Source organism: Onychomys torridus, chromosome 18 (assembly GCF_903995425.1).
Source record: "Onychomys torridus chromosome 18, mOncTor1.1, whole genome shotgun sequence".
NCBI classification, from domain to species: Eukaryota; Metazoa; Chordata; class Mammalia; order Rodentia; family Cricetidae; genus Onychomys; species Onychomys torridus.
Window position 1 is genome coordinate 31,886,539 of NC_050460.1, and position 144,179 is coordinate 32,030,717.

Genomic DNA, 144,179 nt, shown 5'->3' on the forward strand with positions numbered 1-144,179 from the left:
CTTAGGTTCTGAAAGCTGGTGAGCCCACAGAAGAGGTCTGGGGATCCCTCAGTCAGGAAGAAGACCTGTGGTATTAGGGTCTGGAGCAGGCTCCATTTCTGTTTCCCTTCTATTCTTGTTTTATCCTAAATTAAAAAAAAAAAAACCAAAACTAATTGAAATAATGAATACAGATTGATAAATTCAGATCAGAGTAAAAGTTGTCACTGGGCATCTGCCATCATCTGTCATTAAAATGGAATAATTTTGACATTGATGCAGCTGGCTCTGGCACAGGACCAGTCATCAAAGCTGACAGTTAACTTGTCTCTGATGGCCGGAGGTGCCAGGCGCTTTAGGTTGGTAAATTCAAGAAACCCGGGGGTGGCATGATCACTTGGGCTGCAAGCGGTACTCAGAGACGTGAGATCTTGCTTCAAGCCAGAGCATCACACAGGGACAAACGTCTGATGTACATGCTGCCCAAAGTCCCGACAGCTTAGAGCCCGCTCCTTGTTCCAGGAGAACAGGAAGGGGCCACATGGCACAGCTTTCATTTCTAGGCTCATGTCATTAGGCAGCCATCACTAATCAATCCCGAGTAGCTCTTCCCTTGGAGCCTGTATTGGGCTTTGGCCCTCTCGGTACACCTGAGAGATCTTAGTTACCAGCCCAGCTCATTGATGAGAAGTAAAATGACAGGCAGGCTTTGCTGTGATCATCACCAGATCTCACTGGCCGGATAAAAAGGGAAAGATAGTGTAATGAACAAATGAAAAGGGATGTGCCATAGCACAGGCCGTCCCAAAAGGCAGCGGTACTTGGCTGGGTCTGTGTTGTTTGTGTCTGGTACTTTGGACAACATGGGACTAGAAAGCTGATCTGGGGCCAGTAAGATGGCTCAGCAGATAAAAGTGCTTGCTGCCAAGTCTGGGGGCCTGAGTTTAACCCCTAGGACCCACACGGTGGAAGGAGAGAACCAGTTATTGAAAGTTGTCCTCAGACCTTGATGCACACATTTGTGCTCATGTGCATGCCTAATAAATAAACAAAACTGCAATAAACTATTTTTCAAAAGAATAAAAGCTATATAAAATGGTTTGACTATTTTTGAAAATTTCTTTTTTGTGTGTGTTGGTGGAGGGGCAAAATGCATGAAGCTAAGGCTATGCATTTTAAAAATATATTTTATTTACTTGAGCGTACATCAGGTTGCTATGTTTAAAAGAGGAAAAAAAGAAGCAGTCCTCTTCTTGGCAGACACATGTGGTCTTTAATTAGCCTCTGAGTCTAGTGGCCCATCGTTCAGGCCTGGCATCCCGCCTCTCTGTTTCCAGTCTCCAATTTAATTTAGAAGCGCCGGCTGGTGCCTGCTTGTAGCCGTTTCTGTCGGCAGCAGGAGCTTCTCTCGGAATTGCCTCCCCTCTCCCTAGAATTGAGCTTACTTCAGTGGACGAGGCCGGAATGGCCGCCCTTCCAAAGCTGCGGTTTATCAGGTGGAGAGATGAAATGACCTCCAGACTCAGGCTCCTCCTGACCATTCGTTCAGTCCCTTGAATTTCCTATCCTTGCTTAAGACAGGCCTCAGCCAGGCGGTGGTGGCGCACGCCTGTAATCCCAGCACTCGGGAGGCAGAGGCAGGCGGATCTCTGTGAGTTTGAGGCCAGCCTGGTCTCTCTGTCAGTGAGGGTTTATCAAGCATCCTCTATGGGATTTTAAGTCTCACTAGGGTGAAGACAAAGAAATTCAAAGAAGTAGATGACGAGGCTCTGAACCAAGAGACCCCAGACTCTCAGAGCTCCATTTTTTTTTCCTTTTGTGCTATGACTCAAGTAGCTTCTTAGCCTTGCTCCCAGAGCCCAGCCGATGTAGGAACCACCCACCTCATCGCCCTCTCCTCTGCCCTTAGTTCACACCTTTGAAGATCGGATGGCTCTGTAGGTTTTGCTCCCTCACTAAGAGTGAGCCCCTATGGCTAGGGACCCCTGTACTCCCGTCTCCATCTTGGGCTCCTGGCCTGGGCTCCTTGTCTACTTAGGGTTTCCAATCGCAGTGCGGCCTGTCCACTCAACACTGGACAGTGGTGAGATCCGTGCTAGTCTTAGCTCAGCCATTGCAGTCAACCCCAGAACTAACCAAGTGGGTGCAACACAGGAGGTGGAGAGAAATTCATCAAAGGTCTTTTAAAATTTAAACGGAGTTGCTAGGAAAAAGGGAGCTAGTGTGAATCCTGATTACATTTGAATAAACTGGCTTTGATTTCAGGCTGAGAGAGCTCTCTAGATGTGTTTTGTAAAAGTCAAAGTCAAGAGCTTTGCTGGGCTCGGGTGTGCAGTGATGAGCAAGAGAGGACTCTCTAAAAGGCAGTTTTAGAATAGTGTATTTGGAGGTATTAGCCAAGAGTCATAGACATATTAGTTATTTTAAAAAAGATAAGCATATTCCATCCATAAGGATATCACAGTCAGATATCTTAGGCAGTTTTCTATCACTGTAGTGAAATACCCAAGGCTGGGAATTTACAAAATGAACAAAAGACAGTAACAGCAGCAACAAAACCAGGAGATGGCTTAGCTCCCCCTTAGAAGGCCGAAAGTCCAGACAGGCTGCCTCTGACTCTAGTGAGGGCCCCTTGACTGCGTCTCATCATGGCATCAAGGCAGAAGTCCGTTTGTTCATCGTGTCTCTGGTCTCTTTGCCCAGGTCTCCACCATCTGTTCACCTGGACCATCCGAGAGCCTGGGCAGGTGCTTCTTAGTGAGAGATGTGTCTCCTGAGAACGGGAATGGTTACTTTCAGGCTCACTAAGTGGATATTGGACAGTTAGATGAACCTATGCATTTTTACAGTGTTCTGAGGGACGGGGAACCAGCAGAGAGTCACACATTGTACCTTCACTTAGAGCTCCAATTGCCCATCCTTTGTATTTGGAATTGCTGCTGAGACATCACAATGGCCCATTATGAAACATACATACTCTCTGGCTCAAGAAAGCATGGATTCTTTCCCAAATGGTGGAGTGACTCTACATTTGTTTTAAATTAATGAATGGGTCATTTCCATAGAGAGGGACTGAGTGCCACACCACACGGTGCTTCAGGCACTAGGGTCGTGAGTCCAGATCCAGCCAGCAGGTTTTAATCACTGATCAACAGCACAACATTTTAACATAGGTCACACCACCAAGAATGTTTTCCTTACCACAAAACGACTGATTTTACCACTTTCTACCCTACATGGATGTAATGTGGCCCCCTTTGTCATACCCACACAGTAATTTCAGGTCTCTGGGAAGTTTTCTTTTTTGTAAAATATTTTATTGATTCTTTGAGATTTTCCTACAGTGCATTTTGATCATGTTGATCCCAGCCCCTCTCAGATCCAGCTCCACCTTATCAACACTCCAACTTTGTATCCTCTTAAAATGAAAAGAAACTTACTAAGTCCAGTTTGTACTGCCTGTATACTTGTGTGTGGAGGCATTCACAGGAGCACGCTCAACCTACCAGCAGCCACACTCTGGAACTGAAAACCACGTCTCCTTCCACTAGAGACCATCACCTGTCCATAGCTCTTCAGTAAGGGGTAAGGGCTTATGAGTCCCCTCCCCACCATGCTACAGCACTGACTGGCTGGAGCTTGTACAGGTCTTGTATAGGCAACCACAATAGCTGAACATTCCATTGGCGTCTACTCTCTGCCCCCTGACCAGTAGTGAGTTTCTGCATTAGCTACCACCCACTGCACAAAGAAATGTCTCTGATGAGGTCTGAGGGCTGCATTAATCTACATGCAGAGAGATAGGGATTGAGAAGGATTTGATGCTGTGGCCATTTGATAAAATAATAGTAGGGCCTGTGAGTGAGCTCTTTAGTTACAGGTTCTTGGCCAGAGTTACAGTTCTAGGCCTGTGTTTTATGCTGTGGAATAGGCTTAAATCCAATTAGAAAGTGATTGGTTACTCCCATAACATTCATGTTATTGCACCCACAGGCCACATCAGTCACTATTGTAGTTTATAGGGTTCACAGCTGGGTAAAAACTGTTGACGACTGTTTTTCTTTTCGCAGCCCACGCAGTGTCTCTAGTACTATGAGAGCAAGCCAGCAGGGAGGACTGTGCCTGGTCGCTCCCGATTAGATTTCTCTCCGTCCTGTGACCAGTGTGTGTGCTAGCTTCAGCAACAGAGTCTCACCATCCAGTTCAGATGGGCAACTAAGAGCCACGGCGAGATCCTGTATTATTTTGGGGGTCTCTGGCCAACAACTAGAGGGGAGGTGTCCCATACCTGGCATTGGGATTTTTATTTTGATAGCCCATGGCTTTGGGTAGGAGCAAAATCTACTTTGCAGGGTAACAGGGTAATTCCAATTCACTTCTTCTTCTTCTTCTTCTTCTTCTTCTTCTTCTTCTCCTTCTTCTTCTCCTTCTCCTTCTCCTTCTTCTTCTTCTTCTTCACCCCTCCTCCTCCTCCTCCTCCTCCTCCTCCTTCTTCTTTCAGAGTTGAGGACCGAACCCAGGGCCTTGTGCTTGCTAGGCAAGTGCTCTACCACTGAGCTAAATCCCCAACCCCTCAGTTCTTCCCTGTGGAGTGTGTGTGTGTGTGTGTGTGTGTGTGTGTGTATGAAGCTTATAACATAGTTTCCAACATGGTTCTTCTTAGCATCCTTAGTGTTAATTATCCTTCCTCCAACCTACCCCTCTGCCCTAACTCCCATCCCTCTCTCCATCTGAACCTCCCTTCTCATTAGTTCCCTTTGGTCTCTTGGAAGTTTTAACACAGTTCATAATTTTATCACAGTTTGTAATTTTAAAAATATATTACTTTCTGAAAATAAAGCTAGTTGCTACTTTTTCCTGATGCACATAACCTTTTCATGGTTATATTAAGGTCTGTTTTAGATCTTCATGGCCAAATAGGAGTAATAGACCCCAGCAAAGTTGCTGCTCAGCTGGATCAGTCCTTCATTCGGGAGTCCTGGGGGATGGGGAAAGGCCACCCAGGTACTGGGCTGGGGCTTGAGAGTCACCATGAGTGCTTTTGTCCACCACTGTCTTCCAGGGCTGCATTGAATGTCCCTCAGACTGTGCCATATCCACTTTCTTTCTATTTTGTTTGTTTGTTTGTTTTTGTTTTTTTGAGACAGGGTTTCCCTGTGTAGCTTTGCGCCTTTCCTGGAACTCACTTGGTAGACCAGGCTGGCCTCGAACTCACAAAGATCCTCCTGCCTCTGCCTCCCAAGTGCTGGGATTAAAGGCGTGCGCCACCACGGCCCAGCCTTTCTATCTTATCCACTTTCTATCTGTTTGTTTTTCCCTTCCTGACCTTTGAGTCAAAGCATTTCAGGTACTCAAGACAATCCTTACACCGTAGTGTAAGACCTGGAATAAGACCCAAAGTGACTTATTGAGGTACTGCCACAGTTAATGTCTGGATTCCCCAGAGCATAGCTATTTGTCATGTACCACTCGGGAGAGTTTCTTGCAGTAGTGGTAGCCATGCATTCAGATGCCGGCAAGTCCAGGAGAGAGAAAGTAGCAGGTGGTAAATAAATGTGTCCTTGTAACGAGCCAAAGAAAAGCCAGGACGGAGTAAATTTAATAACAATTCTTGGTCCTGGACTGAGTGATATGGAGAGTCCAAAGCAAGGAGATACGTTGTTTCTGTACTCTAGACATTCACAAACCCTCTGCCGGAAGCCGCCTGAGCAGCCAGAGCAGCAGCTGCGACTGCGCAGTGAAGACAGGAGCAGGGCTCAAGGCCAGGCTGCCGGGATGAGCTTCATTGTGAGCAGCTGTCTCCTAAATATAAGCTTCTTGTTTGTGAAGGATTGCCTTAAATTAGACTGGACTGGAGACGATGTGTACACACTAAAGGCACCAGCACTGGCTCATGCTTCTTCGCGTTCCTTGGAACCAAGGCTGGAGTGACAGCCAGGAATATGCTCCGACAGTTGATGGCAGTGCAACAGGTGCAGATCTGAGTCCAGGGAACAGAAACTGGAGTTTCCGGGTTCTTGTACTTCTTTACAATACACTGCACGAAGATGCATGGGTAGCCAGAGGGGAGGAGACAGCTTACTAAAGGGGCGATACAGAGGAGCCTGGAGGTGTGCCATGCCTCCCCTGTCAAGAAGAGAGAGGAGGGGTGGGGTAAGGTCTGCAGGGATCTTTCATGAGTCATTATCATAGTCCCGATTCTCCAAAGCTGGCGTAGCCTGGGCTTTCTCAAACATGCCTCCTGCTTGAACAAAGCTTAGATAGACTAAAGTCAGTCAGGCTTTCCACTGTTGCTAGGTTTCATTCTGGGATTTCTTTCTCTACCTTTTTTTTTTCTTTTAATTCTCCTGCATCAGCAAAGCAGTGAGCCTGTCCTGGCAGCAAACAGACAAAGAAGTATTAGTTACTTTCCTTTCTGCTGTGACCAAGTGGCTGACAGATGTGACTTAAAGGAAAAGGGGTTTATTTTGGCTCACAGTTTGAGGGTACAGTCCATTGTGGTGGGGGTAAGGCCTGAGTGCAAGGCTGAGGGTCACATGGTATCCACATTGCTGTGTGATAGATGCTGAGTTCTCCTTTTTATGCAATCTGGGACCCCATCCCACAGGATGGTGCTGCTCACATTTAGGGTGGGTCCTCTCAACTATGAACTCCCTTACATATGTGCCCAGAGCCTTGTGTCCTAGATGATTCTAGATCCTGTTGAGTTGACAGTCCCTGGTAACTATCGCAACAGTGGTTGTGACTAGTGTATTTCATGGGCAGGAAGGTAGGTATCTTGCAGGAAGCTCAGTTTTCTGGATAATTGGTCAACAATTGATGGTGGTGCGGTGAGAAGTGAGCCTTGGAAGAAGGGTGGGCTAACCAAGTGTGGTCATGGGAAGGCTGAGTACCCTGAGAGGGATCCCAGGGTCCTAGGGGGCTGGCAGGACAGTGCCATGAACAGGGTCATAAAGGCAGAGTATTGAAGGGACAATAATGGAGAACCTTGAGTTCTGGACTCAGGGATGCTCTCCTGTTCATCACTACATTCTTAGCACCCACGTAGCACAATCAACACATAGTAGGTTGTCACGTCTTTGCTAAAGGCAAACACCAACTTGACTATGACAACTGGGCTCATCCTGCAGGTGAGATGTAGAAGATTTGGCAGAGAGGTGATGCTGCCTGCCCCACTAGAACTTGCCAAACTAGCCAGTTGGAGAAGTTAGTACCGTACCGTGTGTGCTCATTAATCACAGTGCCTTCATGTGGTACCACTCCTAGGTGAGGCTAGTGTTTTAACATGACTCTCCAGATTGCCACCCAGAGGTCAGAGGTCGGTACAAGCATGGGCTATTTGGTTGGAGGCTTCTTGGTTATCTCTATGCTCATCTTGCTTCTGTCTAGACCGGTCTTGGCTGGCTTAGTCCTCAGAGGTCAGGATGCATAAGGTTTCATGCAGAGATTTATCTCCCCTGGCTTAGCTTGAAGAATTCCCAATTCCCAGAACCCCCTGAGGCTGCCTATGCGTCCTCCTCTGGCCTTTTGTGTTTCTAGTGGGCTTCTCTCTCTCTCCTGGCTGCAGCTCTCAGATGTCTAGCTAAACCCCATGGAAGGAAAGAGTCCCTGACCAGAATGCCAACCCTCCACACTGCCTGTGTAGTATCCTGTAATTAAATGTATACATCCCGAATCATGCCTTTATACACTCTAGGTTTTTCACTGGCTAGTTTTTGTTCTCCTTTTCCTTTTCTGCAAAGCTATTTGTAGTTTAATCACCTGTGTATGAAGTATGTAGAAGTCGATAGCATCCTGAGTACAGTCCCCGATCAGTGTAGTGAAAATAGGAGTCTCTCCAGATAGTGACCACCTGGTTACAGCCACCCCTGATTTCCTGCCCCTGGATGACAGGAGGCTACCATATCTCCTTGGAGGCTTTGCCTTTGATGTGGCTTCGGGTATACTGTACTGAGATGTAAGCAAGAGGAAAGCCTTGTCTCATTTGGAACTTTTGAAGAGTGAGTCCTGTGACTTAACACCTTCCTGCTGAGGCAGGCAGCTGGGCCATCTTGGTTTCACTGAGGTCAGGAGTCCTGTGGATTTCAGGTTTGCATTTGGCAACAGTATGGGATTCTTCTAGAGTCCCAACGTGGAGCTTGGTGTACTTTGTCTCCCTCCTAGAGTGAGGAATTGCTGCAAAGCTGTGCTGACCTGTCAGGGCTTGTCACTGGTATCGGGATGAGAGCCATAATGCCATCTTACTAGATCTAGTTACCTATGAGAAAGCCAGGGTTCTAGTGTGCCTTTGCATCTGCTCTGCCCTTCTTGGCTGCATTTCACAAGTGTCTTGATGGCTTAATGCCAGTCCTTTGGTCTGAGTGGGGAAAGTCACATAGGGTGCTCATAGACCAGTCTCCATCCCTGGTTACAGAATCTCAGGTTTTGGTCAACTATGATGTAGACAGGAGTGGTCAGTGGACATTGGGGAGGGGCTCCAGGGTCCGTTTCTAGGGAAATCTAACAAGCTACCCAAGTAGGTGTATTCTATACTGCGTCATTCATTGGTTGATCCTTGACAGCGCCCCCTCTGCCTCCATTTACCCAGCTGTAAATAGTGCATAAAATTTGCCTGCAGGACTTGGTAAGATAAAGTAGAAAAATACTTAGGAAGTCCCAAATACAAAGTTATATAAAAGGGCAGTTTCATGTGATATTGCTCCCAGGTGATAATAATAATGTTTTAACATGAGTTCCAAATTGTTACTCTGAGGTCAGAGGTCAATACTGTAGCTGGAGTTTTCTCCAGTCCTGCCTGGCCCACTGTCAGGACAAATCTCTCTCACCTGCCAGTCCCACAGCTGCTCAGACTCAACCGAATAAGCACACAGAGACTTATATTGCTTACAAACTGTATGGCTGTGGCAGGCTTTTTGTTATCTAGTTCTTCTATCTTAAATTAACCCATTTATATAAATCTATACTTTGCCACATGGCTCGTGGCTTACCAGTATCTTACATGTTGGTACTCATGGCAGCAGTTGGTGGCATCTCCTGACTCAGCCTTCCTGTTCCCAGAATTCTCTTCTCTGCTTGTCCCACCTGTACTTCCTGACTGGCTACTGGCCAGTCAGCATTTTATTTATACAGAGCGACATCCACAGCACAGTACAGTATTTGGTCTGAAGGTTCCTTGAACCCTCTGGGGTATTTCTGTTTCTGTGTGAAGCTGGCCTCAGCTGGGAAGTCCTCTGAGGTCAGGACACAGGACATCATGTGGATTCCTCTTTTCTGACTTAGACTGGTGGATTTCCAGTTCACAGAACCCACCAAGGTTTTCTGTCTCCTTGCATTTCCAGTGGGCCTTTCTCTCTCAGATGTCTAGCTAAGTCCCTTTAGAAGAGTTCCTGATCAAAAAGACCCATGGAAGGTACCCTGCAAAGGCTTTTATCACCCGACAGTTTGACCCCTCTGTTGGCTTTTGTGACAAAGTGGCCCCCGAACCAACTCAGTACATTCTTCAGAATCGAAGGTGGTTGGGGGGGGGGGTCTGTTTGTGGGCTCAGAGTGGGTCTCTTGTGCCTAGCAGGCTATGACTAAGAGGCGCAGGAGCTTGCCTCAGTGGGGACCAGAATAGCAATGGGTAAGGCCATCTGTCACCACCAGTCATAAGGTCTCCAGCAATTGTCCTTTCTTTTACTCTCTTTTTTAAACAAACAAACAAACAAACAAACAAACAAATGTGTGTGTGTGTGCACGTGCATGCATGCATGCATGCATGCTTGTAATGTGTGTACATGTTCATCTGGGTGAACATGCATATGCATGCAGGTCAGAGAACCACCTCATGTGTTAGACCTTACCTTCCACCTACTTTTGCAGGATCTCCTTGCTGTTGGCTACTCTGTGTGCCAGGCTATCTGGTCTCCTAGCTTCTGGGGCTCCTCCTGCCTCTGCCCTTCATTTTTCCTTAGCAGCACCCAGACTACAGATGTACACTACCATACCTGGCTTTAGATGCATAGTAGGGATTCAAACTCTGGTCTCCATGCTTGCAGAGCAAGCCCTTTGGCCACTGAGGCATCTCCTTAGCAAACCCCCTCCCCGTGAGTCCTTGAAGGAATCATTACTGAGGTTTCTGAGAAGAGGATAGTAAGACACCACCGCACCCTCTTTCGAGGTAAAGTAGAACAGTCATGCTGTGCACAGGAAGTGTACTTTGGAAACCATGACTTGACTGCAGATCCAGTGAACTTTCAGAAGCAGAGAATGGGGACCCGGGTGGGGGGGTGGGAATGCCACCTCCACACGTCAGAGTCCATGCTGCTCTGTGCCTCGGGCACAGCACAGGTCTCAGTTGATGTGGCAGGGACGGCCCGTTGCCACCCAGACCTACTCCTTCTTAGGACAGAACTCCACCTTTGCTTAGGGCCACTGTGCACTCAGTTGTGATGAGGCTTTGGCCACAGATGGGTAGGGAGGCTGTTGTGTAGAACTTCAGGGAAGGGTGCCCGAGAGAGATTGACTCTAGAAGGGATATTTGTCCTGCAACCTATTGCTCTAGAAGCCACCTTGAATCTAGGGTGACTTTCAGGACAGGGGATATGCTGGGGTGGTTCAGCAGCATGATGAAGTGTGGGTCTTGACTTTTTAATTTTTTAAATATTTTTGAGATAATTGTAGATTTATGTAATTAGAAGAAGAAATGCAGATGTGTGAGGTATCCTTTAGAGGGTTTTATCTCACAAAGTTATAGGATTTGCCACAGCTGGGGTTTTCACATTGATACATTTAAGATCTCTTCTGATGTTGGCCTGAGAAGATGGCTCAGTGGTTAAGAGAACTGACTATTCTTCCTAGAGGACCTGGGTTCAATTCCCAGCACCCACATGGTGTTTAAACAACCACCTGTAACTCCAGTTCCAAGGGATCTAGCACCCTTTTTCTGGCCTCCGAGGACACTGTTTGCAGGAGGTGCACCAACACTGACCAGACCTGGACCACTTACGCATGGAGACACAAATGTCTATATGAATTAAATCATATCGTTTAAAAAATGTCATGCAGCCAAACTTCACCCTGCCCTAAGACAGCAGCAGCCCAGAAAAGAAGGCTAAAAGATCATTGCCTCAGAAAAGAAGGGTAAAAGATCCTTAGAGCAAAGGAAAGGCCAGTGGAGGTGACTTCAAGGAGGCTGGATCCCCCAGCGAAACCAAGAAGGATCAGGGGCTGTTGCTGCATAGACCCCTCAATTCCACTTGCTCCTGATAGTGACTGGCTTTCATGAGATGCTTCTGCTTTCTTTACCTTACCAAAGGATCATGTATAATTTATACTAAACTATTCTGTCTGCCACAGATGTTTACAGGCACTGGGTGATTCATGACTATGGAAACATTTCTCTGGGGGAACTTTTTTTTTTGCTTGGTCTTGTTGGTTTTTAAAAATAGATAATATTTTTATTAATTCTTTTAGGATTTCATATGTACATATAATATATTTTGATCGGACTCACCCTCATTCACCTCCCCAACTCCTCCCAAATTCATCCTACCATCCCACTCTCCTACCTCCTTCCATCTTTGTATCCTTATTTTCTTTCTTGTATAAACCACAGAGTCTACTTCATGCTGCCCCTGCACTCATATGTATGTGGACATCCACTAGAGTGTGGCTAACCTACTAAAAGCTATATACCCTTAAAGAAAACTGGTCTTCCCTTCCCCAGAAGCCACCAAATGCTAATAACTCCTCAGTTAGGGGTGGGGGCTCCCCCCCCCTCTGTGCTAGAAGGTTGGCTGGTTTGAACTTGTGGAGGTCTTGTGGAGGTGGCTACAGTTCCTGGGAGTTTGTGAGTCAGTGACCCTAATGTGTCCAGAGACGCTATTTTGTCAGGTCCTCCTTGACTTCTGGCTCTTACTGTCTGTCCACCCTCTCTTCTTCAGTGGTCTCTGAGACTTGGAGGGAGGGGTGTAATATAGACATTCTGTTTGTGGCCAAGCACTCCATAAACACTTGTCTCTGCATCCCAACCAATGGTGAGTTTCCTTGTTAATTGCCAAGCACGGAACAAGGAATCCCCTCAGATGTGGTCTGAGAGCTGCATTAATCTATGCGTATAAAGATGTGAATTCAGAGGGAGTCTGATACTGGTCCATTTAACAGTATAATAGTGGTAGGCTCACCCCTGGGCCTGTGAGCGCCTCAGCCATGAATTCTTGGCCAGATTTACAGCACCAAACATGTGTTTCCTTCTGTAGAATGGACCTTAAATCCAAATAGAAAGAGATTAGTTACTCCCATAATATGTGTACCACTATTGCCCCATGGGCATTTCTTGCCATGCTGGCTTTTCTTGTAGCTTACAGGATTCACAGTTGGGTAAGAATATTGATGACCGGAACCCAAGCTGCCTTTGAACTTGGGGCAGTCCTCCCACCTTGGCCTCCTGAGCACTGGGATTTCATGTGTATGCCACCATGTCTAGGCTTCCTTGAGGGGGTTCTAGTTCTGACTTTCATCAAGAGATTAGTTGGGGGGAAATATAACTGGATGTTCAGAGATGTCCTCAGCAAGTTGATGTGCCATGCCTGCTAGGACCCTGCAGAGTTTGGGGGTGGGGCTATCTCAGCTGCTCACTTATGTTGTGCTTCCCTTTATAGGAGCTGGTGTCAGAGAGGATGTGTTTCTCATCTGGAGAGAAATGGAAGAAGCCTGCAGCACACTGTCTCAGGTCCGGAGCCTGGTGGACAAGTCTCCTCAGTCGGATGTGTCCCCAGCATACTACAGTAGGTGCTGTTTATATATAAGTGTGTAGTGCAAAGGAGTCAGTGATATTGGTGGCTGGGGATGCAGGTGGGAGGGTTGGAGTCCCACGCTTCTAAACAGGAGAACTCTTTAGCTCAGCTCAGAGGTGTCTCTAGGGAGAGTCTCTCGAGCTGTGGGATGTGCATATGTGTGTACATGCATGTGTATGTGCAGATATGTCTATACACGTGCTTGTGCTCATTCCTTAAGTAGTTAAAGCTCTAAAGGCAGGCACTGCCTATAGTAAGAGGAGGAAGCAAGGCTTGGTATAGAGCTGGGCTCAGTTCTGAACACAGTACAGACATCCACAGTGTCGGGTAGAGGGGCAGCCGTAAATGGAAAATTACTAAGGGGAGATATCACAGATAGGAGGCTTCTGTCTGGACTGGCACAACAGGGTTCTTGCTGAAGGCTGGATCAGATATGGTGGGCATGAGGAATTCCATTGAAATATTGAATCTGATCATTTACCAGTTTGGGGGTGGGCATTCTGGTTGTAGCTTTTTCTTAAGAGTTGTGCTAGCTATGAAGAACTGAACACAGAAGGCCAAAGATTGAGGACATTTGAAAAGAAGATGCAGAGAGGCTCAACTCAAGCTCAGTCAGGGGGTAATCTTCCAAGAGGCATGTGGGGTTTTGTTTGTTTGTTTGTTTGTTTGTTTGTTTTCTAAACAGGGTCTCTTCATGTAGCCCTGGCTGTCCTGGAACTCACTCTGTAGACCAGTGTAGCTGAAGTTTTCCTGGTCCTGCCCAGCTCCTGTGACCCCGCAGCCCCACAGAGGCTCAGACCCAAATAAATACACAGAGACTTATATTAATTATGAAATGGATGGCCTGATAGCTCAGGCTTCTTGTTAGCTAGATCTTACATCTTAAATTAACTCATTTCTATAAATCTATACTTTGTCATGTGGCTCATGGCTTACTGGTATCTTTACATCTTGCTTCACATAGTGGCAGCTGGCAGTGTCTCCTCTGTTTTTCCTTTCTCCTTCCCCCTCTCTAGTTGGAATGTCCTGCCTAACCCTATTCTGCCTCACCATTGGCCAAACACCTTTATTTGTCAACCAATCAGAGCAATATATTTTCACAGCCTACAAAATGACATTCCCCCATCAGACCAGGCTGGCCTAAACTCACAGAGATCCACCTGCCTCTGCCTCTTAAGTGGTAAGATTAAAGGCATGCACCACTTCAACAGGTGGGGCATCTGGCATGTGAGGATGCAGAGATGGGTCAGCTAGATTTGGCCTTGCCTGCAGACTGAATCCCATCCACACTGACTATGGCAGGCCACCATCCATTCACCCTCACACAACCACAAAGGAATCTGCATTTATTGCATTCTAATTTAAGGCCACTGCTCTTCTTTGGGCAGCAGAACTTCTCTTGTTGAATGCAGACACAGGCCACGCAAGGAACTCGTAAGATTTGTCTGGGAGGGATAGGGTCTGTGAGGGTTTGTAGTGCCAGTATTAAAAAGTTACTGAAATGTACTTGCATTTCTCAGTAGCAAGGACAGCTGTTGTGTGACACTATTCCTGGGACGACATGAGCAAATGTCTATTTGCCCAAGATAGGGAGCCCATGACAGACCAAAGTAACAGTACCACCAAAACCCAACTTGGTGAATCCATAAGTTTATTGGAATTACTTACAGGAATAGGGATGACTCCAAGGTAGTGCCTTGCTGATGGCCCACACCAGCAATGGGTGACAACTCACAAAAGCTGCAACCGGCCTCAACTTATGGGTAGCTCTACAGATCTGAGAGCCTCCTCTAGGCCCTTTGGCTGGTCTGAGGCACTCCTCAGCAGACCTTACTGCTTATGTGCTTTTATAACCTTGGAGAGGAAGAGGTTTTGTGTTTTTGTTAAGTTTTAGGGCCTTCCTGAGACTTATGAATTGTTTATTTTCCAGTCTTAAAGGACCCTCTTTTAGAACTCCCCAAGTCTTAAGGATCTTCCCCCTCACCAGGATTTTGCAATCTGAAGGAAACTGCTACACATCACCAATAGTGACAAAAAAAAAAAAAAAAAAACCCAAAAAACCAAAAACCAAAAACCAAAACAAACAAACAAACAAACAAACAAAAAACACCATCTAGTGAGCACTCACTGTGTGTCAGGTGCTGCCCCAAGGGACTAAGCATGTATTTAGCTTATTTCATCCAAAAATAAAACATAACTGCCATGTATCAGGGACTGTGGGGGTCCAGCCCCTCGATAGTCCCCTCCCAGGGCCCAGGAAGAATCTACAAACAGCTGATAATTAATCTTTGATGAAAAGAAATGAATCTATGTACACAAAACTCCTTAGTCCACACACTTTATTATTCTCTGTGTGTTCTTTCTCTACAAGCTTTTATTCTGATCTCATGCCTAGCTCCTTTCTTGCCTGATTTCTCTCTACATTTATCTACTGCTCCCTCTAAGTTCTATCTTAAATCTCTCATTTTAATTCTGCCTCATCTAGGTCCTTTTTGTCTCATTCTTACCCATCTGGTACTTCCCCATCTAACTCTTCCTCATCTTCCATCTTGTCCACATACTCTCTGGTTAAGATCCTCCGTATCCCTCTCTGTTCTTCATCTCTAAGTTCTCTGTGTTCCTCCTAAGTCTCCCAGGAATCCAGTTATAAACCCAAGTAATAGCAGTCCCTTGGTTGAGCAATGTCACCAGGCTTGAATTCTACAGGGTCATAAAGGCAGGTAAGAGTTTCCTCAGGCAGTGATTGTCAGGTTACCAGGGTCAAATGGAAGGGTGATAAGAATCACATAGAGGGGCAGTAATTGTTAATTAACTTTTGCAAAGCAAAAGAGAAGTGACTAATGAATTAACTAAAGGCTAAATTTGGGTAATATCTAAGAAGAGGGATCTTATGTGCTCCACTATAGTCTTAAATCTGAATGGTAGAAAATGTTAAAAATCTATAAGTTGCTAGGTCAATGGGAGAAAATAAAACTGCCTTCTTTTTTCCTGTGGCTCCTATCTGTTCAAGCTATCTGTCATTTTTATGCAGGGTGGGGGAAGGCATGTTCAGTCGCTAGGCAACCTGTGTACAGCTAGATGCCTCTGGTGATAGTTAAAGGGAGATCTGGAACTAGAGGTAAGATTTGGGAAAGGAGGAAGTTAAGCTTAATTGGCACATCCACCAGGCCTTCTCAAATAGATAGGTCTGCATGATAAGTCTGGATGCTAGGTCTGTTCTTAGAGAGTACAGAGGTGTCTCTGATAAGGTACTTTCCTCCATCTGGGGATGGACCTGGCCAGATGCTGCCAATTACAGGAAGGCTTGAACTGGAGTTCTGGCTGTGCATAGCTGTCAGCGCAGAAGATTATCTAAATATCCCTTTAGTAGAGGGGAAATGGTGCCCAATAAATGATGGAAAAGCTATAATAGCACACAAGAAATTCATAGCAAGAAACGGCTGACAATCAAAAGCCACATATCACTAAGGCTCCTTGAGCCTCAGCTTGACCTCTGGAAGGCCCTGGGCTTCTTCCAGGTATTAGCTTTGTCATAATCAGTTGAAATCCTACTTTGTATATTTCTACGTCTTGGAGCACATCCCTGTTGTCTTCATTTGTAGGTAATGAAACTAAGGCAAGAAGGATTCTCTAAATGGCCAGCAGAGGAGTTTCTTCCTAGCTGTCCCCCTTTTTAAGTTAGCAGTGATGGTGTGTCCATCTGAGCATCCCTGTCTCAGTTACTGCTGCACCGATACTACTCTGAACTGATGAGCTCCTGCCTTGGTGTCTAAAAGCTCTTCCCCACCACAGAGAAGCAAGCTCAGGGTATCTTTGCCGGTGAAGAACAAGGAGATGACAAGAAATATTTTTTTCTCTGTCTTCTGTTACCCAAGTATTGTTCATAATAAAGGGCTGGAATTTTGTAGCAAGAATTTTGTAGCGAGGTTAGACCGAGTCATTTTCCCTCAGTCTTAGTTTGTAAAATGAATAGAACATCAGTCTGGGAGGTGACTGGAGACATTAAGTAAAGAATGCAGGATCAGCACCAAGCAGGTCCCCACTTTCTCCTTTCAACTTAAGGGAACTGGTGCATGGATCCTCTGTGAGTTCTCAAGTTAGCCTAGGATCTGGTTTCTTCTAGGATGAAGTAATAACAATAGCTAGTGTTACCTGACCATCACTGTTCTGGGCTCTTCACAGGAAGTTCCTTCTCCAGCTGTGCCCACAATCTTCTGAAAAGTTCTGCAATTCTGCTTTGGGTTAAGTGGGCAGCTTGCCCAAGGTGACATTGCTAGGGTGTGGCAAATCCTTGATCAGAATGCTGTTCCATCTTGAAACTCTGATATCTGCCTCCTCCTGCTAGACGTTCTCATTTAGTCCACATGCAACTTGGACTTTTTTTTTTTTTTTTTTTTTTTTTTTTTTTTTTTTGAGAGTGTTCCAGCAGAGAGTGTCCTGAGGAGCAGGTTTTGGAATCCTGAAAGCTACAGTGTCTCTCTGTATTGCTCCTGTCACAGAGGCATCACGAACATCTACAAAAACATACATACATACACACTCCCTCACCCTACACACACACCACAAAATTAAAATGGAAAGAAAATGGATGAGCTATAACTCTGAAATTCTACAATGATCTCTAATACCCTTCATTTTAACCTAACATATACATATCCCCCAAAGAAAATAACTCCAAGCAGCCATTTAAAACATACTCAGGATGTACTGTACCATTTATATTCTAAAGGGGAAGTTTGATCACGACCATCCCCCCATTGGGTAGTCATCCAAGCTTTTGTCTGAATTTTACCCCAGCATCTTCCTGGAGAATGTCTGACTACCCCTTTCCTAATCCCTGAAAGCCCATGGTCAGTGTGGCAAAGACCCTTTGTCTGCTTTGTGGGAAGGTGGCAACCATTCCTTCAGCTTGACTGCTCAAGGCATAGAGGATGAAGGAGATGGGGTGGAGGGTGGGAAAAAGGGGAGGGCTTGGATTGTCATTTGGGTAGACTGCAGATGAATTAGACAAAGAGTCTCTGGAGCTAGCTCTTCTCATGTCCTGCCATTGATTCACTCCCGTACTCACCTCCCCTGGGGAGCCCTAGGGTCAGGGACCAGTCTGTGCATGTAACCATATCAGGGTGTGGGGGGGGGGCAATATTTGGCTGAGGTGACTCATTATCCTGATGCCCACATTGGGAATTGACTTGTTTTAATCTCAAGAGCAGGACATAAAAGTTCCTTAAGAAAAAAAATAACTGACCCCCACCCCAAATAAATACCAAGCAATGTGAAGACAGCGGACGCCAAGCAACAAGGGGTGTGGGGTGGGGAGTGACCAACAAGGCCCAGGGCAGAAAGGAGGCTCGAGGTCGCTCTTCCCAGTTGATTGCCTCAAGAGGCCCTGGGGCATGGAGGAGGGAGCCAGGAGGAGCTTGTCAAAACTTGCTAAGTGTGCAGAGACAGAGCTGAGAGTCTGGAAAGAACAAGGCAGCTGCAGCTCACAGCAGAGCATGCCAGAATGGGAAGAAACACATGCCCAAGGCGGCAAGCAGAGGCTCCTCCTTGAGAATTCATCTGACTACTGAGCAGTTCACACAAGGAAGAAAGTTGTTTGGAAGGGGGGGAGGGGGCTCCTGGAAGGGATTAGAAGAAAAACAGATAATGTTCACATAGCCTCAGGAACAGAGTCAGAGGACTTTGTAACTACGGAGTTGTTAGGACTGCTTGGGAAGGTCTTAACTTCAGTGGTAGGAAAGACGAGCCTCAGATGGAACACTGCTCTGGGCACTCCTCAGGAAGCCATCAAAATGAGACATGAAAAAAAAAAAACTGTTTCCAGACAATATAGGTATATCTCTCAACAGAGCTCAGAGAGATTTACGTGGCATGGATCTGTTCAGCACGCACCAAAATAAAATTCACAATGCTTGGCATTCAGCATACAGGAAAAGAAGCAAGAAAAGGTGACCTTTAAAGAGTTTAAAAAAAAAAATCCATCAGTCAAAATGGACAGGGAGATGCAGAAAGATGTGGCAGCAGAGAGGGATGTTCCAATAATGGTCCCTGTGCTGGTTAATTTTTTTTGTCAACTTGATACAATGTAGAGTCACCTGGGGAGATGTAGTATGAATCTTAAAGGTTCTTATTAATAAAAAAAATCAAGCTCTTAAAGGTTCTTATTAATAAAAATCAAACCTGAGGCCAGTTAATGGGGTGAACGCTGGAAGATCAGAGACAGAGAACAAGCCACAGTTTCCTCACCTTGCCAGTTCCTCAGCTGATTCTGTTTCCTCAGACTGGAAGCTTCTGTGTCCTCATCCCAGTGGCTCTCAGCTGAACTGCTGCTCCAAAGCCTATAAGCTTAACCAACCAAATGCTTCTAGTTTCTGGTCTTCACGCCTTATATATCTTTCTACTTTCTGCCTTCACTCCCTGGGATTAAAGGCTGGATTTCTAGGATTAAAGGCCTGAGTCACCATGCTTGGCTGTATCCTTGAACTCAGAGATCCAGCTAGCTCTGCCTCCCAAGTGCTGGGATTAAAGGCGTGCACCACCACCGCCCAACTTCTGCTATGGCTTGCTCTGACCCATTTTCTAGCCACCATTTTTGGCTTTGTTCTAGTGGCTGTAGGTTCTCTGACCCCAGATAAATTTATTAGGGTGCACAATATTATGAGGAACACAATACCACTACAGAGAGAGGTAACTTTGATTAAAAAATTCCCTCCATCAGATTGGCCTATGGGCATGTCTGTGGGCATTTTCTTTTTTCTTTCTTTTCTTTTTTAATTAAGAAATTTTTTATTCATTTTACATACAAGCCATAGATCCCCCTCTCTCCCCTCCTCCCGCCTCTCCCCACCCCTCCCCGCCCCTCCGCTCCACGGTAGGCATTTCCTCAATTGTTAATTGATAAAGGAGGGTCCAGGCCACTGTGGGCGTTACTTCCCCTAGGCAGATGGACCTGGGCTCTGAGCAAGCGAGCCAGTAAGCGGTGTTCCTCTGCCATCTCTGCTTCAGCTCCTGCCTCCAGGCTTCAGCCTCTGAGTTCTTGTCCTGTCCTCCCATCGATAATGGACTACAAAATATAAGCCAAATAAGCGCTTTCCTCCCCCAAATTGCTTTGGTCAATGTTTTATCACAGCGACAGCAAAGAAAACTAGGGCAATTGGGCCTCGTCACGGCTTCTCCGATTCTAAGTTTCCCAGCACAAGGTGCCTCCCTGAATGGTGAAGGGAGAAAGAGTAAGTCTGGGCCTTCGACTTGAAACCCAGTGCAGACCTGCCATAGCGAAAGAGTGTTGGGCAAAGCTATGTGATACCTGCCACCAGGCCACTCCATGCAGACTGGGCAGCTGCCACCGTGTTGGGCCGCCACAGAGCAGGGAGTAAGACGGAGCTCACCACGGGGAAGGGCCGGAAAGGTCGCCTGAAGATTTGTGGTAGTGCTCAGTTCCAGGCTCTCTGCAGAAAGACCCAGCCACTAGTAGAAACTGGAGGTGCGCCAGAGCTCACAGATGGAGCCGCTAGATCAGCTCTAGCCTCAGGAAGAGACCTGTGTGCTAAAGATAGACTCTACTTCCAGCCACATCATATCTGGTTTGTGAGTGGGTTTGAGCACACCCGTTCCTGAGCCGGTGCAGACCTCTATCACTATGAAATTCAGGGGCAGCCCATCTTAGCATCATTGTTGATGGCCAAGGGACTGTCTCTACATTCCCATCCCCCAGCTTGGGTAACACAACTATTACCAAGCCCAATGCTTAGAGACAGGAGGCATTAAACTGTTTCTACCACCTGGTAGAGACTTGTGCCCCGAGGGGACATGCTTGAGTTTTGGGTTACATCTCTGCCAGCTGTGTGATGGGCCACAAGACTGTGTGGGTACTTTCAGCTGTGAGACTCCAAGGTAGCTTAACTCAGCATATGCTAAGATGGTTAAGGGGCTGCATTCACCAAGATTACCCCAACCTCGAACACCATAGCATCATGACCCAAGATCCCATTTAATGTGAGCAAGACAATCAGAATCACAAGATTTTGTTCTGGAATTGAGCACTGAGCTAGTTAAATCTAACGCTAGGCATATGCTAATGGCCTCCATCCTGGGTCTGCCAGTGGATAGGACCTCTGAAATACTTGTGGTGCTAGAAGAAACAACATCCTGGGACTCTGGACCGCTGTCCCATCACCTATGGTGATGGCAATGGTTGTGGATCAGAGATTCAATCCATAGCCATGTGGGCCTGGGTTGTAGCCTAGTTGTTGGGCTGGTCTTGGCAGGTTGTCGGTGTAACACAGGTTGGTGACATTGGTAGCCATAGCCTGAGACTGATCACTCACGGTGACTATGTTCAGAGCCAGACAGAATCCTCCAGTGTCTGACCTCAGGCCGCTGACTGTGAATGAGACATAAGGACATTTGGAAGTCACAGGGAGTGGCTGGTGAGGACAGCCTACTCCCTGGATGATCTGTCTTGATTCTTTCTGAGTAACTCACCATCAGCATATTCAAGAAATCTGGGCTTGGGTTGCCCTTTCTTCCTGAAACAGTGACCACATGCTGACGGCAGACTCATGGCTTATTTTCTATCTGGGTGTCACCCAGGGCTGGAATAATGAAAGTGACCACATGATTTCATGTGTCAACATGCATCTAGCAGGTGTGTCCAACCTTTTGGCATTAAGACATGCTGATGCCACTACAAGATGCATGCTCAAGGTGTTTTAAGTGTGTGTGTGTGTGTGTGTGTGTGTGTTGTATGGATGGATGTTTTGCCTACAAGTATATCTCTTACCCCATGCATGTCTGGTGCTCATGGAGGCTAGAAAGAGGAGAGCACTAAGTTTCCTGGGGCTGGAGTTACAGATGTCTATTAACTACCATATAGGTGCTGGGCATTGAACCCAGGTCCTCTAGAAAAGCAGGCAGTGCTCTTAATCACTGAGCCATGTCTCCAGCCCCTCACAGTGTTTTAAACAAGTTTCCAATCTTGTGTTGGGTTGCATCATAGCTTTTTTGGATGGTGGCACCCAAAGCTTTCAGGAAATCATGACATGATACCTGGGAAGTATACAGCTTACTTTTGAGTAAACAATGGATCAAGGATAAAATCAAGAAGAAAATGATTCCCCCCCACCCCCCCCCCCCACACACACACAAGAAAAGGGAGAGACAACGTATCAAGCCTACAGCAGAAGTGATGTCAAGGTAAGAGTGTAGCATCCTGGGCCCCCATGGGAAAAGTGCAAAGATCTAAGACTACCTACGATTGCCTCTCCAGGAGCTAGAGATGGGAGAACAAGCCATGCATGCCCCACATGAATATAAGGAAAGAAATAAAGATCTGAGCAGAGAGGAAGTGGAAAGGATAAAACCAGGCAAAGATCAGCAAATCAGAGCTGACTCTTCAGACAAACCTGACTTGGACTAAGTAAGAAAAGGACAGGTGACACCAATAAACAGGCCAGAGGGTGAAAGGAGAACCTGACAACTGACACCCCACAAAAGGAAGAGGTCACCGAGGTCACCGTGAACAACTGTGCACCAACAAGTTTGATAACCTGATAGAAATGGACAAATTCCTCGACAACAACTTACCAAGACCAAATCATGACCAGACAGAAAATCTGTCTGATGATGTGAGGACAAGAACATATTAAGGGCCATTTGTTGTACCAACAGCTGACAATACACTGAGAAGAGGATTCTATATACCTTCTCTTAAGATCTAGAACAAATCAAGCATGCCTACTTCGTCACCTTTATTCAGCATAGCTCCTGAAGTGTGAGCAAGAACAATCAGTTAAGAGAAGGAAACAAAAGGCATTCAGTTTGGAATCCAGTGAGCTCCAGGTTCAGTGAGAGATCCTGTCTCCAAAAAAAAAAAAAAAAAAAGTGGAAAGTGATAGAAGATTTTCCAATATTGGCTTCTGGCCTCTGCACACATGTGTGCACACACACATACATACACACAGGCAGAATACATGTTTAGACATAGGAAATTTGAGTTATCATTAGCACATGCTATTGATGAAGTGATCCATCACCTGCAGTTAGACCATGTGACTGGTTGAAGCTGTGCACTGTTGGCTGCAAACAATCACTAAGATTACAAACAATACAACAAAGGAGATGGAATGAGATATCAAACCAAGTAAAAGAAAACTCTTAGGAAAAGGATGGGGGACAGAAAATGGGTCTATACGGCTGGTAGGGAACAGCAGGAAGGCAAGTGTTTACCTAGCCGCACACTGTTCAAAGAGTACTGGTTTCCAGTGTGTGATTGGTTATTGTGGTTAATTAGACCTCCACACAGGGCCATTGAAAAAGCACAGGAGGGGGTGCTGGCTGCCCAGAGGCACTGCCTCATTCACCTGGACACTCCCTCTGTGTAGGATCCAGGCAAAATCTGCCCTTTGTTATAGAGTATCAAAGAATGTCAACCAACTTTTTTATTTATTTATTTATTTATTTATTTATTTATTTATTTATTTATTTTATTTTGCTACAGCTGAAACATTTCAAGGTCTCATTCTTTAATTGTGAACGAGAGCCCCGGGATTTGCTATCTGAGCCCAAGCTCTCACTCTGAATATTGACTTGTTCCAAAATGTCAAATTTGGTGTCACAAGGCTAAAGGCTCTTCCAAGTCCTTCAGGCAAGTTTTGAGAGAGGGTTTATTGAACTACCAGAGAGGGAACATGATCATCTTGTTGGTGCTGTATTAAATAACCAGCAAGATTCTGTTGTAGTCCCGAGGAGGGGTGAGCTGCAGAGAATTGCAGTTAGAAATGTATTAAAGCTGGCTTTGCCATTACTGCCCTGTGCCTATTGGTAAGACACTATCTGTGCCACAGTTTCTAAACAAGCAAAATGCAAGCAGTCAAGAAAGCTAAATTTAAAAATGCATAGAGAGCTAGAGAGAGGGCTCAGTGGTTAAGAGTGAGCATGCCCTTGCAGAGGGTCTGAGGTCAGTTCCCTGCATCCATGTTGGGCGGCTCATAACTGCCTGCAACTCTAGTTTCAGAGAACCTGACATTCTCTTCCTGATCTCAGGTACCCACACTTAAGTGTATGAGTTTGTGTGTGTGTGTGTGCATATGTGCACGTGCACAATTTTTAAAATATTAATCTTTCAAACAATAATTGATAACACTTCTAGAAACTTTTCAAAAAGATACGAAAGGAAGACATGGTACTTTCTAGTTCAGTCTATGAGACCAGTATCACCTTCTCACCAAAGCCAAGGACCCTATGAGAAAAGTAAATTTCAATATTTACTACGAAGAAAGATAGAAAAATTCTGCAAAGTAATGGCAAACTACATCCACCAGAAAAAAAGAATTATACAACTTGATCAAATGAGAGACATCAAAGAAATGTAAGTTTGGTTGTACATCTAAAAGTCAACAAATATCATATACAATACTAACAGAACATTAGGGGGAACCACAGTCATCTCCACACAGATGGGATGATCATTTGACAAAATCATCCAATATCCCATTGTGAAAACAAAAACAAAACAAAAGCAAAAAACCTCATGAAAACAGAAGTCTAAGATCACTCTTAAAAAATATTTATTTCCAGCTTGGTGGTGGTGATGCACACCTTTAATCCCAGTACTTGGGAGACACAGGCAGATGATCTATGAGTTTGAGGCCAGCCTAGTCTACAGAGAGAGTTAGTTCCAGGACATTTAGGGCTATATAGAGAAACTCTGTCTTGAAAAACCAAAAGAATGTTTTCTTGTGTTTTTTTTTTAAATATTTCTTTTTATTTTAAGTATATGACTGTTTTGCTTGTATGTATGTATGTATAGGTATCATGTGTATGCCTGGTCCACATGGAAGTTTGGAGAGGGTTGGAACCTCTGGTGCTGTAGTTATAGATAATTATGAGCTGCCATGTGGGTGCTTGAAACTGACCCCAGATCCTCTGCAAGAGCAATAGGTGCTCTTAACCACAGAGCCACCTCTCCAGCCTCTGTTTTATTTTAAATTGTGTGTGTGTGTGTGTGTGTGTGTGTGTGTGTGTGTGTGTGTGTGTCCTTGTGTGTGTATGTCACATGTGTGGGGATATTTATCAAGCCAGATGCATTGGATCCTCTGGAGCTAGATTTATAGCTGGTTGTGAGCCAATTAATGTGAATGCTGGGAATCAAACTCAGGTTCTCCACAAAAGTAGCCAGTTCTCTTAACTGTCCAGTCTTCTCTCTGGCCCCTAAAGCCTCATTCTTAACCTGAGAAAGAGCATCTGTGAAATATGCATAGCCAGACTAACCAATGGAAGCCTGATAATATTCTTCCTGATGTTAGGGAAAAGACAGGATGTCCACTCTTGATACTTCTGCTAAACAGAAACTGGAGAGTCTAGCCAGTACAGCTAGCCAAGAAAAAGAATAAGTTCCCATCTTGGCACCCAAGAAGTAAAACAGTATTTACAGATAACAGTCACTTGTATAAAAACTCCACAGAATCCACAAAGGAACTATCAGAGCAATAAAGACTTCATCGTGGTTGCTGGAGAAAGCATCAAAGCAGTATTTCTGCTTTGATGATTTGCTTCTTGATGATCTATAGATTAGCAAGGGACAGGCCATGAGCTAAGTTAAGGAAGCAATGCCATTTATAAATCTACCAAAATTTAAAATGAAGGGTTTAGGGAGATAACTCAGTCAGTAAGAGCTTGCCTCCCAAACAGAAGGACTTGAGTTTGATCCCTAGAACCCATGTAAAATGCCAGGCATGGTGGCACATGCTTATTATTGCAGGGGTGGGGAGGTGGAGAGAGGGGCATCTCTGGCTCACTGGCCAAGCACTCTAGCCTAATTGATGAGCACCAGGGCAATGCATGACCTTGTCTCAAGTGAAGGGATGGTGTTCCTGGGGAAGGCACTTGTGGTTGTCCTCTGGCCTCCACATGCACCTGTGTTCACAAAACCACACAAACACACCCCCACACACACCCCTACTCACACACATATACATACACACACACACGCCCGTACATGAACACACACATACACTTGCAAAAACATTTAGATACTAGGAAAATTTAATGAAAGCAGCATAAGATTTGTATATTGAAACAAAGATACAGACATTGACATTAATAAAATTGTGTGATAAGCTTGTTGAGATGTGTGATAAGCTTCTTTTAAACTGACTTAGAAGTTTAACACAATCTCTGCAAGAAATCTCCATTGACTTTTTTGGCAGAAATTGACAAGCTGTTCCTAAACTCATATGGAAATGCAAAGGACACAGAATAGCCAGAAACAGTCTTGAAAAAGAACAAAGTTGGAAGATATGTGTGTCTTATCTTTAAAATCTATAACAGAACTGTAATAACAAAGGCTGTGTAATACTAGCCAAAAATGGATTGGTAAACGCCAGGTGTGGTGGTACTGGCCTGTCATTTCAGCGTTCTGTGAGGCTGAGGCAAGAAAACAGCCACCTCAAAGGCATCTGGGACTCCAAAATGAGTTTCCATTGAGCCAAGACTATACAGAAAAACCCTCTGAAAACACAGATGCGTAGGTTCTCAAGATGCCCCCACAGTAAATTTATGTATTTATTGTAGATTTAATTTTGACAAGGGTAACAAGAAATTTAAATGTGGGGAAAATAACCTTCTAACAAATGGTATAGGAGCAACTGGATGTACATATACACAATGCTCTTGGCCTCTCATCTCACCCATAAACAAAACAAAACAAAACAAAAAAACAAAAAAAAATCACCTCAAAATGCATTAAATACCTCAATGTAAAAGCTAAATTATAATACTTAGGAACAAACCTACACACAAATACGTATTGTCTTGGGTTTAGCAGTGGTTTGGCTGTTAACAATAGCAAGAGTAGCAGAGATAAGATAAATGGGACTGGGGTGGTCTGAATGAGAGTGGCCCTCAATAATCCCCAGGTGGTGGAACTGTTTGGGAAGGATTAGGAGGTGTGGCCTTGCTGGGGTGGGAGGGGCCTTGTTGGAGGAGATGTGCCAGGAGGCCCAGTCTCTCTCACCCTCTCTGCCTGCAACTTGTGGATCAGATGTGAACTCTCAGTTACTTCTCCAGCACCACGCCTGCCTGCCTGCCTGCCTGCCTGCCACCATGCTCCCCACCATGATGAGAATGGACAAACCCTTTGAAACTATAAGCCGGCCCCCAATTAAACGCTTTCTTCTGTAAGTCGCCATGGTCATGGTGTCTCCTCACAGCAATAGAACAATGAGCTAAGACAGAGGCCTCAGAAATGTGCATTGCTTCATGCTTCAGTGGACACTATGGAGAAATGGAATAGGAGCCCAAGAATGGAAGTATTTAGAAATAAGCTGTTCACAAAGACTCTAGGTGAAGGGAAGCTGAAGGATGGTTGCAATCTGGAAATAAAAGGCCAATAACCCAGCCTTCATTACATACTTAACGTGAACTTCAGATGTCACAATTTCCCAAACTCCCAAAGTCTGTTTAGACTTTTCTCTTCTTAGCCTCATCTGTCCACTTTATATCCAAATCCTGAGTTGGTCTATAGATCTTGCCACAACCTGACTATTTTTTTTTTTAAGTTTTTAAGGAAGATCTATTACTATTATTTTAAATTTTAGGTGTATAGGTTATTTTGTGTCTGTGCACCACATGTGTGCAGTACTTCTAGAGGCCAGTAGAGGGTATCAAATAGTAGTTTGCCACCATGTGGGTGCTGGGAGCTGAACCCTGGTCTTCTCGATTGCTGGGCCATTTCCCTAGCTCCCAACCCAATTGTTTTTAAAGTTGCTGTTTGAGGTACAGGTTGGTGCCGGCCTCAGTGGTCCTCAGCTGTTCCCAGTTGAAATGGCCATTGAGGGCAGGCTCATCAGAGCATGCTGTCTGTGATTCTTCTCCTGCGGCCCAGGCTCCTGGTGATGTCTTCTTCTTAACCCCGTGCGGGTTTGTCACTGGACTGAACTCCCGCGCCCCCAACTAGTCTGTGGCAGGTATTCGGGTTTAGCGTCCTCCTGAAGCCCAGATGCTGCCTACCTTGAAAGCTGTTTCTGGCGCATCTCTCAGAGGGATGGAGCCGAAGAGAAAGAGAGGGAAGTGTGGACCAAAGGGTACTTGTTACCCCTCCTGTTCTCTTCCTTAGTGCTTGGCTTCCTTTTCAAACCCGCTTCTTTTCTGTCTCAGTTCCTTTCTCCCCCTTTCTTCTCCACCTTCAGAGGATGCTAGGAGCTAGTGACCCGAGGACTGGAATAAACAAATTGGGTGAGCAACAGAGCCCCTTCATCACAATGGAAACCATAGTTTGATTTTTACAGAATTAACAAGAAGGAGGTATAAATTAATAAATGAATGAATGAATGAATAAATAGATAGATAGATAGATAGATAGATAAATAAATACATAAATACATACATACATACATAAAATCGCTTTACAGTATTCCAGGGGAGAACAGGCCTAGAACTCCCTGGGACTCTACTTCATTCTCCCTTGAAGTTAAGATTTTCAGATTCTGAGAGGCTTCTGCAAGTGACCTGATACAAAGTCCAGAGCTTCCTGCTTAGATTCAGGCACAAGTTTGACATCCAACACCAGGCCCCTCAGGGAACCCCCATCGGGCCTCAGCCCTCACAGGCAGTGCCCAGGACGCCAGGGATGGCATCCACTTGCTCTAGCAAATGTGTGTTAACAGAAGGTATCAGACAAGCACAGAAACGTGTGTAACTGCTCAGAGGTGGACCTCCGGCTCCTTCCATACTGTCCCCAGCTGTCCCCTGGCTTCCACCCAAAGCAGGCTTCATCACCTTCAACCAAAGGACTGCAGCTCCTCTGCTTCTGAGGGAGTCACCCAGCAGGACAGGGACTGGAATTTCTTAGAGTCCTGTCCATCTCCCTCAGTTCCCAGCTGTGCTGTTCTCTTCCCACCCTCCCTTCCAGTGTGTATCAGGCTCTGGTCTATAGACCACAAGTCCCTCCCCACCAATAATTCCCTGGACAGAAAGACTCTGGAACCAAATAGCTTCAGATTCCCATATAGCAGGATTGGGAATCCTGTTTGTGGGGAGCCCCCTTGCCCACACTCTGGAGAAAAGGCGGAAAATGAAGTCATCAATAATCCCCAAGTTTTCTTAGGTTCCCCAGCTTTTTGCCTAAGGAGCCTTCTTTCTGAGTAGCAGCAATCGGCACTCAGTGGGGAGTGGCGGGGGGTGGGGTGGGGTTGCAGAGCATGTGGTGTTCACTGGGAGAATCATCAGATTAATGTTTTCTCTAGAATTTGAGTGCATTCATTCCGACAGCACAAGGAGGAATGATGTGGGAGTTGAGTAGCTTTCAGTGGAAGAGGGTAGAGGGTGCAGTTTGTAGGGCAAGTAGTAAATCCTTGATGGTACCCCTTAAGGATCTGTCTTTGAGGGTAGGCGTATGAGTGTCTGAAGGGTCGAGTACTGATAAGCCATACCCAATATCATTTTGATTGTGCTCCTGGTTAGACCATGATGGGTTTTTTTTTTTTTTAAAGCATTATTCAGATGGCTTCAAGCCTTTATATATATATATAAAGACTGATCAGTAGGATGGAGAGGACCAGGCAAGTAAATTCTGCAGCATGGATGTGCTCCAGTCTGCTTCCCTTGCACAGAACACCAAGAACATCCTTAGCAAACTGTCATGTGGATGCTGAGGGCCCTGTGATCAGCATCCCTGTGAGCTCACACCTCTGCAGTAAGCGAAGGCTCTGAAGGTGTGAATTCATGCGGCACTCTTAATTAAAATAACTGCAGGAGAATTGGAAAAGGATCCCTTAGTGAGCGATGCTAATGAACAGATGATGGCCTTCTCCTTCCCCTTCTCAGGCTAACAAGGCTCAGCCACTAATTGGTGTAATTAGCAATGAATGAATATGAAAAACACTTCACTTTCCCCTCATCTCTCCAGCTCAGCACGCCTGAGCTCTCTGCCTTGGTTGCTGGGCTGCCTCTGATTTCTTTTAGGAAACTCAGATTTGAAGGGGTCTTCACCTCCTTTCAGAGGGTAATTGGGAGCCTGGGTGGACTCTTTAAAAACCCTTAATAGGATTGGTTTATATGGCTCCCAGAAAGTTCTTCCTCCCTACATTTGGACTTATGCTTGATGAAGGGCCTTCATCTTTTTCTAAGAAGATAGCCCCTGAAACAGATATGCAAAAGGATATGTGTTGCTATGGAAATCATTGAATGAAAAACTTATTTCCCATTGCCCTGACTGAACGGGGAAAATGAAGAATGGGACCATTACACAGAGAGTAATTAACAACGGCTGAAGAAGTCACAGGAAGGCTTCTCCAAGGGGGCTGATCTCCCCCACACCCACACCCCCCCAAAAGCAGCCACGTCTTTTAGATGCTTGCCATGGTGCCAGGAGCTCTCAAGGGAAGCTCAGGGTTTGGGAGCTCTGGGAGGCATCTGATTCGAACTTTTTGAGAAGGGTTGGAGGACACTGTGGTTTGTGTGAAAGCCAATGGCTGGCGTTCAGGATGGTGCTCAGAGGGGCTTTGGATGCCACATTGGCTTCCGGTTCGAAAGCAGAAACCAGCTTTGATCAGTTCCGACTCCAGTAGGTCAGGGCACTGTACAGAGACACAGCTCTGAGGCACAGCTCATCTGACATGCTTATGGGCAGGCAGCCTCTTTACATATTGCTGAGGACTAATGGACTGCAAGCTGTTTTGTTCCCCCAGGTCCATTTCTATTTAAAAATTGTGTGTGTGTGTGTGTGTGTGTGTGTGTGTGTGTGTGTGTGTGTGTCTGTAGGTGCCCTCAAAGGCCAGAAGAGGACATTGGATTCTTCAGAGCTGGAGTTACAGGCAGATGTGACCTGCCCAGTGCAGGTGCTGGGAACCCATTTGGGCCCTCTGCAACAACAGGACATGTTATTAACCGCTGAGCCAGCTCTCTAACCCCGTCTTGGCTAGCTTCTGTCAACTGGATACAGCCCATAGTTACCTGGGGAAGGAGAACCTCAAAAAAAGGAGTCGCCTCCACCAGAACTGCCTGTGGGCTTGTCTGGGGGGCATTTTCTTGATTAATGACTGATGTGGGAGGGTCCAGCCCACTGTGGGGCAGTGCCACCACCTGGGCAGATGGGCCTGGGTTGTCTATGAAAGCAAGGTGAGTGAGTCTTGGAAGCAACATTCCTCTGTGGCCTCTTCTTCAGTTCCTGCCTGGGGTTCCTGCCTTGGCTTCTCTAGATGACGGACTAGAAACGGTAAGCAGAAATTAACCCTTCCTGTTAGTTCAGTGTTTGTCACAAAAGAGCACAAATCCCAGGAGCAGCTTTTAATGACTTTCAGGCTCTGAGGACTGAACCCAATTAAAAATAAAAAAAAAAATTATCAAAAATATTTTTTGAAAAAGCCACTGTACCAGCAATGTGCAGGGTTTTGTCACTGTTCCTTAAACAGTACAGTATGGCAACTGTTTACAAGCATTGCCTGGTGTCAGGTGTTATGGGTGATCTAGAGATGATCTGAAGTGGACAGGAGCAAGTGTGTAGGTTTTGTGTAAACGCTATATCATCACAAGGCATTGGAGCAGCCTCTGATCGAGGTACTCACATTGGGGTCAGTCCTTGAACCAGTCCTTCCTGGGTGCGGGACACAGTGGTACTGATAGCCTCTGGAAGACACCAGAGGAGAATATGCCTAAAGCTGGTGGATAGCTAGCCTTCTGGGCTATAACCTGTGAGATGTGACGATACGATACGAGACATTCTAGATGGCTGCATGGACCTCCTTCTTTTAACCCCTTTTGCAGAGCACATTCATGTGACTGAGACACAACTGATTTGAAATTTTGGCTTCCATCTCAGACCTTCCGACTCGCATGCATGCTGCTGGAGTTTAGAAACCACTGATGTTGAGAACTGCCTATTAGAAAACATACTCACCTGGGCCCTGTTGCCACGTTGGGGACCAATATCTACCACATAAACTTTTGGATCCACTCTCAAAACATTTCTAAATCATATCACTAGTTTTATGTGAGTTATACCTAAGCCATGAATTGGGTCTATAGAAATCAGGCATTAGAAGTCCTTGGATTAGTTAACAGTGTGTCAAAAGAAAAGCCCACCCTTCTCCCATACTGAATAGAATGAATGCATTATGCCAATGGCCTAGCAGCATAGAATGCATTTCCAATAAATATAAAATCAGAATCTCAAGTAGACCAAGCAGATACCATCTTCTATCTGCAGGTGAAGATATTTGCTTGACTTCAGAATGGCCAAATGGGTGGTGAATCACATTTGAGCCACTTGCCTAAGATAGTAGATGGCACAGCCTGGACTTGAACCCAGAGTTTCTGACCCTGTATTTGGTGCTTTCTTGACACATGACCCTGGTCTCTCAGCCAGAGCCATTCTGGTATAAGGCCAGTCCATATACATAGAGGAGGAAATGAGGTGAAAAAATACAAGTCCTGCTACAGTATACTTCCTGAAGAGATACATGGGCTCTATGGTCTGGCAGCAGGAATGTTCCAGACTGGTAAATATGAGGTTGGGAGTGTTGGAGGAACTGGTCATGCAATATGAGTAGCTGGTGAACTATGATTCCAGGATCAACATCTCTTGAGAGTAAGGAAAACAGAGAAGACACATGGGATTCTCAGAAGTGGCTCCAGAAATATGGCTTGAAGGCTCAGAAGCTGACCTTTTATGATGTCCTTGCTGACTGCTCCTTCCGCCATGCTGATGGAGTTGTTGATATAAAAGGCAAGCCAGAAGATGAGTCTCTGCAGACCAGCGCGGTAGGTGAAAGCTGCCGGGGCTGTGGGTCTTCTCTTGTTGCCTGGGGGCAAGGTGTGTGTGAAGCCTTCCTTGGATCAGATGCCAAGGGAAAGGCCATATTGAAAGGTGGCTGGGGAGGGAGTCATCTAGGGTTTCCATGAGACAGATGTCCCTTCACTTTCCACCTTCTCTAAATGGTTTCCATGTGAGTCGTCAAGGCCTGGGCATGGCTTCTGCATGTCCTAGTCTGTTTTGAGTGGCCAAATGATTTGGGACACAAGAATCTCTAATAGAAATGGGCTAAATATAAGAGTAAGAGCTAGACAAGGGTAGGCATGAGCTAATGGCCAAGCAATTTAAATAATATAAATGTCCGTGTGTTTATTTTATAAGTGGGTTGTTGGACTAACAGGGCTGGAGAGAAGGTCTCCAGCTACAGGTACCCATGAGAGTCATCAAGGCCTGGGCATGGCTTCTGTGTATCTTAGTTTGTTTTTAGTGGCCAAAACAGAATGCCTGATGCTAGATGATTTATGAAGGAAAGCTTATATTTAGTTCACATGTGTGGAGCCCTATTACCAGGTAGACACCATCTATTTAGCCCCTGATGCAGTCCCCTAGCTCCTAGCTCTGTCACAGAAAAGCGGAAAGAGGAACAGTCATGGGCAGAAGGCTGATGTGCTGATGATGTCATCATGTGGTAACCTGAGCGCTCACAGCATTACTTCCTGTCAGCAGCAGCATCTTCTAGCAGACCTTACCTCTTAGGGCTTCCCCACCTCCCATCACTTCCACACAGGAGCCCTACACCACAGACACTTTGGGAGACACACTCAAGTTTTTGAGCTATAGCAGCAGATATAAGTGAATTATACCCAAGCCACCAGCTGGGCCAATAGAAGTTCAAGTCTTATAAGTGCCTGGATTGTTCAATATTATGTCAGATGAGAGGCTCCTTGTTCCCCCATGTTGAGTGGAAGGGAGAAACAGCTGGTGAGTGTGTAAAGTACCAGGCATCTCTGTGGTCCTCTTGAATTTCAAGCATCTTGAAGGTGCTTTACTCCAGTGAGCACCTGCCAGTATATAGTGGATTTCCAGTAAACATAAAATCAGATTCTCCAAAGACTCATAGCACCAGATGAGTATGTTTCAAGCTCTGAAAGATCTAATTCCATTATACCAAATGAGGTCCCTGGGGATGCAGCTTCTCACAGTGTCTGACTCTGGCTCCCAAAGACCAAATTATTCTCAGTATGAATGATTTCTAAACTCTCACATTATGCATTTGAGTCATTAGGTCTGAGTCGGGGACAGGGTTTTACATTACTTATGTCCTAGCTGGCCCATTTTGTGTTACTATAGCAAAATATCTGAGGCTGGGAAATTTACAAAGAAAAGATGTTTATTTAGCTCACAGTTCTAGAGGTCAAAGAGTATGGCGTAGCATCTGCTCAGTTCCTGGTGCAGACCTCATGCTGTGTCAACTCACTGTGGAAAAGAAGGAAAGCAGGCATAGGGAGCAGAGCTCAGAGAGAAGGCAGGGGTCGGGAGAAGAGAGAAGCAGGAGGTAGGTGTGATCAGCAATGGCTGATGTTGGTTTTCAACTTCATTTAGAATCACCGAGGAGAAAAAGCTTTGGGCATATTTATAAGGGAGTTCCTAGAGTGGGTTAGGAGAGGTAGGAAAACCTACCCTACAAGTGAAGCACCAGTCCACAGCTTGGGGTTCTAGACTGAGTAAAAAGGAGAAAGTGAGCTGAGCACCAGCATCCGTCTCTCTCTGCTCCCTGACTGCAGATGGGATGTGAGCAGCCGCCTCACACTCCTGCTGCCTCGACCTCACCACCATGATGGACTGTACCCTCAAACCATGGGCCAAAACAAACCCTCCCTCCCTTCCTTCCTTAACTTGGGTTTGTCGGGTATCTTGTGACAGCCACAAGAGAAATAACAGAGACTGGGAGGCTGACCTACTTTGTAACAGTTCACTCTTAAGGTAACTAGTTCTGAGACACCTAACTCATGCCTACAGAAATACTTGAGTGTCTGTTAATCCCCTTTTAAAGGCACCACCTGCCGGCACTACCATGTTGGGGACTAAAGCTCAACATAATGGGGACAAACTGCAGCAAACACCCAGGTGGTGGACCAAGGCCTGCACATTGAGAAATAGTCATGTGCATGTGTAGAGCAGGGACCAAAATACTCAGAATCAGCTGTTGATACGCCCTGAGAGACTAAGCAATGTCACAGTGTTAAGCAGAAAATCAGTGTGTGTGTGTGTGTGTGTGTGTGTGTGTGTGTGTGTGTGTGTTGGAAATGGAGGACATGAGAGGATCAAGGCCCTGCTCAAATACTGTGTCACTTGATATATTTATCCTTGAAAACTGTGATTCAGGATCAAGGCCATTACTGAGAGGCTTGTAGATCCAACAGAGGGGACCTTGCCTGCTCTGATGTGTTGCCACTCTGGCTGACCACCCAGCTCCTTGCCTGCCCCGGCCTCTCCAGTTGGGCTGTTTTCTTCTAGTGGCTCAGTTCAGGCTCCCCCATGTTGTGCTTTTACCTCCTTACCCCTGCATGTTTACAGTGGACCACAGGAGGAAAATATATAAATTGAATTAGAAAAATGCTGCATTGACGAAAAGCTGGCTTCCTGGCGTATCCTAGGAAGCAGAGTAATTGCCGCAGCACAGGGGAAATCTCATTAGTGGCTTTCCTCCCGAGCACAGTTTTCTAGCTTTGAAGACATCATTCAGTCATGTTCAGGAAGTCATCCGTAACTAAATTTGCACTCAGAAAATATTCAGTCCCGGGTATTTAAAAGCATTAAAATCCTTGCTGATTTTGACATAGCCCACTGTGGCAATATGGCAGGCCCTGGGCCAGCTCTAATGCTGAACTTTCCATTCCTTCTTATCAGTCTCAAGGAAAATTTAAGGGCCAGATTGAAGAATATGGCTTATAAATAGGGGGCTTTGCTCATATTTCCTATGTTAATGCATAATGACACGGTGAGGTTGAGAATTATGCTAACTCTTCTCTTCCATAGATAGTGGAGGAAAAACATTGTTTCTTCATATTTTCAGACCATGGTTCCCAAATTGGGTTACTCCTAAGGTTGTGCCATGTATTTAGTAGGGAGACACTGTGGATGTAAAATGGGTAGATCCTTTAGGGTTCCCTGGTAGCTAGGGGGTAAATCCCCTGTAAGATTATCTATATAAGCACTGGTTTAGATGTGGTATAGTTCTGCACATCTGAGAAGTTAACGACTAGGAAGATCTCGCTGTGTAGGGTTTCCAAGATGGATGAAGAGGCGGGGATCATTTCACTGCCTGTAGCTTCCTCCTTTATATCTTTAAACTGGGCATTGTGAGGTACAACCTGAGCACAGAGCCTAGCAGGTAGGAGATGCCCTGTAGAGGTGGTCTTTTCTCTCTCACAGACATTGATGTTAGAGGTAGAGAATCAGCCCTGGGAATGCTCTGTGCTCTGTTTCATCAAGATACCTTAGGAAGCAGCTAGAGGAGAAAAAAGCCAATGGGTCCAAGAGAGAGCCCAGCCTCTGCTGCAGAGGATAAGGATTCAAGGGTCACAGCGGGCAGGAACCGGGAAGGTCAGTGATGAGGACAGGGTTTATCAGTTAGTCAGTGCTCTCAGTTTTACACTGGAGAGGGATGAAGTTGCCGGGCCTCCCAGCTGGTAGGAGATCCTCTTGTGGCAGGTGGGGGCCGGTGGGAATGGGATCATCTGGGCTGCCATGTTGCCATCTCTTTCTGTGAGCCTGCCTCCACACACATGGCTTCATGGCTTGCTGTTGCTTCACTTGGCTGTGCTTCAGATTTCTAGGGAAATGACATCATGGGACTGAGAGATAGGCAGGGAGGAAGCTTTTGTGTGACAGCCCCAGGGATGTGGTTGAGAAGGAGAGGGAAGGCACTGTGGTAGAGGACAACTCCCTTCGCCACTCCCCTCGGCAGGCAGCCTGTCCCTGATAAACCCTGTCCTCACCACTGACCTTCCCGGTTCCTGTCTCGCTGTGACCCTTGAATCCTTATCCTCCGCAGCAGAGGTGGGGCTCTCTCTTGGACCCATTGGCTTTTTCTCCTCTGGCTGCTTCCTGACTATTCTGACTCTGTCATCAGACTGTCGCAGTCTCTCCTTGGAGCTGTGCTGAGCCCACCTCACCGGCTCTTGTTCTTGAAGATGAGTTTCTCCCTTGCCACGACTGACCCCAAGCTCTGCTTTCACTCTTCAGGATGTCTGTCCCGTATGGATGACCCTTCTGACTCTCTGATCTTTCATTTCTTTTCTTTTCTTTCCTTTTATTTTTTTTTTTATTATATTTGTGTTTTAATTTTACACATCAGCCATGGGTTCCCCTGTCCTCCCCCCTCCCACCCCCACCTCTACCTTCCCTCCATCCCCTCCCCTCCATTCCCATCTCCTCCAGGGCCAAGACTCCCCTGGAGATTCATTTAAACCTGGTGGATTCAGTACAGGCAGATCCAGTCCCCTCCTTCCAGGCTGAGCAAAGTGTCCCTGTGTAAGCCCCAGGTTCCAAACAGCCAGCTCATGTACTAAGGACAGGTCCGGGTTCTTCTGCCTGGATGCCTCCCAAACAGTTCAAGATAATCAACTGTCTCACTTATACAGAGGGCCTGATCCAGCTGGGGACTCCATAGCCTTTGGTTCATAATTCACGTGCTTCCATTTGTTTGGCTATTTGTCCCTGTGCTTTTTGCAATCTTGTTCTCAACAATTCACACTCTTACAGTCCCTCCTCTTTTTCAACAACTGGACTCCTGGAGCTCCACCTGGGGCCTGGCCGAGGATCTCTGCATCCACTTTCATCAGTTATTGGATGAGAGTTCCAGCACGACTGTTAGGGTGTTTGGCCATCTGATCACCAGACTAGGTCAGATGGGGCTTTCTCTCGACCATTGCCAGCAGTCTACAGACGATGTATCATTGTGGATTTCTGGGGACCTCTCCAGCACTCTGCCTATTCCTGTTCTCATGTGGTCATCATTTATCATGGCCTGTTATTCCTTGTTCTCCCTTTCTGTTCTTGATCCAGCTGGGATCTCCTGCTCCCCTAAGCTTTCTTTCCCTCAAACCTTGCCCTTCATTACTCCCACTGTTGGAAGAACTCAAGAAATTAGACATCAAAATGCCCAACAGTCCAATTAAGAAATGGGTTATAGAACTAAACAGAGAATTCTCAACAGAGGAATTTCAAATGGCTGAAAGACATTTAAGGAATTGCTCAACATCCCTAATTATCCGGGAAATGCAAATCAAAACGATTCTGAGATACCACCTTACACCTGTCAGAATGGCTAAGATCAAAAACACAGAAAACAGCTTATGCTGGAGAGGATGTGGAGCAAGGGGAACTCTCCTCTACTGCTGGTGGGAATGCAAGCTTGTACAGCCACTTTGGAAATCAATATGGCGCCTCCTTAGAAAATTGGGAATCAATCTCCCCCAAGACCCAGCTGTAGCACTCTTGGGCATATACCCAAGGAATGCTCAATCATACCACAAGGGCATTTGCTCAGCTATGTTCATATCAGCATTGTTTGTAATAGCCAGAACCTGGAAACAACCTAGATGCCCTTCAACTGAAGAATGGATAAAGAAAATATGGTACATATACACAATGGAGTACTACTCAGCAGAGAAAAACAATGACATCATGAGGTTTGCAGGCAAATGGATGAAAATCATCCTGAGTGAGGTAACCCAGACTCAGAAGGACAAACATGGTATGTACTCACTCATAGGAGGATACTAGATGTAAAACAAAGATGACTAGACTGCTACACAACTCCAGGGAGGCTACCTAGAAAACGGGACCCTAGGAAAGACCCAAGGATCACCCAATGACAGAGAAATGGATGAGATCTACAGGAACAACCTGGACGACAGTGGGATCTTTCATTTCTTTATCCCCTCTTTTAATGACCTCCTCCTCCTCCACCCCATCACTCCCCTCCCTCCCGGAGGTGTGCCCTTGACCTTGTTATTAGGAAGAACTGCAAACGTAGCCCACACAATCCATTCTAACTAAACCACTTTCAAAGGCGTTCCCTCTGTGGCGTGCCTGCCACCACTCTGTCGGCCCCAGAGGGGTCTGCAGTGATTATTCCTGCCACCCTTCCAGTGTCTCTGTGTCTGCCCCTCGCACACAGCCTTATAACTTGTTCCCATCTTAGAGTAGTTCAGGTAGCCAGCACAATCAATCCCACAGCTATTTAAACCCAACTGGGTGCCATTTCTTGCGAATGGCAGCTGACTGTGCTAGAGAAATCTGGAGGCAAGCACTCAGCCGTGAGGCCCAATTTCACTTTGGATTAAGGCTTCTGTCCCCAGGAAGAATTGACCTTGCTCCTATGGAACACTCTCCATGTATGGATTCATCTTTCATTCATTCATTCATTCATTCATTCATTCATTCATTTTCCTCCTTTTACTTTATACCCTCAGTGTTGCCCTTCTAGACTTTCCATCAGCTTATACGCATGCCTTTTAGGAGTGTGTGTGTGTGTGTGTGTGTGTGTGTGAGAGAGAGAGAGAGAGAGAGAGAGAGAGAGAGAGAGAGAGAGAGAGAGAGATGTATGGGTATGTTGTGAGCAAATGCATGCATGTATGTGGTGTGGCAGGGGTGGGGCGAGTCAAAGGTCAATGGCATGTGCTGTTCTCCATCTTATTTCTTCTTTTGAGAAATGGTCTCTTACTGGACCAAAAGCTCATTGATTGGGCTAGACTGGCTGGCCAGGGTCTGTCTCTGTCACTCTATGCCAGCCAGCACTGTGGTTCCGTGTATGCTGCCAGGCCCTGCTATTTCCATGAGTGCTGAGGATCTGAACTCAGGTCTTCCTCATCCTGTGCAGGAGGCATGTTCCCCACTGAGCCCTCTCCCCAGGCTCCTGTAGGATATTTGACAGCACGCATGCATTAAATGGCTTTTTCCTGCTGTGCACAGGGCTCCCATCCCCTCAGAGTGACAGCTACCGGTGTTGGCCTTTCCCTGCACCTCATCTGTTTTTCCTTAGAAGTCAACTCTTCCAAGGAATGTGATCCATTCTTTCTCCAGCTCTCCAGTTCCCTTTCTATGTGCTCTAGAATCTACTGATGATGCAAAATCCCCACTTCTCCATGAAAACTGGGATATATGAATTTTTAAATTCAGGGATCAATTCTTTTTTTAAATCTGATTTTATTTTTTTATTAACATTTTCCTCTTTATTTTACATACTGACCACAGTTTCCCTTCCCTCCTCTCTTTCCATTCCCTCTCTGCCCATCCACTCCTCCTCAGTCTCCATTCAGAAGGGGCCAGGCCTCCCATGGGCCTGAACACAGCATGGCGCATCAGGATAAGGTGGGACCGAGCTCCTTCCCCTTTAGAAAGGATGGGCTAGGTATCCAGCATAGGGAACAGGTTCTCAGGGATCAATTCTTATTCTCTAACTCCTTCCTCCTCTCCCTTCCCCTCCCCTCCCTTCCCCTCCCCTCCCCTCTCTTCCCTCTCCTTGCAGGAATCACTGGCTTCTCCAAGCACCAAATGGGATCACATGTGTACTTCTGCCCTTGTCCATGATCTCTATCACAGGGCTGTCTATGGAGCAGGCACCAGAACATGCCTGTTGAATTTAGAAGCAAATGGTCTCCCTATGGAGATGCGTGCTAAGAGGCGTACAAATAAAGTAGAGATGAGGGCGCTACCTGGCTATTTTTCCTTACATGGTTTCTGAGTGGCTGTTTCATTATCATTTTAGCCCCAAAGCGCAAGCCCTGGGACTCCCCACAGAACAGGCTCACCCACATCCCCACACTCCAGTTAGAGGGGCAGGCCCAGGTAGAGGGCCATGGTGAATGGCAGAGAAAGATTTCATCAACGTGGCTTCTGGTCACATTGCAAAGTACAGACAAAGGAGTTCGTGGACCCCAAAGTCTGTCTTTGGGGTACCGAATTGAACTGAAGGCTTCATGCGGGAAGAACAGGGGCAGAAGGGAAGGGTTTCACACTTCAGCGGTCCCAGGCAAGCTTCATCTAGTTGATCTTGTCTCAGTTCTGGATCTGTGAGGTTTGAAGTTGTTACTGTCCTCGTTGAGAGGAGTGGTCTGGTTCCTGTAAGATGGTTACTGCTACTGTGGGGTGGGGCATCTCATTATAGAGTCATGTGTCTCTGAGGCTCTGCTGTTCCTGGAATCCAGATAATTGCAGGGTTACCGTACACCTTCAGGCAGCCTTTTTTTTTTTTTTCCGGGTTATTGTGTTCCGGGCGCGGATCTGGAACAGGACAGTGCACAGTAAGAGGTTTCAGTCGCTCCTAGTCCTGATTCTTGCAGAAAGGTGCAATGTTAGCCATTATTATGTGATACTCAGGCACTCCTTCGGATATTAGCATGTCAATGTGCAGATTCACCAGGTGATAGAATCAGAGACAGATACAAAATGGAGGCAGAGATGACCCGATTTTATTCTGTTTTGCGTTATTTTGGGGGCCATATGAGGAGTCATGTTTTTATTCTTATTCTTATTTGTTTCTAAGAACCTGCTCTAGCCCATGACTTTGTCCTTTCCTTAGGATACCAATAGGAAGACAGTTCATGCCAAATACTGCAGCCGATTCATCCATGTCCCCTGGAAGGATGGGACCTTGGTCCACGTCAACATTACCAAGGAGAAGTGCAAATGGTACAGTGAGAGAGTTCACATAGCCCTGGCCAGGATCCAGAGGAGGTTGGTATGCTTGTATGTGGTCACTAGCGATCTAGTCTCTTGTGAAATACTGTATGAGCTCAGTGAAGTGAAGTGGCCAACATTGTCAAAGTTTCCATCTGATAGATTATTGATGATGACATTATTAACCAAAGGGAAATACCAGTACTCAGATTTCATCAGAAACAGAACAGGGAGGTGTTATTGTGTATGCTTGGTGTGCATGCGTGCATGCGTGGTGTGCATAGTGGTGTGCATGCATGTGGAAAGGGGACAGAGGTTGGTGTCTAATATCTTCCTCAATTGCTTTCCATCTTAATAGTTAAGACAAGGTCTCCCATAGAACCTGGAGCTCAGTGATTAGTTAGACTGGCTGGCTGATGTTCTCCAGAGAGCGACTTGTCTCTGTCTCCTCAGAACTGGGATTACAGACACGCTTCACTACATCTGGCTTTTATGTAGGTGCTGGGGATTGGAGCTGAGGTCCTCACACTTTTGTGACAGGCACTTTATAAATGGAACCTCAGCTTCCAAAGGAGCAATTTTGAAGTAAGGGCTATTAGGGGATTAAGGGATACTTTTCTGTCTGTGCTTTGGAGGGTTTTGTGGGCCATGGGTATACTGCAGACTATATTGCACCTCTGCTCTCTTACAGAACATTTCATCTCAAGGCAACTCTTATGTAGCTGTGACATATTGGAAAATAATCAGATGATATATATATATATATTAGAAAACAATGAGAATACACAATCTCCTATCTGTCTTTATCCTGCTGTATTCTTACAATCTGCTATGCTCTTGAGTATGATGTACTGATACCATGACTTCAGGGTTGACTCCATGTGGATAGTTTAAATTAACACCCTCAGATTTCAAATGTCAGGAGACAGCTTTAGACCATGGAGATGAAATTCATTTAGGGGTATCAGCCTGAGGTCTCAGTGAACTGGAAAAATAAGAAATTAAAAAACGATGAAAATCCCAGCTGTTTGGCCCTGGGCAAGTTAGTTAATGTCCTGGGCAAGTTAGTTAATGTCTTTTTGCATCTGTTTCCTTGATTATGAAGTGGGGATAGTGATGACATTTGTAAATCTGCTCTGTGGATTATGCCAGATGCTGACTCTAATGGGTTTAAGCCAGTGGCAGCCTTGTACAGTCATTTGAAAATGAATGTCCCTTCCGTCCTCATGCCGTTTATATTACAAAGCCATATGAGCAGATTCCCAACTGCCCAGTATTTATAGCCAGAGCCCCAGCATTTCAAAAGCCACATAGTGATGGGTTACTCACAGAAAGCTGTCCCTGTGTCCAGAGTCTCCCTGCTGTGGCCTCAGAGCTGACTGGTTTGTGTTTCCAGTTTTGCAGGGGACACGCTGCTTGCAGCGCACTCCCCCATCTGGGCCCCTTTGTCCCTTGCCTTCCTGGCGTCAAGAATGGGAAGAAGCTCTTCTTCTCTATTTTCTGCAGAACTCTGAGAATTGGCACCATCTCTACCTTATATGTTTGGCAGAATTCACCAGTAACACCATTGAAGCCTGGAGTTTTCTTCTCCGTGGAAAGGTTTTAGGGCATAGAACTTGGAAAGCATTAACTTTTCTTGGAAAGTGTACTATATATGTCAGTTACATTTATACATTTCATTTTGTTGGAAGTGTTGTGCTAGTCGTCCATACTTAATGATTTTCTCTTTAGTTGTTCTTTAAACTATCGAGAAAATTGTCGAAATCACTGAGTCACTTCTGTGTGGTTCTTTCAGATCTATCAGCTTTTCCTTAAGACTTTGAAACTCTGTTAGTTGGTGCTTATATGTTGCAGACTGTTGTATCCACTTGGTGGATCAGCTCCTTTATCATATAAATGCCCTGTTCAGCTCTGCTGAAATTCCTTATTAGGAAATGTACTTAATCCGATAGCTGAATAGTTAGTAACTCAGAATAGTTAGTTACTCTAGCTTAACAATGATTATGGTCTTCATGGTTTATCTCTTCCCATCCTTTTCTCTTTGCTTATCTCTGGCTTGTAATTAACTGGGCTTCTTGGAGACAATGATTGTAGTGTTGTTATGATTCATATTTATTAACGTGGCTAGATTTAGATCTGAGATCTTGTAAATTTTTTCCATCTGCCTTGTCTCCCTTTTGTTCACTTCTTAGCTTTTGTGTTATCTTTTTATGAATCCCCTTGGTCTCCATGGTTGTCATATTAACCCTGCCTGTCAAAGTTTTGTCTTGATGTGTGTGACTAGTTGACATTTGTGCTGTACATGTTAACCTCCCAGTTTGCCTTCAGACAAGATCATACCTCTTAGTGTATAAGAATATACAATGTCCACCCCCTTTGTCTTTTCCAGTTACCATGGACTTCATATGTGCTGCTTTTATGAGCCCAACAAGGCAATACAAAGAGTCTAATGTCCTAATCTCATGATGAAGAGTTAGAACATGTTGTATTTGTTTCTGCTTGTTTCTATTACTCTTTACTCCTTTATATAAATCCGGACTGCCACTGGACTTTCTTTCATTTCTGCCTGAAAAGCTTTGCAGTATCTGCTGTGGTTCAAGTCTGTTAGTGATGAATTGTATTAGCACTGTTAGAGTGAACACCCCTTTAATTTACCACCCCCTTCTTTACAAGATTTTTTTGCTAAGTATAGAATTCTAGTTTGAAATTTTTATTGTTTCTTTTTAAAATCTTCCGTGTATTCTTGCCTGTATGGTTTATGATAAAAAGATTTTTATTCATAGACTCTGAATGCACTGTGAATTTCCCTGCCTCTGGCTGCCTTTAATCACTGGGTTTCCTCAAATTCATGATATACTTTGCTGTGGTTTCTTCTCTTCTTTTCTGTTGGGTTCTTTGACCTCCTTGAATCTGTAGGGCACACTGCATCCATCAAAATAGAAATGTTTTTGAATATCTTTTCTATTTCTCCCTTCCCTGTCTGCTGTAGAGTCTACAGACACACTTCTTGTATGTTACACAATTTGGTCTTTCAGATTTTCTGTTTCACTTTGAATTGTTTCTTACTGCTATGCCTAAAAAAAAAAATCCCCGATCTTTTCTTTTGCTGTCTCGCTTACTATTAATGCTATATAATTTACTTTTCACCTCAGATGCTTCCCTCTAGGAGTCCTGTTAAGGGTCTTTTAAATTTTATCATTTATTATCGTTTGTATTTATACTTGAGAATTCCATTACATATATGTAATGAAATAGAAATTTCCTCCTCCAATACCACCCACAACCCCTAACATATCCCTGCTCCAATTTTATGTCATTGTCTTCCCCTCCTCCTCCTCCCCCTCCTCCTCCTCCTCTTCTTCTTCTTCTTCTAACTACTAAGTCCCGTTAGTGCTGCCCATATGTGAATGGGTATGGGGCTGTCCATTGGAGCATGGGAAACCTGTCTTTGAGAGGACGCTCCAAAAAGAAGGTGTTCCCTACCCCTGCCCTGCAGCTATCCTCTGCGGATAGTTCCTCAGTAAGTGCTCTCCTGGGGCCTGGAGAGTGCTTCCCCCATCTATGCTGGGATGCTGACTGACTTGGTTTTATACAGATCTTGTACAGGTAACCACAGCTGCTTTGAGTTCATGAGTTTGACACCACGTCCCATCTGGGACTCCTGCATTTCACATGCCCTCCTCCATTCTCTGTCTCTTACATTCTTTCCACTTCCTCTTCTGCAATGTTTAGGATCTTTTTTTATGCCTTCTGTTTCTCTTCTGGTTCTGTTCTGGGACATGTGAAACACATTGGTAGTGACCATGTAACACCCTTTTCTTTTCTGATCATTCTAACATCTGGGTTGCTTGGGGCTCTATTTCTGTTGATCAGGTTTTTTACTGATTGTGGATATTCTCCTCCTTCCCGGTACACCCGAGAGTCATTTTCTAGTTTTTTTTTCTGGATTCCAGACATTTTGAATTTTTATGTTGTTGGATGCTAGCCTTTACTGCATTTTTATATATATTTTGTAATAGTGTTAAGTGGCTTAGATCCAGTTTGAGTCAAAGTCGTATTTTTAAGTTACACGAGCTCAAGTCCACATAGTCTTTACCCTAGGGCTGCTTTGTTTTACTAGTAAGGTGACACCATTGTGAAGATTCCCCTTGACACTTAGCTCTGACGGCTGGGAAAATGAACTACTATTCTTAGTGTGTAAGCTCCAGTGAGCTTTGGATGATTTTTCTCCTTGGCTTCTGTAATTTCTTCACACACATCATGCCCTGATCACCACTTAACCCAAATCCCCAGGTTACCCTGCAGATATCTGGATTAGGAATCTCCCACCTCCTGCTCCGTAGCCTTCACGGTCTCTCTGCCTTTCTAGACAGTAACTGCCATTTGGCATTTTGCCCTGCAAATTCCAGTTGCCAAGACTTGCTGACCCCCACTCACTAAGACATTTTCTCTGTCCTCTTCACCCAACCCGCGCTGCGATGCTTTTCTGAGTACTGAGTACAGCAGCAGCCCTGTGCGCACAACCACCTAGCACCGAGTTGTTTCAGAACCCTATAGGCTTCCTCTGTCCTGCCCACACACCCTATAAAGGCTTCTGGAGGGAGCTGCACTCAGGACCTCTGAAGTCACAGCTGAGAACCTCCACACAGTAGTGAACTAGAAGTAATTTGTTCATGGCTTTCTAAATATATATATATATATATATATATATATATATTTGAGAAAATTTTTTATTCATTTTGCATGCCAACCACAAATCCCCCTCTCATCCCTCCTCCTGCTCCTCCCCCCAGCCTCTCCCCCCCCCCCACCCCCCCCCCCGCTTATGGCTTTCTTTACATCTATTTTTCCACTGTATTGGTTTCCTTTGGTTTTTGTTCTGCTCGAATTGGTGGAGAGTGGAGGGGCCCGATAAGAGGGCTAGTCAAAATGTAAAAATTTTCTTTTAAAAAAGATTTCTTATGTGTGTGTGTGTGTGTGTGTGTGTGTGTGTGTGTGTGTTTGCATGTGTGCACATGAGAGCGCCTTCAAAAGCCAGAAGAGGGTGTTGGGTCCCCCTGAGATGGAGTTATGGGTAGTTGTAAAGTGCCTAATGTGGGTGCTGGGAGCTGAATTTGAGTCCTCTGTAAGAGGTGCAAGCCATCCTAAGTGTTGAACCATTTCTCCAGCCTCAAATGTAGTTTTTTTTCTATAAAAAACCAATAGACAACAACAACAAAATAACAGAAAAAAAAAAGACCCTGGAAGTAAAGAATCCATTCACCAAAGATCAGACATAAACAGTGTAGCAGAGCTCTGGTTCTGTAGCTCTGGTCCTGATGAAGAGGACCTTGTTGTCCATAGACTCCATTTACTTGGATACTCTTTCCTGTCTAGGATTAAGTGGCTACAAGATGGGAGTCGAGTCCTCTTTGGAAAAGTGAGTGGAGATTTTATCTATGTCCTCATTGACACGTCACACTCAATGAAGAGCAAACTGGACCTGGTGAAGGATAAGATCATTCGGCTCATACAGGTGAGGTGGGACAGTCAGGTTCGTGTGCGTGGGCTGGTGTCTCATGAACACACCTCCAACAGTCATTGTCTGTAGTGGCTCTGGGCAGTGGACAGGACCACACTGCACTGAAGGGTCCCTGAGAAAGACAGTCCAGAAATGCTCCCCTGCCATTCTAGAACTCTCCGTGCTCCCTGGCAATCAGACCTGTCCTCCGTTGGGTCCTTTGGTCACCATCACCCCTGGGTCACTGAGGTGTGTGTCAATACTATCTGCCTGAAGTTATGTCTCACCGATGATACACAGAACTCTCTATTGTTTCCCAGATGTTTATTACCCTGAATTTTTAATTTAATTACCTATGTCTGTTAGGGAAACTGTATGAACTGGCCTCAAAGTTGCAGATGGGTAGTGGGTAGGCCTGTGATGGAGACCGTTTCTGTCCCATTCACCTGGGCTGCCTCTGAATCATTTTCTTGGTAGCAGGTTGCCTTCTAAATCCAGTCCCCATACCTGTAACCATATTGTCATGAGTCTGTTGTGCTAAGAATAGAGACTATTTAAGAAATACAAAATAGAGCGTGTAACCGGCTTCCCCGGGGTGGGGGTGGATGGCAGGGCAGGGGACATGAAGGCTGACGGAAGGCAAGTGAATAGGTCTCTACCAAATAATAGCCTTTCCCAAGAGGTGGTAGCCAAAATGATGACATTTTGAATTTTCTTTCTTTAAGCATTTAACATGCTTATTTAGCATAGCATTAATATCAGTATTTTGTTGTTGTTGTTGTTGTTGTTGTTTTGAGACAAGGTGTCTCTGTGTAGCTTTGTGCCTTTCCTTGAACTCACCCTGTAGCCCAGGCTGGTCTCGAATTCACAGAGATCCGCCTGCCTCTGCCTCCTGAGTGCTGGGATTAAAGGCATGCGCCACCACCGCCCAGTATTAAAGTCAGTATTTAATGTTACAGTACAATATTGCTTACATGACATGTAATAAATACTACCTATACATTCATATGTAACATCTATAGAGGCCAAACATCCAAACTGCATAATTTTGACTCAAATGCTTTTTTGCAGCAGAAACATTTTTTTTCATTTGAACATAATTTTTAGCTAGCTTCTAGAACTAAAAATGGATATTCTAGAGACTCTCTTCATCTTTGTCTACATTTGAGTGGTTTTATGGTTAAATAATAATTGTCTCTTCCAGGAACAGCTGAGATACAAGAGCAAATTCAATTTTGTGACGTTTGATGGTCAGGCAATTGCTTGGCGGGAAAAACTTGCTGAAATCAATGAAGATAATTTGGAACAGGCTGAGTCGTGGATTAGAGACATTAAGGTAAAATGTCTAGTCTGGGAGAAGTCTGAAAATGTCCCGTGTGTACTGAGTTTACTCATAAGATGGAAATTATTGAGAAATGGATTGAGCTCCAAGAAAGGCAGTGTCTATACAAGGGCAATTATTTGGCTACAAAGGTCACATTCATCCAGTCTCATTAGTGAGTATCATAACGTTTAGACAAGCATCTATTTATAGTCTTCATCCCTCGGTATCCATGGGAGATTGATTCCAGGACCTCCCCCACATCCTGTGAGAGCCACAGATGCTCAGATCCCTAATAGAAAATGCTGTGAGATTTGCAGAGAGCCCACACAAACCCACCATGTGCCGAAAATCATCTCTGCACAACTCACAACACTCAGTGCAAGTGACAGGTGTTACACTGTATCATTTAGGGAATAAGAACGGGGGAAGGGGAAGGGAAGAAGCCTGTAGAGGTTCAGAAAACAATCTTTTATGTGTGTATATTTACATATAGTGTGCATATGCATATTAGGTGTGTCTATGCAGATTTATACATGCGAATGCAGGCATACTTGAGCCACAGAGCTTGTGGGTAGACCCGAGAACAGCCTTGTGTGTTGGCCCTCATCTTCTGCCTTGTTTTAGACAAGGCTTCTTTGTTATTTGCTGCTTCTGTCCACCAGGTAACTATTCTGTGAGCTTCTGGGAATTCTCTGCCTTTCATCTCACCATAGGAGCGCTGGGATTACAGACCCACACAATTGCACCCAATTTTGACATGAGTTCTGAGCGTTCAAACTCATATACTCATCATTCACAGAGCAAGGGTTTTACCCATTGAGCCACTTCCCCATCCCCAGACACAATCACTTGAGAGTGCACAAGCATATGTGCATGAGCAAGTGTGTGTGTGTGTGTGTGTGTGTGTGTGTGTGTGTGTGTCCATGCACATGCATGTGTACTCATTCCACAGTTGGCTGGATCTTTGGACAAGGAGAGATGGCTCTCTTTCCAAATCTGTCCTGGGCTCAGGTTACAGCCTCATGATGAAGACAGATTTCAACAGATAATATTTTGGGTGCTCAGGCATTCAGATCTGTCCCATCTGACACTCCATCAGTGTTTCAAAGGCTCAAAGGGGCCACTGCGGCTGTTGTTAACACTGAACTTTGTTCAGAAGCAATGAGCTCCTGGAGACAGCACAGTCTGAGCATCTAAGGCTGAGAGCAAGAAGAGAGAGGAGGAGGAGGAGGATACAGGGAGAGAGTGAAGTCATTTCTCAGGTCTGCATTTTTCTTGGAGATCAGGGAAGCTGTTGTTTCTTGTCACATGGGATACTGGGAAGGATGTTCTTCTTCTAGAATTTTCTTTTGCCTTGAGATTCTCTTAAGTTTGAATGTGCTCCAGAACCATATGGCATTCCAGATATTTGAGAGACACTTAAATATCTGAGAGAGAGCTGTTAAAAAGTTACTTAAAATAGCTCACTGCTTGAGTAGAGTCCTAGATTCACTCAGCAGCCATACCAGACAGTATCTGAGCTCCCAGAATCCTGATTAAAACAGGCCCGGGCAGACCCTGGGATGTCCCCAGTTCTTTTGGGATTGTTTGTAAACTGGGAAAGGAAGGAAGTATGTTGAATAAGAAGAGAATATCTTTAAGTAATTGGATATCTTATCCTGGGATAGAGTGTCAAGGTCATACTCAACTTATTAAGTTTCCAGTATTACCAATGTTCTCTTCTGTTTACATATTACCAGTAAGAGGAACTGTGTTGTTAACAGAGAGCTTCTGTCTAATGAAGTATTATATGTTCTCTCTTATTGGGTGAAAACATCAGTGGGTTCTGCTTTATTCCCATTGGTACTATTAACAGAATGCTAGTTCAGTTTAATCAGAGCCCATGAGATTTTCCACTTAAACATTCCCAACTATAGTATCTCCTTAGTCTCCCCCAATAGGAAAAAGCTTCTTGGTCTTCCTTGGATTTACATGAACTTGACACTTGAAGAACACTGATTGATATTTTCTAGAACATTCTTCAGACCTTTGTTTTTGTTTTGTGACACTGGGAATTGAATCAGAGCTTTGAACATACTAGGCAAGTGGTCTCACTGAGCTTCATCCTTAGCCCTTTAGAATTTTCAGTTTGAGGTTAGGGTTGCTAAGTTGCCTAGGCTGGCCTTGAACTTACAGTCTTCCTGTCTCAGTCTCTTAAGTAGCTGGGATTACAGGTGTGTGCCATCATGCCTGGCTTCTTCTGAGGCAATCTCTTGTTATATAGCCCAGGTTGGCCCAAATCCAGCTTCCCATGAGCCTCCCAAGTGCCAAGATTATAGCAGGCTACATTGACTTTTTAAAATCAGTCACCTTGTTTTCATTAGGTTTCTGTATTGCTGTGCTGTTGAATTTCCATGATTCTGCTCTTGGATCATTTCTTTATTTCTGCTGGCTCTGAGTTGGCATTGCTCTTCCTCTTGAAGTTTCTTTGGTTAATAACAAAGCTTGCCCTTGGAGGCGTTTCCATTGTCCCAGCATAACCTACTAATGGGCACAGATTTCCCCACCAGCAGGGTGGGGGCTGCATTCTATAGATTTAAGTATTTTACTTAATTTTCCATACATTTTTAGTAAGTTTTCCATTTTTCAAACCTAGTATTTGATTTCCAAGTGTTGGGAGATTTTCAAGTTGTCTTTCTGTTATTCATTTTGATTCCATGATGGCTGAAGGCAAACTTGGCGTGATTTAAATTATTCTTAAATTTGTAAAGTGTTTCATAAAAATTGAAAACTTACTAGGAATTATGAAAAATTGAGCAAAACACTTAAATTTATAGAGTGTAGCTCCCACAGTGCTGACCATTAAAGAAAATAACCCTAATTGGTCATTTCTCTATTGTTTTTCCTTTTTCAGCTTCATCAAAGTTTGCTTTGTGTATTTAGAAACTCTACTGTGTGGTGCATGTACATTTTGAGTTGCTGTCTTTGTAGACTGAGCCTTTGTCATTATTTAATGTACCCTTTTGTCCCTAGTAATTTTCACTGCTCTAAAGCATGTAGTGAGTCAGGCTTTGTAGCATGTACACATCCCAGCACTTAGGAGGTAGAGGCAGGAGGATGATGAGTTGGAAGCCTTCTTATATACCTAGCAAGATCTTGTCTCAAAAACAAAAATAAAACTGCAAACAAAAACCACCACCACCACCAACAACAACAAAAAAAACAACACCAATCCCACCCAGAAAACTAAAGTGTACTGTTAACATCACCATTCCTGCTTAAAAGAATAAACCTCCAGTGTGTGTCATTTTCATCTTTTTATCTCCAGTTTATCCATGTTGCTATATTTGAAGTGGCTTTTTTGTAGACATTGAGGGATCTGGTCAAGATTTTGCAAGTTCTCCGATCTCTGCAAAGTAATGGGGTATTAAGACCACATGTGTGTGTTATTGATATCTAAGGCGAATGCCTACCATTTGGTTGTTTGCTTATTGTAGAATCCTTGGTTTCGTGCCTTTCTCTTGTCTCCGCCTGGGTCCTTTGGGCACTTTTAGTGTTCCATTTTAACTTATTTTACTTTTTACTGTAGCACCTTGTGTGGGTTTCTGATTGCTTGTTCTAGTGGCTTTCTGTATTCAAAGTCGTCATTATCACAGCTCCTGATCCTGATGTACTATGACTTCAAGTAAACAAGCCTGATTTCGACTTACACCCTTTATGCTCCATACATATTAAAACTGTAATGGAAATGGCTCTTCTGTATGCAGTCATTATTGGTCTGAAACCTGCTTAAACTGTAACACATGATTTGAGAAATCTGGGGAGCTAAGGATAGGCTCCTGGAATGACTTCCATGCTCAGGGTTTGATTTTCTGTTATTGTTTCTTTTGAGGCATAAGCTTCCATCAGCCACCCTTTAAAGATGAGACTTGCAATAGAGTCTCATGGCTGTCCATCAGCCCCAAAGTAGATATTTTCACCAGATGTGAGTTACGACTGGAAATCCGTTTCTTTCAACACTTGAAGCGAGTTGGGCCACGTCCTTGTGTCTCTGTGGTTTCAGAGAAGTGGTCACCACCCAAATGGGAATTCCTTAACGCGTACTGTAACATGCTGTTTCACTTTGGCTGTTCATTGGGAGGTTTTTCTTTTCATTAATTTTCATACCATGTATGTATATATAATGTATCTTGCTATGATTTTCACAGATTTTTAACCTTTTGGGGGGTTTTCTCAGCTTCTTGAATTATAGTTTTTGTAATTTCAGCAAATTTGAGGATTTTTTAAAAAAAGATTTATTTTCATTATTTTAAATTATGTATACATATGTGTGCATGAAGTGGGAATGTGCATGTAAATGCAGGTGCCTACATAGATAAGAGGCATCACATCCCCTGGAGCTGTCATACATGATTGTGAGCCACCCAGTGTGGGTGCTGGAAAATAAATCTGGGTCCTCTGTAAGAGCAGTACACACTTATAAGCCCCACGCCATCTCTCTAGCCCCTTGGGGATTTTTTTTTCAAGCCATTGTTTTTGAAGATTTAAAAACATTCTCCACTCTCCCCTCTCTTTCTCTGGAACTCTTGCAGTATTAATAGTCTCTCTGCTTTATTGTCTCAGAGGCCTCTGAGGGCACCAGTTGGACAACTTTTCTCAGACAAAAGAGCTCTTTCTGGTTCTTTGTGTGACGAGTGATTTTTTTCTTTATTGCATTCTGGGAAAATTTTATTATTATGTCAGGAGCCTCTAATCCCATTGAAGTCTTCTCATTTAGCAAGCAGACACTGTATTTAGGTTTCGCCCGTTCGATCTGGCTTACATTTGTGGGCTTTTGTTCCAGGGACAGTTTGGTTTTCAGAGACCCCCACCCATGCTGCTGGGACTCCCATTCACTTCCTGCATGGTGCTGTCACAGGGGTGCAAGGCAAATCCCTGGGCTGGCTGTTGCTGGTGGGTGACCTTCCCGGCATGCAGGAATAGAAATTGCTGAGTCCAAGTCTCCTTATTCCATAGGGTAAAAATGCAGGAACAGTGGCCCAGGGTATAAGCAGTAGATTTACTCAGCAGATGTTTTCAGCAGATGTTTTTATTATCTTCAGCACCGCCACCACTTTTATAACATTTTGTCTCATGTGGACGCTACAGCAATACACTTCCTTGTCCAGTCCTGAACAAAATAGGAAGTGGGGGCTCCCGTTGTAGTCTCCATTACCTGCTCATCCATTCATCTTTTAGTTGTCCTCTGGTCCAGCGCCACCTTGAGGCGTCTTTAGCTATCCATTCAGAGTAGTGCAGCCTATGCCCTGCATCGCGGGTGCAGTGTTAGCATGGTGCTTGGTAGTATCTCCAGGCTCTCAGCACTGCCCTGGGAACCTCTCTCAAGACAGGGTTTGATCTGACTTGGTGATTTGTGTTCTCGTCCCAGCATGATGTGTGGCAAGTGGGTCTTGGGTGCTTATTAAATACCCAGGGAGAGTTAGTGGAGGCTAATGGAAGAGGCCCAGGGGAGTGGACCTGCATGGGAGGAGTCATGGCCTCCCTACCTGTGTCTGGGCTTAAGCAGCTCTCAGTAGAAAGGGCATCCAAGGCCCACAGTGAAGCTTGACAAGATTTGGATATGAGCAGGTACTTGTCATTCCTTTGCCCACCAGTCCCCCATCTTCTCATCCTGATTCCTGTGGGGGGGGGGGGGACGGGTAGAACCTGTTCACCATATGGAAGCTGAAACTCTGGCCTCCGTTCAGCTCAGGGGCCAGTTCTGGAGCTCAGGTACCCAAGCTTGGAGTAATCTCCCTGGATTTGAATTGGGAGACAGAGACTCCAGATGGTGAGTCTACCAGTGAGAACCATGACAATGGTGCCATATGCAGGTTGCTGAAGCTTCTTGGGTGGCAGAGGCAGTGGGCTGCTGGTCCATCTCATATCTGACTGCCCCCCCCCCCCCCGCTTTGGTGAGGCTAACCACAGCATCTGGTACCCTGGTGGTGTTGCGTGGAGCCCCTGCCAGGCAGGCTTGCAGCAGGCTTGGGGCCCCTGCTCTATGGTGTGAGGTCCCAAGCTATGTTTGTTTTTTTCTGCCAGATGGCAATACTGTGAGCCATCCAGATGTCCTTTGCATACATTCCCTCTTGCTTGGATCAGTCACAGTTGCTTTTTCTTGCTTACAACTCTGGTTGAATTGATACCCTGGGTCTGAGATGAAGGGGAAGTAGGCTTTGGAAATCTTGAAGTCCTGTGTGTCTTACTGACAGAGATTATAGCTTGGTAAGAGTCGTTTGTGGATGTTAAGTGAAGTGCTTTCTAGCAAATCTGCATTTATCTGTACTGATTCATGAGATTTTCAAATGTGTAATTGTCTGAAATGTTTAGTGACATTGTTAAAAACCTATCATTATTTCCCCTTGACATACAATGTATATGTTCTTTCTTTTTTATACAAAGAATTGTGGATGGTGTTATGATTAATGTTATATGTAAGAGAGAAAATAAGTCATAATTTATTCTCTTTGATTGGTTATGATGTTAATTTATACAGTTAGCCCTCAGTAGCCATGGGGAAATGATCCTGGGATCAGCCCCTCCCCATGGATACCCAAATTGACAGATGTTGCTTATACAAAATGGAGCATGTTTGCGTATGAACTGTGCATATTCTTTTGTATCTTTTCAATCACCTTCAAGTTATTTATATGTAAAACAATATAAATGCAGCTATACTTACAAGTGTACATACCTACTATAATATCTTATTTGGGGAATAATGAATTTTTTTGATATTCAGTATCTGTGTAATTTTCTTCCTAAATATTTTTAACTTGGTTGATTGAATCCCAGGGGTATGGAACCCATAGATCCAGGTTGTCAGATATGTCTGTTTTTTTTTTTTCCACCATGCACAGAGCAGAACATCAGAACCCCATGCATTCATGTAAGACCCAATAATATGCCATGCATGTTAAGGTTGGATTTATGCTAGAAACATTCATGTGTTCTTCATTAGAGCATCAATAAGACCACACTCAAAATTGCCAAATACTGGGTGGCATGAATAAATCCTGAGTTGAAACAAATATGATCCCAACTGGGATACATTTGAGCTGCTTGATTCAGCTCTGCTGGCAGAGTTAGCATCGTGCACAAAAACACACAGATGAAATTGCATTAAGACCCCTGTTGTCAAGACAGGAAACCCACAGCCTTGGCTTACAGCAGACCTTAGACCCTGGCTAGAGACTCTGATGGCACACCTGGGGATTTAGCTCCTTGGCATTGCTGGTCTTAAATCATTTTCTCAATGAAATTTTCTCTCTGATTTCAGACACCTTTTTCTTTTCTTTTTGTTTCTCATTGAGCAGAGAATACATTTCACTTGCTTTTGCAATCTCTCTTGAGTGTCTTTTTTCTTTCCCCATAGGTTGGAAGTTCCACAAATACCCTGAACGCCCTGAAAATTGCTTTTGCTGATAAAGAAACACAAGCCATCTACCTTTTGACAGATGGGAGACCTGATCAGGTACTGATTCAAACTGCTAATGGAGATGAGTTGAAGAATGCCCTGAAAGGGATGGCTGAGAGGGAGATTGAGATCTTTACAGAGGATAGCACAAGGCAGAGAAGCTGACCTTGGTGACTCAACTCTGTCATGCCACTTACACAGGAGGTTGAGGCAGGAGGATGGTAAGTTCAACAGCTGCTTGGTTATGGAATGAGTTCAAGGCCAACATAAGCAACTTAGCAAGGCCCTGTCTCAAAATTTTGTTTTGAAAAACTTAAAAAGAGGGTTAAGAATATAGCTCAGGGATGAGTACTTGCCTAAGCATTCAAAAGGGCTCAATATCCAGGCCTCCCTGCACCCTGCAAGAGATATTGAGAGCTATGTCTCTGGCATAGGGAACCAGAACTGAAGTAAGAAAAGACACTAAGGAACACCTTTGACTTCTATAACTAAGAAACATTTATGGCATAGTGATGGCGGTTGAATGTTTATGCTTAATGTGACCCATATTCACAGGCCTGGAGACCATGCCCTGGGAAGGAGATGCCTGCCTTCCATTGCACACTGCTTTATGTTTTATGACAAACTAGGACGGTGGAGACTGCTTTTAATTTTGTTCCTTTGAGGACTTAATCTAAACATGTCACCGGGCAACGTCCTGGGTCCCATCCCTAATTTTAGCTTCACCCTCCCTTAAACCAAAGCATGCTTCTTAACTGAAATGTTCTTGGCTTTGTTTAGCCTGCCTGGAAAATATTTGAAAAGTTTTAGAAGAGTCTGTTCTGTTTCTTTCGAGCTTTGTGAATGAACGATGAGTACCACAGGCGCTAAGTAAATACGAAGGTTTTCCAGGCCAGCACAATGTAAATTGACTGCTAAAGTGAATTAGTATCAACATGTGTCCTGCCGCGAAAGATGTTTACATGTGCAGACTGCCTATTCTAAAATACCCTGTGTCAAATGACTCAAGGATTAAATACTGAAGCCACCGGATTTTACCACTGCATTAGATTTATGGCACGTCAGTGAAATTTAATTTGGAATGCCTTCCCTGTCAACTTCATTGTGATTTCTATTCAGAAGCAATCTATGACTCTCTTGTGTGTCCTGGGTGGTGCCAAGGTTTGAGCGATCCTTGCCTTAGGGAAGTTTACCTTTAGGGAATGTGCTAGATGTATACAGTTCATTTTGATACAATCCAGGGGCTGAGATTGTCTGGTCCATGACTAGCAGCTCAGAGGGATGAATTTAGCTATACAAGATGGATTAGAAAACCAGGAAAGGTCCTCTAGTAGAGGCAGGCATTTGTACTGTATCCGGAAAGGAGAGAAAAAGCTTTCTGAAAAGAGGAGCCAAATTGTCCTGGGTAGTGGGTACAGAAGGGTGGGCATATGGGTGGGAGGGTCACACTCAGAGAAACAACCAGAGCATGATGGACGTGTGCAATGTAAGGTGAGGAAGCTTGATGCAGGGATGTTGTGCAGGTTCAAAGGGTGGGTGTCACCTCAGTGGGGACCTTTCATAGAAACAGAACTTGTCACCCTTCCATAGTTTGGAAACATGATGCCCTAATCATGCCAGGGACGAGTCATCTGTGCCAGAGCTGCTGCTGGGACCTCAACAAGGGCCTGTTAGCCATGGCAGCTGGCAGCTGGGAACTGGGGAGGAAAGGACGTCCTTCAGAGTCAGTGGGACTTGGTACCTAGTTCAGGAGCAGGCGGTGGGGGGATGAGAAGGCTGAAGTTGAGGAGAAAGGGGTTAACTACTTTTTGGCTCATCATATTAGTAACCCAAGTGGAATTTCAATTAAGAGCAAACAGGTCTGGGGTGCTGGTGAGCAGATAATTTGTATACGTGTATATTTGGGCTACGTGGATGTCCAGAAACCCCCCCCCCCCAGATATGAGGATGGTTCCATAGCCCAGGGCTTCCCACACAGCATAGTCTTCCATGGATCTAGACTCTCACATCAGTATATCCAAAGGACGTTCATGTAGCTTTCTGAGGATCAGTAGCTTTTCTGAGAGAGACTCTGGGTCATTTAAACATGGACAGCTGGAGTCCAAACGCCAGTTACCCGAAATGGAAATTACAGACGCTTCAAAGTGTTCGGTGTTCGTGTTTACCTTTTCACATGTGAGCCTCTTTACTTTGCATCGTTTCAGAGACTCCGTCAACAAAGTAAACAGATATCAGATATTTGTGTTCTGTGTAAAATAGGTTAAGAAGTCCTGCTCAGCCTCCATTGTTTTAGTAGTTAAAAACAAGTTCAAGCCAACACAAGGCTGAAGAGACCCAAGCTCTCTCAGGGACTTTCTTCCTGAGCTTAGCTGGAGGGAGGGAGGAGTCCTTGGGGGTGGGAATGGGGTGGATTCATTTGTTTGACAGTGTTCCCCACCTTTGAGGAAGCTCACTGTGTAAGGCCAGGGTGATTCAAAAGACTCAGCAGTCTTTTCTTCTTGGATGAACACATGGATGTCTAGATACACCCACATCCACTTACTTCATGGTCAGACCAGCAATTCATCATGTTACAAGAATTTTAGAAATGTCAGTCTTCATTAAGGTGGAAAGAGTCTATTATCCAGGTGTCCTCTGGTGGGCATGGGTGAGGTCTAGTCCAGCTTTGGCTACTGTTATTTTAGGATTCCTTCAAAGTCAAAGTCTTTACAAATGGATGGGACAAATAATTTTGCATCCTTCTAAAATGAGAATAATGGATATAACCTAACATGGGCCTATGAAGTCTAGAAGATGGGGAAGTCATAGGTGGGGAACCTGCCCAGGGAGACCTTAAGGTAGCAAGGAAACCCTGTTTCCCGCTTTCCCACTGCTCTGGGTTGATGATGGAGAGCTAGCTGTACACCTTGCTGCTCAGCCTCCTCTAAGGGACTGAGGAGAGCTGAGCAGCCTCTGTGAGGAACACAAGAGAGTCCCTGGGCTGAGAAAAGCTTCCTCACTGTTTCACAGGAGTGTGAGAGGTGATGGTTCTCCACTCCACAGCCCAGAGGAACCTGTCGGTAAGCATGTGTGAAGAAGAATCAGAGGGAGCCAGGCTGCTGTGGGAAGAGGTTGATGTTGACCTCTGGAGTCTTCCTCCTCTTCAGTGCTCCCAGGGTGTACACAGCTGTGTACAGCTCCAGCTGTGGCAGTCTTCAGCAGGTAGAAGATAGGAGTGGCCCTGGCATTCCATGGAGCTTGCTTTCCAGCCCAGGGCACGCCATCCCTCTCCCCAGCTCTCTAATGCCACAGGGGGGCGCTGGAACATTTTCCAGCTTAGCAATTTGGGCCCTGGGGTTGGGTGCAGAGGGTGGGCTCACTTTGTTGCCTTTGGGTCCCCGTGCTCTCTGGTTGGTGGTTTGCATACTGAAGTGAAATAACAAATAGACAAAAGGTCACTCACTGGACGAGCGATTCCTATCTCAGAATTTGACTGCCTATGGCCAGTACTGACAATTTGTTGCATGATACCTTTTTCTTTCTCTCTTACCCTTCCCCATGACCCTTATCATCACTTCAGCCACCAGAAATGGTGATGGACCACGTCAAACTTTTCCAGAACATTCCCATCTATGCCATTTCCTTCAATTACAATGACGAGGCTGCAAACGAGTTCTTGAAGGAGCTTGCGGCTCTGACTGGAGGAGAGTTCCGTGCTTATGATTTTGGTTGCAAGGATCCCGTCATTCAGGATGTTGAGGATGTTCAGGTGGGGACTCGATGCGCCGAACACGATGGTTCATTCATTCACCCCAGTGTTCCAAGTCTCCGAGATCAGGGCGGCACCAGAGCAGGGCAGGGGCGGGGGCGGACAAGGGTGGGGGGACGACATGGAGCTGCAGCCATGTACAAAACTATGCAAGCAGCCAATGCACTCATGATGCACAATGCACTCATGATGCACCAGGGTTTCTCCAAATGTGGCCCAAGGATCTCAGGACACTTGTGACAATGTGGACCACATGGTCACAGGAACAAGCCAGGAAGTCATATAGGTGTATAGGCCCAAGGATCTTAATGAATTTTCTTTTCTTTCTTTTTTTTTGTGATAGGAAGCTTTAAATATACACAAAAATATAAAACACATGGATCCAATTTAACCACCACTCAATTCAGCAGTTAGGAACATTTTGTCAAAGCTCAGTGGACTGTTTTAAAAACAAGGTTCCCAGGGATCCATATGTAAAGAGTGTTTTTTAATTAAAATTTTTGAAAATAGATATTATTTAATGTGTATAGGTGTTTGCCTGCATGTATGTCTGTATTCCGCATGTGTGCCTGATGCCTATGGAGGTCAGAAGAGGGCTTCAGATGCCCCGGAGTTACAGATGGTTGTGAGTCACCATGTGGCTGCTAAGAATCAAACCTGGGTCCTTTGCAAGAACAGTCAGTGCTCTTAACCACTGGACCAGTTCTTCAGACCATGCATATAATGACTTTTGACTACTGCTGTATAAACACATGTATGTCAGAAACACTTAAAAAAAATTGCAGGTGCTGAATGTTTTCTAACTCCTCAGGGGATGTAACTATGTGACCATCTGATAAAGCAATTCACCTGTTGGGGGAGGGGGGAGTAAAGAAAGTATTCCCCAATCCTCCAGTCTTGGCCTGAGGGAAATGACTCTAGGAACTCTGCTGGAGGAAGGTGGTGCTGTTGCTTTTCTGCTTCCTTGTATAAGCACAATTCAGAAACTGATCAACACTTAGCCTGGGGAGACTACCTGAATCCAAGGATTGGACCAGGCAAGCGGTCAGAGAGAACTCTGCTCTGAGATCACCCAAGACTGGGAATAATGATGACTTGGTCAGTGAGAATGGGAAACCTCGTCCTCCTTTGGGTATTTTGTAGAATACACAGAATGGTAACATTTCCATAGTGGAAATCTTAAGGACAAGGCTTGAAAGGATGAAACTATTTTCAAGTAACTTAACTATATGCATCATAGAACAACTACCCTAAATAATGGTAGGGAGACAAAAATGTCTGCATTGTCTGGAAACCAATCAAATATTACCAGGCATGCAGAAAAGCAGGAAAACATTTACCTATAATGACAAAAAAGGCACTGTAGCTGATGTTAATGTGTGTGTGTGTGTGTGTGTGTGTGTGTGTGTGTGTGTGTGTGTAGTGCTAACGAAGACACCAACATGGCTTTGGTGGGCGAATGGCTACATAGACCATTGGACCAGTTGCAGGAATACCCAGGCACAGCGTTCCTGACTGCTTTGAGATGGAGGTTCAAACCAGCTCCAGGAAGGAAAAGTTGCCTTTCCAGCAAATAATTGGAACAACTGACCATGCACAGGTAAAATGATGAACCTCACTGAAATGCCCATCTGCATGCACATAGAGATCATGCACATGCAAAGCAGATCATGGGTTCCTTCTTGAGTTCCTATCCCAGCTCCCCTCATTGAAGGACAGTGACCTGTAAGATGAAATAAACCCTTTCTGACCCAAGCTTCTATTGATTGGAATGTTTTTATCACAGCAACTGAGAGCAGACTAGAAGAGCCAGCCTGGGAAATTTAATGAGACCTTTAAGAAACACTTAAAGAGGGTGTGGGGAAATACAGGTCAGTGGTAGAGCACTTGTCTAGCACATACAACATCCTGGGTTCAATCCCCAGAGTCATAAAAGCAAAGAGTCCACTGTAGTATGAATCTTAGAAGGTCTTAATAATAAAATCAAACCTGGAGCCAGGTATTGGGGTGAACGCTGGAAGATCAGAGAAGCAGAACAAGCCACAGCCATCTCAGCTTGCCAGTTCCTCAGCTGATCCTGTTTCCTCAGACTGGAAGCCTCTGAATCCTCATCCAGAATGAATCTCAGCTGAACTGTGTTGCTCAAGATCCTAAAAGTTTAACCAGCTCTAATTCCTGGTTTTCATGCCTTATATACCTTTCTGCTTCCTGCCATCACTTCCTGGGATTAAAGGTTTGAGTTACCATGCCTGGCTGTTTCCAGTGTGGCTTTGAACTCACAGAGATCCGGACGGATCTCTGCCTCTGGAATGCTAGGATTAAAGGAGTGTGTGCCACCATTTTCTGGCCTCTAAATCTAGTGGCTGTTCTGTTCTCTGACCCCAGATAAGTTTATTAGGGTACACAATATTTTGGGGAACACAATATCACTACAGTCCACTTAGAAAACCTGCAGAATACATGCAGACATTCAACTGAAGAGGCCTCCCGGCTGTGCTGAATAAGCCCCTGAGAGGGGGCTGGGTACCACCAGCCTTAGCGGAACACAAGCCGAACTCCAGGCTCTGTCACTCCATGTCCATCAGAATGGTGGAGGAAGCTGAGTGCTGGTGGGTGAGAGACCAGGCCACTAGCACACTGCTGGCTGGAGTACAAAATACAGGCATGCTGAAAAGCAGTCCGGCAATTTCTATAAAAGCAAAATATTTAATTACCGTATGACCTGGTCCTTGGTCTACCAGGCATGCATTTCAAAGAATGAAAGCTTATGTTCATATAAAGTATAAGTAGCCCTACATCTATTTAAAAAACGAGTTCATAGTTAAGTGGTTTCCTCACAGGTAACTCCAGCCCCAGATGATTTCACTGCTGAATTGTACCAGTTAGTTAAGATGAAAGTAATATCAGTTCTAGGGCTGAAGGTATAGCTCAATGGTAGAACATTTGCTTAGCACATGCAAGGATCTGGGTTTGATCCTCTGTACTAGAAAGGAAGTTGATCTTTGGCGACAAATTCTTCATGTGGGAATTAGTGCAGAAATGCAATGCTAGTTTAACATTTAAAAATCAACATATAACGTGCCATAGCAACATGCTTACTTCTGTATTTATTGTTTTATTTTACAAGTATGAGCATTTTGCCTGCATGTGTGTCTGTGCACCACATGTGTGACTGGTGTCCTTGGAGGCCAGAGGAAGGCACTGGTTCCCTGGAACTGGATCACAGATGTTTGGTCCTCTGGGAGAGCAGCCAGTGCTCTAACTGCTGAGCCATCTCTCCAGTCCAATATTGTTATTTTTATTTATCTTTTGAAAATTTCATACATGTACACGTCCTTCACTATTGCCTTTGAACTCTCCCAGGACCCACCAACCCATCTCCCTCACGACTTCATGTCTTTTTAAAGAATTACTAATAGCTTCCTGAGTCCAATTAGTGGAGACCATGTGTGATGTGTGAGTGGGTATGGGGCTGTCTACTGGGCCCTAAGCAGCTGTTAACAGCCAATCATTCCTCAGCTTATTAAAGATAAAACTAAACTTAAGTCTAGAGAAATGGCTCGGAGATTAAGAGAACTTGTTCCTCTTCCAGAGGACCCAGGTTTGGTTCCCCGCACCCACATAGCAACTGACGACCAACGGTAACTCCAGTTTGAGGGGATCACACACCCGCCTCTGCCCTCCACAGGCACCAGGCACGCATGTGGTACACAGACATACATGCGGGTAAACCACTCATACACATAACATTAAATAAATCTTTGTAAAAATATAGCCATTTCAATTTATACATTAAAAACTTTTTTACCAGATTCACTGCACATTTCTGTAATAATTAAATCCTCAAATACCACTTCACGCATTAGAAGTATAGGGAACGTAAGGCACCAGAGTGGAGGGAAGTCTATCTTTATTTCCATTCCGCAGCATCATCGAGTTAGAAGATACTGTGGAACACACAAAGGAGTTACTGGAGCCAATCATTGACTTTGCCAGAGCGTGTCCTAAGAGCACATGTACAAAAACCAACCTTGTTTCTACGTACTAGTAAAGAACAATAGACATTTTAAATAGAACTCACAGACGATAGCATCAGAAATGAAGAAAGAAGAAAACTGTGTGGGGTTACATCTGTTAATATATATTGAAGGCCTTCCCTGCACCACAGTGAGATGCTGCCGAGGGGTGCGTTCTGAATGGGTTGCAGGACTTGACAAGTTTATCTGTCCATTCTCTTCCAATGGATCTGTCATTCAATACAATCCCAGTCAAAATCTAAGCAGGATTTTAATAAAAATTAACAAACTGGGGCTTGGGTGACAGATGGGTCAGTGCGTAAGAGCCCTCACTCTACAACCACGAGGACCTGAGTTTGAATTCCCAGCACCCATGTAAAAAGTCAGGCCTGGATGCAGGTGCCTATAACTCTGGCATTATGGGGCAGAGACAAGTGGATCCTGAGAGTTGGCTGGCCATCAACATAACCAAAATTCGAAGTCTCTGCTCCACTGAGAGCCTTGTGTTCAAGGCAAGAGACAGAACTCCCTGCACATTCACATGCATCTCTCTCTCTCTCTCTCTCTCTCTCTCTCTCTCTCTCTCTCTCACTCACACACACACACACACACACACACACACACACACACACACACACACACACGCATACATGCACACACACCAGCAAACTGGTCCTATGGAAAGGCCAAGGATTTATCATTACCAAAATAACTTTTCTGAAGAACAAAACTGGAGGGCAGGGTATTCCTATGTAGCCCAGGCTGGCCTCAAACTTGATTCTCTTACCTTGGCCTCCGAGGGCTGAGGTTGCAGGCATGTGCCACAATGCCTAGCTGGGAAAAAAATGGTTTTAGGTAGGATATAAAAATTATAATCTGTAGACAAAAAAGTTGATCATTTTATAATAAACCAAAATTAGAAGCTTCTTTTCTGAAAAGACTGCTACAATATTAAAAAGTCCTTAGAGTAGAAAGGAAATATTTTCAAATTCTATATCCACTGAATGACTTATACCCAGAACATTAAAAATTTCTCAAAACTCAATAATGAGAAAACTCAAAATATGGGCCACTTTTTGAGCAGACATTTTATCAGAAAGAATATAGATGGGTCAAGGGGCTGCACACCTGTAATCTGCTAGTGAAGATGCAGTCAAGAGAACCATGGGTTCAAGACTAACCTGGGATATAGAGCAAAACCCTGTTCTAGGGGAAAACAAACATTAACAAAAGAATATGTGACTGATAAATAACACAAAAGGATGCTCATCCTGATTAACAACAAGAAATCCACATTAAAACCACAAATTATGCAAGTGTCAGACGGGCGGAGATTCAGCAGCCTTTTATGCTCTCTCTATTTGCAAGGATGTGGAGGGTCTGGGACTCATACCTTACTGGCAAGATTATAAACTGAACAACCATTTGGAAAAACAGCTTGGTAGTTCATCAGTGACATCATCATCCACACGATCTAGTTAGCCAAGGCTCCTGTTTACCAAAAATAATTACAAGCTCGTGTCCACACAAATGACTCAGACACAAGTGATCATAGCTTTATCTGCAACAGCCCAAGCCTGGAAAGGGCTCAGCGGCCCATAAGCAAGTGAATGGATGCATTTTTATATTTATTATACAGTAGAAAACTGCTTGACAATAAAATGAATGAATGGTGGATTCACACTACAATGTGAGTGAATTTCAAAACAATTATGAGTGGAGGGAACTCCAAAGGATTCAAGCATTTATTGTATGATTCCATTTGTAGAGCATTCAAACTAATGTGTAGTGACAGAGTATGCTGAGTAATTGCTGGTTCATTGGGGAGAGGGGTTATAGGAAGGGGAGCAGATTTATAAACAGGGGTGGGGTGCTTTGGGGAGGTGGTGGGTATGTTTACTACTTTGTCATAATAACTTCATAAGTGTGACGGTATAAAGTTCCTTTTTGTTTTGTTTGGTTTGGTTTTTTGAGACAGGGTTTCCCTATGTAGCTTTGCACCTTTCCTGGAACTCAATTGGTAGCCCAGGCTGGCCTCGAACTCACAGAGATCTGCCTGCCTCTGCCTCCCGAGTGCTGGGATTAAAGGCGTGCACCACCACCGATGGCTATAAATTCCCTTTATTGTGTGTGAATAATACACCATAAAGTTGGTTGGACCTTGGGATGGTGAAAGCATCCCATGAGATCCTTTAGGTTTTTCTCCGCCTCATGCAGTCTCTGTCCAAGGCGTTTGCACTCTCTGGGGAGTGACTGCCCACTTCTCCCTCAGCAGGATGAAGACGTGAACCTTTTGGTTCAGGAAATGCGGCAGGGCTACAGCGACCTGGAGAAGATGCAGGAGCTTTACTCAGAGACCTTAGTCATGGACTGGTGGTACAACGGAGAAAAGGAAGGGGACAGCAAGTGAGCCGCCAAACCACCTGCCTCCCTGTGGCTGGATGCTCTCCCCTGCTCCCAACACCCCCTCTGCTCCCTCCCTGCTTCCTCCACTCCCCCAGAACCCCCTCTATCCCCCCAACTCTCCCCTGCCTGCCCCGCTCCCTCCCTGCTGCCTTCACCCACCCACCCCCTTTCCCCTTTCTAAAGGGCCTTGGGCGAATCTAGAGAGAGAAGCGTGTAGTCTGGTCATGTTAGGGTATTTTACACAAAGAGGATGGTCTGGTAACAGTGAGCTTGAGGTCACATATGCACTGTGTATTTGTATCCAGTGTGGAAAGCTCTGCCCCCACCCCCCACACATCCCAAGCAGTGACAGAGCAGAGAGGGGTGGGTGCCTGAAGTGGAGACTTAGCCCGGAGATCAAAAGCCTGAGGTCTGGGCTTCCTTCTGTGAAATGTTAATAGGCACTTAACTTCCTCTCCCACTTTTCCATGCCCAGCATCTGTTTCCTTATTGGGGCTGTGGTGGCAGGTTGGGCATACATACTTCTTCAGTCTTTCGCCAGCCTGTACCGCACTTCTCATTCGTGATGGTTCCAACGAAACCTCAACCCATCCCCACTCTCAGGAAATGTGTCCCATCTTATTCAAGTGATTTAAAGTTGTTCGTACAGACAGACAGTCAGGCCCGTTCTGCCAGGAAAATAGCTAAAAGGGAGATAGCAAACAGAAAGATGGGAAATACATTTATTAACCAGAAATGTCTGGGAAGAGGCTTGAGCGTTTCTGGCTCCCTCCTGGTCTCAGAGATTCTCCACAGTCGTTTGCTGCCATTTTTGCTGGTGTGGGGCGTCTAATGTTTTACAAGAGCTTGCTAAATGACTTCGGTTAGAGAATTGGCTTGGTTTCCATAACGCTGGCACGCTGCCTCCCGTTTGTCCTCCCAGCAGCCCCCTGTAGTCAGTGCACAGAAGAAGCTCCTGGACTGAGCGACTTCAGTGAGGTCACACATCTGTGATAGGTAGGAGTCACACTGCCAGACTCAAGGGCTGGACCTGACCACTCTCTTGTCTCCATGAGCCCAGGCATGTTAGTGCTTCATTTGAGAGCAGGAAGGCTGAGTTTCGGTGAACAGGAAAGTTGGATTAATACATGTATTTTAGTCTTCCCAGTTTGCTGACACTTTGTTAAAAGGACTTCCTCCTGAGAGGATAGCTTGGGGATGCTCACTTCTTTCATTTTAGTCTGTAGTGTTCAATGTGAATGTATTAATCTGCTTCTCTTCCTTCTTAATGGACCTTTTTCTTATATCCTTTTTATTGGTCTACTTAAAAAAAAAAATCTGACCCAAACAGGCATCAAAAGGAAATCTCCTCCATGGTTTCAAGCCCAGAAAAATGTGCAAACTCTCAATCGGATGCTGACTTAAAGGCTGTGTCGCCTCCAAAAGTGTTTAAAGGACCGCGGAAGACACAGAAAAAGAAAGTCCTCCATGCAGGTACTTATGCACAGAACGGCATGACTCTTGGCTGGTTTTCCTCCAGTGAGATGGACTAAAACCAAACCCACATGGAATTTCTTTTAAGACCCCAATTTAAGCATTCTGTTTGTTTATTTTGGTGCCTTGCTCATTCCTGGCAAGCCTCTGAGCTACCCTAAACCTCTTGTGCGTGTGATTTTTTCCAATGAATTTTATTAAGACAATTTCCATGATATCATAGCATTATCCCCATGGTAACATCTTACAGAATAATATTATGACACCACAACCAGGGTATTGGCATTGGTAAAACCCAGAGGTTTTATTCAGATTGTCCCAGCTTTTCTTGTCCAGCTGCTGGGTTTTTATCATGGGTATAGGGATGCAGGGGAATTCCATGAATGAGGGCCTTTTACATTTCCCCTTTACAGTCACACCTGCACATCTCACATACCTTTTCCTACCCGTTGGGAATCACCGTTTTCTTTCTAAAATGTTACATTTCAAAAATATTTTAGGAATGAAATCACAGAATTGACTTTTTCTCACTTAGCATGATTTTCTGTAAATCCATAGAAGATTTTACATATGTCAACAGTTAATTCCTTTTTATTGAGGAGTAGTATTCCAGGTGATATGTGTACTACAGTTGGATTAGCCATGTATCTGTTGATTAATCCAAATTGTAAGTTTAGTCTATAAGTTTGTGCATGAGCATTTGTGTACAAATTTCATGTATCCACAAGCTTTCACTTATTTAGGATAAATAGCCAAGAGTGCAGTTGCCAAATCCCATGGTACTTCAGCATTTCACTGTGAAGAAAATGACCAAACAATTTCCCCAAAGCAACTTGTGCCTGAGTTAGAGACCAGCTATTCTACATTTTCAAAGGCATAATGTTCTACCACTATTTTTAAAATCTTAGTCTCTCTGATGGTCATGTGATAGTGCACAGTGAGTTTAATTTGCATTTCCATAGTTGCTAATGGTGTTTATTTTCTTCATGCATTTCATTGTTACTGTTATTTGCTGACTGGTGTCCATCTCTAGTGAAATGTCTGTGCATCTGTGTTGTGAATTTTCAAATGAATGCTTGAATTTCACTGATGAGCTTTAAGAGTTCTTCTCATATTTTCTAGACAGTAGGACTCAGATCAGTCATTTGAAACCTTTCCTCTTGGTTTGTGACCTGTGTTTCCATCCATTTGTCAAGGAGAGGGTTCTAATGGATCAGGTGTTCCTTTCCTGGACCCTTATTGATGTCAATGTAAATACTAGAGTTAAGTCTTTAAGATTTTTTTTTCCTTGAAGTTTTGTGGGTTTTATTTTCTATACTTAGGCTTATTATCCATTGATGTCCATTTCATGCAAGGTCTGAGTTTCATCTCAAATGTCTTTCTTCCCTCCCCTCTTTCTCCCCTTCCTTCCTTTCTTCCTTTCTTCCTTTCTTCCTTCCTTCCTTCCTTCCTTCTTTCCTTCCTTCCTTCCTTCCTTCCTCCCTTCCTTCCTTTCTTTCTTTCTTGGCTATAGTTATTGCTATAGTATGATTTGTTTTTATTATTATATTTTAATTATTTAAATATATTTTGATCATATTCTTTCTTTACCCCAAGTTGTTCCAGATCCTCTCTCCCTCCCTACTCATCTAACTTGGTCATTTCTTAATTAACAAACAAAAACCCAATTCAACAACAAAATCCCTCAAACCAATAAAACCATACCACAAAAGAAAAGAAAAACAAAACCCACCAAAACTGTAACCAAATAAAAGCACACACACCAAAAAAAAAAAACAAAAAACAAAAAACAAAACAACAAAAAAACCCAAACCAAACCAAAACAAAACAAAAAAAAACAAAAAAACAAAAAAAACTGTGGGGTCCACAGTTGTCTAACTACTCCTGAACATGAAGCCTGTTCTGGAATGTTGATATACCCAGTATCACTCTATTGGAAAAAACTGGCTTTCCCTCTCCCAGCAGGAGTTAGTTCAGCTATTAACCCTTACCCTAGTGGTGAGGTTTTCTCTCATTCATTCATTCATTTATTTATTTAAAAAAATAATAAAATAAAATATACTAAGATAAAGAAAAAACTATCAGGTTGGGGATTTAGCTCAGTGGTAGAGCACTTGCCTAGCAAGCGTAAGGCCCTGGGTTCGATCCTCAGCTCTAAAAGAAAAGAAAAGAAAAAACTATCACATTGAAGTTGGATAGGACAAACCAACAGAAAGAATCAGAGACCCACTTATCTGAATGCTCAGGAATCCCATAAAAACACTAACCTGGAAGCAGAGGACCTGGTGCAGACCCATGCAGGCCCTGTCCATGCTGCTTCAGTCTCTACAAGCTTTGCCCATATTAATTTAGAGAGCCTTGTTTTCTTGGTGTCCTCCACCCCCTCTGGGTCTTACATTCTTTCCATCTTCTCTTCTGAGTGGTTTCCCTGAGCTCTGAGGGGAGAGATTTGATGGAGACATCCCATTTAGGGCTAATTGTTCCAAGGTCTCTCTCTCACTCTCTGTATAATGTCTGGCTGTGGGTCTCTGTATTTGTTCCCATCTGCTACAAGAGGAAGCTTCTCTGATGATGGCTGAGTCAGGCACTGATCTATGAGTGTAGCAGAATGTCATTAGGAATCATTTTATCACTACAATTCTTCTCCTTCTTTCTCCTCCTCCTCCTCCTCCTCCTCCTCCTCCTCCTCCTCCTCCTCCTCCTACTTCTCCTCCTCCTCCTCCTTCTTCAACAGTATTATTTGGTTTACCCTAGGTCCCCGGGCTACCTAATCTCAGGTTCTTGGTTACACAAGCAGTGTTGGGTGTGGGTTCCATCTCATGGACTGGGCCTTGGTTGGTTACTCACACAAGGTTTGTGCCACCATTGCCCTAGCAAATCTTGTAGTCAGGACACCACTGCAGATAAGGGGTTATGACTGGCTTGACTTTACATTTCTCTTTCGAGAGCATGCTGAGTACATTCCAGTTCCAAAGATGCTGGAACATAGGGATGAAGGCTCTATGTAGACACCAGGTTGACATTTCCATCTTCAATGAATTGTGTAGGTGTTTTCTTCAGCAACGGGGCCTTGCTGTCACTTTGTGGAGATCAACCTATAGTCTTGTCAACAGTCTGGGTTATTTGGATTTTCATGGGATCCCTTTGGCCAACAACTCAATTAGATACAACCCAGTCCTGGTACTGGAAAATTCATTTAATGACAAGAGATGGCCAACTGAGACTCTGTCTCCCCATTATTTGGTGATTTCATTTAGATTGCCCTCACATATGTACATATTTTAGGAAGTTTCTACTGTATTAGGTTTTCATATTACCCCTCAAATGCCCCTTAATTTTAGCTGTATCTCCCTGTACTCCCTCCTACAACAACAACAAAAGAATACTTCAGGACTGGAGAGATGATTCATAACAAGAACACTTGTTCTTACAGAGGGCCTGGGTTCGGTTCCCAGCACCCACATAGCAGCCCACAACTGTTCAATTCCAGTTCCAGTGGATCTGACATTCTCTTCTGGCCTCTGTAGTGTGGGCACCAGGAATGCACATGGTGTAATACATATGTACAGAAAAAAAAACTAATATACACAAAATAAGAATCCTTTTAGAAAACTCAATACTTCATTTCATTAATTTTACATGTTGGTAAAGATCAGTGGAACACATTTATGTGCATTAAATCTATTTTCTGTGTTCTGTTTCATTGATCCATTCTCTTCCCTTTACCAATACCATTTGGTCTTGATTTGGTGGGCATCAACATCATAATGATTTCCCTAGTGTTTTTATTTTAATGGATAGTTTGATTATTCTAGGCCTTAATGTTTTTGTGTGAACCTTAGAATACATTTGTCCATTTCTATTATAAAATTCTCTGGGATTCATTAGTAATTACATGAATTGTATGATTTTGTTTGGTAGATCACCCAACTCAAAAGCATGGAATTTCTCTCCATTCATTTGGGTCTTCTTTGATGTCTAACAGTAGCATTTTGTGATTTTCAGCATATCTCATAAGAATACAGTAGCTTATTTTTGTTGACTCTGTAACTGGGTCCTTTGCTGAAGGGTTCTACTGTGGGCAGATTTCTTGTCATGTCCTCTAGGATCATGCCATATAAGTAGAGATACTTTTGTATTTCTTATCTCCACTCTTTCTGGCTTTATTTCACCTTCTTACCTCATTTCAGTGGCTAGAATCTCTAGTACTATTTTGAATGATGGTAACAGTGGTCATCATTTTCTTTTTTCCAATATTGGGGGGAAAGAATTTTTCCAATTAAATAAGATTTCAGCTGGGCAGATTTTCATCTATTCTTTATCAAGACGAGAATGTACTCCACTTAACTTTCTGGAAGGTTTTTATTTTTCATCATGAATGGGTACTGGATTTCATTAGATGCTTTTTCTATGTCAATTGATATCTGATTTTTCATCTTTTGGTCTATTGATAGGATAGATGGTATTGTTTGTTTTCAAATACTGAAGCAGATATATATATATTTTTTCTAGTTAGCTTTCTGTTGCTGTGATTAAACACTCTGACCAGAAGCAACTTTGGAGAGGAAAGGCTTTATTTCGTTTTAGAGTCTACCACTGAGGGAGTCAGGTTGGGAATCCCATCAAGGACTTGAGGCACATCCACAGAGGAACACTACACGCTGCTTTATCAGGCCCATAATTCACTAGCACTCTCATATAGCCCAGGATCAACTGTATGAGGAATGGTGCCACCCGTAGTGGGCCAGTCCTCTTATACCAACCAACACTCAAGACAGCACTCCCACCCCCTCTCCCACACTCTCCAGCCCCCACTCCTTCCCCCCAGGCCAATCTAATCTGCACAGTCCTTCAGCTGAGATTCCCTTTTCGAGTGACTCCAGGCTGTGTCAAGTTGTTAGTTCAAGCTAACTAAGACAACATCTTAACTATTTCCTAAATGGTCTCAGTGTACAATGACTGTAAATCTATCACTCCAGTTGCTAATATATTTTGAGGACTTTCATGTCAAAGTTCAAAAAAGTTCCTGGTCTGCAATTTTCTCTCTTTTTAAGTACTGTTTTCTGAGTTTTCATGTCAAGCTAACACCATCCTCATCAAGTGGGTTGAGTTTTTCTCCTCTTCCTTTCTTGGAAGAAAGTGATAAAATTTCTGTGTCTTGTGTAAAATTATCATGGAGACAATTGGACCCAGAAATCTCTGAAAAGAGATTTTTCATTCTGAGCTTGATTTCTCGTGGTTTTAAGATATCCTTATCATCTGTTTCATCTTGTCTGATTTTTGGAAATTCATGATTTTTTTTTTTTTTTGAGAATTTGGTTGTTTTCTTTCTAAACTCTTACATTATAAGGCAAGTCGTTCATTGTGTTCCTTTATGGACTTTCAGTTGCTGCAAGATCTTCAGTTATGTCCTTTGTGTCTGTCATGATTTGTGTCTGTCTTCTCCTTTTGTTTTTTTCTCAGTCTTGTTAGGGGAATTATCAGTTTTATTTTCTATTTTTTTATTTCCCCTAAAAGAATTATATTTATTCATCAAATTTTTTTTATGGACAGTGTCTTTGAAATGTCATCAAATAATCTTAATTCTAATTTTCATTGATGACATTTTGTTGCCTTTTTTTATTCAAGGTTTATTTTTCTTACTTCTTTACAGAAGAGTGAATATATTTGAAAAATATTTATTTTAGTTGTGTGTGCATGTGTATATGTGTTGTGATGTATATGTGTGTTTTATGTGTGTATGTGTTGTGTGTGTGTGTGTGTGTGTGTGTGTGTGTGTATACATGTACATGTGTGTGTGCTGGGTATACTTACATGAGTGCTGGTAACCACAGAGGCCAGAAGAGGGTGTCAGATCCCCAGGAGCTGGAGTTTGCAAGCTGTTGTGAGCCACCTGACATGGGTGCTAAGAACTGAACTTGGTCCTCAGCAAGAGCATCATGGGCCTTTTAAAACCACTGAGCCGTATCTGCAGCCCTAAGTGGTGTTTTTAAATAGTGCCCCGAGCGCTCTGCTGTACTAGAGACTCTGGGTCCTACTGAAATCTTTTATTGTTGGCATGTTGCCACCATGTTTGTTAGACATGTTGACTGTGGCCTGTTTTCGTGGGCTGTGGTTTCAATGATTTAGCAGTTTTCACTGCATTTGTGATAGATTTTTGAGCCTCTGCTGGCACTGCTTGAGGTGGCAGCATCAGGCTCCTCAGACCAGAGTGCTAAGTGTATCTCAGGAGCAGAGTGGCTTCTTCCACTGCTGTGTCTTGGTGTCTCGTGTGTCAGGCAAGGAAAGGCCGTCATAAGCCTTGAGCCCCATGCATGTCCTGTCTACTCGATTTTGATGACACTGTCCAGAAGGCTAAGAGTTTAGACGTGCGGGAACAAACAGGCTCCATTCCCATCCTTGGCCCAATTCTTTTGCCATCCTGTCTCTGATGAGCCTGACTTTTGCTAGAACTGCCGTTTTATATTTCTTCTAAGTGTCTTAATGACTTTTGTCTCCTTCACCACATCCCTTAGATTTGGGATCCTGGATATTGACAGGTGGCCATGCACTGAATTTAATTTTACCTTAATGTTTAATGTAGAAAAATAATGAACACGGTGGGTGAGTGGACAGTATGGGGAGCAGTTACACCATTGCAGGGTGCAGGTTTTCACTTGGTTTCTTCTGTGCCTCCTTGATCTCTTGTCCACAGACATCATTCCCAAGAAAATGCATGGTTTTTTTGTTTTTTGTTTGTTAAACTCTAGGCTAAAGCAGCAGCCAAGACAGGCCCCACCTCTAGTTACTTAGAAGACCAATGAGCTTCATAGGGTGATCTCCCTTTCTCCAATCATGGAACCCACTGGGTTTACTACTCTGTGCATAAGAAGGGGAAAGAAACCCGACCATTTGAAGATTTCCCACTAGTAATCATTCCTGCTGACTCATGGGGAAGAGTGGGTCTGAGAACACAGCAGGATTGTTCACCAGTGCCTACTTAGAGTTGTGGTGCTTGTGCCTCTGGCTTGTAAAGAGCACAGAACACGTCTACCACCAGTGTGTTCGTGTTATCAGATGTGGAAAGTAATCCAAAGTCTTGTCATAGGCTCATTATTCTTTAATGCATACAAGGAAATGTCAATATTTGGTCAATGCCTTCCTTCAGTTACAAGGACTAACAGAGGGTACAGGATAATGCAATGTAAGTTGCCTGGCAACTGTGGACGGCAGAATTTGTAAAGTGACCTAACAGAGATGTCTTGCCCTACACCACACAACTCTTAGCATTATGGATTGTGTTGCATTAACCTAAACACAAAGCTATCCAGGTGGGTTTCGTGTAACCACACAGAAATTTAAAAAGGGGCGGGGGGGGGGCTTTCTCTAGCTGGTGGCAGAATAGAAAGTCAGGGAGACCTGAACTATGAGGGAAATTGAATGAACCATGGCTGATCTAAAGATGGGAATACACATGATAGACTATGTGCATAGTATCTCAAGGAGCTGCGAAAGACCCCTTGCCTGTAAAGAAACACGGACCTCAGCTCTACAACTGCAAGAAATAGCACTCTCCTCTTCTTCCTCCCCCCTCTTCTTCCTCCTCTTCCTCCTCCTCTCCCTCCTCTAGTCTGAATGAGCTTAGAAGCAAATTCCTATTCAGTAGGGGCACAGCTTGAATTGAATTGAAGAATACAATCCATTATGGCAGACCATCCTCTGAAAAATGGAAAACTAAAGTTTTATCTCTTTTTTTTAAAGAGTGTGTGTGTGTGTGTGTGTGTGTGTGTGTGTGTGTGTGTGTGTGTGAGAGAGAGAGAGAGAGAGAGAGAGAGAGAGAGAGAGAGAGAGAGAGAGTGTACTTAGGAGATAGGTCATTTGTGAGTGTTTTTCCCCACCTGCCTTTCCCCCTTGCTTTTTTTGAGACAGGGTCTTTCATTGGCCTGAATCTCTCCTGCTAGGCTGGACTGGTGAATCAGCCAGCCCTAAGGAACTCCTACATCCCCAGTGACAGCTTTTGCTTTCAAATTGTTTCTGAGAATCAAATTCAGGTTTTCGTGAACGAGTCAGGTCTCCAGCTTTAACAAGGTACTTCTATCTAATCAAACATCCTTCCATCCCCAGTTCTATAACCCTCTGTCTGTGGTATCAACAGAATCAACCAAAACGAGCCTACTCAGAAGCTACATATCCATCCTCAAGAGCCGCAGTGACATGAAGGACAACTCCAACTCCAGCAGCTGCATGACTACTGCTCTGAGTGACAGAGGCAAGCATGGACGGTCCCTACCCCAGGAAACCCAGTCCATCTTCTTCTTGCCCACTGTTCTATGCCTTAAAGACATAGATGGGATGGGATATGTTTCGGGGAGTGAGAAAAAAAGTCACACTTGAAACATTACAGATTCCTCCCTCAAGGGCTCCCCTGTAAATCGGGTAAAACTAGTCTAGTGAACTGGGTTTTCCTAGGGCTAGATTTCCTAGTGCCACGTGTGTCTGGGTGTTTGGCACACTCCTGGCTCACTCAGCTACCACAGCATCAGTAGAAATGTTTACTATTTTGTGCTTTGAGTCTGAAACTCTCATACTCCATCAGCCTCTTTCTGGTTTCAGTTATCAATCTTGTAAGGCTAAGTGTGAGGAAGGTATGACTTGGCCACTCAGTGGCTAATGAGATGATTTTTCTTAAAATAATAAATTGAGCCGGGCGGCAGTGCACACCTTTAATCCCAGCACTCGGGAGGCAGAGCCAGGCAGATCTCTGTGAGTTCGAGGCCAGCCTGGGCTACAGAGCGAGATCCAGGACAGGCACCAAAACTATACAGAGAAATCCTGACTCCAAAAACAAAACAAAACAAAACAAAATGAATCCTACAGTGTGCTCTCTACATTTCAAACAGTTAATTACTGACTCCTGAGCACAGCACACAGTCAGTCCCTTATGTAGCAGGAGCACCTGGAGGACAAATGTGTACCTGTGTTAGCTTGTCACAGGTGAATCAGGCTCAGTTTGCTTTGGGGCCGCTGTGTGGGAATCCTTTCCGGCTAGCTTGAGTGTCCACAGTCACATGCAACCTGCTAGTGTTCATGTCCTCAACTGGCTACATGCAATGTGCTAGCTTGCATGTTCTCAGCGGCATACATGTAGTCCATTCATTATGGGACTTAGTACATGATGAGTCGAACATGCATTTAACCAACTCACACCTGAACCGCTTCCCTGCTTTCTGGCAGCTGCTAAACCAATGAAGGAATGTTCCTTTCCACTTAGAAATCCCAGTGTATATAAGGATAAGACATTTAAAACCTCAAATACTAATTTCAAAATTTGAACCGAATGATTCAACAGACTCTAACAGTCTTGGATTTACCCATACTAAGCTGAAGAATCATGAAACAAAGCATCTGAATTGAACATGTCGCTCAGGTCACCCCTCTAGTAATTGTGGGGGAGCCTAGTGCTGAGCAATCACTGGTAATCACAGTCTTGTTAAACATTTGAAATGGGGTTTCTGAAGAAGGGACCTAGGAGTGCATCTGGTTCTTCTATGGGGGGAGCTCTCAGTGCATGGGGGTAGGGCAGGAGTGGGTAAGGCAGGGCAGCATCACCCATGCCTGGGGTGCCAGTCGAGGGGGCTAATGCATTTTGCCCGAGAGCCTACTCTGGTAGGTTCTGAAGTGTGGGCTGCCGTTAGACCTCCATCTGTGTGAGGAGCATGATCGACCCCTGATGTCAGCCCCAGGATACACAGCTGCCATTTCATTCCACAGAAAGGAGCATCCTGCTGATGAATAAGCGCCTGGATGACAAACCGTCAGAGAGACTCACTGAAAACAGAAGCCAAGTTCACGACCACACGTGAGTGCTTGCACCTCAGGAGGACGGTTTGTTCTGCTTTGTTTTCAAACGACCAAGTTGCAAGTTTCAAACCCTACAGTCTTGTGTTCTTAGCTCTGCAGACATGTCCTCTGAAAACTGGCTCCAAACCCATGGCCTGGTGGCCAAGAAGCTCACCATCATGGACGCCTTGGCTGGGACTGTAGTGCCCCGAAGAACCACCTATGTTCCCATTCTGAATAAGCACGTTGTCTCCAAGGTCTTTAATGAGGTAATGGGATTATTTCTGTGCCCCTGCTCAGATGATTTTTTTTTCTGCCTTAGTTTCTTGAGCAATCGCAACAGAGATGTATTGGAGGAAGTGACGCATAGAGGCAGTAAAGGAGGGAGGAGAGAACCGGGGACTCTTACGACTTCCCCTTCCAGGGCGGAGGAAGCGGCCTTTGCTGAGCCGGAAGTCTGCAGGTCCTCCATGCTGCAGGAATGTGTGGAGTTGCAGAGAGAGATGTTGAAAGCTCTCCAGCTCAGAGTTATGAACAGGAATCTAGGGACCAAGGGACTGAGGACAGAGGGCCTTTGCTTGAGAGATGAGGCCCTTTCTCTTCCCAAGTCGAATGACATTTTCTCTATTATAAAAGCCACCACAGGCAAGGAGCAAGGAGGTGGGGCATGGGGGGTGGATCTGAGGTAGTCATGTTCCTGGAGAAGAAAAAGAGCCTCCAGTATGAGAGTGTGGTAAGGTATAAGTGGCCAAGGTCACACACACGTACAATTAGGTTCACTTGGTCCCTGGTATGTGTGAACTCATCTATGGCTTCAGCCAATCTTAGATCAGAAGTTGCATCTGTCCTGAGCATGTACATTTCCCTGTTAGTACCTAACAGTATAATGGCTACTTACATGGCGTGTACATTGCAGTGGGTGTTATGAATCATTGATGACTTGAGGGACACAGGAGGATGTAGGGAGGGTATGTGCAGAAACCCCTCCATTTTACATAAGGGTCTGAGAGGTGTTGGCAATGGTGGTAGTATGTTCTAGAGCCAGTACTTCCATCTGAAGTGGCCAAGTTAGAGTGGGATGTGTGACATGGAAGAGAGGTGGATGTGAGGACCGAGCACCACTGTCGCCTGGAAAATACGAAAGAGGCTGGAAGTAGCAACCATCAGGCTTCCCAGCCCTAATGGGAGCGGCATCCCTAAAGGAGCATCCTGAAGTGTTTACAGATGGGATGCTTGGTGTCTGCCTCAGGATGTCTGTGTGGGACGGGGTGGCAGGGGGTCAGGTCACCAGGGAGGACAAGGCTTATGGTACAATTAATTCTTCCTGCTTTTTATGTGTTTGGGATTTCTCATGAGAACATCTGGGGCAATAAAAATTAAAGGCAAAGAAACTTTAGAAAAATCAAGTGCAAAGGGCAAAGGGCTCCTGCTGGCCTCGACCTCGCTGGGTCGAGCACTTAGAGCAGCAGACAGAGCAATGGCATTCTCTTGTGTTAGCCATCAGTCACACTGAAACTGTAACCAGTGGAGGTCAGCACCACCCTGCTGCAGTGCCCTTCACCCTGGAGGTTGTGGGTGGCATTGGTTACCCTGTTCTCTTACTTTGCCTCCAGGCTCCAAAGGCAATAAAGTGAGTGAACACTGACTTTCCTCTCCCAGGCGGTCGGGTGACATTTTCTTCATGGTCTGTGTATTCCTTTTATTAATATACTTGGGACCAAACCTGTCTAATGACTTCTTCCTGCAAGCAGGATTTTCTTGGGCTTATATCACGCCTCCTTGCAACTCTCCCAAGGACTTGAGATACATCGGAATGGAAAGCTCTCAAAAACAAATGCGGCAGGCTAGGGAAATAGAAGCATATGACCAGAAGAAGAAAGCGTAAAGAGAATATTTATTTCCCTAACTACGTCAAAATGGATCATTGTGGAGGAGGGATGCCAGAAGCAGCGGATGACTACAAGGGAACAGGCTTTTCCAGACAGGGCAGGGCAGCTGCGTGAACTTCCAGCGGTTGTGACTGCATGCACAAGACCTATGCAAGCTCAAACCAGCTCAAACCAGTCCGAACTCCGGAATGGACAGGGGAGGTGGACACAAAACCCTACCCCTAGCTGAGGAGCTATTGGCAATTGGTGGCTGCTGGAAGGGGAGTGTTAGTTTTCTGTAAGGTGTGGCCCCTGGTAGCTCTCATGCTCAGATGAATGGCCTGCACCCAAGAGTACGTGGGCAGCACAACAGGGCTGTGTGGGTTTAGAAAAAAGTGAGGGCAGGTGAGGAAGGGAGGGTTGGTCTGGGAGGAATTAGAGGAGGGACATGCATATTACCAAAATACATCATATGAAATTCTCAAAGAATTCATACAAATGACATTCCCGATAAAAGCACATGAAGTGAAGGCAGATATAAGAAAACATTTGTAGCATGGACAACGAAGGAAGGTCATAAGAACTCACACACACGGGGTTGGGGATTTAGCTCAGTGGTAGAGTGCTTGCCTAGCAAGCACAAGGCCCTGGGTTCAATCCTCAGCTCTGGAAAAAAAAAAAAAAAAAGAATTAGAACTCACACACACACATGCATACACACATACACACACACACAGAGGCGTGCGTAAATGTGTATCTTCACCATAAAGGGATACAAACATGATAACTACTCCAGTGAGAAATCTGAGGGGAAAAAGGGGGATATGTCAAAATGATACACAAAAACATTTAACTTTAATGGTAACCAGATACATGGGGTAAGAAACATACAGATTGAAAACTAATTGGATACCCCTCTCCCCATCAAATTGGAAAGGTCGAGAGCCAGTGAGATGGCTTGGTGGATGAAGGCCCCTGCCGCCAAGTCTGACTCTAATGGGAAGGAGAAGAGTTATTCCTGTAAGTTGTCCTCTGGCTTCTGGGTTTGTGTGGAGAAAGTAAAGCTTTAATGGAGCTTAAGGATTCTCAACTCTGTCTGGAGGAAGCTGGGAGAGGTTTTATCATGGGAAAAAGTCAACTTTGGCTTTCCGCTGCCTAAGTAAAAGACAGTGTGGAGATGTGAGGCTGAGAAGTCATGGCCGTCAAGAGGCAAGTCTGGACAGCGATGCTAAGCGGCGAGCAACACTGGGCCCAGGTGAAGGCTGCTGTGGAGTCACGGTGATGGAACTGGATGAACCGTGGGGGGCTGAGAACGCGTCCAGAATGATTCTTACAATTTCACCCACACAAAGGCTTCAAAAGCACCCTGTGGAAGAAAGACTGTTTAACAATTGGTCCTGGCAGGAACTGGATATGCCCCACAGAAGAATGAAATTAGACCAATAGCTCTCATCCTAGAGAAACAGCAATTCAAAGTGGACCAAAGCCCTTGATTTAAAATGTAAAATGCCAGAACTGCTAGAGGAAAACACAGGGAATGCGTTTCAAGTCACAGGTGTAGTCAAGAATGTTCTGGACAAGACTCCAGTAGCACAAGCAATTGGCTCAGGAGTCAACAAATGGGATGGCATGAGATGAAAATGTTTCTCCACAGCAAAGAAAACTATCATCAGAGCAAACACACAACCCGCAGAATGGGAGAAAATTTTTGCTGTACTTCAGACAGGAGGTTGATGTCTACAATATATAAAGAACTGGAAGAATTAAACAATAAAAAATGAAACAGCCCATTGAGAAATGGGATCATGGAATGAATAGACAGTTAACCAAACAGGAAACAGAAATGGACCAAAATAAATATTTTTAAAAGCCTTCAACAACCTTAGCCATCAGGGAAATGCAAATTAAAACTACCTTGATAGTTCCATCTCACCCCAGTCAGAATGGCTCACATCAAGAAAATGAGTGCCAGCAAATGCTGGCAAGGATGTAAGTGGGGGGACCCTAAATCTCTGCTGCTGGGAGGAGTGTGGAAGTGTCTCTCAAAAAAAATGTAAGACAGGACTATGGTATGACCTGGCTATAAATACCAGAGCACTCTATAGCCTACCACAGAGATGCCTGTAGCTCCATGCTTACTGCTATATCCGCCATATCTAGGAAATGGAACCAGCCTAGATGTCCATCAATAGATGAGTGGATAATGAAAATGTGGCAGATATAATAAATGGTATATAACTCAGATGTTTAAGAAAAATGACATTTACAGGAGATAGATAGATCTGGAAAGTATTATGTTAAGTGAAGTGATCCAGACTCAGAAAGACAGTAATCACACATTCTCATGTGTGGATCCTGTACCAGTTACTTTTCCGTCACTGTGATAAAGGCCACAACCAAAGCAGTTTAAAGAAGAGAGAATTTTGGCTTATGGTTCCCGAGGGATGAGAGTCCATCATGGTGGGGAGGCGTGGCAGCAAGCCACAGACAGCAAGCATGGCCGGAGCAGGAAGCCAGGAGCTCGCATCCTTTCCTGCAAGCACAAAGCAGAGAGAAAAATAAAAACAAAATACAGGCGGCATGATGCTTTTCCTTCCAAAGCCCACCTCCAATGACACTTCCTGTAGCAAGGCCACATCACCCAAATCTCTCCAAACAGTGCCGCTAACTAGGAACCAAAATGCAGAGACCACAGGGAACGTCTCATCCAAGCCACCATAGATCCTAACTTTTAATACTTATAGTATGTAAATAAAGGGATGTGAGAATAGATGTGAATTGAGGCTAGACAGGAGAAAATCGGTAGGGGCCCAGGAGGGGAGTAAGTTATCAAGGAAAGGCAGAAGGGCAAGGAGGGCGTAGGACACATGACCCTTAAAGGGGGCTACTTGGGAAGGGAAGGTGGAGGAGGCTGACAGAACGTGAGGGAAAAGAGGGAGAAGAAACAAAAACAAAATGCATTTTGCTTGAAAAACACCACAATGAAACTACTGCCCTGTATGCTAATAAAAACTAGATTCTGGCCGTGATTGTTATGAAGGAAAAATTCGGGAGGAATCCTGATCTTCAGGACATTCTAGCACTTCACAGTTAGAAAGCAAGGCCAAAGAAAAGGGGATGAACATTTTCCCATGGACACCTGTGTTTGTGTGCACCGCGCATTCCCATCACAAGTGTCCAATCGAGACAGTGCTCTGCCCAGACAACTCACCGTCGTTAACAGAAGGGCAAGAATTCAAAGGTGACTGAGGTAGGCCATAAAAAATTCAATCTCATCTCCAAAGCACAGTTTATTGTCTTTAAAATTTTAACTTTTTTTTGTGACAAATCATAACTTTATATGTTTACAAGGGCATAATGTGATGACTTGATATTAGTTTACAATGTGACATGATTAATTCAAGCCGTTCAGCATATTCATCACCTTGCTTACCTGTGGATTTTTTTTCTTTTCTTTTTTCTTTTTTCTTTTTTCTTTTCTTTTTTTTTTGGAGCTGAGGATTAAATCCCCAACCCACCTATGATTTTTTAAAAAAGATTATGTATATGCATATGTGTCTGCATGTATGTGCATGTAAGTATAGTGTCCACAGAGGCTGGAGGAGGGCATTGGAGCCCCTGGAGCCAGAGTCACGGGTGCTTGGGAGCCACATGACATGGGTGCTGGGAACTGAACCAGGGTCTTCTGCAAGAACAACAATGCTCTTAGCTACTGATCCACCTTTTTTTTTTTTAAATGATGAGAGTGCATGAGCTCACCTAGATGTAGAGTCTAAAAATGTGGAACACCTAGAAGCAGGGCGCGTGCTGGATTCGGAGGCTACAGTGGAGGGAGCGAAGGGGACGACAATGGGGAGTTGTTGATCAAGGGCACAAAGTTTTAGACACCCGGGAGGAACAGTCGTGTGACTTCAGTAATAACGGAGTATACGCTGCGAAATTTACTACAAGAGTAAATTTCAAATACCTTCTATTGGAATCTTTTATTCCCTAATATTTCCTTAGACTGGAAGAGACCCTCAGCTATACATGGGAAGAATAGTATAACAATGTGCTAAAACATCTCCCAGCTTATTAGAGAGATTTTCTTTTTCAACTTGAAATGACCATTTTGTGGAAGAGATGGAGCTGGCAAGCAGGTGGGCCTGGATCTGATCTCCCTGCGCTGAGAATTTTAACGGGTTCCCCTCTGTTCAACACGTGGCAACATCTGCTTAGGCCAAGAAGCAGGGTCCGGTTGTATAAGGACTCTTTGTTTCCTTCATGGCTTACTTGGGGGATCTCTCCTCTTCCAAAGCACAATGCTGTTTTGCTTTCCAGCGCCCTGGACCAGTAGCAAATTGTCACCTTGGAAATGAAGCACCAAGCAGAAAGGTTGCCCTAGCAACTGTTCATGACAAGATATAAAATGGGCCAGATAATTTTATCTTAGCTCTTTCAAAAAGATGAATTCATCACCAAGCCATACACAGAATAAAATTGCTTTAGCCATTTGATGAGCCTAGAATTCAGAGCTCTTTATTGATAATTGCTTTTAAAAAAGAGATTGAAATTATTTGGGAAGATTAGTCTGCATTATTGCAGAGCTGACCGCATCCATCATCATCTTCTTCTTCATCATCATCTTCTTCTTCATCACCATCATCATCATCATCATCTTCATCATCTTCTTCATCATCATCATCATCATCTTCATCATCATCATCATCATCATCATCTTCATCATCATCACCATCACCATCATCATCATCATCATCTTCATCATCTTCTTCATCATCATCATCATCATCTTCATCATCATGTCTATTATAGCATCCCATAAAGGCCTTCTGCCTTGTCCTCTGGGCTCCATGCATAGCTTTGTGCCTTTGCACACCATCCCTGTCATTTTTTCCTGGAGGAACATGACAAGGTCCCCAGTCTATCCTATGATAAATACTTATCATGTACTAGGCTCTGAGGAAAGCATTTGATGTCATTAAAGTGTCTGCCCTAAATCTTAGAGCAACCTGTGAGGTATCTATTCATTTCATCACACAGTTGATAGGAATATTAGCTACAAAGAAACCAGGGGTGTCGCTTAAATCATATTTTCCTGCTTTCAAATATAGGAGAATTTGAATATCCCCAGCATTTAGGAGGCTAAGCAAGAGAACTGCTGCAAGTTTGTAGCCCAGCCTGGGCTACATAGTGAGGTCTAAGCCAGCCTGGGCTACATAGTGAGGTCTAAGCCTGCCTGGGCTACATAGTGAGGTCTAAGCCTGTTTGAGCTACAGTGTGCAACCTTGTCAAAAACACACTAGCAAAACAAACAAACAAACAAACAAACAAACAAACCAGACATCAGACATCCCAGCAAACAAACAACAAAGACAGGAGGATTAAATATAAAACTACTGATTGGAATGTTTAAAATTTTTAAATGACAGCTATCACAAGAGCTATTTACATATCCATCACACAGAAAAATGCAATGATATAGATACTAGAAAAGAAGCAGTGGAATGCCAGACATTTGTTCTGATCCATGCGTGCCCTTTTGTTCTTCCCTTTGGGTTTTAACCACAGCAAGGTCAGACTAAGCATAGGAGAGTTTTGTGCCTCTCTTGTCACTCAGGTGTCCTCAACATCACTCAATGCCAGCAAAGGCTTACTGACTTTTTCTGTTTCCAGTTTAGAACTAAAATGTGAACAGCAACCACAGTAACACATGTTCATGGGTTTTGAATGATCTCATTGACATACCACTTTGCCAGTCAGTTCTGTGGCCTCGTCTTCATTTTCCTCAGAGCTTACAAAAACTTCCATTTGAAGAGCATACCTTTAAGATTCAATGTTCAGCGCCAGGCGGTGGTGGCGCATGCCTTTAATCCCAGCACTTGGGAGGCAGAGGCAGGCAGATCTCTGTGAGTTCGAGGCCAGCCTGGGCTACAGAGTGAGTTCCAGGGCAGGCTCCAAAGCTACAAAGAAACCCTGTCTTGAAAAACAAAAACAAAACAAAACAAAAAGAGATTCAATGATGCTTAGCAGTTTCAACAACTGTGATTTCTAGAACACCATTGTATTTAGAAATATGTCCACGTGAGACTCACAGAGCCCTGCATTTTCATTAGACACACCCAATCATAGCTTTTTCTTGCCGAGTCTGGCACTGAGTGCTGAGATATTTATTGGAAAACACTGAAATTCATAAATTTGGTCTAGGTTAAACAGTGAAATTTATAATCATCAACTTCACACTGTTTTCTCAATTTCACATTCTGGGGTTACTTCTAATGTCACTAGGTAAATTCTGATTTGTGTTAAAAATAATAGCTATGTGCATAACTACATGTGATATTTTCTTCATTTAGCATCTGCTCTGAACATGTTTTCTTGTAATGATGGTTCTTGGATAAATTTTAATAACACTTACTAATCTGACTTGTAGAGCGGAAGACATGAACTGCTCTTCCTAAAGGACCTGAGTTTGGATCCCAACATGTATGTCAGATGGCTCACAGCTGCCTATGCTTCCAGCTCCAGGGGATCTGACGCCCTCTTCTGGCCTTCATGGGCACCTGCACACATGAGCTCATGTGAAATAGACATGCAGGCTTTCACATAATTAAAAATATCTTTTTAAAATAACATGTTAAACTGTGACAACTTATTGAACTATACCTCCCATCTTGGAACAACTTACATGGAGTTCTGAGAATATTCATTTCTCTTTGTCTTTCTGATGTCACTTAAGAAACAGTGCTGGGTGGTGGTGGTGGTGGTGGTGGTGGTGGTGGTGGTGGTGGCGCACGCCTTTAATCCCAGCACTTGGGAGGCAGAGGCCAGGCGGATCTCTCTGAGTTTGAGTTCAGCCTGGGCTACACAGTGAGTTCCAGAAAAGGCGCAAAGCTACACAGAGAAACCCTGTCTCTAAAAACCAACAAATAAATAAATAAATAAATAAACAAACAAACAAACAAACAGTAGCATACACATATAAAACAAACCAAATAAGAACTTGACCTTTTCTATTACTGTGTGAAAGTGACATGGTTTCATTTTGATATTCAATTATTTTACCATGATTGAATAAAAAAATAATAGAGCTCTTAAAAATAATTTTCACATTACTCATATTCAGTAAACCTCTCCCCCAACTGTCCCATGCCTCAATTTCTAACTCAACAAATTTGGCAGAATATTAACTTTCACATTTTACAATATATCAGACCGCTAAAAAAATGTTTTGAGACTCTGTTTTAGTCTTCCGTGTTATTCAATAAGTATTATGCATGTATTTATTATATGTTTATATTTAGTGCATTTATTATTCCAACAATTTATTATTGTGTGTGTTATGGAGGATAGGGCACATGTGTCACAGTGTACATGTAGAGGTGAGAGGCGTAGATTGTGGAGTAGATTCTCTCCTAGCTTTATGTGAGTCCTAGTGAATTGAACTTACATGGACAGATTTGCACAGAAACTGCCTTTACTCACTGAGCCCTTTCAATGACTCCCAATAAGCAATATTTACAAACACCAAATAAAGAGCTCTGGAGAGATGGCTTAGCAGTTAAGAGCACTGGCTTCTCTTCCAGAACTCCTGGGTTTGATTCCCAGCACCTACATGGTGGCTCACAACCATCTGTAACTCCAGTTCCGGAAGATCTGACACCTTCTTCTGGTCTTTGCTGGCACTGGGCTCACACATGGTGCACAGACATACATGCAGGCAAAATGCTCATACATATAAAATATAAAACTAATTATAGCTCAATGGACAGTTTAGCTTGCCATATAGCAAAAACTACAATTAAATGTATTTGTCTATAATGGAATTGAGTGAAAACATATGTAGAGAATCCCTCTGTTATTGCTGGCAGAGAGTGAGGACAAATTCTATTGCTGTTGTTGTTATAGCAATATTTTCATGAAGCTGTTTTCCAGTTAATGGTCCAAAGTATTACATATAAGATTGGGAAAATTATAACTTTAGTGCAATTTTGCCCATCTATAAATTTCTACCGCTATGGTCTCTCTCTCTCCCTCTCCATCTCTCTATTCCTCCCCATCTCCACAAACCACACCCCACATACCCGTCTAATCTACCTTTCTTGTCATTAAGAGGTGGTTATTAATATAAATTAGTGCCAGGTTATGGTGGCGCATGCCTTTAATCCCAGCACTTGGGAGGCAGAGGCAGGCAGATCTCTGTGAGTTCGAGGCCAGCCTAGTCTACCAAACGAGATCCAGGAAAGGCACAAAGCTACACAGAGAAACCCTGTCTTGAAAAACAAAAACAAAAACAAAAACAAAATATATATAAATTAGTGAGGACTCTAGTTTTGCCTCAGAGAACTAAAGTAGATGGTGCCTTGGGGTTCCTCTTAGTACCAAATATTGTCTGGAAGGATTCCCCCGCTGAGTTAGAAACGTACTAAGGAAGTCATTTTCAAGGGGGCTGCGATCACTTGCCTCTATTCCCTTCCAAAATGAGCCCTCAGCTTCCTCATGGACCCCACTTACTCCTCCCAGATGCTAGGCAGCCTGACTGTGATCCCCTAAGCCCTGGAATGGCCCCTTGTGACACTAAACTTGACATCATAAAGGGAGTGAGCGTATCATCTGGCCTCCAAGTAACCACCATGTTGTAAAAACTAAGACCAAGGACTGGAGGTGTGTGGAGTATGACTTTGTGTTTTCCTAATCCTGCGAGCAGGAAGGAAGGAGGTGGTGTGCACAAGTCAAATTTGAACAACTACGCTCAAGTCCATGATGGCCATGCAAGGCATGAAATCTAAATCTACCAAAGAGGGAAGTACAATATAAATTTGCCTTTGGTTAAGTAGGTGACGTCAAGAGGCAAGATTTTTGTCTAAGCATTTTCTTAGCACTGATTTATCATTGGACCTTAAACAACGTAAACTAGGAGAGACACAGAGACTTCCAAAGGGGTGCTTTCCTACCAGGATACAGAAAACATACCTGTCTTTTATCTTTGTTGGCACTGATTTTTTTTTCCTGTAAAGTTTTGTTAGTGCTCTATTTTGAGGGATGATTTTTTTTCTTTTTTTTTTCCTTTTTATTTTATTTTATTTTTTACAGACTTATGCAATCTTCAGTTTCAAAGCCCAGGCATTCCACCTTTAACCCCCTGTTCTCTTTCCTTCCCTTTGAAAGGAGTGTTCAGGAGCCACATGCTGACTGTGTGGTTTATAAGTAGCTGGTTGAACTCCAAAGCTTTTAACTTCAAGCCTTTCTTTGCCATTTCATAAATCTTTGCCTATTTTGCTTATGTGTGTCCTAATGCTTTAATTCTAGAGTATATATATAGTTTAAAAGAATGAAACAGTAAAATCATTAAAGTCTTGCCTACCTCCTGTAATTCCCAAGTTTTAGATGTAACTACTTTTGCTCATTTAAAGCTCAATGTTATGCATGTTTTAGACACTTTCTTTATGTTGGTTGGTTTGGTTTGGTTTTGGTTTTTCAAGACAGGGTTTCTCTGTATTGCCCTGGCTGTTCTGGATCTCACCCTGTAGTCCTTGAACTCACAGAGATCTGCCTGCCCTTGCCTCCCGAGTGCTGGGATTAAATGCATGCATCACCACTGCCTGGCTTGTTTTAGACACTTTTAAAGGTAGTTAAGGAATTGCAAGTAATATAAAGACCCCCATGTCGTCTTTTTTGATTAGTTCCCCTCCCTCTTCCCTCAGAGGTAATCCTTAACCTGAGTTTTTGCATATGCCTCAATACAAAAATACTAAACCATGCTTCTAACCTGAAACTATACTGTTAAAAAAATATTACAAATGGTACAACCTTTATTCTGGGGACTGGGAGTGGAACTTGGGAGGCCAGGCTATTGTTACATCTTAAGACAGGTTAGCAGCCGAACCTTTGAACTGGCTGCAGACTAACCCTTCCCTACTGTGAGAGCTGACCCAGCGGAAAAGATCCTTAACAACTGCACCCTCTGCACAAGGGCCCAGACCCTCCCTGTTCCCCAGATGGCACAGACAGGCTGTGTCTGGTCCTTCTCTCATCAAACTGCTGACTTCAGCCAGCACCAATCACAATTGTTAAAAATGGTGTCCTTCCAACCTTTTTGCGGTTTAATGCTTAGACAAAGCCACCAGTTAGGAAGCCTCTGCGCACACACTGCCAGATGTTGCTTCGTGTGTGACCCTTCCTCTTTGATTCTAGTCTTCTGACATTTCTATTACTACACATTGGAGCTTCTCAATACCTATCCAATACCCCTCTCTCATCCCCCACTTATCTGTGTTCTTGTCTGTGGGGGAAGTCCTTACATGTTCACCCACTACACAAGCCCTTTTTAATTGATTACACCTAGTTTCAACTTTGTTCAACCCATGAAGATCATTTCTTTATCCCAGTTCCAATGTCATTCTTCCAAGATTTAAAAAAAAAAAAAAAAAAAAAAAAAAATTGCGTCCATTTCTTCTTAGAATGTCGTCGGTAAGTTCTTGTAGGTCTTGGAGCAGCCTAATGGACCCCAAACAATAGGTTCTCATCCTGGTTGAGCGCAAAGCCCCAGACGAGCACAGCCAAGAAAGAGTGAGGAGTGATTTCTTCTTTGCAGTGGATAAAGGCAATGGAGGAGGTGTTTGTACGCCAATACCCTCAAAGGCTTGGTCCTTGGTTGTAAGGCTATGTGAATGTCCCTTTTTGCTAGTCAGTACCTTCTTCCAAGGAGGATGGCCCCTTACATAAGGCTGACCTCTGTCACTGAGCCCAACCTGGACCCTTGATCTCCAAAGCACTCATAGTCCCACTTAGTTCTAGGAGCTGGACTCTCCCTGCTGTGTTATCACTGGACACAGAGCTGGCAGCAACCCATAGCTTCACCCTGACTCACCTGTAACTAAATCCATGTATAGTTTCTTTCTTTCTTTCTTTCTTTCTTTCTTTCTTTCTTTCTTTCTTTCTTTCTTTCTTTCTTTCTTTCTTTCTTTCTTTCTTTCTTCCTTCCTTCCTTCCTTCCTTCCTTCCTTTTCTTCTTCTTCTTCTTCTTCTTCTTCTTCTTCTTCTTCTTCTTCTTCTTCTTCTTCTTCTTTTTCTTCTTGTGCAATTTTAGAAGCCAGGGAATATAACAGCATGAACTGCATCACCTTGATTGAAAGTAAAAAGTAATTTTTTGGCACCTGAGAGCTGGCTCAGTGGTTAAGAGCACTTGTTGCAGCCGGGTGGTGGTGGCACATGCCTTTAATCCCAGCACTCAGGAGGCAGAGCCAGGCAGATCTCTGTGAGTTCGAGGCCAACCTGGTCTACAGAGCAAGTTCCAGGGCAGGCTCCAAAGCTACACCGAGAAATTCTGTCTCGAAAAAACAAAAAACAAACAAACAAATAAACAAACAAACAAAAGAGCACCTGTGGCTCTTGCTGAGGACCTGGATTTAATTCCCAACCATGGTAATTCCTAACCACCCATAACTTTGGTTCCAGGGGATCTGATGCCCTCTTCTGACCTCCATAGACACCAGGCATGCATGTAGTGCACATACATACAAGCAAAGCATAATTATGTATAATCATATGTGTGTGTGTGTGTGTGTGTGTGTGTGTGTGTGTGTGTGTGTGTATGTTTTTGAGACAGAGTTTCTCTGTAGCTTTGGAGGCTGTCCTGGACTAGCTCTGTAGACCAGGCTGGTCTCGAACTCACAGAGATCCACCTGCCTCTGCCTCCCGAGTGCTGGGATTACAGGCATGTGCCACCACCACCTGGCGAGTTTCTATATCTTATTGCCTACTCTTAACCAACTTGATAGGCGCTTCTAGAGATAACACTCAGTTATGACAAGGGTTTCCTGGAACAATTTTGGGTTTTCTTCTGTTGCTTATGTTTTGTGGTGGCGATTTTTAAGATGTATAGCTTTTCAAATTGAAAAAAGAAAGGTTGGTAATTGTATCTTTTATTCTTTTAAGAATTACTATATAGTCTACTTTTCTATGCTTATAGTGTGGTTTTTATAGTCAGAACAGCATGTACCCACGTAATACACATTGGAAGGCTTGTGTGGACCTACTTTGCTCTCTGTTGACGTTGCTTTGCAGGTGTCCCCTCTGGCACACATGTGCGATGACACCAGTAGGATGGTACTAATTAACCCCCAGGGAGTCAAATTCAATACCTACAAGCAAAATGTGGAACAGGCCATCAAATCCTATGAAAAGTGAGTATTCTTCCCAAGTACTCCCAATAGATAGTCTGGTTTGGCTTCTTTTCTCTTGTTTTGGCTTAGATTACTTCATCTGAAACAGCAATTTTCAAATGGCCCAGAATCAACACAAAGCGATAGCCCATGCGTGGCCCTCCCGGGTGCTGGGTAAGGCTCCTGAGCTGATCTTTCCAACAGTTTTACATAAACCACCTCCCCCATCCTCAACTCTGTAGAAATCTTGTGTTTCCAGGAAACCTTCAAAGTTGTCCTCCTAATGCAGTGAATTTGATCACACTGGTACCTAACAGTTTGAAGAATAACTAACAAATGCCACTGCAGAGGCACGGCCACTTCTCCTACTCAGTCCCCTCCCCTCTGAACAAAAATAATCAGGAAAACAAATGCTGTCCAACCTGAACTTGGGCAGATTTTCCTTTCTTGTCACATTCTCCAAATACAAAACCAGTGTGCACACAGAATTTACACGATCTTGGGTATTATGAATATTCCACAAGTGATTTTCAGTATGTGGGAGGGTATGCCTTGATTACATGCAAATGCAATAGCTTTTGACATACAAGAACTGAGTGTCCATGACCCTGATAAATCTGTAGCCATTAAAGGGGCTATCAGTCCCCCATGAACACTGAGGGGTAACTCTATAAATATAGATTATGGTTTACATGTTTTTGTATCAAGATGATGATTATGTTGACTACAGAGAGAATTCTACACTCAGTTCAAAAGTTGGAGCCTTTCCTCTGGGACAGGTGGCCTGGCTGTCACCCTTCCCCACAATCTACACACCTGCCTAGAACTAGCCCTTAGTGTACACACTTAAGGGACCTCTGAAGGTGCCCAGCTTCTTTGGGAAGCTTACTCTAGATTCTGGAAGCTCCGCAGTTGGGTTTTAGTTACCGACATGTGAGACGTGAGAAGGGTAAGTAATAAAGCATACAGAGGTTAGTGATGTGGTCAGGTCCCTGCTGACCTGGCCATCACAACTCAGGGTGGAGTGGGCCTAGTGTGTACTCAGAGCCCAACTCCTGCCCACAGGGAGCCACAGCTAATCCGCAGAAAGGTCTTGTCCCTCCCCTTTATGGCTCTCCAATCTTCTTCACATCGCCCTCCTGTAAGGACTGGTACCCCCTCATGTGGGCCCCGTCAGTGGTCTTTATAGCGTCGTCAGCACAGGGTGAGATCCCTTATCCAAAATGAAAGGGTCAGGAGAATTTCAGGTTTTCTTCTGTATCTTTGAATATGCATAAAATTGGATACCCTTGGAATTGGGCTCAAGCCCAAACATTTTTCCCCCACTATTTGAAATAATTTCATGCCAGAAACAAAACTGTATGGCATGGGTGAGATTTCCTACTTGTCACACTGGCACTCAGAAAAGTTGGGATTTAAGGTGTTTGGGGATTAGTGATGCTCCACTTGTTTTTCTCCATCTTTCTGTCCTCCATCTTTATCTTGGTAGCAAGAGGACCTGTCCTGAGCTTCCTCCTCTCCCTGGGTCTGGTGCTTACAAGAAGTCCTCCCTTTAAAGGACTGTTATTCTGCTGTCCCTCAACTGGTCCTTTTTCCTAGTGGCCTCCTCAGAGAGGACTCTCCACACCCCTTCTAGTCACTTCCCTATTGTGCCCTTTGTTGGACTCCCAGCTACTGCCCTGTGGTACTGTAGCTCATTGACAATTCTGGTCCACTAGTGTACAGCTGGGCCAACCTTGTTTCCCCTTTTGTCTAGTTGTACCAGAGGCCTGTGCACTTGACTATTTGAAATTTGTTCGAATTTGATGTAATTCCAGTTTGGTTATTAAAATGTTCAAATTTGATTTGAGTATTCAAATGCAATAAAATTCCATTCAAATTCTAATGTCATTTGTTTGAATAATTCAGATACTTGAGTGCTATAATGACTTGGTCTGTAAACATCTGGTACAGAGCCACAGGCTAGAGCTTGGAGGTCAGGCAGGGCTTGCATGTTTTGTCCTTAGCCCCAACCAATGCTTAGTTTTAGGCAAGAGAGTAACATTCTTAAGAGCAGGTAACTTATTTGCAGAACCCACACCACAGGGCTGTTGGGAGGATTGTATAGATCACACGTAAGAAGCATTCCACGTGGATCTGCCTTCCATCCCAAATCTGTTCATCCTAAAATAACCATGACTATGTATAGCACAGTAATCCCTTGGCTCTTTCTACCATGCCGACATTTTCCGAGGGTCTCAGAAAGGAAGGAGACCCTATTCCCAGGCAGAACAACACTCCTTGAGAAAAAAGCCAAAACACAGAGTAAATGATTTGTCCCTGCAAGTAACTCTAAGAAACTCTTTTGCTAATGCTAGAAGAGTATTGTTGTTACACGTTGAACAAAAACTCCTAAAAGTTCCAAACCTCAGATGCATCAGACTCCAAAATTTTTGAGTGCCCATAATGATGTCACATATGGTAACTTCCATTCCTGATCCCATGTGAAAGACCACAGTTAAAATGTTGGTGCATATACTAACAATTGTGCATAAATTTATTTCTGGGCTGTGTGTATAAGGCAGATAGGAAAGCTAAATAAATTTTGTGTTTGGACTTGGGTCTCACCCTTATGATATCTCATTATGTACATGCAAGTATTCAAAATATAAAATCCCAAACATTTATGGATAAGAGATATTCAACAGAATCGGGCAGTGGTGGCGCACGCCTTGATTCCAAACACTTGGGAGGCAGAGTCAGGCAGTTTGAAGCTAGCCTAGTCTACAGAGTGAGTTCCAGGACAGGCTCCAAGGCTGCACAGAGAAACTCTGTCTCTAAAAACCAGAGAGAGAGAGAGAGAGAGAGAGAGAGAGAGAGAGAGAGAGAGAGAGTCAACTTGTACTTTCAGTAATAATTTTTACATTAATGATATTAGCTTTAGTATGGCTGATGTTTAATATTTAAGTTTATTCATTTAATTAATACTGGGTTTATTGCTTTGGTGTGTATGTTAAATTATTTAATATTAGTTCAGTAGTATTAATAGTAACAATATTATACAGAACAAAAACTTCCTGAGCCTTTGAATTCAATAGTGCTATAGAATTTTATTTGTAGAAATGTCATTCCCATTTTTGTATTTTATCACATGCAACTTTCTTGTCATGTGCAAATCATGAGTAATGGACGAATACACCATCCCACATCCACTATCACAACTCTGCGATGTTTTTCTCCAAAGTAAGCCAATGTCACTTTGAAAATAAATGGTATTATACATCCATAAGTCCATTCAAGCTAGGGATGACCAAGCAAACGGAAGTTCACAGGATGATAGAAAGGAGCTATTTTAGACACAGTGTCCATGGGTGGGTATCTTTCTGTTCCAGAATTTCAAGAGTCTGGGCTTTGTGTTTCTGAACAAAAGCTTGAATGGTTCTAGGGCTGCTCAGATTCAGAGCAGTATTTTTTTTTTTTTTAGCTTATTTTGATTGCCAAAGTCAAGATTACAGTTCTGAAATCCACAGGAGAAGTCTCAGTTCTAGTCTGGTTCTGGGGCCATGCTTCTACGACTCTGTTTAAGGTCTTCTCTTTCTTGCTGGTCAGATTTATGCTGTGCCCAATAGTCATGCGTTGCTTTGTAGACACGTCATTTCTTGCTACAGCAACCCCGTGGATGCACACGAGCAGGCGGGGTTATGGGGCTGGACCAGCTTCAGAAAGGCCCTCACATTCAGTGCCCTCCAGGTGCCTCAGGGCAATGGTCGTCACACACTCTTGGTGGCTTTGCCATAATCACCCCCACTAACTCAATAAAGCATTGAAATCTTACAAAACATGTGGACAAGAGGGGACACAGATGTGCCTCTGGGAAATATTTTCTAAAGTATTGAGTTCGAATTCGATCCATGCCAGCTAATGGGACCCACTGGACCCACAGTAGTAGTGGTCTCTCCGTGTTCCCTGGCTCACCCTTTTGATCCATCCAGAGGAGAGGAATACCTCGATAGGTACTCCTGATACTTTACATATATTTCTTCTTCGTCCTCTCAAAGCCAGGGATGGTGCTGTTGGCCTTGTTTTACGCCTGAGAAAGCAGAGCTTCAAAGGCTTCTGTCTCACAGGATCGCGTAGCCCAGGTGGTGCTGGTGCTGAGCCTGACCCCAGATCTGTGCTGTACTGAAGTCCTTTTCTACACACACCCCCCACACCCCCCACACCCCACCCCCCACCCCGGCTTCCCACTACACTGAGTCAGCTTTCAAGTTTAGATGGAGGAGAGTGTCAATTGTAGTTTAAGAAAAGCACAGAAAACCAAACAGTCTTAGAAGTCCTGATCACTGTTACATGAACGAAGTGACTGAAGACACCTGGTTTCCTAATGGAACCCCCAAAGCCAAACAAAACCTTCAAGGAAGACCAAAGTACTATCTGGCCTACTTCTCTCTTCCCGACTCTGTGTTTGAAATCCTTTTATTTTACTTTATTTTATGAGAGTTTTGCCTGAATATGTATGTCTGTGCACGCCTGGTGCCTGTGGAGGTAACAAGAAGGCATCAGATTCCATGGAAATAAAGTTATGGATGGTTGTGAGCCACCATGTGGATGCTGGGAATTGAACCCCAGGTCCTCTGTAGGAACAACAAGGGCCCATAATGGCCGAGCTATCTCTCCAGCCCCCACTCTTCCTGACTTTCTGCCATCACTTACAGAGTCTCTGCCAATGTAAGACACAGTCCATATGCTATGCACAGACCAGCTCACAGAGTCCTCCTAACTGCACCAGGAGGGGATTCTCTTGTCATCCTGAGTTGATGGGAAAGTTGACTATGTCCTAGCCCAAAGTCTCACAGGAACGGGAGAAGCTGAGGTCTGGGCCCCAGTACTGTGGCCTTTCTCCCATATGAGCCAGCCTTGTCTTGCCCTCCCAACCCCTCCAGCCTCATGGTGGACAAGTAGGACAGAACAGCATCTCCACCCAAAATGTATTCTCTGCGTGCTGTGCTGATGCCAACTGGCCTCAGTCGTCAGAAGAGCATTTCCTGTGGAAGACAGTGTTCCCTACTCTACAAGCTTTGCAGCCAACATTCTGTCCCCTGCTGTCCACAAAGCCCGAGGTGATGGTGTAGTATCACAGATTGGGCTGGATCCATTGAAAGAAGCATAGTTGACTGATGTAACAAAATTGTAACATATATGCACGTGTATACAAGGAAAGGAGCCACTATTCCAACTCCCTTCCTTCTTGGACAGTGGCTTCTCTCTTCTCTGAGGATGTGGTCAGCGAGAGGCTTCTGTTCCCCCACTGAAAGCTAGCTGGGTGGAGGTTTAAGGTGTTTTGCCCGGCTCCCCATCTTTCTACTGCCATCCAGACAACAAGGTGGTTAGACGGGATGATTTGTAGCATGAATCCTGAATGTATGGCTGATGGTCTCATTAGCTTCCTTTGCTCTCAGAATCCAGGCAGAAGAGTGTCTCCAGAAGGCAAGCTAAGAGTGGTTTTCCTTACATTTTCCTTAGGGATAAATCTGTAGCGCCTGAAACTTATTTTTTAAATGTAATTTGTATTGCATTTATCATGGGTGCTTACGTGTGTGCGTATGTGGAAGACAACTTGAAGGGGTCAGTTTTTATTTTCCACCATGTGAGTCCTGGGAAGTCAAATTTGGCAGCAAGTACCTTTTCCTGCTGTACAGTCTTGCCAGCCAATGAGAAACAACCTAATGCAGAGATGATGAGGCCCAGCTTGCTTACAGCTTTTACTTGAGGGCAAAGACTTCCTTAGTGTTTGACACTGCTCCCACCCACCCTCAAGACTTCCTCAGTGATGCGTAGGAGGGAGATTTGCCTATGTGATCTCTTTAAGTGGATGATAGTGGTGTGGTCCAATAATAGTTGACAGCTGACTTGGGCTTCCTTTTGCAAACCTTCTCAGAGCCTGAAGTCAACTTTTTTACTTGAAACAAGTTATTGGTCCTAAATTATTGTTACTGTATTTTTTTTCCCCAACAGACGCTTAAATAAAATTGTCTGGCAAGCTCTGTCTGAAGAGGAAAAAGAGAAGTAAGTCATTCCGTTCCTATCTCCCTTTTGTAATGCCAAGGAAATTCACATAACCAAAATCAACTGTTTGAATTGTGTGTTCCAGTGGTATTTGGAGTGTGTAACACCCCCAGACACTCATCACCCCAGAAAAAGACTATTACTTACCCATAAAGCAATTATTCCCCATTACTCTCTTCTCCAGCCACCGATGACTCCAGTCCGCTTTATATTTCCATGAATCTTTCTGGATATATCATGTGAAAGAGCATACATGTGACACTTCTGTTTCTGTCTTCTGTTACTTAATGGGAAAATCCAACATTTGCAAAGCTCATGAAAATTGTAACACATATGCACATGTACACATACACATATGCATGTACTAAGGAAGTTATGTTACACACACACACACACATCTGATTATCTATTCCCACTGATGATCATTTCAGTTGTTTCTGCTTTTTTCGGCTGTTATGAATAACGCTGCTGTGCTCACATGAGTGGACGTTTCGGGATGAACACGCTTTTATTTCTCTGACATATACAGTGAGGAGTCGGTTTACCACATAGTAATGCTGTGCTTCAGCGTTTGAGGAGGCTCCAGGCTTGTAGGCACACCACTTCACATCCCCACCACCTCTGTGCGAGCATTCCCTTTCTCACTTTCCCGTGTCCTCACCGTTGGCCGCTGCATGGGCGTGATGGTGGTTGCCCATAATCCTAGTGCTGGGGAGACTCATGAGTTTGCAACCAGCCTGGGCTACGTAAGGAGATTCTTGTCTCAAAGCAAAAACAAAAACAAAAACAAAAACAAACAAAAAACAAAAACAACAACAAAAATCCCAAACCACTGGGTGTGATAACGTGTTACTTAACTCCAGCTGTACATGCTGATAGATGTGTCCTTAGGCAGTTTGCCCCATGTGAATGTAACCTAAGATGGCTGTATCACCAGCTGATGTAACTGAAGGACCTCCATGATATAGCCTCATGGCTCCGAAAAGTGCCAGGCTCATCTTCCATTCGTTCCAAGGACAGTTCCTAATTATAACTGATCTTTGAGAAAACTGGAGCTTCGGGGGCTGGAGAGGTGGACTTGAAGGCGCAGCTGCTGGCTCTGGCATCTGATGTCTGTGTCAACAGATGATTCTCGGGAGTTTTCCTGAGAAACAACACTTTTTTTTTTTTTTTTTGCCTTATTATACATATCTTTTCATTTTGTGGGTGCCTTTCTTTGTTTCTCAGGTTGGATGCAAACAAACCCATACAATACTTGGAACACAAGGCAGTTTTAAACAAAGCCCTGGAACGGCTGAATTGGCCCATTTCGTTGAAAGAGCTATCCATGCTGGAGAATGAAATCTTGGTTGGGAAAATGTACATCCAGCAAGCTATGGAGCTCCAGGAGGCCATCAGGAAGAACTGCACCAGCAAGGCCTTGGAGGAGGTGGGTTCCGCAGAGTTCTGGTCCCGTGGCCTTGGAGGAGGTGGGTTCCACAGAGTTCTGGTCCTGCGGCCTTGGAGGAGGTGGGTTCCACAGAGTTCTCGGTCCCCGCCCCTCCCTGCTATCTCCCACCCACCACACACTGATTTCTAAGAGAGTTAAAGGAAACACCATTTGATTTTTAACACCTTATTTTTAGAATAAGGTATTTTTCAATTGAAAAACAAAACTGAATCACAGCATTTTATCTTGATGAGATGCCCGAACTTTGATCCAAGTCAGACAGATCACTCGCCTGAGATTGTGTGTGTGTGTGTGTGTGTGTGTGTGTGTGTGTGTGTGTGTGTGTATGCTACTTAATCTTTATGCTGTCTTGGATAGTTTTTCACATTTCTTTCAATGTTCATATTTTTTATATCTGAAATAAGAGTATTAAAAGCCTGCTGGGTTGTTGTTAGATAACAACATTTGTGATTTTAGTATTGAAAGCCCACAAAAATGCTGTCAGTTTTTAAAGTAAGAAAACAAACCTAAAAAGAAAACCAACTCATCACCCAGTTAGCACCATTTAGAGTGGCTCCTATTGGTCTTTTCCCCCTCCTTAAATAAATCTTTTTTTCTTTCTTTTGGCATAGTCAGGATGTCTGTAGTATTTTATAGTCTGCCTTGAACTTAGCATTATTTCATACACTCTCTGTATTCTCGCCAACTCTTCAGACTGACGTCATTGGTGGATGTATACAGGATGTGTTTAACTCTTCACTGAGCTGTCTGTCTCGTTCTGGTTGGTCTGGGTTTTTTTGTGTATTTATTTTTTCTCTTCCTCTTTCATTTCCATGAAATGAAAAGAAGCGGTGCGCACCGTGATTTTGTGAGCATACCATCTTAGAAGTGGCCTTTGAGGACCACGCAGGCCACGAGGCACAAACACTGGTGCTGTTAAATAGCAGTGCTGGAATACAGCAGGCCTCTCTGACTGCATGTAGGTCCTTGTAGCTGCGGGGTAGTCCATGCAGAACCCCAAGGCCTAGATAGTGTCTAGGGAGCTGTCAAAGGTCTGGAAACCGTTCCGAGACAACCGACGGCATGGTTTCTTGGTTAGCGTCAGCATCTGTCAAATGAGGCAGGGTTTGCCTGGTTTTAATTCCCATAGCCACTATTTTAGATTCTTGTTTTTGTTTTTAATTACTCATATTTATGTGTAGCTGCATGTGGGTTTGTGCATGTGCGTGTGGTACCCAACACGGGTGCCGGGTACTGAACTCAGGTCCTCTGCAAAAGCAATCTCCTCTCTCAACTGCTGAGCCGTCTCTCCAGCCCCTTTGCTTCCGTTGTTTTTCTTTATTTTTTTCCTCCCCAAATTACACTTTCCCTCAACGTAAGACCCTGTACCTTCTGTACAGAATGCAAAAAAATCTTTTCAGGAAGCATTAGACGTCTATTAACTTTTTCAGAGAAACTTCTTCAGAAGTATTCACTGCATCCTTGTAAGGCACCCTCTGGCTACCAACATTTCTCCATTGACGGGCAGGTGCCAAAGGACACCTAAGAATCCAGAGGATGAAACAAGAATTACCTACTTTTCTCTGAAAATATGTTCTTCTTCTACCTCTTCCTGCCTTCTCATCCTTCCATTTACTAACTAAAATATTTATGAGTGTCCCCAAAGTGCCAGGTGTGATGGTAGACACCAGTAATGCCTAGAACACAGGCTAAGTTCTGTCTCATTTAGATGGGGAGAGAGAGAATTGTCGGATCCCAACCATGGATTTTCTTATTCCAACTGTGCAGACTCTGCTGCCTAACAGTGGGATTTGATAGCTCTTTATTTATGCTTTATATTAAATTTTCAATAGGAAATGTTGTGAATGGAGTGAAAAGAAGCCTCTTATGAACTAGGACAAAATATGCTAATGAGCTTGCCTGCAAAACAGACAGCCAAAGGCTCATTGTTTATAGACTATGAATTAATTGGACTAATTGTTCTACTTCTTCACCCCCTTTCCATAAACTGAATTTCTATAATTTCTTCATTCAGAAACACTTGTTAACTCACTGTGAATGGGAGTGTGCTTGGTTGGCACAGGTAATCACAGGCCTGCCTCATCTTCACCCTTCCTGAGGTCTCCTGAAGTGGTACTGGGTAGTGACACAAATGAGGATCTGGGAGAAGATCATTCTCTTTCAGTTTGCTCAATTCCAGGGCATCCAGCGGAGACAAGACAGTAATCACATGCTGGGGCCTCGGGAGAAAGTCTGAACTGCAGACAGATTTGGAATCATCTGCATTACCAAGATGGGGCGGGGGAGACCATAGAAGGGACCAGGCCAGGCAAGTTAGAGAAACAGGAGGCTCAGTTCAAAGAGCTACAGTGTGGGAGCGAAGGGGAGGAGGTTCAAAGCCCTGGCAGTCAGGCAGCCCCAGCCATTATGTTGCTATAGCCAAGCCTCTCTAAGCCTTAGAGTTTCCTTGAATTCAAATGTGAAAAATCAAAATGCCAACCTACAACACCCATATGTCCTTCAGACAGTAGGTGGTACTAAGTGTTAACAGGAAACTTATTCAACACGTACTAACCTTTATGTTTCTTCCATTATTAAAATTATTATCACTGAGCCAGGCATGGTGGCTGATGCCTTTAATCTCAGCACCCAAGAGGCAGAGGTACGCAGATAACTGTGAGTTCAAGGCCAACCTGGTCTACTTGGTAAGTCCTAGGCAAGCCAGGGCTCACATAGTGAAACTGTGGTGCTTTGAATAAGAATGGCCCCCAAAGGCTCATATATTTGAATGCTCAGTCACCTTAGTATGTGTGGCCTTGTTGGAGGAAGTGGGTCACTGGGGATGTGCTTCAAGGTTTCAAAAGCCCAGGCCAGGCCCAGTGTTTCTCTCTCTTCCTTTCTGCCTGCAGATCAAGATGTAGCTCTCAGCTAATGCTCCAATGCCATGCTCCCCACCAACATGGTAATGGACTCAGCCTCTAAAACTATAAGCAAGCCCCCAATTAAACAGCTTTTTAATTAAAATTAAATTAATTTTATTAAAATTAAATTAAATTTAAAAGCCCCCAAAACATTAAGAATACATTTCTTTTATAGGATTTACCTTGGTCATGGTGTCTCTTCACAACACTAGGACAATGACTGAGACAGAAATCCTGTCTAAAACATGTGTATGTATGTATATGTGTATGTATGCATGCATGCACATTCAGTGAGTGTTTGAAACATCATACAGAATGGCGTCTAAAGCCATTCAGCTTATCTAGAAGCAGCTTGTTAATGACAACATTCAGGAGAGTGTCCGTGGAATGGAGGGAACAAAAGCCTGTTTGCAATGAGCAGAGGGTGAAGAGAGGTCAAGGAACCCAGTACAGGAAGCAGAGGCTGTAATCCACAGATCTTCATCCGCAAGACAAGGAGGAAATGATGACCAGAACTTGAGGCATAGGCAGGTGTGTGGGAAGACATTTAGTTTGTATAATATGTCATGAATTCACTTCTTCCTCCAGCAGCATTTGTAACTAAACCTTCCATTTCATTGATTTGAGGGTCCCACATGCCCAGCAAATCACCCTAAAGAAATCAACAGGGGGAGATCCTGACATCCTGTTTCCACAGGTTCTTCCTTTTTTATCATGACCTTCTGCAATGGAAGATTCTGTACACTGTTGCCTTAAAACAATACTTATTATTACATATGATATTTCTGAGACTGTTTTAATTCTATTTTTATCATGCCCACTAATTTGATGTCATAGCACACTAGTGGGCCAAGGTCCAGGGAGAGGTACTTTGGGGGAAGCAAAGCTCCAGATAGCAAAGGCCAGGTTACAGGCCCTTTAAGACCTTGAAGTGAACAAAATCCATAACCCACTCAGGTCACTTTGCCCTCTTCATACATATGTATAGTATAGTCTCATTTTAAATTCTTTTAGCAAAGGGCAGTGACTTGGAACAATGGTTCTAAGTTAGAGAAGAAGAAACTTTCAACTCCTAAGACCCCTGGAGATAGATGCTTGGCTCGCTGACCATGTAATGGAAAAAGAAACCTGGAGTCTGAAATTCTTAAAACCTGGTGGTGGCACACACCTATAATCCCAGCACTCGGGAGGCAGAGGCAAGTGGATCTCTGTGAGTTCGAGGCCAGCCTGGTCTACAGAGCTAGTCCAGGACAGGCTCCAAAGCTACAGAGAAATCCTGTCTCAAAAGAAAAAAACAAAAAACAAAAAACCACCCCCCCCAAAAAAAACAAAAAAACCCCAAAAAACAAAAAAACAAACAAACAAAAAACTCCTCTCAGCAGTACCATCTTGTTGCCGTAACTACAGATTTCACTCTTCCTTGCTAAGCCTGCACCCCCAAAGCTGAGCTGTGAAGGGTGTTTGCAAATGATCACTGACTTTCTGTAGGCTCCATGGGAGCCTGGTCTGGGAAAGTTCAGATGTACAGTTCTGAGATTTTCCTAAGAAATGCAGAGTGTTCCCATAGCAAATCCTGCAGAATCCACAACTAGAGAGATCCAAAGCCCTCTTTATCCCCATAGCCTTGACCACCTGGGGTGACCCAGAGGCATGACATCTTTTTAAAGCTGTGAGAACCTGATGTCAGCACTCCTGATGAAGCCTTGGGCGGGGTGGGGGGATGGGGGGGGGGGGTGGGGGTGGGGGGGTGCCCACACAGCTGGCAGCATGTGTTTGCTTCTCAAAGGCATGGCAAATGGGGAATCTGGGGTCCGTGGATTTTGTGAATGCTGAATTTGGTCTGCTACTTTAGGAAAAATTACAAAGGAATTCTGCTTTAAGGTTTCATCCCTGTAACATTTCCCTGAGCATCATAATAGCTGTTTACAAAGTGTCACTAACCAGGATGAGCAAAAGACCAGATCTATGCCGGATCTGGTGTGTGTGTGTGTGTGTGTGTGTGTGTGTGTGTGTGTGTGTGTGTGTGATCTGCTCAGAAAACAGCACCCCGGGAGGGAAGTGGAAGCCACAGGGAGGTTTGGGGGACCTGCATTTCTCATGCTGTTTCCAAAAGGTACCCCATTCCCTATTAGAGAAGCCATCCCCCACCTCCCTCTTGTTTTGTAAAGCTAAGTACCCACAGCTACTGAAAGGGGGTGGGGACAAAAGTCCATCTTAAGCATGGTGGCACACTTGCTATTTGGAGACAACCTTTGTGAGAAGACTTGACCTCTTCTCCAGGACTGAGGAAATCCTGCTTAGAGCTCATTTCTTTGACACACTATTTACCTTCTGTTAAACCCACAAGTTTCTCCGAGAGCGAAATCACACTGAGACTAACTAACACTCCATGGACACCATCAGTGGACTCCCAGAGCTGGTCACTTTATCTCTCTTCACTTACACTTTTCTCTACATTATTTTCTTCATTCTCTCTTCAAAGCCTATTTTTAAGAGAGCAAAGATCTTGAATGTCTTTGGGATTGGAGGAAGACCCTGGGAATCTGCCGGGGGTGGGGAGTGGGGTGGGGGTGGCAGAGAACACTCCACACTGGCCCTGTCCCGTCACCAAGCCTCCAAATGGAGTTATATTATTCACAAAGACAGTTTGCAAATTTTCTGGTCTCATAATTGGGAACCCTGGAGAGAAGGGTCAAAGCATGCTGGCCTTCCATGCATTATCTTAATTACAGCAGTCACAGACCTCCTTGGCCGAAGGACAAGGCAGGGGCTGCTAAGCAAACTGGGGGTGCTGCTAGAGTGATTTTAGGGTTCTGTATGGTAGAGTTCAGTGACTCCAGAGAACAAAAACACTTGGTGATAGTTGTTTTATATAATTTTGAAATAGAGATTAGTAGTAGTTAAATTGTAGACATGTGTCTACAACTGGTACAGAAGCATGCTGTTACTGAATGGGAAAAGTTAAAAGCATCAATATCTAGTAACTTTACTGTTTCTACTAATCTAATCCCAAGAATATGAACTGGAAAGAAGTAATGGCATGGTAGGAGGGTGGCATCTCTTGGGATCTTGGCATACATCACCCAGTGACTGAATCCGGAAAAATAAATCAATGTATTTTCTGGATTTTGAAGGCAAGGCTGAAGCCTCTTCCCCATGGTCGCTGCTCTTCTGGCTTTCTCTGTTCCTCTGGCTTCAACCTGGTTGTTGACACCCTTCTTCATGGCCTAAGCTTAGAGATATGTCAGCCAGTATTTCCTGGCCTCTGTTTCTTCTGATGTTCTCATCCTATGGATTTCTTTGTAAAAGCCAATGTTGGGTTTGTATTCTGAGCATGTACCTAGGTGAGGTAAGGCAAGAAGGAGACAGGCTAAGGTGTTCTTTGGAGTAGACCACACAGTATCTCTAAAGCCATCAACACTGCTCAAAAAGCAATGTTTTGAGGAAAAGTCAAAATTCTAGCTTGTCTGACGGCCCTGATGATCTGTCTTTCTATCCGGGGAGGCCCATGTTCTGCTTGTGCAGCACAAACTGTCATACAGGTGCATGCCCTTGAGACGTGCTTGCCTTGACGACTCAGTCTGTCAGTGATGCTGAGGTACAGAAACACCGCCGAGGAAGCCCCGTGAGTGCCCTTTCCATAAAATTACATGCTGCGGAACAGACTAGAAAGGAACTCTTGCCCACGGCAAGAGCAGTTGGAAACCTGAACAGTAAATGGGAGTCAGTGGTACTTCAGTGTTAGCCACATCCCAGAACGATTTGAAGGGAACAATACTTTTAGCCATTTAGAAAGGCCTTTGTGGCATTTAAAACGAAAGCCAATGCTCTCCTGACTGTGACCTGCCCATTGTTGCTACCCATATGGGGGAAAGTCTCCATAGAGTGAAAGGCTGATGAACATCAGATGGACTGGCAATCAAGGGATTACAATGGGGGAAAAAAGAGAAAAGAACCTGGTATTTTAGGCAAACTGACTTCATAGATTTGTACCTCAAACCTATTTTAAAATGTAAAATTAAAAAAAAAAATCATCCTTGTCCTTCTGGCTGGACCATTAAAGAGCTTGGGATCCAGAGGTCAAAGAGGTCTAGTTAGATGAATGCTGTGATAGTCTAATCTAGGACTTCAGGAGTGGATACTAATGAGCAGCTTGTCACACTGATGGGAATTGCTGGCACATGTGACATTTTTGGAACAGCAGACTGATCTTTCTGGAGGCAGGCAGACTCCCGGTCAGCCAAGTTGATCTGTAATGATATGTATGAATATTGGTGTCGAGAAGCAGAGAGATTGTGAACTTTACATCAAGGTGGGATTTTAAAGCCATCATTGATTTAACTCAATATCTTCAGGTCTCTCAATTTACCCAGTAACTAGAATATCCTACAAGGACGCTTACAGAATTTGGCCTGCAGGATGCTGTGGGTAAGAAATCTGTGGAACTCAAGTTGTCAGTTCCAGCACTGAAAAGATGAGTAACACATTGGTATCCATGTCCTGGTACACGCAAGGCTTAGCTCTCTCCTAGAGTGCAGGAATAGATCTTTCTAGACAGAAACATGAAGCTAAAGGATGGTTTAGAGCATGTGGTTTTTCTAGGAAGGTCAAGAGATGCTGCCTGTTCACACGGCCAGGTAGGCAGCGCTTGGAAATGTATTATCTGTTTCCTGGTTGCAGACTCACCCTCCTGAGGCCTTTTTCAGACTGTAGAAGGTTATTCTGAACTTCCTATGAGGGTTTAGGTTTTTCTTCCGAATGAAAGCCCAGGAATAAGGAGGTAGCATCCACTATTAATTAATATTACCAATCCATCCAATGCATCCAGTGATGCTGGGCCATTCTCTTTGGTAGAGTGATTAGATCAGTGAATGTACAGCTTCCAAAGGAGGGGTATGGGTGGAACACAAGATCTGGCCAGATGGGACTATCATAACAAATGAGCAGTGTACATTGTACATTTCAGACCATACCTTTGGAGACTTCAGGAAACACTAAGGACTAGATTATACCCCACAGGCCACCGAAGAGACCTTTACCCTTAGTTCACCGATTGTCCATGTCTGAAGATCCATGTCTGAATTTTTATCTCTGAAGAAGCAGACCACATGTCTACTCCTTTTAGTGAATCCCCAAAGCGTCAGCAAACGGATCGCAATGACCAATGACTGCAGATGACCCACTTGCACAGCACTGAGGAGATGAGCCACGTAACTAACAGAACCCAAACTGTACTGAATGCGTCAGGACTCAGGAACTGCCTAAGGCTTATTTATATGCTTATGGTCATCTCCATCATGCATTAGAGACCTCCCAAAGCGAGAGCCTACAGGTGAACTCATAAAGTATTGTGCTGCATACACGCGCACACACAGAGGCACACAATTAAAATTTAAAGCTGCTTTTTGGACATTTGTAAGATAATGTTACTAGTTTCTTCATGTGCTGAAGCTATATTTCCAGATGTGTCAGATTTCTGCATTAGTTCCTGACTCCACATGGTAGTTCCCTCTGGGCCAGGGCTTTGTCTCTCTGCCTATATAGTATTGTATATTATATGTAATTATTATATGTATATAAATCTATATATTTTAGAGTGGAAAAATTAGATAACTGGTTGATAAAAGGGAAACTATATATTATATAAGTTATGTACTATAAATAATATACACACAGTATTATATATTATATAGACATAATATATATAATTATATGTAATACATATTTTTTAGTTTAGAACAAAATATATATATATATATGTATATATATATATATATATATATATATATGGAGAGAGACAGAGACAGAGACAGAGACAGAGAGACAGAGAGAGACAGAAAGATAGAGAGCCAAAGTTAGCCTTATGAAAAGGATGGTCTTTAGTTAATGTAGGACAGAGGTGTCCCAGACAAGTATGTGGTACACATGTGAAGGTAAGGCTCCTTCTCTTCATGATTTTACTACCTCATTATCTTTTGCTCATCACTTCTTACTGTTGGTCTTTTTCAGGAGCAGAAATTACAAGGGTGTCCAACAAAGAAAGTCAGATCAAGAAAAGTAGATCCCCTCAGAGGTCAGAAGGTCATTGCCAGATGTGAGGAGAATGGCTTCTATTTTCCAGGTACATTTTTCAGACATTGCTAAGCAGCCTGTTACTGGGGAGTAGAGGTGTCCACCCAAGCTTTCCATAGGACACTGATATTTCATGAGCTTGACTAAAGATATTCTGCTTCTCAAATAAAAAATAGTTCTTTCTCCCCATAGGTGAGACAAAAGAGTAATAGAAAATGACATTTCTTTTCATTTCTCATTTGTATAGTGAACACATTTCTGTTATAACCTTCTATGCTGCATATGTGTGTAATATTCTGAACATGCCAGTCTAAGTTTATTTCTTTTATTTGTGGGGGGAGAGGTGGCACATGTGCCATGGTGTGTGGGGGGGGGGGGGGGGGTCAGAGGACAACTTGCAAGGATAGTTTCCTGCATCTGCCTTATGGGTTCTGGGAGTCAAACTCAGGTCTTTAGTCTTGGCCACAAGCACCTTCATCTCCCAAGCCATCTCACCAGCCCTGGAAGTGCCCATGATTACATGTTTTAACAGTGAACAAATATATGAATATTCTTGTCTTCAGGGAAGTTGTTTCTTACCAAGGGATATTAGGGGAGCCTCCAAATAAACAGTGAAAACATATAACATGTTAGATACAGTGCTGTAAGGGGGAAACCAAGCCACAAAGCGAATTGAGTGTGTTGCAGAAAAGAGCAATTCTAAATACAGTGCTTAAGAAAAGGCTCCTGAGGGATATGACATTGATAGGGACATAAAAGAAGAGATGCCGCCAAGTGGCAGTGGCACACATCTTTAATCCCAGCACTCGGGAGGCAGAGCCAGGCAGATCTCTGTGAGTTTGAGGCCAGCCTGGTCTACAGAGCGAGATCCAGGACAGGCACCAAAACTACACAGAGAAACCCTGCCTTGAAAAACCAAAAAGAAAAAAAAAAAAAGATGAGACGCCATCACTAGATTATCTGGAAGGAAGGCTCAAGGCTGGAATGCAAGGGACATATTTCAGGAAAAGCAGACAGACTAGCACAGTTGATTTGAGAGGTGTTCCCAAGACATCCCTCAGGATGTGGTTTCTGAAGGAACCAACCCAATCCATTCAGCAGGGAATGGCGGTGTAAAGGGGGCTTTGTAGACAGTGAAAACAGTGCCTGGCAAGAGCGAGAGATGACTAAAGATCCCGTGTCTGGAGATAGGAAAGCACCTCTGACTAGGACCAGGAACACAAGAGAACAGTGGGAACCAATAAAGCTTTCTTAGTTAGGGTTTCTATTGCTTCAGTGAAACACCATGACCAAAAGCAAGTTGAGGAGGAAAGGGTTTGTTTGGCTTACACTTCTACATCACTGTTCATGACTTAAGGAAGTCAGGACAGAAACTCAAACAGGGCAGGAACCCACAGGCAAGAGCTGATGCAGAGGCCACAGAGGAATGCTGCTTACTGGCTTGCTCTTCTTGGCTTGCTCAGCCTGTTTTCTTATAGCACCCAGGACCACTAGCTCAGAGGTGGCTCCACCCACAATGGGCTGGACCCTCCCACATCAATCACTAGTTAAGAAAATGCCCTACAAGCTTGCCTACAGCCTCATCTTATGGAGGCATTTTCTCAACTGAGGCTCCTTCCTCTCTGATGACTCTAGCTTGTGTCAAATTGAGATAAAATCTAGCCAGCATAAAAGCTTTTCAGGGAGGTTAGTATGGGGTCACTCCCAGAAGGTACTTTTAAGGAGTTTGCACTTGCTCTCAGGGCATTGGAAAGTCACATTTAAAGTTGGGAGAAAGGCTGGAGAGATGACTCAGTGGCATGGATGGAAAGATGTGGATATGTGCTTAGGATACAAACTGCAGGGGCCTGTGGGATGCGGAACAGAAAATATTAGAGAGGCCCTTGGAGTCTGGGGTCTGGAAAGGGATGCTGGATACAGAGAGTCTGGAGACATCAACATAACATGGGCAGGGTCAGCAGACGAAAGATGACTAGAGAAAACCTAGAGAACCCTATAAGAAACAGAAAATTCAAGTGCAGAAGCCGAGCTTCATCAAATTTAATTAGCAAATCTCTCTAGGTAGTGAGAAATAACTTCAGCAAAACATTTGGCTTCCAGTCAGCATGTGAATAGAACTATTGACTAAGGCGTCTTCTTTGATATCTGGAAAACGAACTTGGAGTTGATTGGATGAAAGGGACCGCAGAGCCAGTCATTTGAAATAGCTCCTGTGTGGAAGCATCAAAGTGATGTGCTGGGGTGCTGGGCTGGGTGGGGGTGGGAAGCTTCCCTCACTTGGGGCTGAGAGGGGATCACAGGAGGCCCCTTCTGGTGAGAATCTTGAGTTTCTGAATGTAAGCCATGGAGAGGATCTGGTGTGAATCTGCCATCTAAGTGGACTGTAGGGTGGCATTCCAGATGGATGGCTTATGGACTAGGGTCTGATTGCTGGCCAGGACCCCAGGAGGATGAAGAACGGCTCAGACTTCCCTGGCATCACCGCTGTGTGGGCCCAGGCTGGGGGGACAGAGAGACAGGGCTAATGGTACAGCCACCTAAAGTACCTGAGATCTACGGCAATTTGTTCTTAAACATGTAATGGTGGGAGCCAGTGCATCTCCTCATTACTGCCTGTGAGCTGCCTAATCAAAACATTTCAGTGTGCAGCTGTGATTGAATTCCAGTAGGTCGATGTGGAGGAAATAAACATTTGAATTTAGTTACAGAACCAGTAATTTTGATCTGCGGCTAGTCAATAAAATTCACGCCACCCAATTAAATGGCATTCTGTGGAGTTGGTCCGTGGGGAGAGCACTTGCCATGGAAGCATGAGGACCGGAGGAAGCTGAGGTTCCCAGAGCTGACATTGAGTCAGACGCAACAGTGCGTGTCTGGAATGCCAGCACTCCCACAGGGAGACAGGAGACATAGAGGAGAATTCCCAGAAGCTTGTGAGGCCACGACCCTGGCATCCAGGGTGAAGAAGAGGTTCTCAAACAAGGAATAAGGAGAAGACCAACACCCGAGGTTGCCCTCTGACCTCTACATGTGCACCAAGGCATGTGTGCATCTGTACTCACGCATACAAACACAGCACCCTGGAGAGCTGGACGGACAGAGATTCTCTGCCTTTTCCTACCCTTCAAAGTCAAGGGATCTTTTTAAATTGGAGACTGTAACTTCTCCTGCAGAGTCAGTTTTTCTTTAAAAAAAAATTAAACTTGTAGAAAAGTTACAAAAAAAAAGGAGAATTCTTAAATTCCCTTTACTCAGATTTACTAATTTTTAACATTTTGTCCCATTTTATTATCTGTCTTTTATTTTTTTCACATTTTCACTTTCCCTTCCTACACACACACACACACACACACACACTCACACAAACACATATACACACACACACACACACAAACACATATACACACACACACACATGCATGTACGCATACACACACATATGCACACACACATGCACACACTCACACACACACACACACACACACACACACACACACATGCGTGCACACACATGCACACACTCACACACATATACACATGCACACACTCATGCACACACACACATGCATACACATACACACACACACATGCACACATGCACACACACACACACACACACACACACACACACACACACCTTTTCTGAACTATCGGAGGATTAGAGGTTAGGTAGCACTCATCACACATCACAACTCTCTTTCTCAAAAACACAGGCACTCTCCTGATGGAACCACAATAAAAATGACCTTCAGGGAAGCTGACGTCACTGGGCACCTTCTCGGGTGTTCCGCCTTTGTTACTTGCCTGCCAATGCCATGTGCCTTTTCTTTAGCGAAGATCCAGATTCAGAGTCACGTGTTACATTTGATTAACATTTACCCTTACTGTTTTGTTTTGTTTTTTTATAAATAGGGTCTCACTATGTAGTTCTGAATGGCTTAGAACTTGCTGTGTAGACCAGACTGGCCTGAAACTCACAGAGATCCACTTGCCTCAGCTTCCCAAGTGCTGGGATTAAAGGCGTGCTCCACCACCGCCTGGCCAAATAGGTTTTAATAGACAGTTTATTGGTGGCTCTTTCTAGTGACTGTTGGTCTAAACCTCCTAGTCCTTCCTCATGAAGAGGTCTGATTTAAATGCCATCAGTCAGCAGAAAGACAGTGTTGCAGTAACGAACTGGGTGCCCATTGTCTGAAAACACATCTACACTGGTAGAAAACACTCAGCCTGGCTGGCTGTTATGCTAGCCTCAGGATCATAACAGGAACTCCCATGTAGCCACATCTATCCCAGGAGTGGAGGAGGAAAACGACCACTTTCTACAGGGTGGGAGTGGCCAGCTGATGGGTGGCCTGTGCTGTCCAGATGTTGACAGGCAAGGAGGAAGACCCATTTCAAACATTGTAAGATCGTTACTTAGGGAAACTGGGTCATTCTTCCAATGACAAAAAGAATTTTTCACTAGGGAATTCATAGTGTTTTCTGCCCTGTGTCATATAGGTACAGGTTACAATGGGAAAAAATAAGCAAGGGACAGTGGCGGGATAGTCCTCTAAATGTTTCTAGCCCGCTGACCCCAAGCTTTTAGTCACCTGAATTTCCTCTCCTGTGTTAGCTGCTTGCCTGCAGTCACTTAGCTTGCCAGCACCTCAGCTGCCCTGTCTTTCCGCACAGGATTTAAAATGATTAGACGCCCGGGAAGACTGTCGTGACGATGGTCTGGGACCACATACTACACTTTGTTCATTACAGGTGCTCACCTTAAATGTTCACGTCCTTGTGTTCAGTCCTCAGCACAGCAATGTGCAAAAGTGAAAAATATAAAATTGGCCAGACATGGTGGCACATGCCTTTAATCCCAATGCTTGAGATGCAGAGGCTAGCCTGGTCTACATAGATAGTTCTAGGCCAGCCAGAGCTACAAAATGAGACCCTGTTTCTAAATAAATAAAATTATAAAATTGAAAAATATGTGTCACGTTCTCTTTACGTATAATGAAAAGACAAACTACTTGGGCAGCTGCTTTTTTTTTTTCTTCCATTTTTTAGGAAAGTCATGGGGTGTGTTCAGCCTGGTGACCTTTCCATTTATCTAACAGCAAATGAAAAGTTGATTTAGGTGGGCATTTATCTTTCCTCCTTATTCTCACAATTTAACAGTTCCTAGATTCAGTCTCTCTAGAAGGACACGGGGCTAGAATAAACAGATAAGATTTGGTTGTGGCAGTGTAGCATGAATCTTAAAAGTTCTTATTAATGAAATCAAACCTGAGGCAGATTATTGGGGTGAATGCTGGAAGATCAGAGAAGCAGAACGAGCCACAGTTTCCTTACCTCACCAGTTCCTCAGCTGGTCTTGTTTCCTCAGACTGCATGCTTCTGAGTCCTCATCCCAATGGCTCTCAGCTGAACTGTGCTTGAAAGCCTGAATAAATTAACCAGCCGAATGCTTAACTCTTTTAGTTCCTGGTCCTCATGCCTTATATACCTTTCTCTTTCTGCCCCCACTCCCTGGGATTAAAGGCATGGGTCACATGCTTAGCTGTTTCTAAAGTGGCCTTGAACTCAGAGATCCGGCTAGCTCTGCCTCCCAAGTGCTGGGATTAAAGGCGTGCACCACCACCGCCTAACTTCTGCTATGGCTTGCTCTGACCCATTTTCTAGCCACCATTTCTGGCTCTGTCTAGTGGCTGTCTGTTCTCTGACCCCAGATAAGTTTATTTCAGGGAACACACAATATTTTGGGGAACACAATACCACCACATGGAAGTTGTTGGGGGGTGCCCAGTAGGAAGCTGTTCCTAGAGCAGTAGGCAGGATGCGATACTGCTGGTGTGGAATGAGTGGGCTCTCCTTCACCAGAAGTTTTTATTATTCCACTTTGTGTTCAGCCCCAGAAGGCATCGGACTACATCCGACTATCCCCCTGCAGGGATCAAAGGGGTGTGTGGATTTAAACAGGCGTATGCTTTGACTCAGCGCAGACCATGGGGTAGAGCAAAACTACTGCTGTCATCATGTTTTATTTCTTTTGATCCTTCCAGGGGTGGTGAAGAAATGTGTGAGCCCCACCCACGCGCTGGTAGACTTCAAGTATGGAGAAACCACGATTGTGCCCATCTCCTTCATCACACCCGTTGGGGGCGCCATGCCCTGCCCACAACTTCAGGTACCTACTCTCCGATCCCTTCTGGGACCCTTCATACAACTGATTCTCAACCTGTGTGTCAGAACTCCTTTGGGGGCAAACTATCCTTTTATAAGGGTCACCTAAGACCAATGGAAAAAACATGTTTATGTTACGATTCATAACAGTAGCAAAATTACAGTTATGAAGTAGCAACGAAAATAATTTTATGGTTGGGGGGGTCACCACAACATGAGAAACTGTATTAAAGGGTCACAGAATTAGGAAGGTTGAGAACCACTGCTTTATACTGTCCACAGGGTTTTGGATTACAGAGGATGGCCCTCTTGGGCTCCTGTAGGGAGCTTGTCTGGGCAGGAAGAGCAGCAGCCAGTTTCTAGTCCCTATCACTTGTCATGAGGAGGAAGGAAACTGTGTGGCTCCCAGTGTTCCTGAAGCTTTCACAGCAGAAGGCTGTGTTATATTATGTGTATCAAGGACAGAACTAGTGATTTCTGTGACCTTGCAGTCAGCCACTGCCAACCTGTGATGTCATAATGCAGTTACTCTGGGTGTGCCTTCCACGGATGAGACAGATGAATACATTCTCACCTGATTATAAATGAATAAGCACTACACCGTGCCCAGTTCATCCACCTGCCACTGTCTTGACACCAAGACATGGGAGGTCAAGGCACAAAAGAAAAGCCTTTCAAAGCCTCAGTCCTTCTGTTTCCTGTGTGGTGAAAGACAGGGAGGGATCACATGGGTTATCCTTGGTCTGTTCTTTCTTCCTGGACCAGACCCATAGCACACCTCCTGCACTTTCCTTCTGGTGACTGACAGGGACCCGGCAGCCTCACTGTGCCCCTTTGCAAAATCATCTGTACCTCTGTGAAACCTTCACCATGGATTCCATATCTGTGCTAGGACTGACATTCACCAAACCCACTCTTTTCCTGTGTCTAGGGGACAGCCCTGCTAACACTGGGGACATGGTCCCCATCTCTTTATATCAAACACCCTGGACACTCCTTCAGTCTTTATTTCTATCGGTCTCTGTGAGTTTCAGAACCCTAACTATCTTGCTGACTGTCAGTTGCCAAACTCCTACCAAAACTGGGTTTTCCAAAGTGCTCACAAAAGTGTAGGTGTGGCCCAATAAACTCAGAAAATTCTGGAACCCTTTCTTGTCTGGTTTTTTTTTCAGGCTCTATATCAGAATTTTATCACCAGTACCTGCCAGTCATCAGGGATTATTGAGAAACGAGCTTATATTAAATTATGTGTGAGCTCTGCAAGCAAATTATTTGCTGTGAAATGTGTTTCCTTCTACAGGTTGGGGATTATGTGTTTGCCAAAATCGTGACAAACAAAGGATTTGACTTCTATGTCCCTGCCATTGTCATAGCTCTTCCGAATCAGAGTGTGCCTTCAGAAAAACTCTATACAGTGTTGAAGTGTAACAACCGCAGAGTAAGTGTCCACCTAGAAAAGGGCTTTCCCCCAGGGCACCTGAGGGGACGCTCACTCTGGGCTCGCTCTCTGTGTGTGTGTGTGTGTGTGTGTGTGTGTGTGTGTGTGTGTGTCTGTATGCGTGGTCAGAAGTGTGTGGTCTAGCTAGCCAGGGATCCCGTCTCTACCCTTGGAGTGCTGGGCTCACAGATGGGCTGCCGTGCATATGCAACCGTTTATACGGATTCTAGGGGTCCAGGCTCCATTCCTGTTTGCACAACAATCTCTTTATCCACTGAGACACCTCCCCAGCCTCAGGACCACTCTGTGTGTGTGTCTTCTTGTTCCTGCCTGGGCTCCTCTGCAAGCCCTGTCGATACAGGCACCTCCCGGGTCTTTCTCAGCCTTGTCCTCCCCTGCCACCTCATGGTCTGTCTGTTGGATGAGGATTCCCAGTGTGTAGGCTGCTTGAGAATGTCTACATAGGAAAGACAAGCCAGGGACTTGTGAAATGATGTCCTGAGGCATGCCTCAGGGACAGGGGGAGGTACATAGCAGATGGTCTGAGGTTCCTCAAGAAAGGCTTCAAATTCCAGGGAGTGACTTTGTTGTTGACCCTCAGGGCAGGAAGTCCCTGGGAGCCAGAATGCTATAGTCAGGGGAGAGGACATTGAAGATTCTCATAAAGATTCTGGAAAACCTCACAAGGGAAAGCAGGACTTTCAGCCACAGGGTCATGGTCACAGCTATCTCATAAAGAGATGGCTGAGGCTGAAACCAAGATAGAAATTGTGTGTGTGTGTGTGTGTGTGTGTGTGTGTGTGTGTGTGTGTGTGTGTACATGTGTGACTAACCTGAGTAGGCCTGGCAGTTGACCTAGAATTTAGATGAATGACAGAGGAATTAGCAATGACTTTTATTCAGCCAAGATTTATAAGTCAAAGTGAACTTAACCAGCTCTCTTGAGTGGCACCCCAAACAGGGTAATGACTAGTAGCTTGAGCTGGAATAAAATTGTTCATGAATTGGGGACTTCCTGGGTTCAAATGACGTGAGCTCTTTTGGTATGATTACAGGAATTTTGCCCTCGGAGTGCACTTATAAAGATCAGCCAAAACAAGTATGCTCTCTCTTGCTCTCAGATAAAAGCCTTCCCAGCTGAGAAGGACCGAGCTGTGTGAGTACACCCAACTTCTACCTCTTAAATATCAACTCGTATCTTTGTATCTTTATTCTGTTGCTCAGATCTACACCTTCTGAGTAGTAGGGGTTGGGAGAAGAGATGGAAGGCTCAGATCTGCGATCACTAGTCAATCAACCTCCTACCACTGAACGCCGCTGGTCATTCCATCCGGTTCTAATCTCAGAGTCGACATTATTTTCACTGGCCCTTCAGAAAAACAGTCAATCCTGCCATGAAAAAAGGAGAGATTATGGCCCCTTTGTGTGTGAGAATTCAAAGTCTTCTAATTAAACCTCACTTGGGAACTGTCCCCTAATATAGGGAGGTGGAAATGAGGTACTAAAGTGGCTTAGCAGATGAGCGTGTTGGTGGGTGATTTGGGGTTCCCAGGGTCTACACAGTGGAGTTACTGAGAGATGTGCAGGCAGACTGGCCCAATGTCAATAAGAAAGACTTGAGGTTGAAGAGCAGATAAAACCCAAGTCCGTGGCGCCAGCAAGAGCAAGGCTGACTACGAGGTCACAGCACCATGACCTTGGAATTAAAGGCCCATGAAGAAGAAGCAAATGTGAGGTTTGAGCAAGGGTGGTGATGGGGGGATCCGGGAAACACCTTCCGGTTCCACAGAGTGAATGTATTGTTTGGGGCGTGAACCTTTTATTCTGTGGGTAGCCTCTGGCCTTCGTTCAGAAATGAAATGCTTCATGTCCCCCAGTTTTGGGCATGTGGGACTCCTAACCTTTCTCTGTGATGTCAGAAAACATCAGTGTCTCTCATGCTATTGAAAACTGATCTCCCACCAGTTCTGGAGGCCCATTCCCCCATGCCCTGGGTCCTTACTCTGTGGGTGACCACTGTGTTCTACCATCCTCTCTCCTTAGCTTCCCCTGTGAAACCTTCACCTCAGAGGGAAAAACAAGTTTCCCCGCATTTACCCACAGAGTGTACGTATATGTGACTGTGTGTATTTCCCCCTCCCTCCCTTCCCATCTCTCCTCGCCTCCTCCCCCATAACTGTAGTGTGATCTAACTCACACTTCCCTCAATAGTCTCTTCTGTAGACTTGGATAACCTTGTCTCCATTCGGTTCCCCCCCGCAAATGTGGACATCAGTTTCCCGTATACCCCTTACCAGGAAGGGATACAGAGAGCCCAACTGGGACCTCACGCGTGTCCCAGCCCGCAGGCTTTGCCCACCCTGACCCTGCTTGCTCTCGGGATGGCTCTTGGCTCCTGAACCTGCCTTCTCCAGCCTGCCATGGCTTCCTGGGTCTTCTCTCTGCCTTATTGTATGAACACCATTGCTTCCATGATGCCACTCAACACCAAGGACCCCGAGTCTCTTTCTCTAACCCAGTCTGTGACTCTGCATCAGAGTTACAACCCCCAAGACTGGACCTACAGTGAGTCCTTATGAAAGCTGCATGAGTGTATGTAATGGGCAGCTGCAGTAGATAGCTACAGTGGAAAGGAGTCATAGATCCACAGCATGCCCCACTAGGGGATATAGGTCTCAGATGACATTGTTGATGTCTATGCTTGGCACAGTGTAGGTATTCTGTGTGATGGGATTGGCATTACTCCCAAATGCCCACTGAATTGTGTGTGTGTGTGTGTGTGTGTGTGTGTGTGTGTGTGTGTAGGTGCCCATGCATATGCACATGGAGACCACAAGAGGATGTTGAGTATCTTCCTTTATCACTTTCCACATTATTTTTAAAGGCAGAATCTCTCACTGGCTGACCAGTGAGCTCCCAGGATCCCCAGTCTCCACTCCTCAACACTAGGGTTAGGGGCACATGTAGCTATGCCCAACTTATACATAGTGGTCAGGAGTTTGAACTCAAGTCTTCTTGCTTTCACAACAAGCCACTCCCCTGTAGTGGGTAGCCATCCCAGCATTGGCCTGGAAGTTCCAACCCCCACTGAGGCTTCGGTAATGGTCACGCCCACAAGGCGGGGCAGAGGAGGAAGCGGAAGACGAAGGATCAGGAAGAGCTCTGTCTCTTGGTTCCCGGACTCTGGACGCTGGAGGTAGACCGAGCAGAGTTCTCCAGAGAACACCGCCGGACTGCGCTATACCCTTGCCAGACCCTGTAACCTACCCCTTCATTTGTAAGTTACCCCACAAAATAAACCTCCCTTTTAACTACGTGGAGTGGCCTTAATAATTTAACCAATATCAGCTCAGTCGGTAGAGCATGAGACTCTTAATCTCAGGGTCGTGGGTTCGGGCCCCACGTTGGGCGCCAGATATTGGTTAAATTATTAAGGCCACTCCACGTAGTTAAAAGGGAGGTTTATTTTGTGGGGTAACTTACAAATGAAGGGGTAGGTTACAGGGTCTGGCAAGGGTATAGCGCAGTCCGGCGGTGTTCTCTGGAGAACTCTGCTCGGTCTACCTCCAGCGTCCAGAGTCCGGGAACCAAGAGACAGAGCTCTTCCTGATCCTTCGTCTTCCGCTTCCTCCTCTGCCCCGCCTTGTGGGCGTGACCATTACCGAAGCCTCAGTGGGGGTTGGAACTTCCAGGCCAATGCTGGGATGGCTACCCACTACACTCCCCCAGTTTCCCACTGACTATTTCCACCTGACACTACAGAAGTTCCAATTCAATCTACGAAGACTGAACTCAGTCCCCACACCTGCTCCCAACCCGGACTCCTGTCTATTGGTGAAATTATTAAGGCCACTCCACGTAGTTAAAAGGGAGGTTTATTTGGTTGGGTAACTTACAAATGAAGGGATAGGTTTCAGGGTCTGGCAAAGGTATGGCACAGTCCAGTGGTGTTCTCTGGAGAACTCTGCTCGGTCTACCTCCAGCGTCCAGGGTCCCGGAACCAAGAGAAGCCTCTCCTCTCTCCTGGGTCTTCAGCATCCTCTCTCGGCCCCGCCTTGTGGGCATGACCATTACCGAAGCCTCAATGGGGGTTGGAACTTCCAGGCCAAGGCTGAAATGGCTACCCACTACACCTGTCTCAGCTCCTCTTCCTCCCATGGAATTGTCCAAGTGGACATCTGCCAGTCATTCACCACAGCCCATCTGCCTCCAGTCATTGGCATCCAGGCTTGGAGATCATTACTTTAGCTCTGTTGTAGCTCAGTGCTCCCATCTAGGCCTGCCTCCAAACCCAGGCATGTTCATTCCCTTGAGGGGCTGAACTAATTGATTTTCTTTGAGTGCAAAAGGTTCTTGTATCATCTCCCTTACTTGAAAACCCTCAGATCCCCCCACCTACCACCCCCGGCTGGTCCCTCTTATCCTATTTTAACCTCTAATGAGTGTGGTGTTGCCTGTCTGCCTCTTATTCCCAGTCACTTCTAACTATCTCTCCAGGGCATGCTAACTACTTCCCAACACCACACTTTCTTAGGTCTCTGTGCTTTGCACAAACTGGGTGTCACTTTCTTAGAACTCTATTCCTTAGCCACCTGGGAAATCCCAAGATTGTACGCAAACATCCCCAATACCATGAAATGTCCTGGTATGCAGCTAGCTTCTTGCATGTACTAAGGTGATCCTGTCATATCTTGTGTAGATTTTCATTCCAGAAAATTTCCCTTGTGCTAGCCTGTCTCAGTCCACTTTCTGTTGCTATAACAAAATGCCTGAGGCTAAGAACTTTTCAAAGGAAGAAAGATGTTTATGGTTCAGTTTTGAAGGTTGAAAGTCCAAGATCAGGTGACTCCATCCATTTGGCATCTGGTGAGGGCCTTTCTGGTCCCATCAGAACATAGCGGATAGTACCCTATGAGTAAAGGGTCAAAACATGGTAAGATGAGGAAACTAGAGACCTTGGAGGGGCTAGACTTGCTCTTGTCTCTCAACTGGCTCACCCCAGGAGAACCCAATAATCTCCTAAAGGGGCCAGTCCCCAGTAACCTAATTGTCTCCTACTGGCTCTCACCTTTTAAAGGACCCATTACCTCTCCACATGGCCATACTGAAGACTAACCCTACAACATATGAACCTTTGGAGACAAATATTTTTAAACTCTAGTCAACGGTAAAAGAATATGAGTATGAGTATTAGTCTAGGTATTGACTATTTTCACTGAACGCAACATTATCATTAATCATTTTTTTCATTAAAATTCATTTCTTTCTGTATGAAGGAAAAGCCTTTGTTTTGCACATTCCCTAGGCCTCATTTGAATTTCTTAGCTACTAATTATCTATTCTTTCCTGTAGGGCTCTCACAGGAGATATATTCTTTGACTCTCTAATTCCCCTTTTTTTTTTTTGGTCTCACTCTCAATGCCTTCCTAGAAGCAACAAGCTATGTTTACTTCTCCTTAGCAGGAGCCTTCTTCAGCCTTCCAATTCCAGAGCAGAATCAGTCTCCGCTTCTATAACCAGGGCTGAATACAAGAAAGAAATATTGCTGTTTTCTAGTCTTTACCTTCTTTTAGGTCTTCCACTGGTACCTAATTCTCATTTACCATCATGTACCATCTCCTTTTGGATGTCTGTAATAAATCCTCGGGCCTTTATACCAAGGAGCCCATTACCGAGAATCCTGATTCTCATGTCCATGTCCATGTGTCATTAAAGAAATGTACCACAGGTACATTAGTTTCAACAGAACCTTAGTTTCTGGTATTGGCTCAGTTGTGCCTATCAAATTCAAGGGTGATCAGCCAGGGCCCTTCACCTCCAGACACCTGAGTAGACCAGCATGCACAACATGCTGGCCTCTGTCATCTCACCCTCTTCTCTTCCTTCCTGAGGCCTTCAGCTGTGACTAACAGAGCATTTCCTGCAGAAAGATCCCTCTCCTGGTCCTTGATGGAGGGTATCACCAGCGAAAGATGGGAAGGAGTCTAGTCAGAGGAACACTCAGATCAAAACTAACGGACAAGAGTTTGTGCACTATTCCATTTTCAACCGTGCTTGACAGCTAAGGGACTCTTGGGGACCTTTAATAAGACTGGCTTGCAAAATATGTCACCATGTTAACAAAGTCTAGCTCTCAAGGGACCACGCCAGCATCCCTTTGTTTGCCTCAGGAAACATGTTACACGGGTCCTGGCCGCTTCTTTTCTCTTGTTCCACCCACGAAGAGCAGGTCTAATGAAGGGACCCACCTTCTCTTCCTTCCCTCTTCCTCTCTGTGTCCCCAAGCTTTCCTCTATGTTCTATGGCATCATACATACTCTTTCCGAGTGAAAATAGTCTCTCACTAGTCCAGAACATACATCCCAAGGAAACATATGTCATTTCTCTCACGTGATCTCAGGTGCTCTTAAGAAGCAAGCAGAACAGTAGGAATTCCCCCCCACCACAACCCCCCATGCAGCATCCTCTGCCCTCACCCAGGCAGGAACTTCCCTGGCTACTTCTTTGGGGGATCCTGTTCCTTCCTGTCAGAGGGCTGTGGTCCCTGTTTGCTGGGGGGGAAGGCAGCACCTGGTGGATTTGATGTTCTGATTTCTAGTTTTCTCCCCGGAGGGAGATCACCTCAGCCAGGTGGTGTCACAAAGCTATCTCCAGACTAGGGTGTCTGGCAGGTCTGAGCAGAATCCACACACCTGGTGCCCCGTAGCTGGCTGCAAACCTCTCTAGCAGAGCTGGAGTCTACCTGCCCACTTGACAGAGCAAGGCCAGGGCAAGTCAGCCCTCTAGAAAGATGTTCTCTTGAGAGGGTGTGTGATTTCTTAATTAGAATAACAATATTAGCAACATTAGTGACAACATTCTCAATGTGATTGCAGGAAGGCTCCAGAAAAATCCATCTGATGGGAAGAAAAAATCAGACACCCGAGGGGGAGGGATCGTCTTCCCTTGGTGCTTGATAGCCACTGTGTGGTCTTAGGGACACTGTCATGTGTGAGACTGCCCAAGAGAAGACTTTCCCAGGCCTTGGAGGTGGTTTGTTTGAGTCTGTGGTCAGCTCACTATTCCCTGCTGCACACAACATTAGCCTCCCATTGTCTCTCCTTGGAGCAGCCTGGTGACTTCCCACGGATTCAGGCACATGTTTCCGTGGGAGGGGCGATTCCCAAGTGACTTAGCCTCCTTTCTGGATGGTGCGGAACAGCCTCACACTGCCTTCTCAGCAGCAGGGTAATGAACTCATTGATTGAAACATCAAGGGCCAGCGCTGCTTCTGACATGGCAGAGACACGTCACTTCCCTCACTCTGACTTAGTCTCACAGGACAGTGCTTCCTTTCCTGGGAGGGAGCTGGGCATTTGAAATTAGTGAGTTAGGACATCTCATCCTTTCTTCGCCCCTGCAGATGAGAGTCCCATTTTCTCTCCAGGAGCCAAGCCTTGAAAAATGAGCAGCTCAGCCCAAACCTCTGCCTGTGCATGTCCTATGTTGGTCCATAGGACAAAGGCCATTTCCTATTTCAAGATAATGCTAAGGTGTCCTCAAGAGTCACAGAGACTCTGAGACCCATGGTATCAACCTCTCAATCTTCAGCTCCGTCAGCTGTCAATTCAGAGGCCTTCTTATCCCCATGAGACATCTGTCTGGTGCCCATTCCAGAGCAAAAGAGACACTTAGGATAATGTAGAAAAGCAAGAGAACCAGGATATCGGCAAATCTTGATCATGGCTTCTCAGCATTTTCTCTCTGGAAGTGAGACCAGAACCTTCTAAAGAGCCAGTTAAGACATGGTGTCTGGCTTGCACATCAGCCCCATGTGAAGGATGCACCCTTGTAGACTGAGGCAAGCCTATCTCCAGCCAGATGGTCTTCTAGCCTCCTTGGGCAGTGCACACACACAGTGCACTTAAATACATGCAGGCAAAATGCTCAAAAAATAAAAATAAATGAATTTTAAAAAGTTTTCTCCTGATCAAATCTTTTTGTCCTAATCATGACAACTTGTCTTGTTTCATTCTTGTTCTAAAAGTAATGCATGATTAATATTACTTATAAATTATTAAAGGCAACTGGAAAACCTTTTTAAATCCACAGCCTAACGTCGAAAATAAGCACAGTATTTTGGCATGCATTCCTCTAGATATTTTTCATCTGCTGTGTTGATTCATATTTTTCTTCAAAGTTAAGAGCTCTATTGTTTTTCCTTATCATGTATAACAGTTGCAAAACATTATTTAAATGTGGGGAACATGGTGTTGGAGAGATGGCTCAGCAGCTAAGAGCACTGGCTGCTCTTCAGTGGATCCAGGTTCCATTCCCAGGACCCACATGGTGGCTCACAATTATCCATATCTCTAGTCCCAGGGGATCTGATCCCCTCCTCTGGCCTCCACAGTCACCAGGCACACATGTGGTACACAGACATACATGTAGGCAAAACATCCATACACATAAAAATGAATAAATAAATAAATAAAAACATGCAATGTTTTTAATGTAAAAAGGTGGGGGACATATCAATTCTATTGGAATCCATTTCCTAGAGGCAACTTTTTCTAGTTTACCTCAAGGTGTCTTGTAGCTGGAGGCTTTTCTGCATCCTGCCCAGTCTTGCAGCCACATAAAATAATCACTCCGAAGCTTATATTAATTATAAGGTTTGGCCAATGGCTCAGGCTTATTACTGACTAGCTCTTACAAGTTAAATGAACCCATTTTTATTAATCTATGTATTGCCATGTGGCTGTGGCATTAGCAGTCTGCTGGCATCTTGCTCCTTGGGTAGCTGGATGGCGTCTGCCCGACTCCACCTTTCTTCTCCCTGTACCTCTGCTTGGATTTCCCACCTGACTCTTATCCTGCCTTACCATAGGCCAAAGCAGCTTTATTTATTAACCAATGGGAGCAACACATACTCACAGCCTACAGAAATACATCCCACATCAGTGTCTAGGCTTCCTTGCCTATTTACAAGCCTAAATAGCAAAAAAATGAAAATATGTATATTCTCTTTTGTAACTCTTTCCCCACTTACTAATGTATTTGTTACCTCTTTCCATAACAGTAACCCCTGCTAATTTCATCATTGCCTGCCTAAAATTCCATTAGGAGGTGGCCTATAACTCATTCATACAACCAGACCCTCAAAAGCTGTACATGTATTGCTTCTTGGCCCCTCTCCTCCTCCTCCTCCTCCTCCTCCTCCTCCTCCTCCTCCTCCTCCTCCTCCTCCTCCTCCTCCTCCTCCTCCTCCTCCTCAGCTCCCTCCAGCAGCAGGTAGACAGGTCTCTCTCCGCTTGTGCTTTTAGCACATCTGGGAACCCCCTGCTACCTCCCTGCTGCTCCTTTTCCTAAGAAGCTGTATGCTCCAAAGCCAGCCAATGCTAATGGCTGGCCCGTGGAGAAAAACCAAATAGAACCAACTTGACTTCAAGGGCGGCAGCAGCGTGAACAGTGCAAGTGATGTTGATGAGAGTTCAGAGTTCACAGGGCAGGTGTCCTTGGTATAACCTTGAGGCTTGGCCTCCACGTCTCCAGGCACCTGTTCTCCCACAGACTTGACATCTACACAAGCTCGGACCTCCCCTTAAGACAGTTTGTGTAGGGCGGGACGGTAGTGGCGCACGCCTTTAATCCCAGCACTCGGGAGGTAGAGCCAGGCAGATCGCTGTGAGTTCAAGGCCAGCCTGGTCTACAGAGTGAGATCCAGGACAGGCACCAAAGCTACACAGAGAAACCCTGTCTCGAAAAACAAACAACAACAAAAGTTTGTGTGGGGGATCCAGGAAAGCCTTTTTATTCCATGTTGCCCCTACTGCTTGAGCCAATTTATTTTTAAGCTTCTCTTGGGAATTCCCTTCTGATTCTTGTGCCAGTCTTTGAAAATAATCACACGTGATACAATCTTGATCCCTGACAGAGTAATTTGAATAATGGGATCTTCTGTTTGAAAGTAACTGAAAGCCTTTTCCCAGCTCATCTCCCAGAAGAACTGGAAACAGTAACAATCCAGAGTTACTTAGGGTAAAACCAAAACAAAAATGTTCTGAGTGGAGGCAGGGGTGGTCAAGCTAACCGATGCAGAAGTATGAAACAAAAGTGAGGCTTATATTTTTGGTTGTGAGCCTAGCCTTTAACGGCTGAGCCATCTCTCCAGCCCCCCAAAAGAACTCTTTTATGGATTTATACGTAAGACAGCAAAGCCAGTGGTCTGCACTAGTCTGAAAGCTGTTTTTCTCCCCTCTCATTTTCTCAAGTATAATCTGATGTCTTATTTCAGGACTTGTTCCATCCATGAAGATCAGGAAATTAAACAGTTTGGAAAATAATAAAGAATACCAGTACATAGTCTGTACAAGTTTTGCCTCCTCCTGTAACTCTGCTGAATTTGTGTATATTTCCACAAGTCACCTCTTTTCTCTCCCTAAGAACAATAAAATGGCCAACAAGGGGGGGGGGTGAGGCTTAAAGCCAGGTGTTCAGTGCTCTTCACACAGCCTGGAGGTTGTGGAGAAGAGAAATTGACCAATCAGTGGGCCATGGTGGGTGGGCTAGAATGACATCATGGCATTCCCAAGATGCTTTCTCTGGAGAAAAGCCACTACTTGATAACTCAGCCCTATTGTGTCCATCTTCTAAATAATCCTCTATCTGTGACATCCCATAGGCAGGCCTGTGCTTTTTCTATTAAATAAGAGGAAAAGTCACATCACTGTTGGCATTTGGGAGTTTCTGATGATGTACCTTGATCCACATAATTTGAGAAACCTTCTCTGTGGTAGATAGAACTGGGCTGGCGCATCTGCAGTGGACAGTGGTCAGTGCTGAAACATGTACGGGGTGGGGTGGGGGGCATCTGAGCTTGAGTTAGCTGTTTCTTGACTGACTGGGTAGGGACTGGGTCCACATGGTTAGGTTTTCTCTTCTGGGTGGGGCTCCTGCATATGGTCATGAACTGAATGGAATTTAAGCCTTGTGTCCAACACCTAGGGCAGTTGACAAAGCTTAGATACTCTTCTGCAGAGATGAGCAGGAGATCTCTGCAGACACACTGTAACTGTCAAGTCCAGGGTGTGCCTAAAATCAGCCTCAAGCTCTCCGCTGTCTCTCTCTCTCTAGGGGAGAAGCAGAGACAAGTAAATCTTTCCCACTCTGGACAGTGACTGAAGACAACACTGGAAATTTGAAACTGCAGAGGCAAGAGACCCTTAGAAAAAAGAAAAAGAAGCCCACCAAGAGATCATTTCTCCGGGAGATGATGTCCTCAGATTCGGATGGCTCTTCCCATGGCACCAGGTCCCCAGAGTCTAATCCCAGTACCTTCCCTGTGCCCAGGGTGGGGGATTGGGAGGCACCCTGAACCTATATGACACTTTGAATCCTCTTTCAAGAATAGTGTGTATATATGAGATCATTCCCCAGTTTCCAGGCCAGGATAGGTCCCGGCACAACAAAACACGACCCCCACCCCTACCTCCCCCGTCATACTGACATCCACTTTCCCAGAGAAGGCTCTCCACTAGAGGCCTAGGACACTGCCATCCTCGCCTTCGCTGCTACACGACCACCACCAGGAGCAGCCCTGCCCTGACAGATTCTAGCCACCCACAGCGCAAGGGGATGAAGACCCATGGCTGAGGAGCCCTAAGGCACACATCCTAGTGGTGGCTAACTTTAAGCAAGCCACGGTTCCTCTAGGGCTTCACAGATCCCAGCCTCTGGACCCTATGGAGCAAGCCTCTCTGCTGAGGTAAGGCTTGTCTTCATTCCATCCAGTGCCTTCCCTGTTGATGAGAACCAGCTCCCCCTCCCCCAACCTACTGTTTGAGCTTAGGGAATTTTTTTTCCTGGCCATTCTGTATCCTCCTTCCCCTAACCCCACCGCCACAAACCATTGTCAATCTTTTGATACGCTCTGCATATGGAACAGCACTAGCTTGACAAGCAACCGTCAGAATGTCCTCAGGGTTTTGGGGGGGAGAGTCCATGGAGTTAGGTCCCAAACCTACGACCTGGTTTTAAATTGATTCTTCCTTGTGAATTGAGAATTCTGTCACACAGCATGAAGGCTGAAATTAAGACCCGGTTGGTAGCTTGTCTGAGATCTGTAAGACGGAGCCCTCTCTGTGTTACTGTTTCTGAACACTTTTATGGAGCCCTTTCTAATTGGTTTTGTCTGTAGTCTGTTGTAGGTACCTCTAATTGAGTGCAGAGCCTGAATAAAATCTCTTACATTGGAAACCTTGCTCTGGCTTGCTCATTTGCTACTGTCTTCTTTAAACAGTTTGGTACCAGTTCTGCTTTCTAATGTCAAAGCTGAAATAACTCTCTCAAAGTATCCTATCTCTAGGTGGTAACAGTCCTTGGGCTATAAACAAACAAACAAACAAACAAACAAACAAAAACCTTACAGGTCACTAAAAAGAAACATATTGGAGACCTTCAGAAAATAGAAAAGATAGGAAGAGTTCTGATATTCAAAAAGTGGACAAGCTAATTAAACATGGTGTTCATGTTGTATCCATTTCATGAAACCCCCAGAGACCATCAAGGAGCTAGTTTCCAATGCAAGCACATAAGGGTCCTTTTATTGTCAGGTTCAACCTGGGCCACCGCACAGCAGATGGAAGGAAATGTGGCAGCGGCCACGAGCCCAGGTGTAGTGGTAGAGAGTTTTTATAGGGAAAAACCACAAGCTGGGAATTCCATGCTTGGGATTGGGTAGAAGGGATATGGGGCAAGGTGACTTTTTGAATCTGTTGGTTTAGACTTTGGGCACAAAACCACATTTGAAACTATTGGGTTAGACTTTTGGTGGGGAACCACAACTCGCTGAACAGGATTATCTGGACTGCTCAGTAGGATTATCTAGATATCTTCAAGGGCCATAAACCGCAGACAGAATGGCTGCAGGAGGATACTGCTCTGTATGTTTGAGTTGTAATGGCACATTTCTGAGGTCCCTCCTAGAACTGAGTACAGCAGGTGGTCTAAGATGGAGTCTGTATTGCCTTCACATTGACATTCCTGAAAGCTAAAGCTGAAGAAATGAGATGAGGAACCCACTTCCAAAATCATGGGAGAATGAGAAACATCAGCTGTGGCTTACACTGCAAATGATCAGTTAAAGAGTTCATGAAAGTGGGAAGCAGGCAGGGAGCCTGTGGGAGGCATGTTGCACCTCCCCCGCCCTAGCCCCAAAGACAAAACTCAAGCCCTTGGCAGGACAGCCCTGAAGCAACTTTCCTCTCCAGAGAGTCCTGAGAGAAAAGACTGAAGGATGTGTGGTGGTTCCTTGCATAGGCACACTGGTGGGGAGGAAGACGTCCTTCAGTCCCTGAAAGCGTGGACCCCCTCTTGCATTCATTCAGTTGCTCAACCGGAAGCTCAGTGTTGGCAGGGAGCCAGGCTTCAGGACAGTCTCCAGGCTTCAGGACAGCCAGTAGACAGGGTGTTATAATTTAAAAACACCGGGAAGGAGTCACGCCATACAACAGGGCTCACATGGGAGGTTTTATTGGGAGAGGAAAGAGAAGGGGCAGAGAAGGGGCAGAGAAGGGGGACAGAAAAGGGGGCAGAGACCAGTCCCTGGGGACAAGAGCAGCAGAAGAGAGAGACGGGAGGTGGGCAAGACTCACCTTTTATAAGGGAACCTAGTAAATGCGCATAGGATGTGCTCTTAGTGGCTGCAGCTGAGGACGTATCCTGTCAGGATCCAAAGGACAGGCCAGTATAGATGCCTGAATGCTAACACACAACAAGATGGCCACCTCCTCTATATTCCATGTCCCCAGCTCAATGTTCTTTTCTTCTTTTTCTTCTCCTTCTCCTCCTTTTCTTATCAAACTTTGTTTTAATGGGCCACAAATAAATAAATAAATAAATAAATAAACAAACAAACAAACAAAAAACCTCTAGAGAAGATATTGACCCTTGCGTCAGGGAAGTCAGCCGACCTCTAGTGGTCCTCTAAGTCTGGGACGGTCTCAGCTCCTCTGTAGGTTGACTATCCAGCATTCCCTCTTAAACATTCCCTTTGACTCCTTTCTCTTAAATGTATAACCTGTCAGTCCATATCACATTCCTCAGTCGAGACTGGAAGCTAGAACAATAAACACTCGGGAGGAATTTTCCACGGGCAGATGGCTATTCATGAGGCTACCTGGATTAGAACAGCCACATTGTAATTTACCACATGGGAACCGAAGCAAAGTCCCTGTCATTTAGAAAATGCCAAATGCCGAAAACGAGGAAACATCTACAAGAACTCTGAAAGAGATGGCATTCGCCTGCTCTTTTCTCTTCCACATGTCTGTCACAACGCAACGGGAGAGTGGAAACAGAAGCCAGGCACCAGAGCACCATAGGGCAGAAGCAAAAGCAGAGAAATGCGGAGTGAACGGGTGTCCAGAGAGGAAGAACTTTCTATCTCTGAAACAGGCCTGGAGGTGCCGGCAGACAGAGCAGGCGATAACCCTGAAGAGCTCACGCCTCTCGTTTCCAGCTTGAGCAGGCTGATCCTGCAGTGGCTGTCTAGCACCTGACAATCTGTTCTTTGGGTTCCGTTCCAGCTGAGATCTGAGCTTTCCCAAGACTGGTCCCTAGCCTGCTGCAAATTCATGTGAGCTTTCCAGGTCTTAAAAATGTCATCTCCCCCTGGTAGCTGGCCAGTGTTGGAGGCACATAGCTGGGAAAACTCTTAAGTCCTCCCAGAACCCAGCAAACGCATAATGTAAAATAGTGTGTCAAAATCTAAAGAACCCACTGTGGAGGTCTGAGATTGCCTCTTTGGTCTGATAAAGGGAATGGATTGACCTTATCACAGGACAATAGAGTCTCTCCTATTTCCACAATCCCATTAAGCATCCAGGAAAGGAAAAAAAAAAAAATGGAGACGATCATTGGGGTGTCTGACTGAATGCCTGTGTCACAATTGTGAGCTCAGTGCCATGATAAATTGAGCCCATTCTCCCACCAGGATATAATTTCCCATGGAATTCTGGCATCTTAGGGATTAAATGTGGACAGCCATCCCTTTTCTCTAAAATTAAAAAACAAAAACAAAAAAACAACCAAAAATAGCATGGAGATAGCGGGCCACGGTACAACAGGGCCAGGAGAAAACGCCGGAGGAGTGTAGGCCCCAAATAGCGAAGAAGGAAAACGGAGGAGGAAGGAATTCCGTGGTGTCCCAAGGAAGGAGAGTCCACAAGCCTCACCTTGTAATTGGGCATGTCAAATGATGTCATCTGGATTTCGATCTAGCATCTTAATGCTAGAAAAGCATCCCATGAGGGTCAGGGAAGGACTAAGGAACTGTGCCAAGACCCATAGGTGGCGCTGTTGCTCTGGGACCGCATGGAGAAACTAGGAAAGAGTAGAACCTTGCTTCCCACTTTGTTCCTCCTGAGCACAGATCTGTGACCCTCCCCCGCCCCCCATGTTAGCAGAAACTCATGTCCCTTAGAAACTAACTTGTTAAAAACAGCCAATCGTGGTTTAAAGTGTTACTCAGTTAGAAAAGCATCTGCCTGGGGACCACACAGTCGACACAGAGCTGGTGCCCACCTGAAGTTGTGGTGGGACACGTGAACCTAACTTACTACAGTAAACTCCTGCGTGTGTTTCCCTCCCTTCTGGCAGACCTGACCCAAAGTCTCCCAGATTCTCTGAGGGAATAGTAGTGGAGAGAGTCCTGTGCCAGAAAGAGGAGATAGGGAGCTAAACAGCATTATTTAGCTCCCAGCACACGGCCACAGACACACGGGGAAACAACCCAAGAAAGAGGAGAACTGTGTGTGCACTCCACATCCCCGAGTGTGAGACCAAAGTTCCTTCATTTTTACAGAATAACAAGTTAATTATGTGATGGCTACTGTGTGACCATGGAATGTCCCAATCCTGGTCTCCATGGTGATTGTTTAACCACAGAATGTCCCCACCTGAGGGCAGCCAATGAGAAACAGTGGTGGGCAACCACCCCCTTAGAAGTGAGATTAAACAATGATTTCTGGAAGGTCCCTAGAAACCAGCCAATCAGAAATGTACCTGTATGGAAACCCCTTGCTATTGTAATCTTGTGGTTTTTGCCTTTAAAAGCTGTTCACAATTCAGGCTGGGCACTTCCTCCAGCCTCCACTACATGGGATGTGTTGGATGAAGTCCCTACCTAGGTGTGTATTGCTCTTGGATATCCTGAATTAAAGCCTTGCTTTTGCATTCCTGTACAGTCGTCTTTGGTGGTCTCTCTGGGGGTAGAGATCTGGGCACAACACTAGGAAGCCTGGGAGAAAAGAAAAAAGGCTTTTTTCTCCCAAGGAGATAGAGGACCAGGCAAACAGCTTATCGACCCCAAGACAACAGATAAACGAGCTTGCCTAAGGTCCCGGAGTTGTGGTCATCTGTAATAATAAGAGCTTCTGTAATATTCCCAAACAAGCCACCAAATATGTTACCAGAACCAGGGTCCCCTTTTGGGGGTTTAGTGTTGTTAATGAAAGAATTTCAGAATAAATGCCAACAAAAACTGGAGGTCAATTTTATTAGTGTTTAAAAGAACTCTTGGGCGGTGGTGGTAGTGGTGGTGGTGGTGGCGGCGGCGGCAGTGGCGCACGCCTGTAATCTCAGCACTCGGGAGGCAGAGCCAGGCAGATCTCTGTGAGTTCGAGACCAGCCTGGGCTACCAAGTGAGTTCCAGGAAAGGTGCAAAGCTACACAGAGAAACGCTGTCTTGAAAAACCAAAAGAACAAAAACAAACAAACAAACAAAAAACATACACACACACACAAAAGAAAGAGCCCAGGGCAGACAAGCTGTGGATCTCAACGGTTGCCTGGAGAATGGATCAAAGAAGACAAAGAGAGCCACAATACTTGAATTAGGCTGAGATGGGGTGGGGATGTGGGGGTTAGGGATGGGGTGGTGGGTCAGCCGTGTGGTAGTAGGCAGCCACGTGATGGCAAGGGGGAGTTTTAGAGAAAGAATAAGGAAGCCCCAAGTACTAGGAAAGGCATAGGTTCTGGCCAGTATCTGGAAGAAAGAGGCAAAGAAGAGCAAACGGAAAAAACTCACCTTCAGAAAGTGGGGTGGAGCCAACAGATCCTCATAGTAGCTTGTAAAGACTGCATATGCCCAACACACTAAAAGCCTGAACAAAGTTTACGTAAAATTATTTCTCTGTGTATCGGTCTTCTTAAGACACTTCAGCACTAAACTTCAGAGGTATTTTCTTTCCTTTCACCCTGTCTTTATTTAACGTATTATGTCATGTGAATGTTTTGCCTGCATGTGTATATGTGCACCACATGTGCACCTGCAGAGACCAGAAGGCAGGCGGCACTGGGTCCCCTGGAACAAGAGTTACAGGCAGTTGTGAGCTTCCATGTGGGTGCTGGGACCTGAACCTGGGTCCTCTGAGAGCAGCAAGTCCTCTGAACCATCTCTCCAGCCCCAACTTTAGGGATATTTCAATCAATGAAATCATCTCAATATTAAGCACAAAGATGCAAAAAGAAATTTGCCACTAAATATGCCATGAAACTTCACTGCTTTCAGCAAACACCTGTCTGCAAAGTGCCTGGAACACTGATTGGGGGTAGTGGTGGATTACGAATAGACTTTGACAAATAAACATATCCATTAACATGGAATCTATGAATAATCAGACAAGGCTCTACTTAGGATAAACTTAATAAATGTGCAAATCCAGGACAGAAAGATGCCAATGTTCATGGGAATATCATTTGTTTTCTGGCAGGATGGCTCAGCATCAGGGGGATTTCATGTAAAGTAACATTCCAGGTAAAACAGTTTTATAGGACTTGAAAAGATGACCATAGTTTTCATATGAATACGTTCATATGGAAACGTGAACACAAAAGTAGCTAAGAAAATACGGAAAAACGAAAGCCAATAAGATGGGCTTGTGTTAAAATACTAGTCAAATATACTAGAGCATCACTGTGCTTAAGGCAGTGTGGTGCCAGCACAAGAAAAGACTGATGGAATAGAATACAGAAAAATGTATCTTGGGGTTGGGGATTTAGCTCAGTGGTAGAGTGTTTGCCTACCAAGCACAAGGCTCTGGGTTCAATCCTCAGCTCTGGAAAAAAATGGGGGAGTTGGAGAGATGGCTCAGAGGTTAAGAGCACTGGCTAATCTTCCAGAGGTCCTGAGTTCAATTCCCAGCAACCACATGGCCTGCAGGGATATGTGCAGACAGGACACTGTATACATAATAAATAAATAAATACATACATACATACATACATACATACATACATACATACATACATAAAATGTATCTCTGTAATATACGGACATTTACAATATTAAAAATGCCAAGCACTTTACCTACTGAGCCATCTTACTGGCTCCAAATAACCCATGTTTAGGGGCACACTTTAAAAAGAAGACACCTAATTAACAAGTGCGTGAAGAACTGGTCCAGGCATCAGGAAAGAGCCTATGTTCCAATATGACTGGGCTACCAAGTGCTGTTGTGAGGATGTGGTATAGATGAGACTGTAGACCATAACCAGAAAGGATCATCTAAATGGGCCTGATTAAACCAGTTGAAAGGGCTTGGAAAAGCAGAGCCTATCTGGATGAAGGTACAGTCCTGTGAATAGCAGCTCCTACCCTGTATCCTGAAGCCTTTGACCTGACCCTGCCCTTCCTGATAGTCTGCTCTCCACAGTTTGACTAGTCCTGGGAGTGTAAAGATGAAGGCTGGGGAGGAGATCCCTGGGAGCCTCAGGAGGACTGAGAGGAGACAGCCCTGTGTGTGAAGGTGGCTGTATTGCCATCTTCTGACCTCAAGAAAAATGGGAAATACATATGCCACACACTATGGGGCTGCCCTGTGAATCTCCTGGGACATTAGGCTTTCCAGGTTCTAAGGAGGGGCTACACTGAGCCATTCAGAGTATAGGGCATGTCAAAAGGGCTAGATGACCAATATCCTACATTTGCTTTTCCCTCACTCACACCCCACCCCACCCCCCAGCTTCTGGACTGTTCCCCACCTCACTCACCAAGAGGCTCTTGTACTCACTTTCCCAGGGACTAGGACTTCATTGGAGGTGGACATTCCAGAACATTTACAATCCCAGGACTGCTCTGGGGGATGTGTGATATAATTGAATAAGGCTGTACTTCCCCGTTCCTTTCTACCTCTCACCGTATTTATCTTAAACCTTGTGTCTGTTTTGCTGTTTTTCTGTGACTGAGATCCAAAAAACCAAACACAACAATGACAACAACAACACATCAAATCCTACCAACACTTAATTCCCAAGGCACAATGTGTCTCTCTTCCCTGGGCACTAACCTACCTACAGTCTCATTTCTGCATGAGTATTTCTGCTTGTGTGGTTCTAGACACTTCTGGGAAGGCCTCTAGGTTCTCTGCTCACTCCCGTCTTATATAAGAAAGTTAGCGAAACATAAGCCTGTGAATAAGCAAGCCAACAAGCAGTGTTTCTCCATGGTTCTTGATTCCAGGTTCCTGACTTGTTTTCTTACCCTGGTTTCTCTCAATGACAGATTGGAATCTAGATGTATAAGCCAACACCACACACACACACACACACACACACACACACACACACTGAACCATCTCTTCAGGCCCTGTGCTAGAATTCTTGATTCTCAGCTAGTGAGAGGCTTTGGCGGGACTCCAAAGTGAGAGTCTAGTTTTCCTCCCAACGTCCCCATAATTGTTCTTGTCTGTAGTTAGATTTTCCTGCCTGGCCCAGTCAGGACAAATCTCTCTTACCCGCCAGTCCCATAGTCGCTCAGACCCAACCAAGAAAGCACACAGAAACTTACATTGTTTACAAACTGTATGGCTGTGGCAGGCTTCTTGTTATCTACTTTTTCTATCTTAAATTAACCCATTTCTGCTTATCTATACTTTGCCACATGGCTTGTGGCTTACCAGTGTCTTTACATGTTGCTTCTCATGGCGGCGGCTGGCGGTGTCTCTCCCCAGCCTTCTACTTCCCAGCATTCTCTTCTCTCTTGTGTCCCCAGCCTTCTACTTCCCAGAATCCTCTCCTCTCTTGTCCCGCCTATACTTCCTGCCTGGCCACTGGCCAATCAGAACTTTATTTACACAGAGCGATATCCACAGCGCTTGTCTTTCAAGCCTGCTTCAAGTTTTGCTTCAGAAATAGTTTTGCCATTGTGGAGATGCACATGGTCCTTGCAGGAAGGCTGTGAAGCATTAAAGCTTCTCCCTGGAAGCTTTTGGAGGCATGACCTAGCAAACCTTCTCATGGTCTCAGAAGCCTCTGTGAATGTTTCTGTTCTTCCAGGATATCTATACAAGTGATTCCCCCATGCTGGGAATCTCTGTAAGTCTCAATCCTTTCCTAAAGGGGACTCTAGAAACCATGGAATGTGATGATTATAGTCAGTTTCTACATGCACAGACAGGTTCTACACCTGTGCATTTGACCAGCCTCAGTGAGAAACTATGCAGGAAAAATGCGTCTGTTCTAGCACGTACAGACTTTGTTCCTGTCACTCTCCCCGAAAGAGCACAGTCTAACACCTGTTTACACAGTGTTCACTTTGCATTAGGAATTGTGTCGACTAGAGATTATAAAGCTCCCTACAGGATGGGCACAGCATCCTGTGCACATAACACAACGTGTCTTGTAAGGGACTTAAGAGGCTGCAGAGTTTCGTATCCACAAGAGTCCCAGAACCACCATACTGAGGAACTACCTACAGTGGGAGTTTGAGGTTTTGTGTATCTCTAAACGGCCCTGTTGACAACACAGACTTGCAAGCCCCACTCCTAAGGACTCTGAGGTGCTACCTGCCTTTCTGTAGAGCTACTATTTTCTCTGCCCTACACGAGCTCTCTTTACCTGTTGCTAGAGAAACTGAGGTTCCCTTTTGGAGTTCTTTAGTCTCATTAATAAAAGAATCTAGAAGTGGAATAAAAAAGAATCTCATGGGAATTTTGTCAGAGTTTAAAAGAAAACAGTGTAGAGGTTATGTTAAAATCCCAGCCGCTGCCAGGAGGAGACTGGGGGGGGGGGGGGGGGGAGGGTAAAAGTCATGCCTTTTAGGATAGGTGTAGAATAGAAATGGATGACTAAGAAAAGGGAAAACACTCAGAGTAGAAGCCGACTCATGAGCTGAGGAAGGAGTCCAAAAAGCATCCAGACATTCTGTGTATAGTCATTTATTACCCCCAAAACAGTCCAAACAATTTCCACACTGTCTGGCCTGGCTTGAGCTTGCGCAGTCTTGTACATGCTGTAGCATGAATCACTTCATGGGCAGCTTCCCTGTTGTGTCCAGAAAATACTTTTTGCTGGTAGTTAGCCACCTCCTCTGACTCTTACAATCTTTCTGACCCCACTCCCCTCAAGGATCCCTGAGCCTTGGGGTTGGGGGTGATGTAGATGCCCCATTTCGGGCTGAACATTCTATAGTCTCTCATTCTCTGTACCTCGACTAGTTGTCAGTCTCTAGATTAATAGCCAGCTACTACACAAAGAAGCTTTTTCTGATTGGAGTTGAGAGATGTACTGATCTCTTAGGAATCAGTTCAATAGTGTGTCCATTTGGCTGAGTAATCGTGGTAGGTTCTCCCATTGGGCGGGCCTAGCACCTGTCTAATCACAGGTTCCTGGCCCTGATAATGGTGCCAGGGATGGGTTCCATCTTGTGGAGTGGGCCTTAAATCCAGTAACAAAGTGGTTGGTTACTCCAAGGACATCCTTGCCATTATTGCACCAGTGGGCACGCCTTGTGAGGCTGGTCATTTATGTGGTGTGTAGGGTTCACAGGTGGGTAAGAATAATGGATATTTTTCTCCCCCAGTAGCCTGCATACATGTTTCCAAAAAAGCTACTGGCTCTTTTTCTAAAATTTACTTTTATTGATCTGTTTGTGTGTGTACCTGCTTATTTGTATAAGCACTATGTGAGTACAGGTGTTGAGGAAAGCATAAGTTGGTTTGAATCCCTTGGAATTGGAGTTATAGGCAGTCATGAGTAGCATGATGTGACTGCTGGGGACAGAACCCAGGTCCTCTGCAAGAGCAAGTGCTCTTGAACACTGAGCTATCTCTCCAGCCCCCTGGCTCTTATGTTTAGGTCTATCTATAATCTATCACAAATTAATTTCCCTTCATAAGTAAGACAGGGCTTGGCATTGGCTTTTATCTATACCAATTCTGTCATTTTAGAATCTTTTCTTAAAGATGAATTCCCTTTCCCCCATGACTTATGTTCTTGTTTGCTCTCTGATTCTGTAATAAATACCACTATCAAAAGCAACTTGTGGAGGAACAGGTTTATTTGGCCTACAGGTTACAATTTATCATCAGGGGAAGCCAAGGCAGGAACTGAAGCAGGGATCATAGAGGAATGATAAAGTCTTGCTTTCTTGGATTGCTCAATTACATTTTTTGTTTTGTTTTGTTTTTTGTTGTTGTTGTTTTTTCGAGACAGGGTTTCTCTGTGTAGCTTTTTGCACCTTTCCTGGAACTCACTTTGGAGGCCAGGCTGGCCTTGAACTCACAGAGATCCACCTGGCTCTGCCTCCTGAGTGCTGGGATTAAGGGCGTGCTCCACCACCGCCCGGCTTAATTACATTTCTTTACAGTCCAGGCCCGCCTGCCCAGGGATGGTACCTCCCAAGGTGGGCTGGGCCCTTGCCCTCTCACATGAGTCAGAAATCAAGAAAATGCCCCACAGACATGCCCACAAGGCCAGTCTAGTGGAGACAACGCTACAGTTGAGAGTCCCTCTTCTTGGATATATCTAGGTTTATGTTAAGTTTGCAAATGATATGGCAACTTGTCTCAGGACCTTTATCCAAATCAGCTGAACATATGTAAAAGGATCTTTTCCTAGAATTTCTATTTTGCTTGACTGTTTCTTTCTTCCTTCCTTTCTTCCTTTTTTTTTTTTTTTTTCTTTTTTGATTTTTCAAGACATTGTGCAGCCCTGGTTATCCTGGAACTCTCTCTGTAGACACTATGAAGTTTCAGAATACACTCACTGAGTGTATGACTGGGATTGCTTGGACTCAACAGATTGGCATGGGGGAAAAGACATCTGTAAGTTTCTGAGACTTCGAAGTATCCTCTGTCATATGCAACCATGGTTCCATTCCATCCAGAGTTAAGTGCTGGATTTATTCTTAGGTGACTAACATGCTTGGTCCTGTAAAAACAGTATTTTTTAATTTCACTTCCTATCATTTGTTGCTAGATTGTGGCACAACTGAAATTTGTAAATTAACTGTCTTGTGAAATTCACTTACTGGTTCCATAGTTTGGGTGTACTCTTCAGATTTCCCACAGGCACGAATGTGCTGTCTGCCAATAACCAGTTATCTTTTCCCCCAGGCACGAATGTGCTGTCTGCCAATAACCAGTTATCTTCTCCTCACCCCAGAGTCTTTGATTTTTCTCTGCATTGTGCTTGCTAGGAATCTCAGTGCAGAGTTAAGCAGCGTCATTGAAAGAGAACACCTTTGCCTGGCTCCTGATCTGCCCCCAAATCAAGCATGTTAACTCCTGAATGACATTTATCAAGTTGAAGATGTTCTCTTTTATTCTTAATTTTCTGAGTTTAAAAACAAACAAACAAATACAGACACACACACACACACACACACACACACACACACACACACACACAAATGGGTGTTAAATTTTGTGAAATAAACTCTAGAACCCAAAAGCCTAAACTGCCATTTAAGTAAAGGCTCCTGGGCTGGAGAGATGGTTCATCAGTGAAAACCATTTGTTGCTCTTGCAGTAGGCCCAGGTTCAGTTCCCAGCATCCACACAGCAGTTTACAGACACCTGTAACTCTAGTTCCAAGGGATCCATCACCCTCCTCAGGCTTCCAAGGGGTCTGCATGCATTGGTGTACTTACATAAACTCAAGCAAACCACTCCCATACATAAAACAAATAAAACTTTTTTTTTAAAAAGGAAAAATAGCTTCTGACTCTTCTTTATGTAAAAAAAAACAAAATGTCCTGGCCTATGGGATATGTATCATTTTGGGTCTGATCAAAAGATAGAAAGTACATCATGATTTAGATTAGTATAAAATTAACTATTTTTTAAGTCACAACAAGAAATAAGAACTCTTTCTGGCACTGGAAGAAGTAGCCAGATAGACTTGGAACTGGATCTTTCCTCAAGGCTAACACAGACTTCAGTGAAACCGGCATCCTTGCCACCTCGTGGACCAAAGAGAAGTTAGATGCTTTGCACGGACGAGCCGGCAGGAGGCAGCTCCCCGCTGTGAGGCAGCATTCAAGCAAGCCCCAACCTGCGGCCAACCAACCACCCAGGCTGCAGAGAAAGCTGGCATGTCAATGTGAATAGGACACCTGAGGCTGTGTGTGGCCTTTGTGTTGGAAGGCTTGCAGTTCTAGAAGATCCGGAGACAAACCTGGGGAGCAGCCACATGGAAGCTGGAGATTTGAGACACCTGTAAGGAGGGAGCTACAGCTCAGTAGTGTCTTCATTCAAACAGCTGCAGAGGGAATTACAAAGTCTGAGCTGGTGCTGAGCACCATCAAGGGGCTGTGCCTTCCAACCATGTGACCAGAACAGAGCACCACCGGATTTCTTTATTCCTGCTTTCTCACCCACGATGCCACCCCAGAAACAGCAGGGGAACGCCTTTCTGCTCAGTCTACCGAGAAGCTTCAACACCCTAAGGAAGAGATTCTGCCCATGGATGTGGGGTAAATTCGGAAGGGTGAATCTGGAGCCAAGAAACACTGAATTGGTACCTGGTACAATGCAGTTAAGGAATGGGGTGACCTAAGCCATCAAATAATTTACCTTCCCAGAATTCTCTTAGAAGACTCTGGAACGGAAGTGGATTTTTGTTTTATTACCAGGGAACCTGAATCTCACATTAAATTTAAATTGTTCAAATTTAAAGAAATTTCAAGTTAATTGTGTAAGCCTTTTGTAAAAATAATCCCGATTAAACAATATTAAATTGTATTAGAAATAAAAACAGAAGAGCATCCCCCCCAAAAAAGAGTAGACATAATATAGTTAGTAGAATTATTACACATTTCTAGGCTTTCAATGGGTGAATTAAAGAGGAACAATGTAAAATGTTCACAAATCTCAAGAATAATTATCAGGACTCAGCAGATGGGAGTGGGTTGATGGTTTCATAAAAGAAACAACAACAAAAAGGAGCTTGTTAGTATTACATCAAAATCTCACAGACATTGGAAGGAAAAATATCAAAACTTGAATGTTAGTGGGAAAGGGACATGAATAGAAGATTCACAAAGTATTAATTGACAAAGAAGTAGACGAGAAAATGTTCAACTTACTTCCTTTTACTGAGATGCAAACTACAACTCTAATAGGGACCATTCATGCATTGAATTTGAAAATAAAATAGATGTAAGTATAATCTATGTATTAAACCTGGGAAGTGACTGATGTTCATAGAAATTGCTAGAACATCTAACTTTAGATGTTTATGTCCTTGGAGTGACTCCACCTCTGAGAGATAATTAGAAGATGCTAGGCACGTGTTTAAGAGAGTTGTGAAGAGGAATGGAACTGGAGAATAACATAAACAAATGTTTAAAGTAACCAGTAGTTGGGCTGGAAAAGGGGCTCAGCCGTTTAAGAGCTTTTCCTCTTACAGGGACCAAAAGTTCAAGTTGCCAGCACCCACCTCTGGCAGCTCATAGGCACCTATAGTAGCCTCTTTTGGTCTCTGCAGACACCCATACACTTATACACAGACACACACACAGACACACAGACAGACAGACAGACACACACACACACACACACACACTAAATTCTCAAAAACCATCCACTGTTGATGTTGTTTTATTGTGTGATTGATTTGAACATGATCACAGTCAATGATAAATTATTTGGTCACGGCCAAAACTCAAAGGAAGCTAGTGCCACATAAGAGGCTATTTATCAAGATATAAGAAGAGATAAATAAGTTTGAGCAGCAGAATACATTTATATCACTGTTACTATCATCGTGGATGGCTGTATGAAGAAGCATTAGAAGGTAGCACAGAACACATATAACTGATTTATTACATCAGTGTTTCCTTTTCAAGACAGGATTTCATTACATAGCTCAGGCCTGCCTGGAAATCCTTCTGGAGCCTTATTAGCCTCAGACTCAAAACCATGATCCATAGGATGTGGCTGAAGACCTCTAGAATGCTGGGATGACCCAGCTGGAAAAGTCTGTGTGTGTGCACATGTATATGCATGTCTTGCTTTTTGAGACAGGGTCTCTCTACATAGTCCTGACTATCCTGATACTCATTAAATAAACCAGTCTGGCCTTGAACTCATAGAGATCCTCCTGCCTCTGCCTCCCAAGTGCTGAGGGTTCCTGCCTGGCTGTGCAACACATTTTTTAAATGAAGCAATTGAAAGGAGAATTCAGGTATGTTGACAAGAAAGTAGCTGGGCTAGGATTACCTCTTTCCTGTGTGAGCTGTCTGTCTGAAGCCTGTCTTCTTTCTCACTAGCCTTTGGCAGCTCTTTGAAGAGACATCATTATGAGGTCGGCTAACCCTAATCTCTTCTTCCTGACATCAGGGGCTGTCATTTGGAATTTCACATTTGTTCCCATTACCTCATTTCTTTGTTTACACATTCATCCATCATTGCAAAGTTGGGGTCTTGATTTATAACCTTTACTCACTATACTTCATGGACAGCGTGCTAACTCTACTTCCTCTCCACAAGCCAGGTATGGAGGTGCACACCTATAATCCCACTACTTGAGTTGGAGACCAGCCATGGCTACACAGTGAGACCTTACCTCACACACGTAACAGGAGCTGGATGAATGGCTCAGTGGATAAAACATTTGCTGTACAGATGTGAAGTCCTGAGTTCAAATCCCCAGAACCCATGTAAAGCCAGGGTATAGTAGTATGCGCCTGCAATCTCAGTGCTCTTGTGACGAGATGGGGGCAAAGAAGGGAGAATGCCTTAGATGCTCAGAGGCCAGCTATCCTGGTATATGCAAACAGTGGCAAACAACAAAGAGACCCTTCCTCAAACAAGGTGGAAGGTAAGGAAGGAAAACCGAGATTTCCCCATGAGTTCTATACATGTGCCATGGCATACATGTCCCCCCAACACACACACACACACACACACACACACACACACACACACACACACACACACACCCATAAACATCATATATACACAGAATGTAGAACAGACTCCACAGGGTTATTCAAGGCCACCAGGACAGTGAAGAGCTGAGCACATCACAAGTTTAGTGAGAACGCTGCTCACGTGCTTGCCAACTTTAACACTTAGCAAAGGTCATGTCCTTTCTTAGGAAGAAAATGAAGGTTGGGGGCTCAGAAAAAAGCTCCAGAGACACCCCTGGGTTTGATTGTGTTGGGGATAACACTAGTTCAGTGTTCAATATCTTTCATCGGGAACCTTGCACACTCCGATCCTATTTACTCCCCAACATGGCAGGCACACTGCCCCATCCTCGCTCACCTGCCTCACCATCGAACACTCTCCTTGGCGTTTCTACTCAAGATGTCCAGATTCTTTATCATCTCTTGGAGCTATTTGCATTTTTAAATGAATCAAAATCGGAAAATAAATGAAGGTCTGGTGGTGGAGTTTTCAGGCACTGGTGGTCAGATACTAGAAATTTAGGGTGGGGTGGGGTGGGAGGGCTGATGTTGGGACCTTATGATACTCTCTTCCTGGCCACTGGGTGAGGCTGGCCTGATAATACAGGCAGAGCATTCCCTGGAGATGAGGCAGATTAGCTCCCATGACCCCACAGTCCTCCTCAGACCCCTCCAGACAATGGTGGAATTTTAACTCTTTCAATTTCATTAACTGAATTTACCTTCGGTCCTCCAAACTGCCAGTTAACTACGAGAAATAGACACTACCATTGTTGCTGCCTGAGGAAGGAGTGGGCAAACGGGCTTCTTAAATGGATTCCACTTTTCCCCACTATGGATCCTTTGTCCTGTAGCCAAGTTTGCACTGACTGGGAATTCCCACAGTGGAAACTGACATGCTGTCACCTCTCATCAAATGCTAGATTTCACCAGCCGAGGATCCAGACCCTCTCCCCAGACAGGCCCTAACTGCTTCTGCTGCCACTTATCTATCTTCTGTCCGTCTGCTTTACCTCTTATCAGAGTGTGTGTTCTTCAACTCAGCCAGAGTCAAAGCCTCCAGCAGAAATACCTGTGCTTTTCCCCACCCAGGAGCACAATTCAGGTGCGTTTGAATGAACCTTCATCTTCTAGGTCTTTGGCACATCTAAATTTGTTTGAACTAGAAAGATTGCACATAATTAGAGTGGTAAAACATTAATTCTCCTCTTGTTTTTTTTAAAGCTCTCTCTCTATATAATGTGTATGTGGATATAAATTTGGATATATATGCTTATCAAAGAATAAATAATGAGTTATAAAGACTGGGAAGAAAGGCATAGAACTTGCTGCACAAGAATGAGGACTGAGTTTGGATCTCTAGCATCTGTGTAAAAGTTAGGGCCAGCAGCTCACACCTGTAGCCCCAGCACCAGAAAAGCAGAGAGAGGGGATCCCCAGAGACTGCTGGCCAGCCAGTCCAGCCAAACAGTGAGAAACTTTGTTCCAAAAAATAGGGTGGACAGTGATAGAGGATGATGCCTGGCATCGACCTCTGCCTCCACACATGCACAGGAAGGCATGGGGACCTGTGCACACACATGTGTACACACAAGCATACAACACACAATTCATTTTACACAGTGAAACTGAATAAATGATAGCTAAACGAAAGAACTCTGAATCTTACCAACCTAATATTGATTGATAAAAAGCAAACCTCAGAAGACAATGCAGACCATCATTCTTACCCTAAATGTCCAAAGCCAAGAATCAACAGGATGTCCCCTCAGTCACACATGTGCATTCTTGGGAGCTAACCCAAGCCCTCTGGTCATGGTTAGTCCTTTTCTTTATCTCTACAGCACCTAACTCACAGGTGGATAGAAGCCATCACATCAGGGACCCTGGTTCTAGCTTCGCTCTGCACCTGGTGGCTGGAAACCACTTGGACACCCACCCACCCACCACACACACACACACACACACACACAGAACCCTCTCCATCT

General features: G+C 44.5%; 1 protein-coding gene across 1 annotated transcript; it reads left to right on the forward strand.

Moving 5' to 3' along the window:
* Window positions 1-12,647: 12,647 nt before the first annotated feature.
* Window positions 12,648-116,176, forward strand: Vwa3b (von Willebrand factor A domain containing 3B). The gene is made up of 19 exons (XM_036167150.1): window positions 12,648-12,746; window positions 32,323-32,513; window positions 41,096-41,250; window positions 46,570-46,708; window positions 47,898-48,029; window positions 55,414-55,512; window positions 59,015-59,203; window positions 65,495-65,625; window positions 66,956-67,098; window positions 75,233-75,346; window positions 76,849-76,936; window positions 77,030-77,186; window positions 90,849-90,967; window positions 96,941-96,991; window positions 98,219-98,420; window positions 107,351-107,462; window positions 113,458-113,582; window positions 114,879-115,016; window positions 116,072-116,176. The coding sequence occupies exons 1-19, from the start codon at window positions 12,662-12,664 to the stop codon at window positions 116,174-116,176; spliced, it is 2,475 nt and encodes an 824-aa protein (XP_036023043.1). The 5' UTR covers window positions 12,648-12,661.
* The last annotated feature ends 28,003 nt before the right edge of the window (window positions 116,177-144,179 follow it).

Bases quoted from the DNA above. Each gene is read 5' to 3' on its own strand.
- Vwa3b (XM_036167150.1), top strand. From the start codon at position 12,662: ATGGAAGAAGCCTGCAGCACACTGTCTCAGGTCCGGAGCCTGGTGGAC. The intron at 48,030-55,413 runs GTAAAATGTCTA...CTTTCCCCATAG, and splicing joins CGTGGATTAGAGACATTAAG to GTTGGAAGTTCCACAAATAC. The intron at 90,968-96,940 runs GTGAGTATTCTT...TTTCCCCAACAG, and splicing joins GCCATCAAATCCTATGAAAA to ACGCTTAAATAAAATTGTCT.